This window comes from Lytechinus pictus, chromosome 19 (assembly GCF_037042905.1).
Source record: "Lytechinus pictus isolate F3 Inbred chromosome 19, Lp3.0, whole genome shotgun sequence".
Lineage (NCBI taxonomy): Eukaryota > Metazoa > Echinodermata > Echinoidea > Temnopleuroida > Toxopneustidae > Lytechinus > Lytechinus pictus.
In genome coordinates, this window is record NC_087263.1 from 7955971 (window position 1) to 8100149 (window position 144179).

Below are 144179 nucleotides of genomic sequence, written 5' to 3' on the forward strand. Positions count from 1 at the left end.
CACCCCGAAAAATAGATGCTTAATCCGGAATGTATATACTATTTTTTGTATCTGTGTATGACATATTTATAAATTCAAGAAATGAGAGAGGGAAAACATAACATTTATTTATTTAACCCCTCCTAGAGTCAACTTCGGTCTGTTTTGACACGCAGAGGATAGCGCCCGCGATCTCCCAGTATGGCGATTTTAAGAAATATTAGGAGAACAATTTCCAGGAACTTATGAACTCCTGAAACTTGTTGATCACTACAATCTTACTACATAACTTATTCGAGCGCATTTTGGCTGGTTCCAGAGGTTTCTACACAGAGACACGTTCTTACGCACACGTAACCTCCCGAAGGTTTCTATGTGAATTACGCCCTCTACCTCGAATGGAATGGCAGTGGACGAAAAAGTAGGGATATGCGAACCACAGACGTTTCACGACCGTCAAACCTTTCGCATATAGTCTTGTAAATTAAAGTGACACTTAAAAAACTCATACAAAATTAAGATGAATTAGAGGATTGAATGTTTACCACATAGGATATTATTTGACATACCATATCTGAATAGAAAATATTCAAAGGGTACCCCGACCCCCGACAGGCTCATTCTAAAAATAAATCGGCATTTATAAAACATTTTCTGCAGAATATCAAATTCATCTCCTGAGACAGTTAAATAGCCCTCATTCTTCCGCCAGTCAAAATAGTTTAAAGAATTGGTGATATTTTTCCCCATTTTGTGAAAAAGAAGTTCAGTTGTTACCATTCCTAGAATCAGTGCTAGATGGCACATTATATTCATTTACTTTTGTCAATCAGCTATATTAAATTAAAAAATTGAGAATGGGTTGGCTCGAATGAATATATTTTGCCTGTCAGTTGTAAATAACCTCGTTCCTATTTACATCCTGTAGGAAACTGTTGCAATGTGACGGGGACGGACTCTACAACATAGAAAATCTATTGCCGAAACGCTTTCACGACAAAGCAGTATTTGTCGAAAATCGGTGAATCAAAACAGCAGTATCGATCGTCCTGGACTCTGAACAAACGACATTTTACCCCATTTTTCGTCGGTTCCGAATCTCATAATGATCAGCTCTCCCAGTTCACCAATTTTCGACAAAGACCTCTCAACTGTTCATTGTGATATTACGGACATTTTCTATTCTGTAGAATCAGTGTCCCTAGCTTCGGAACTGCGAAAACTCGCTTGAACCGATTACCTACGTACGCCGTGTCTATACAGAAGCGGATCTTGTATCTTCTCGAATCAAGCAGAATCCATCGGAATGAGCTGGATTTTAGATTCTCCGTATAAACACCAAGTAATTTTCTAGCGGTCAACATGAGGACAAACAAGTGCCTGGAAATTGGTCCTTCGACAATGCGTCATGCCGTGTGAGATTGCAGCCATACACGACCAAAAGTTTTCATTCAAACTCCATCAAAACCCACTAAAGTGGTCTAAATTGTAAGCAGAAACAAGGGTTTAATTTAATTGCTTATTACTTGGCATTTCAAACCTGAAATTTAGACAAATTGTTATACAATATTTTCGACTTGTTCCAAGGACCCATTTCTTTATTAAAGTTTTAATTAGGGTCTGTGCCTGCAGACTAATGGCGGGATTTCTGTTCAACCCTCGTGAACCATAATGATTCTAGAATGAACAAAAAGATGCAAGCGACTTTTATCAGAATTTCAGTCACTGATTTTATTTTTTTCTTCAAAATATACACGTGTATACATTATGCTTGTCTTCTTGATCATTAAAAAAAAAAATAGATTTTGGACTATACCTTGAAAATAAATGCAGTGCACTAGGGGGGGGGGGGGAGAAGAGTAAGAGGGACACAGGTTGTGTGTGTGTGTGTGTGTGTGTGTGTGAGGGGGGGGGTGGTGATTAAACCAATCATCATTCTCACGGAATGCATTATTTGCTATTCGTAAAAGTTTTGTTGGAAATGAATCCAAGAGAAAAATAACAATTAAGAGATTAATTCACGTTTTGTTTTTCCTGTTAAGTTTTTGTTTGGAAATCGAAGAGAATGTAAAAGAATGATGTAAGTGTATTTCGTTGAGATGGAATGAAATGAAGACAGGTAATTGTTGTTTGACACCCCCACGGGAAATCTGATAAGCACAAATAAGGGTGGAGGGGGGGGGTCACAATTCCAGGGCATACTTCCGGTGTATTCTCTTAGCATGGACCAACTACACTAGCCCCCCCCCCCCATTCTCCCGTAGATCTGCCATCCACTAGCCTAGGTGTCTCGGATTTTGCAGCCCGATAATATACCCGACTTATAAGGGAGAACATTCCCGTGAATACATGTGTTGCATTTTTTTCGTTTTGGCGCTTATGACGTTTACACAAATGGGTAATACAGGGTTCCCCCTCTTTATTATCCAATTTCCTTGAAACGGCGAAACACATTTAAACCTGAGTACCCCTTCCCCGTTAGTGGGTTGATAATGGGTACATTTTTACAATAGAAACTGAAATATAGCGTCAGTTATTTGTTTAATTTTATTTCCATTAACATATAATCAGTAACAAATAAAAGCACATTTACATTTCAAAGAAAAGCAGTATAAGATAAAACATATGGAAATGAGGGGGGAGGGGGTCTCTATAATAGTGATACTTGTAAAATGTGGATTCCCCTTGAAATATAAAAAAATAAAATTGGGTAGTAAATATCATATACACTCTTAAAAAATAAATCAGTCAAATTGACTAGACCAGTAGTCAGCTGGGTGCAACTGATATGACAATCACTGATTATCACACTTCTGACATATATTCTAGTCGGAAATAACTCTGTTCTCGCAAAAAAAAAAACCGACGAGAAAATAGTCAAATATGACTAGAATAACAGTTGTACCCAGCTGACCCTGTTAACTAGTCATTTTTGACTGATTTGTTTTAGAGTGTAATATGATGCATGCGCATGTCATAAGAACGAAAAAAAAACACGATTTTGATTACCCCTACTCGTTGCACTGCAGTCAGTATAAAAAAAAATGGATTTTGCCTTTCACAGGAAATATTATTTTGTGACTTGCTTCCTTTTGCCATGTTTAAAGTGTTTTACCAGACTGGTCAGCCTGGTCCGGCTAGACTCCTCAACCAATAAAGCGGTCTACTCAATGTTTAGACCCGGAAAAGATCAAGGCTACTGTACATTACATGTAGAAGAATCTTTTAGTCCTTGGCCACGTCTTACAAAGCGTGACGATTGATCCAATCAACCACAACTATGGAAAGCCAGCAACGTCAACATCTAAAATACATGTTTGTTCAAAATATTTTCTAGATATGTTTATTCATACATTCACTGTTTACTTAACAATTTAGTATGCTTCTTTTATTTTCAAAGGACGTTGTGCAAATTTTATTCCGGAAAAAAATATGGTATGGATGGATTTCAATATACTTGAGGTTGATCGGATCAATCGTAACTCTTTGTAAGACAGAGCCCTGGTATTAACACTTCATAAACATTTCATGTACATTTCGAACTCTTTGGCAAGTGATTTAATTGGACCTGGTTGTACTTTGACATGCTTGATGTGTTAGGATGAGCGCAAACATCTTTCTTTGGCGGACATTACGACGACCTTAAGGCCCAGCGCACATTATACGACGCGATATATTTTTAAATCGCATTTTGCATAAATGTGAAAGTTCCAAGATGTTAAATTATTATTTGAAGTTCTGCATTATGTCAGGAATAACAAAATCATAATTTTGCTTTGCAGCAAGCCCTGTGGACGGTCAAGTCCAAATCGGCGTCAAGTCGCAGCCGATGATGACGTCACTACCATTTGGAATTTGATTTGCTTTTATTCCTACAGGGAGGCTCGAACTACACTGACTTTCGATTTCCGTAGTCCTACTACGATCGATAGGATTTTATTGGTTAAACAATATCAAATATCATTACAGTTTCTTTGAACTTCGGATCGCAACGAATTGTATAGTGTGCGCCGGGTTTACACCCCCGTCACACTTATTCGGAATCAGCAGGAATCGAGCAGAACCAGCCGGAATGAAGAACTTTTAAAATTCGTGCCACATTCGGGAGGGAATTTGAAATTTTCACTACTTTTGCAAAAATGTCGTTCAAATACTTATACCCCTTTCATAAACCCAATAAAACATATCCTCCAATTAGCCGCCTAAGAGTAATGCGGATAATTCAATAAAAATTGTGTTCACAAACTCCATAAATTATTTTTACGAGCGCCCGTCCTGAAAAAGGCGGATAATCGTCATGACAACTGGACACGCCCCCTCCAATGCGGTTGTGTTGGAAAAGGGTGACCTTGTGACCGCACCATGGCAATTATCCGCATTATTTGGAAATACGTTCATAAACTCAAAATCTTGTCCCGATGCCGCTATTATGCGGATAATAGCAGCATCAGAATAATGCGGATAACTCTTGTCCTCCTCTGACTTTACGACCAAATTATGCTGCTATTAGCCGCATAATTGTGTTTTATTGGGTTTATGAAAGGGGTATTATACCCCTTTCATAAACCCAATAAAACAACCCCTTTCATAAACCCAATAAAACACAATTATGCGGCTAATAAGAAGAATGCTGTTAGAATGTCGTAAGAATATGTAGAATGCAGTCAGAGAGCAGTCAGAATGCACTTCGAATGTCGTTCGATATTTCTCCACTTCGAATACACTTCGAAAGTTTTGAACATGAGCAAAACATTCGGGCCGGTCACAAGAATGGACCCGAATGTCTGAAATGCACTCAGAATGCAGTCAGAATTTTTAGAATGCGCTTCGAATATCCAGGAATGTACCAAGAATTTTCATTCCGACGGCATTCCGGCTCATTCCGCCTCTAGTGTGACGGGGGTTTTAAGAAGATATACAGTGCGTCCCACAAAAAACGAAAGCGAGATTAAGCGATGTTTTATCATAACTTAATCATAAATACAATAGACAAATGACCCACCAACGTAAAGCTTAGAATCTCCTCTTTCATCTGATACTACTTAGGTTATTCCTCATTCACGCATGAGTGAGCAAAAATAATTCTAAGAAAGGATGCCAAAAACTCATTTGGCGGGGGGTATCTGAATTTCAAAAAGAAAGTCACATGACTAAAAAGTTCAATATCTGCTCTTTTATTTGATACCTTAATCACATAAAATGGTCAAGAAGTAAAAAAGTTATGATCCCTCGAAACAATGCTTGTATTTCCATAATTTCATTAAATAAACGTGTTTTCACCGGTTTTCCACAGAAGCTATCGCACGGTAACAATGGCTGATCGTCAACAAAACGGAGTGTTGAGTGAGTTTGAACGCTTGTTTCAAATAACCAGAACTTTCTTATTTCTTGACGATTTTCTTTAATTGAGGTATCAAATTAAAGAGCAGATATTGAACTTTTTAAAAATGTGGTTTTCTTTTTGAAACCCAGATACAGCCCGCCAAGTGACTTTTTGGTATCCCCTTTTCAAATTGTTTTTGCTCACTCATGCGTGAATGAGAAATAATATAAGTAATTTCTGATGAAACAGGAGATCCTAAGCTTTACAATGGTAGGTCATTTGTCTATTGAATGTGTGATTAAGTTATGATAAATCATCGATAAATCTCGGTTTCGTTTTTTGTGGGACGCACTGTATAGGGAAAGCGGGAGAGAGAGAGGAGAGGGATAGAGAGAATCGAGGGGCTTTTGTGCTTGCGCACCTCTCCCCGATATTAAACGCGTCTTGGTTTCCACGGTTACTCCAGAGTAAATGACATTTTCATGATAACAAAAAATGAGATAGAATGATGTTAGATATCTTGTCGTTTTAGCACCAACACTAGCATCAACACCTATAATGATAACTACATAACTACAGTATTGATGTGTATATTCATACATTTTCCCGTTTTTCCAATGGTCGTATATAGACTTCCCTATATGGCGTGTGTGTATATAGGCCTATAGATCACTATCGGTGTCTTTTTGTTTTACCAATTAATCTTTGGTCAAGTCTACATGTTCCCATCTTAAAAGTATTCCTTAAGTTTGATATCAAGTTTAGCATTATAGGGACTTGTGACATTCAATCTGACAAGAATGGGGGAATTCCCAGGGAATTTCTTATTTTCCCTGATTTGAGACCCTTTGTCCCTCGTATTGTTAACCCGTTCGACTAGCTGGTTTCGCCTTACAAAACTCTTGATTGTGCAATAAATCTGGCTTATAAGAAAGTAAGGTCTGCCTATCAGCTGCCTATTTGCTTGTTTATCAATGATTACAATCATTAATCATCTTTTTCCTAAATTATTATAATCACTAATCGATTATTATCATTATCATTATTATTACTATTATTATTGTTATTATTATTATTATCATTGTTATTATTATCATTATCATTATCATTATTATTATTTTATTGTTTTTTATTCAGGGGCTTCCCACAAACTCAAATCAGTAAGATGGTGATCCAATGTAATGTGCATTTATGATATCTCCCTTTTCTATACCCTATTCCATAACTCTATTAGGATTCAATGTTTTGCCTTGGGGTGTAATTTAATGACGATATTGGGTGATCGAAAAATAATAGATTTCACGAGAAAGAATTTCAATTTCCAGACTTTAAGGTGAAGTATATATGGTATAATTGCGCTGTCAAACTCTAACGAAATAGAGAAATAAAGCTTTAAAAGAGAGAGAGAGAAGGAAAAGGAGAGAGTGGGGAAATGAAAGGAGGGGGGGGGGGGTGGTGGCGGGAAGAGAGAGGATAAAGTTAAACCGAAACTATGCAGACATTGATCTCAAGACAAGAGGTCAAAAGCATTTCATACTAACGACACCATTCCAGGTAAGCGGCATAGCCAAGGGTGCCCAACCGATACCACCGCTACCAGTTTTTCAGGAACCAGCTCACGTCGCTGCTCTATAAAAGCACGAGCGAGCTTTTACATCCGGCATTCATACCATGAGCATAGAGTCGGTCACGGCGTACTCTGAAAGAAAATTAGGCTCCTCTTCAAAGTAAAAACCATAGCGCATTATTTCATATTCAACAGTGTTCAACGTGACCAGCTTCTTCACATGGACAAGGACGAACGGGCTCAGAACAGAAGATAGCTGAATTGTGTACCTGGCATTGTGAAGTCTACCACGGGGACGAACAACTATTATTTGATATCGCTTTCATCTATTATTAATATATAACGTTGGTTGAATTGTAGGGTTGGAACATTCGGTGATCGAGGTCCCCACGTGAAGAGACACGACTGGACTAACACTCTCCAACGGGAACTACTTTATACAATATATCATTTTTATTTAAGAAATCAGAGTGATGAGGAAGGAATGTCAGATGGCTCTATATTTTGAGAACGTGGAACTCTCATTTTAAAACCAGATTTCAGGTTCAGTCTGGAAAGTGACCTAAAGAAGTTCTAAAAAACTCAAACGAACGCAAGCTATCTTCACGATTGATGCACACTCATTAAACAAGAAAACGTGACTTTTCTGTGTATTTCTACATTTTATTTTAACCTCAAATTGCGTTCCTTTTATCTATCTGATTCAAGTTCAACTTGGATTATCTCTGTCTGTTTCGGAATTCCTGTTCTCGAACAAAGTTCACGTTTTCTTTGTATCCAGCGAATCCAGCGAATTGTCCATCTGGGGTCGTCAAAGAGGTTTAAAAATAAATCTTTAAACTAAGTTCAAGCCAAACTCAGAGGATTTAATAAACCCGAACACGAAGGCCACAATCCTCGTTAGAACGCTACTAGATCTACAAGTGTGTTGTCCATCTTGTGTTCTCAAAAGGGAGAAAATGGCGACATCGTTGACGTCGGTTTTAATAACACTTTTGGTGATCATCGGCCAACTGATTACAGTCAAGTCATCAGGATGTGAGTATACAACCATGAATTATTTCTTAAATAAAATGTCTTCATCATTCAAAAAGATTTTATGACGATGATGATTATATATATTGTATCTAAATGTATAGTATCAGTAAATTGCAATAATTAATAAAATACAATAAATTCCATCATACCCGATAATTTCACCATATTTGATATAGGCCTACATGATGTACGACGAATCTCTCGCTTAAAAAATATGGAGGGGGTGGAAATGATACGGTTACATTTATTATCTTTTTTACTTTCGATTGTCATGACCATGACCGTATGAAACCGTCCGACCACTATACCACCAAAAAACCGGTAAGCGGAGTAACTGATGTTCCGGTAGTAGCTACACTGTAAAGACTTTAAAAAGTTTTTAAAACGTTTAGACTAGTGTTTAAACTTATAAAAATGTTTAAACTTTTTAAACAACTCGTTTAAGACGACTTTAAACAGAGTGTATAAAACTTTGATTTAGACTTTTAAACACCGTTTTGGGGAAGTAGAGGATACAAAGTGCATCATCATCATCCCCTCACATTATCTATATTGCAATAAACTTTCGATAATAATTGCATGCTGAATTTCGGGTCTGAGTATCAATCAGAAGTATTTCAATACTTTATTGGAATCTCACACTTTTTATATATTAGAAAGTCAAAAGGGGCCTAAGCTTTCGATCCTAGCAGAATCTTCGTCGGAGGCAAACAAGAAGTTGAAATTGATATTCTGAGTAAATTGATCGATCAATATAGTAAGTTTGCAATGGTAATTTGCAATTGATTGTAATTTGTTCTTGTATAACTTGAATCGTGTTAGCTTAGGTCATCTATAGTCTTCACAGTACACTGTAAAAAACTGTGGTGTTAAAACTGACACCAGTTGGTGTTAATATAGGACTACACCCTGAGATGTTAAAATTACACCCTAGATATTGAACATAAAACCAAAGAGTGTAAATGTAAAAACCAAATGTGTTATAATAACACCTTCATGTATAGGTATGGAACTAACACTGTCAATTTAACACCGGTGTAAAATAACTGGTGTGATCCTCTATGTACACCGGTTAACACCACAGTTTTTGCTGTGTATGAGGGCAAATCAATTTTCTTCATTTTTTGAATTGCGTCTTGAGACCAGTGTAATTTTTTTTTCTACGTTTGGGCTGGGCCTATATACAGGCATTATTCATGGAACTAGAAGTGATATATAGAAGAGGAAAATCCCACCAAACAGCAACTATCAACCGACGGAAAAATAGTAGGAGAAAACCGAAAAAAAAAATACAGCGAAGAACACAATTAGCAGGGAGTTGAAAGGAGTGTGAATCCAGCGCAAGCTCCGATTTCAATCGTTGGGGAGGGGGACGCTTCATTTTTTTTGGTCTTTTTATGCTCAGTATGAGGGGGAGGGGTGGTATGGACAGCCCCCTCTTCCCATTTTTAACGAATATTTTGATGTCTTTCGTGCTTTTTGAGGGTCATAATTTCTCCATTCAGTCGTTCTGCGTGGGCAGTATATAGTTATGTCTACCAGAGTTTCTAGTATTCCCCCTGATATAACCATAAAATGAGTACTTTATACCACGCTATTTAAAAAGGAGTTTTATGGTCATGGTGAATGATTGCGATAGACTATAAAACATCACGAAATGTTTGCAGGTAACTCATTCCGTAACATCCGTGGCGAAAGTGTATAATAAAAAATAGTTATGACCAGCCTCAGATCAAGGATCTTTAAAAGGGGGTTGCGATTTTTTCACAAAAAAATGACAAGCCCCCTCCCCCTCCCGGCCATCGTTTATTAAGGAATGGAATTATGCTTCCCGAAAGACTTGACTGACAAGCAAAAAGAAATGATGGGCAATTCCACAGGTTGGTGGACATGAGCTTAAAAATTCAAATTCAATATTTTCTTGAATTTTTTAATACTTTAAGTCCTTCATACATGATAGTTTCAGGAACAAAAAATAAAAAGTTTATTTTCATATCTATACTTTGGAAAAAAATGGTCAAAAGTTGTGTCTTCCATTCTGTACCAAAATACAAGAAAAATAGTGAAAAATGAAATATGCCTTATTACCATTTTGTTATTGCAACAACATACCACTTTATATATTTCTGAAGTTTAGAAGAGTCAAATTACCTAAAATACACAACAGCTTTTCAAGTAAATTTGTAGTACTCATTCAAAAATGAATATTGCAACCTGGTCAGGTGATGTAACGTGAGTAACCGAAAAAACTGACTTTGTTTTCTGAGAGAAAAATTCTTCACAGTTAATTGGTGGGATTCTAAATTCTCTTCCTTCAAACAATCTTTGACACAGTGATGACTATCAAAATCATTAAAAAGTACAATTTTTTATAAAAATGATGAAGAAAAACTGTAACGTGAGTAACTTTGTAACGTGAGTAACCATCATGTAATGTGAGTAACCAGTAAAAATTATGCAGTTAGGTAACATTTTCTGTGGGATGTCAAGTTTTAAGTCTCATGGTGAGTTGTGAAGTTATTTTTGATTAATTAAAAGCAAAATGAGGGTACACCTCTTTGATGTGACTCTTTGTTCATCAAAATATCAGTGGTCATACAATCACACAAAAAATTGAATATTAGTAGAAGTATTCACAATGCGAGAGTGCATTAGTAAGACTTGGTTTCGATTAACCAAACTTTAAAGAGTGTTCGAACAACACATTGAATGTCCTTACCTGTAACCCTATCTAGGCTGGGGTATTTTGGGAGTTAATATGGCCCGGGGGGGGGGGGGGGGGTGGGTGGGGCCTCCCAGGCCCCCCTTGAGATCTTGGCCATTGGCTGCACGATCACGCCAAAAATTTGCACGCAGGTTGTCTTGGACATAATCTACAATACTATACAGTAATTTATTTCATGCAAATTGGTATTAAGCAATTATGCTAATTTATGCATAATTAGTAAGCAAAATCATATTTTCCCCTCTTACTTCCTAATAAAGCTCCAATTGTTCCAATTTTTTTGTATAAAATCTCTTTTTGATGTTCCTAGTAATGAATTTTACACACATTGAATTTTTAATGACATTTGTGTTGTTAACTATACATGGACAAAATGTAACGTGAGTAACCGTAACGTGAGTAACCATATAATCTGCACCCCAAGTAAAAACCATGTGTTCTTTATTTTTTTAATTATATACGAAGTTTGTCTCCCTAATATACTTCTTTGAAATGGATATAATCAACTTTCATAAAAGCCTTGTATGAGGAGACTTTTCACTTATGTCGACTTTTCATTTTATGCATGTCCAAATCATGTAACGTGAGTAACCGACACATTCCAAAGATTTGCCAGGAGCATAATAAAATTTCCCAAGTTTTGTTTTTGTACAAAGGATAGTCAGACTGTGTACTTTGTTGTGATAAGGAGATGTTTAGTTCCTATCAATAATAATGGAGTTACAGCTCCAATTATGAGTCAAGGTGTCTCCAAATGTAACGTGAGTAACCGTGGAATAGCCCTGATGGTAAATAGAAAAAAGGTCACAAGTCACATGAAGGGCACTGCTAATTTCTAAATTTCAGTATGGGGTGCAGAGAATTATGGGTTTTTTTCATTTTTTGTGGGGGGGGGGGACAATATATGTCCCCCCATGAACAAAAGAAAATCCTCTGTGCACCGACCCCCATGACCACCTCCCTGGTTTCGCGCCTGATGACTGCGTGGGTTGAGAAAAGGAAATTTAAAGAAAATCTTTTTTTTTTTGCCAACAGATCCGATTCTTCAGTTTAGAAATTATATAGAAATTGAAAATGGGCATTATCATTCCAGGATTGACAGCTCTATCAGAGTAAACCAAATCCTGAATAGGATAAAGAATTATCGTCCAACAACACGTATTTCATGTGTTTGACATGTGTGGACTTAATAAGAGGATTTTTAGCGCTTAAATACAAGTAAATTGATATAATCGTCTTACACCCCAGACTGCGTTTGCTTAAACTCCTTCTCGCATCATTAATCGTAGGATTTTTTTTTCCATTTTTTTTGAAAGCTTGCAATGCACTGAGGAGAAATCTGGTTCTGCTTTAAAACACAAGATACTTATCCATACCATTTAAAAGAACAATTGAAACGAAGCTAACTTATAATCTAAGGCCCCCAATGCACAACTGCTTAAAAAAATGAATAAAAAAGATGGAAACAATGGTACCACGACATACAAAAATTTTAATGAATTTTGAATTATTCACTTTCTTTTTATCCCCCAACAATGCAAAACATGATTGATTAATTTCTTTTGCACATGCAAAATAACCATTGTTTAAGCATGTTAAGTATTTTTAAAACATTTCCGGGAGATCAAAATTTGTTGTAAATAATACTTAATGTATCGAGTCCGCAGCATCATCTTTTCTCTTATTTTCAGACATATCATTTTATGCGAGTCTAGACCTTTTATTTACCGACCCAGGAGGTTCTGCAAATGAAAGCATTTTGACAATTTTTTTTGTAAAGTTCGGAATGCCGAAACCCGTTTTCATTGTTATTTTGTAACCGATTGTAAATAAACTGTCAATGTGATGCTTGTTGAATTTTTCTCTACTTTTTAAATTTATCATGATTCAGGAAGATTTGGAATTTAGTTGACAAGGATTCACTGTAATCGTCTTATTACAGTACCTTAGAAGCTTGTTCTCATATTTCACAATATTTTCTGTTTAATGTTGGGATTAAAAACAAATCTTTGGATTTGTATTCTTGTTTTAAATCTCATTGGCCTCCTCATGTGTTAATCGTCTTACACGCTCATCTATGTTGTATCACAAATTAATCGTATTGGTTGTGAATGTATACTGCCGTACTTTGGCAAAAGGAAGCAAGTTACAAGTCAAAAGTATCATTTCTTGTAAATGAGTAATGTGTCTTCGTCGTTTACTTAGGCGTCAATGCAATTTAACACCATATTTTCTTCAATATCTATCCATAGAACGACCATTTCATACCCAAATTTTGCCTGAACGTGCAACATACAAAGGGTGTTTCAGAAACAACATCAACTCACATTTGACTGATGTGTCACTTGCTTCCTTTTGCCAAAGTTGGGCAGTATTGTTAATTAGGGACACCATTAATAATTTTGAGCTGCAAGCCCCCGTAACTAATGCTTGACAAAGGCCATAGGCTTGGTAGTGTTCTGTGAAGTGCTGTAAAACCGAGGGGTATTAATAGTGGGACCTACTTCTTCACGGATTTTTTATTTCTTAGAATACACTCCCAAAACAATATGGTAATATGAATAGATATCTTGTCAGAGGGACAGTAATAGAATTACTTGGCCTTTTGAAGGAACAGTTGACTTTGGATATGTGATACCTGGATATTTGATCTTTATTTGAAAATGTTTTAAAATGTACTACACTACATACACAGCTAGGCAATGTCTCCTTGGTTTGGAATTTTGAACAGTGTATTCTATGTCATGTATGTTAGGCGTCTATTAAAAATAATAAAGAATTACTAGTCAATAGTATGAAATTCCGTGGTCCATGGTCTCGTTCAGTAGCGTACGGGAAAGGGGGAGATCACCCTGTCATCAGGTTTTGTGACCTTTTTACATCCCCCCTAATATCCCTTTTTTCTTTGTATTCGTCAATTTTTTTTTTTTTATATAAGGAAAGTGTTTCTGTAAATAGAGTTGATATTTTAACGTACAAAATCGTTCGCAAGTCCTAAATGCCCGCTTTTTTAATATTCCATTTTGAAATTTGTTCTGATTGACGACAACTCTTTGTTCAACGGGCCGATTCGTCAAGGTGAGGTTCGGCAAGATGGCTGTCGCCTTCAAGAAGCTATATATAGTAGCTGTCATACGAACCTCATTAGACTCTAGATACGTAAAAATTAGCAAAGAATCATTTTTACTTCACTGTATAGTATAATCCTCGCATTCTCTCTCCTTGTTAGAGCCACAAAGAAGAAAGACGCAAAATGTGTAAAAAGAAAGAAAACAAAAGAAAAAAGATTCTGAGATACATGTAATGTGGCCCTTCATAACTTGCTTTGAATCTCTATAGGCCCATTATACACATGCATCGGGTTTTAAGCCGACCGCGACACCGGCTTTGAAGCCGCCTTAAAGCCTGCCATTTGAAGCCGACTCGATGCCGTCCCCATGGTCCGAGGCCTGTCACTGCGTGTCTACACTCAAGCCGGCTACACGTCACCGTCACCACATTCAGAGTTGGATTCAGTCCGTGCCGGCGTCATTTTTTAAGTGTATTACCCATAAGTCGTGCCGCCTCCGAAGCCGGCCTCAGTCCACTTTCGACCTATGTGCATCACCACTGTTTGATAATTCAGAAATCGGGATCTTGGTTCTTTGACTCTCTTGACTTTTAGGTTCCATGACATTTGTTTCGGCGACAATTGCTCCGCTCTAAATTCCACACATTAATGGAATGACTAACTTCAACCCTAGATTTGACACTATACCCTATACTCTAACCCTAAAACCTTACATAAACTCCTATTGCAACCCTAACCCTTCATCTTAGGCGATATTAAGCCCAGAGCAATCGTCGCAGGAGCAAATGTCGTGTCACCGACTTTTTGGCCCGTACTCTCAACTCGGGTTTGAATTAAACCCTGGTTTAAAGTTGTAGTTTAAAGGTCAAGTTCACCCCAGAAAAATGTTTATTTGAGTAGATAGAGAAAAATCAAACAAGCATTATATGCTGAAAATTTCATCAAAATCGGATGTAAGATAAGAAAGTTATGACATTTTAAAGTTTCGCTTATTTTACATAAAACAGTGACTGCACAATCAGTGACATGCAAATGAGACAGCCGATGATGTCCCTCACTCACTATTCATTTTGTTTTTTATTGTTTGAATTATACAATATTTCATTTTTTTACAGATTTGACAATAAGGACCAACTTGATTGAACCATATAGTATTAAACAATGCTAATTGCACATGTTCAAGGAGGAATTAATTGTTGTTTCACACGACAATAGGGAGAAAATTGGAATATTTCATATTTTACATAATAAAATTCAAAAGAAATAGTGAGTGAGTGATGTCATCAGTCTCCTCATTTGCATACCGACAAGGATGTGAATATAACTGTTTTGTGACATTAAGCAAAACTTAAAAATGTCATAACTTTCATATTTTACATCCGATTATGATGAAATTTTCAGTGTTATGGTTTTTGGATTTTTCTCTTTTTATTCGAATCAACTTTTTGTTGGGGTGGACTTGTCCTTTAACTATGGAGAGCCAATTGGGGCACAAATCTCTAGATCTACATGTTCAATATTTACTAACTCTTCTGACACTCAAATAATTTATAAATGTCTCGGAATGATAACTGAAATAGTTTCTTCATTATGAAAGCAAAGGGAAACGAAATAGTGAATATAAGAAATAGAAAACTAAGCAGAATTGTTTAGCTTTTGGCTTCCAATAATTTTAGCACAGTCTCCATGTGTGTAGTGATTACCAATACTTACAACTTTTAAAGATTCATAGCTTTCTTACTGTTAGTCCGATATTGTTCAAACCTTCACCTATCAACTTGGCTGATTTTTCTTTTTCCTCTAGAAACAAGGTTTTATTTGGGCTAGATCCCATTTAAATAAAACTTATCTGTGGTAAAGTGTGGCATGCGGATTCTTCTTGATTACCTTTTGACCAGAAAAATACACCCACTCCTTAGCCATTTGTCCCTCATGCATGTCATCTGTATTCTCCAGGCTCACAAAGCTGTATAAGCGTTATCCAGCCATTTCTGATAGACCGGGAGCCATCTATTATGCTTGTTTATGACCATGATGAATTAATACAGTATATGTGGATCTTTGGTTCTTGCACATGAAGAAGTGAGAGGTTTTAAGTGACAAGTTAATGAATAAATGGACCGTGTAATAATATAGGGATCACGCGAGTGGGCATAAAGTGGCTTGCACAATATTGCTCGTGGGATCGATAATTTTGGTCACAAAATGCTACATGCTGCACAAAATCGCAACGGTTGTAAGCAGTCGCACCACCAGTTGTGGAAAGGACTGTATATATAGCTAGCTCATCGGCCGGGATCCAACAGGCTACCAGGTTCGAATCCAAGTCAGTGTCACGATGCCCTTCGGAAGACAGATACGCCTCACACTCACCACCAGGGCCCCGTCTTACAAAGAATTATTAATCCAATCAATCCCACATATTGACATCATTAAATACATCATATCTCATACATAAAATGAACATAACATCCCTCCGGACACAAAGTGTAGGACGCATATTTTTTTAAAGAAAATGACGCGGGATGGAGAATAATGGTTAGGAACACTTTAAATGGGTATATGGGGTTAAAGATGTTGGCATTGCCTGATTTCCATAGAACTGATTAGTACGATCATAGCAACTTTTTGCAGGACGGGGTTAGTCTGCAGGCACAGACCCTGATTGGAACTTCGATCAACAAGTGTGCCTCTACGCTAAGACTAGCACATACAAACCTTCCTGTTCCAATACCCTTCAGTACACAAGGCATGAGTAGGCTGCACATTCAGACCCTTAAATCGAGTGAAGGGTTTGCCCAGCAGACTAGGATGGGGTTCAGGACCATCTAACATGTCTAATGGGTTCTCATTGGACTTTCAATTAGTTCGAGACTCATTTGAGGCTCCCAGTTTTGGCTATTATATTTGCAAAGACGGCTCCGCGACGTCCCCTGAAAAGTAAGAACTCTCCATGGGGTCACAAGAAAATCGAACAAACTCTATTTTTAAACGATTGCTATTGAGATTTTTTTTAGTCTTGCGATGTCTTCGCTACATCTTGACGACATATCAGGTACGTCTGCTTTTGTGAGATAAGGCCTTTAGCAGTGAATATCGGATTCCATGCTATGAAGAACATAAAAAGTCATCTGCATTTATGAGGATGTTGATGTTTATATGTGGGTGTGTTTTGTGTGTGTTTGTCTGTGCGAGTTTGAAATGACGTACAGTACTTCTGGGGACATTTTACCAATCAACCGGGGACGCCGACAATGGGGAGACGCCTTTTTTCGATTGTAATGGTGGGTCCTCGATTGACATATCATAAGACCGGGCGTGTTCTTTCTCTTAAGAGATAAATATTAATATAAAAACCTTCATTTACTAATTTTCTGTCAATAAAAGAAAAAAATCCATAAGATCAACAGACCATAGATGGTCCTGAATATCACTAGGAAAGCATAAACAGGTTTCGTGGAATGGGAATTAATAGACCTAATGATATTTAACAATAGGGTATTTTCTCGCACGTCTTCTGAAACCTTGACCGAGAGAATGCAAACAATGATTTAGATTAAAGGCCAAGACTACGCCATCAACAATCTTGTTTAGTCGTTTGGAATCCTTCATTACAGTTGCCCATGCTCCAATAATAATCAGTGTTCTTCCACAGGGCCATGATTAGCGAGTTTTCGTATCCACTTCATAGACGCTTTCTGGAACATTGATAATCTATTGAAAATGATATGGTGTCAATTATTCTTTAATTTCTCACGAAATACGCAACTCGACTCCACCAAAATTTTACATACATGTATAATTCTTTAAATCTCTTTTTCCCCACTCTTTAAGAGTAAGTTCATGGGGTTAAACAAACTATTGATCCTGTCATGGGTGTTGTAATGCTCAAAAGTACACATATTATATGACATTATTACGGAACCAGTCGAGCTATCATAATTGAAAAGATTATTTTCAAGCCAGATTTAACGATTAGAACAAGACATGCTGGGTGACCTGACAGTCTGAAGAATAACGCTGCATGCAGCGTTATTCTTCAGACATGCAGCGTTATTCTTCAGACTGTCAGGTCACCCAGCATGTCTTGTTCTAATCGTTAAATCTGGCTTGAAAATAATCTTTTCAATTATGATAGCTCGACTGGTTCCGTAATAATGTCATATAATAATGATATCAATCCCCGGTCCAACATGTCCAAGGCACCTGTAATTGACAAAATTTAAGATTTTAAACCAATATGTATGTATTTTTCTAACGATTAATCGATGATAAACGAGCGGAACTGACCGCTTTACAAGTGACTCCCATTAAACCGGTTTTCTCGATTTACGTTTAGAATATGGCATTTGTTGGGATATGATCTACTTCCGTATGATTGAGCACAGGTGGAATGGTTACTTGAGTTAAGGAGGTGAATCGGGGGGGGGGGGGGGGGGGTAATTTGCCATATTACAATGAACAAATGCGGTAATCAGCAAGAAGTCGGAGTCTATCTAAAGCATTGTTAAACTTTCAAATAATGAGAATAAAATATTGGAGTATAATCTCACATTTCAACTTTACAAAATTATATTGTCATCTTCCTTTTTTTTGAATTACTTGATTCTTTGTGAAATTTCGATTTCTTTTTAATAGATATGCAGCGCTCACACTCGGCACTATTAAAAAAGGCCCTTGAAATCTAATAATTGAAAATAATGAATGTGAAAATTTCAGCCCTTTTCAAATATGGGAAAAGGCTTCTTGCAGGGGGGGGGGGAGGGGAGAGGGGTCCCGACCAAAATAAATGTTCATGGAAAATCGTTCGAATTGCCCCTCAGATATGATAAATACAGAAGACCCTAAATTATCGGTACCGCATTGAACTCAAGATTGATATATCATATTATTGTAGCTGGCAGTAATGATTTGTTTTGCCAGAGCAAGCATGAAATCGAATGAGTGCGATTCTATTTTAACATTGAATGCATGACCTTCAATTCGATTTAAACTTTCTGAATGCTCAGACAATGAAAACTCAAAATTATGGGAATTTAATAGAGATTGATTGAACCAATGGATATTAATAAAAGACGAAACAAGATGTCAAGTTATAGTCATTGACAGGATTTAAATTTTGGTGATGAAGGCCCCATACATACCACTTCAGAATCTACATTGAAAGAAATCGTATTAGACATTATTTTTTTAAAGCGTATCAACACTATTAGAACACACGTTTATAGCTAAATATATGCATATTAGTTGCATTAATATGCATGTCGCCTGATGACATTCATACTACCTAAAAGTTAAGGACCTATATCACACTTTCCATCTTAATTCAGATTTATTCGCAATCCGTCAAGGCGCCTCACTCAGAGCAAATTAAAAACAAGAACATTATTGAAAACTTCATAACAGAGTAAAAATGAATAAATGTATTTCTGGAAATAATATCGTTTTAATTCTCATGGTCATTGTCATCAATGAACGTATAAAATAGCTGCTTATTAATGGGAATCACTCAGTTTAGAAAACCTCTTAAGTAGAGTCTTTTAGTACAAGGTGTGTAGATTATGTAGTTCAATAGGGTTTGCTATGAAGTGTATAGTTTTCTTCTAATATTTCCGTAGTAATCACACGGTCAAATGGTCGGTAATGAGGTGTTCGTTCTTTCTATTTTTTATGTCTTAATTATAAAGTAATGTCTATTTAATCGGCACTCTTCACAATATTACTGGCGGACTGCGTGAATTTGACCTGGCTTGCACTAAAGATACAAAGTACTGTTTCTTTTTTTGTTCTTGTTGTTGATGATAGAAAGGCATATTTCCTTTTCCTCTTTTTTTTGACATGTTATATGAACCAAATGTCATCGTTTTTTGTAATTAGTCTAATGATTGATCTAGCGTTTGCTACATACTGAATATCGTTTTGACATCCCTCTTTTCATGCTTTTACCCAGCCCCCCCCCCCCCTGAGAGCTGGCTAAATGTTGATAACGTTCATGCTAGCCTTGACTGACATAAAACCATACTAGAATCGAGACATTTATACATTTGCTACAGTCTGCTTTGTTGAATTAGCCCATTTCATACTCGACTTTATATTTTCATTCATTTTTTAAGAAACCTGTATAATTTTCAAAGTGTATAACCATGGACCTACCCAGTAGGTCCATGTTATAACACAGTGACAAGAAAAGTTGGTTTCCGTCATTAAAATACAAACACAGTTGTTTGTTTGTATTGTTTTGACTCTAATTCTATAAACTCCTCGACAAACTAGACAATACTTAAATTAACGACTAAACTTGTCTTTGCAAAGTGGGTGCTGTTTACATCCACATGATGTAACGTGAATGCTTATATTATGCTTTTATTCTTTTGTGAAATACGAAATCCACATTTTTCGGAGTTCAATTATTTATTGTGTGAGTGAAGTATGAATGGTGAAAAGTAATTGGCCGTAAAGTCTATTTAAAGCTTAATTCCATAGATTTCATTTGATCATAACATTGCACAAATTGAATCAAACTTGTTCGATACTTATCTCGTGTTTTGATGTTATCGTGTGCCTGAAATTGAGTATAAAGTGATTTGTATAGAAATATTTTATCTCCCCCATGCTAATAGCCAAATAATACAATTAGAACAGGGTTTTTGTAATATTCAAGACCGCCATGACTTCGTTGTGTCGTTTGTAGTTTATGACTTATTCTGTGGAGCGTTGAATGGGATCGGTGAAACGAATGGTCATCTGACTCTTACTTTGCAAAAAACACAAGAAGATGAATATAATTACTCTTGACCCTCTGAAGAGTATTACCTCGATTTTGATTATGCTATAATAGGCACTCAAAATTTCAGGGTTTAAACATATCCAGGTTTCCGTTGCTTAAAAGTTACCAGTATGGTAACTTCACCATCCAATGGTAACTTGCATGGAATCCTTGATTGTGATTGGCTGTTGACAGGCGTTACCATGGTAGTTACCATTGGTTGGCAAGTTACCATAATAGTAACTTTTATGTAACGGAGCCCTGATCGGCGATTAATAGCAATCATGAATCGAATCCTGGATATAAATCTTAGTTTGAAATTCAATCACCGGCTACTCACCAAATCTTGCGGATTTAAATTTAGACCCAGATTTCGACTGATAACCGTTCACAGCTGATAACTCTGCTTCATTTGAAATTCATGATGTTTAAAATAAAAATAACCTTATTTGGCTTCAATATATATGCATATTACCACTATCAACTACGACATAATTCCTACATCGAATGCATACATTTATTCTACCTTTATTGAATATGAAAGGAGTTTGAAAAAAAGATTTCAACGGATAACTCGCTGTGTTAAAGCGATTTCCTCTCACGGCCAAATTTAGTTGAAGAGACTTTGGACCTGCCTGAGGCTGTACTGGAATGGTGCCATCGCATATAGGCCTGAGACCTGGCTCTCGATTTACAAAGATTCATAATTGATAACCCCAAACTATGGAAATCCATCAATGTCATAATTTTCATAAAGGAAATTGACACAATGTCCCGTTGAAAGTGAAAAGTAGCACCCTGCCTTGCCAAGACAAAGATACATGCGTAAATATAGGCCCTACAAACGTGTTTAATCAAGAGTAGATATTGAGTTAGCTGGCTTTCCATAGTTGTATAGTCGGTCGGATCAATCGTAACTCTTTGTAAGACGGGGCCCTGTATATAGTCCTAAAGTATAATGAAACTATTTTATCAATACAGTCCACCTGCCAAGTCATATAGAATTATGAAAAGAATATTGCAATTCATCAGAGGCTGTAGTCAACATGTTGCAAGATAATATGTGATCTTCCACGTATAGGCGTCCGAAAACACTGGCACGCTCACCGACTGTCATTCATTGTCAGAATACACTGTAAAAACTGCGGTGTTAAAACTGACACCAGTTGGTGTTAATAGAGGAGCACACCCCGAGGTGTTAGAATTACACCCTAGCGATTGAACAGAACACCAATGAGTGTAAATGTAACAACCAAATGTGTTGTAATAACACCTATAGGTGTAAAACTAACACCACCAATTTAACACCGGTGTAAAATAACTGGTGTGGTCCTCTATGTACACCAGTTAACACCACAGTTTTTGCTGTGTAGGAATGCTGCTTTGTGGCCCAGCGGATTAGTCTCTGGACTTTGAAGTGGCGGGTCGTGGGTTCGCATCCCAGCCATGGTGTATTTTCCTTCAGCAAGATATTGAGCCACATTGTGCACTGCGCTCGACCCAGGTGAGGGGAATGGGTGTACCCGGGCAGTGGCGTACCTAGGATTTTCCACAGGGGGCAAATTCGTCCACCAAAAAAATTGACAAGCAAAAAAAAAATAAAAAAAAGGTCTTCAACCACAAATAAGGAATTTCGTACCAGACAAGCAAAAAAAAAAAAAAAAAAGTCTTCAATCACAAATAAAGGATTTCATTCCAGAAAAAAATTTGACAAGCAAAAAAAAAAAAAGTTTTCAAGACTCGTCAGGGGGGGGGGGGGCAGGGATATGTCCCTTGCATGTGTTGTGACTCGTCAGGGGGGGGGGACAGTCTGCCCCCTCAGCTCCCCCGTAGGTACGCTAGTGTAATAAAGAACAGTCGAGTATTCATAACTGCGCTATATATAACTGGACCATGTTATAACTTGGTAATGATAATCATACAAACAGCGGCATTATTGACTAGTGATTACAATAACACGAATGATAATGATAAATGACAAAAACAATAATGATAATAATGATGAAAATAATAACAGTGATGTTAATAAAAATATTAGTGATAATAATGATAGTAATAATGACAATTGCGATATTGATAACAATGACTAATATCAATTATATTAATGATCATACTATTTATGATAATATTGAATACCGATTTGATATACTCCTGACAATTAATCTGATACACTAATTATATCGTGGCACTTGTTTTAAAAATGAAACTTGGATTACACACGTAAGTTTTGTTTTCTTTGTCATATTCATGGGACCCCGATTAACTTGCAATATCCGGGTCTTAAGGTGAAGGACAATGTAAATGAACTTTCCTTTAATCATGTGGAACACATTATCGAGGTGTTTCATTCCAATTTCCATTACTATGTCATTCCACAATGGAAAGGGAGTACGCAAATGATGCTGCAGTACACTAATACAGTCATATTATGGTCATTTTAACATTGAATTTTACAGACAATACTTGTTTTTCCAATGGACATCGATATGTTCATATTGAGAGCATTTCATGAAAAAATAGTAAGTGATTTTCTCCTACAAATGTTATAAGCTACTGAAATCCTTGCATGTGATTGGTTCCGTAGAAATTAGTCGGTGGAACCACTGACATGACTGAGATGATGATTTGTGGTACACTCCCATTGTCAATCGGAAATGTAAAAAACAAATAGATATATAAAACACATGTAAAAACAGACCTTTAATTCCGGAAAGGATCGCCATTTGTGAGAATAATTCACACGCGTTTGAATGATTCATACCCGTAAAGCCAATCAAGAAATAACTGTTTCAGAACTGCGTGATGGTTTTTTTTACTTGATTATTAAGAATGCGTGAGTGCTTGAAAGCAAGCATCCAGAGGATCAAAGGTTTAATGTCCTCTCGGTGAGACCTGGTAATGAGGATAAAGATCTTACAAAGGGCCACTAGCGCACCAAGTGGGAATCGAACCCGGGTAACCGGACATGCTGGAATCCGATGCCTTGTACCGACTGAGCGATGTCATGAGCAGTAACATCCACCTTTGATTGGTATGGAGTCGGTTTCAGCTGGTGGGGCTGAAGCACATGCGATACATGAAGTATTTCCCGCTGTAATTATTGATCCAATGTCAAATGGCGCTGAACTTCCGATTGCTATACTAATACATGGCCTTGAACTTGGTGATGGTCTTATGCATATTAAACAATTGTTGGTGTAAACACGTTAGTTATTTTATTGTAAGTAAGAACACGTGTCTAGTTATTGTTGATCAGGAAGGGGAGCCGGAAGATATTATTAGGTCCAATGGAACTCGTTTGACATGTCCTTAAAAGGAGAATTTATGCGAATTAGCAAAGTATAAGTTTATTTTAGCAATCCCTTCGCAGACGCGTTCTATAACGCAGAGAATCTTGTGTCGAAAGCCCTTAATTCATAACAAAGAAGTCTTTGTCGAAAATCGGTGAATCAAAACAGCTGTGTCGTCCTGGACTCTGGACTTAAACGACATGTTTGCAATTTTTGTCCGGTTCGAATCTTAAGACGATGTGCTGTTCCAGTCCACCAACTTGCGACAATGACCTCTGATCTGTCCGTTGTGATTTGACGTGCATTTTCAATAGATTCTGAACGTTGCAGAAAGCGTCTGTGAAGTGGATGCTAAACACTATTATTGTCGAACAAACAAGACTGTTATACACGACTGTGTAAGACAATTTGACTGATTGTGAATGATCTCATATAAAATAACATCATGGTCGTACGCAGAAACTTTTCCCGGGCGGATTGGGGGAGGGGGGGGGGGGGGGGTAATTGAAATAATTGTTCAAATGCTACGAGATCGGTTCCTCTCATCCAATCACAACTCACAAGCACATATTTTGTTGATTTAAATGTAAGAGCTGTTAATTTAGGCATTAGCATAATTAGTTACAACTGCCATAAAGAATACACCCGAGTGTTCAATGGAACCTGCAGTGCAATTAAGGGGTAATCGTAATGCCGTTTAGTACGACTAGATTTTAGCAATTCAAATATTTTTCGGAAATATTTTCACTGAATATCAAAAAGGTGCACTATGCTGACCTTTATATCAATATCCTAGCTTTCAAAATATTTTCACACAGGAAAATGGGGAAAAATTAAATAAATCATGCCTTTATTTGAATGTTAAGAAAAAAGTACAGACGCTCATAATTAAGTTCATTATTGTAAAGTTAGGCATAATGTGTATAGTTGAGCCACATAACTAGTCTGTGTTATGAATTTACGACACACTTCGTATTTCATTATTCATACATCAATCGCATACCAGTTTAATGATGGATCGTGTATGAATTCGAAATCTTCTTTTTTTAAGCACTGAGGCCCATAAGAGGGGAATATCGGATCCGAATTATTAAAAGATGCGTCAGTTGCAGAATCAATGAATAGCATTCAACTTTAAACTCTACTTACAAAATAAGCAAACACACCTACATTTCCGAATTTAAAGAAAGATTCCAGTCTATTTTATCAACCTCGAAGTACAGAGGCTAAAAGAAGGAGGGATATAACAACAGTGAATAGGGCAAAAAGTACTTTCGGAATAAAAGAAAACTATTTCCGTACAAATTACATTGTCAAAATTCTAAAGGTTACCATAGGTGGGTGTCCTATTTCAAGTGCCATATTGCTAAAATGAATGATTCAACTGCCGCGGAATAGTTTTGAAAGTTTGGGGGCAGAGAAAACAAGCGTGGGGGCTGACTAAATGGAAAATCTTTCAAATAGATAATCAAAATTATAGTATATATTTTTCGCATCCAATATAAGACTTTGTTTTCTTAATTAATGAAGAAAAAAATGCATCCAATTCCTCCAAAAAGCTCTCATTTATTCACATTATTGTTATTTTAGGCCTTGCTTTATACCGTAAGCAATTTAGCCATTCACACGAATAAGTACAGGGGTTCAAATCTGAACACTGTGTGTTGCTATGCATCTTTGAGAGTGCAATAGGCTACATTTTGCACCTTCAAGACGGTGCAGAGTTGAGGGTACACTCTGTGCCCTCAAAGGTGCAGAGCTGAACATTTTATGGTCATGATGGTGCAAACAAGTTGTGCGTACATTATATGCCCCATCAAGTGTGCAGAGTTGGGAGTACATTATGCACCCTCATGGATGCAGAGTTGAGGGGACGCTCTGCACCCCTCGAGGTTGTAGGGTTGAATCTTTATTGTGGTGCCATGAGCCTAATTACATCAGGAGGGCTAAAGATATTCGTTCGACCCAACCCATTCGATTTTTTAAAATTTGATATTGCTGATTGACAAAAGTGTATGAATATGATTCAAAATCTAACACTGATTCTAGAAATGGTAACTACTGAACTTCCTTTGCCCAAATTGGGAAGATATATCAATGATTTGGAACTATTTTTTTGACTGGCGGAAGAATTGGGGCTATTTTACTGTTTCAGTTGATGAATTTGATCCCATCATAGTTATCTTCATAAATGGCGATTTATTTTGAAAATGAGCTGGCTACGATACCCTTCTCTGGTCAGATATGGAATGTCAGATATATATCCTATCCAAAGGTAGTAAACATTCCACCCTCTAATTTCACATTTATTTTTTATGAATTTTTGTAAGTGCCATTTTAACACACAAGTCTATGGGGAATGTTTTACGCGTGTGAGACCTTGTGCAAACGAGTTGAGGGTATATTCTGCAGCCTTGAGTCTATCGAGTTGAACCTTCAGGGTGCAAACGAACATTTCTTCCTTTGTAGGCCTGTTATTTTTTTTATCTTGGGTTAAAAATATGTATTACATCCAAATAAAAAGGGTGGCTATTGTTTCACGTCAGGTGGAAACATGAACCTTTACTTGTAAATGTGTAAATATGTAAAATTCCCCTTTAAAAATATTGTCTCATCTGAAAGAGCCATCATTCCCATTGGACCCTGGACCACAGTGCCTATGTCTGGGCTACTAATAACTTCCGATGCATATAAGGCTTATCGGTCAATGCCGTTCATCTGTTATATACAATGTAGACGATAGCTGACTTTCAAAAAGAAGATCACACTAGACATCTGAAAGATAAGATAATGTTCGCTAGGTTCACCTAAAAAAAAAAATCTTTCAACGCGTGGGGGGGGGGGGGCTATTTCATTAATGATCCGCATGATGTTAAGACTTGCGCTGGTCGTATGTTTACTCAAACAAGTTTATAATCAATACTATAACCAATTTTTATTCATAAAATGGTGAAAATGGATCCTGATCACGTGACTGGCTGCAACCCATCACGTGACCCGTCAATTATCTTAGGTAACAAGGCAATTTTCTAATAAATGATACTAATTACTGTATTTCAATTGACGGTCATAGTTATGAGATAAGGATATATAATGCTGGCAACTGAAAAACGTCCTCCACGATAGGTATGTTGTATATTAACTTCATGTACAATCATGGGTAACTCTAAATTATATGCTAAATGCTCTACTATAAGGTATAATCAATTGTAATTATTAAATTATATCTATATAGGGCACTACACCCACGGTCAATTCAGGCATTTGATATTTCATTTAACAAAAAAAAAAAAAATCAATGACCTTCACAATAATTTTGACAGTATTATGACGTCATTTACTGTGGAAAAAAAAGTGGTTCATACGTTGTAACGACATTTTCCATTCGAACGCTTCATCGGTGACCCTTTAAGAACCGAATAATGCCGAGGTGAACCTTGAAAATATCCTAATAAATAGGCCTGATTCCATGAACTATTTTCAACAGAAACCTATAATATAGCTTTGCCGCTTGGGAGGTAGTGGATTAAAGTGAGTTTTTAGTACGTTTATATAAGAAACAAAGAGATTAAAAAATTGACAAAGGGCAGTGTGCACACCCCCTCTCCCGTATCCTTGCGCCTCTCTCTCTCCCCCTCTCTCTGTCAAAAAGCATTGAGAAGAAATCGGCTGAGTAACTTGTTACCTTTTACAACATTTTTTAGATATCGTGTTTGTTCAAAAATGATATATTTTTTTTTATAAGGGATTGCCACTCTTTTCCAATAAGTATATCCTTAGAGAGATACGATTAATATTCATGACTGAGTTTTCTTTATGTAGGATTATTCGAGATTCACACAGGCGAAACCTACTTCAGGGGCCCGTAACACAAAGATTAGCAATGATCGTATAACATTTTTATACGATTGATTCCATTGACTACAATGTACAATCAATCGTAAAAATCAAGGGTACGATTAATCGCTAACCTTTGTGTTACGGGACCTGGATCATGTTCACCTACATGTTCAGATCGATGCATTGGCGTCGGAGTATGTCGGTTAAAGCTAAAGAGAGTCGATTTTGAGGTAATTGCGTGAGTTGTTTTCTTGCTGAGTTACAAGAATAATGACAAGAAAAGTTAAGGCAAATTTTCAGAAAACCACACCTGGGGCCCGTAACACAAAGCTTAGCAATGACAGTAGAACATTTTCTACGATTGATTCCATTGACTACAATGTACAACCAATCGTAAAAAAATCAAGGGTACGATTAATCGCTAACCTTTGTGTTACGGGTACCTGGTCTTCTTTAATGTAGGGTGTTGACATGGCGAGACAATTATGTATCTCTTGGTGGTAGATTGAAGCTTTCGTAGGCCGGTATCATGCCAATAATTTCCTTTTCCTAATGAAACTTAGTTTAAATCTAAATTTAGAGCAGTTGAAAATGGAACATCAATTGTTCTACAGGAATTCTTTCACGTCTGTCGTATGGCAAGGTTGGATTGCTAAGGACAACCCACTAATGATGATTATTATGATAAATACCTAATGGCTATAGAGAGCGGAGGGGGGAGGGGCAATGCGACCTACCCTTCTTTTTCCAAATTGAAAGAAAAATTTGTCAAAAGAAAGAGGAAGAAAAAATGATGAAATATGATATCATTTTTTTAGTATCATGTCAAAGTCTGTCACAAAATTACATTTTCGTTTTGAAAACGTCAACAGGCTAATCGCAGTTACTTTGCGGTCATACAAGAAGTATAACATGTATAAGATAACTATTGTTATCATTGGTCGTGTTACCACTTTAAATATATCAGCCTGTTAATGAGCACATTATACCGTCGAATCCATCATGTCATGAGAAGTTTGAAATGTGATTATTTTCACAGATAACACGGATGTTATACCAAACATCAATGGATTGTTATAATCAGGCCGCTTATGTGGATAATAGAAACACTTCACATGATTGATGATGGTGTAAGACCATTCGGAAATTGGGATCAGGATATTGCCAAATGAGCGTCAGAATTTTAATCACTATCGGATAAAAAAGATGAGGGTTCGTGTTTCAAATTAAAACAATCAATCTGCCTAATTGCCAGCATTCACGCTGTCAGGCGTTAGCTTGTATTTACATGTAGACGTAAAACAAGTGGAATGCCTCTGGCGGTCTCACCTACATCACGCGATTCAATATAGCAGCAGTGCTGACTTTGAAAACTACTATAGAATAATTATTCACAAAAAACACCATTCATATAATGATACAATACTACATTCATTGACATTTGACCTTGATCATGTGACCTAAAACTTGTCAGTGAAACTTGATTACCCCTATATCCACATTTTATACACTATATCTATAAACTTTGAAAGTTATGACAGCATGCAATCTAATAATTACCTCTAAAATGGCAAAAGTTCAATGACCTTAAATGACCTTTGACTTTGGTTATGTGACCTGCAACTCGGACGAAACGTTCAAAGATACTTGATTACTCTTATGTTTAAGTTTCATGAATCAGATCCATAAACTTTCAAAGTTATGATGGTAATTCAACAGATACCCCCCACATGGCCAAAATTCATTGACCTTTGACCTTGGTCATGTGACCTGAAATTCGCACAGGATGTTCAGTGATACTTGATTACTCTTATGTCCACGTTTTATGAACTAGACCAATAAACTTTCAAAGTTATGATGGTAATTCAACAAATACCCCCGACTTGGCCAAAGTTCATTGACCTTACATGACCTTTGACCTTGATCATGTGACCTGAAACTTGCACAGGATACTTGATTACTCTTATGTCCAATTTTCATGAATCAGATCCATAAACTTTCAAAGTTATGATGGTAATTCAACAGATACTCCCATTATGGCCAAAGTTCATTGACCTTGGTCATGTGACGTGAAATGCGCACATGATATTCATGGATACATGGTTGCTCTTATGTCCAAGTTTCATGAATTAGATCCATAAGTGGCCAAAGTTCATTGACCCTAAGTGACCTTTGACCTTAATCATGTGACCTGAAACTCAGGCAGGATCTTCAGTGATACACTTTTACCCTTATGTCTAAGTTTTATGTACTAGGTCCATATACTTTTTTAAAGTTATGATGACATTTCAAAAACTTAACATTTGTTAAGATTTCGATATTGATTCCCCCAACACGGTTTAAGTTCATTGACCCTTAATGACCTTTGACCTTGATCATGTGACCTGAAACTCAGGCAGGATGTTAAGTAATAATTGATTACCCTTATGTTACAGTTTCGTGAACTAGGTCCATATACTTTCTAAGTTATGATGACATTTCAAAAACTTAAGCTTGGCTAAGATTTCAAGGTTGACGACGCTGCCGTCGGAAAAGCGGCGCCTAGAGTCTCGCTTTGCTATGCAGGCGAGACAAAATGAAAGTTTTCATACTGCAATTTTATAATGTTTTGGGTTTTCTTTATTTATTATTAAAATAACAATACATGTCCCCTGCCTGATGGCTGAATTTTACTTTTTTACATTGGAGATGTACATACATTCTGTCCCTCATTTTCTTGGCAATATAAATACAAAACCATTTATATTATACAATATGGAGCATTGAATTTACGAACACATTAATGCTGCGATTTTGTTTCAATCATTGGATTCGGCTTATATTTAAATGGTCTCCACTTTTTCTTTCGTAAATTCATATATATTTGTCCTGAAAAATTGTGTTTTTCCTTGAAATTACGTGAATTCCCAGTTTTCCGAATCGACGAATCTTTTGTTAATTCGCAAGTACAGGTATATATCACTTTCATGTATTTCTATATTTTCTCAGAACTTTGTAAACGTCTCCAGACTGTTTTTACAAAGTCTTTGATCTAATAAACCGAATGAAATTGAACAAAAATCTGGGAATTGTAGTCTAGAGGCATATTCAATGAATCGTTTTCTTTTATCATTTCTACAGCGACGATCATCACCACCCTCAATGGATGGTCAGCAATGGAAGGTTCAAATTTTACGCTCGCTTGTAAGGTTAGCCTCACAAACAACGTCATCGACGCTGACACCATATGCCGAACTAGGATCCGATTCACGAGAAACTCTACGGGAATAGCCGAAGACACGAGGCACATTCGCTCGGGTGCTACTCGGGATAGCGTGACCAACCGTATCAACTGTACCATGACGATATATCGGTTACGTTCGGAGGACTCCGGATTGTACGGATGCTGCTGGCCGGATGTCGAAGGGAATTGTTCACGTCATCCAACCAGAATGCTTCGCGTAATACCCGCTACAACTACTTCCGGTGGGTATACAAAATATTGTATTTTTGAATGTAGTTGTAGCATACAATGATTTCATGAAGAAGTCTTTAAAAATAATTACATTTGTTGCCATAAAGGCCCGTTTCATAAACAGTTACAACTGTTGTAACTTTGCCATTATGGCAACTACCATGGTAACCTTGATTTTGATTGACTGCTGAGCCCTGTTGCCATGGTAGTTGGCATAATGACACAGTTACAACAGTTGTATGTCTTTATGAAACGGGACCCAGGTACATTTACATATCTAGTTGAAAAACAACCCCCCCCCTAAAACAAAAAAACGATCACCCTGAAGATCGCTTATACAGATAATCACATTTTAGAAAAAAAAATGGATAAGCGGTATTTCATACAATAAAATGAAAAATGATAAGGAGATGGTATCATCTGTTCACTCATGCATATTCATGAGATCATGCAGAGATCTGTGTTTAATAAAATTACGCAAAACTTTGCAAGTTTTCAATATTTTTTTTTGTCTGATTGTTTTTCTCTCTCTACCAAAATCACATATTTGTTAGTCACATCATAATAATTCGACTACAATTTTAGTCACATTTATCCACATTAACTATATTATTCAAGTTAATTCTTATGTTTTGTCCCGGTTAATTGCGTGTATCGAATAACTTTATTTTGCATTGTTTTTATACAGCTCCGACGACCCCTAGCATTACGAGTACCGAGCCGTCGACTACGCCACCGAACACACAACCGGGTAGTCGGACGCCGAGTGAACACAATGGAATAGTCTACCAATCAGTCTCACCGAAAGATGGATCAACATTACCAGGTTTGTACAGTAGGTATTTTTCACATTTACTACGGGGAAACTCTCTACAACGCATCGATGACTTTGAAAATGCAATTGAAATCACAATGGGAGAGCTGAGAGGCTTTTGTCGAAAGTTGGTGGATTGGGACAGCGGATTATTCGAAGATTTGCACTGGACGTACGAACAAGAGCAAATATGTCGTTGTCCAGAGTCAAGAGATTCCGATGCTGTCCACGTCCACCGACTTTCGACAAAAGTCTCTGAGCTCTCCATCGTGATTTGCCTTACATTTTCAAAGGAATCGGTGCGTTGTAGAGAGTTCCCTCGTAGTAAATGCGAAAAGTCCGGTTATAACATTTAGGGGAAAAAACACTTATCTTGTTGTTCACATGTGGCCTTCGTGCAAGAAACAACCTTGATAACCAAACTCAAAGTACCTTAAATTAGAACGTTAAACAATGCACTCCATGATGAAATTATCATGCATCTGTTTTTTTACGTTGTCTTCCATCGCAAACTGCAGCACTCGGATGTTTTGTCAATGATCTTCCCAAGTGATATGAAATGTATAGAAAAAAAGTTACCTTTCGTAAGGCGGGGGGGGGGGTAAATTTATAATTTTAAAAACTCACATCCCTAGTAGAGGAATTAAGATCAGAAAGGGCCAAGGTCTGACATTGTTAAGAGACAATGTTAAAGGAATTCCAGTTTGAAATTCATACAATATCGGTCACAGTGCACATACTGATCCGCCTAAGTTGTTGTGATGTATTCTAATTGCGATTTTAATAATCTCTTTAAATTTGGAACATTGCTTTGCGACTACTGCAATGGATATCATATTTCATTTTATTTATTTATTTTTAGCTCATCCGGCCCGAAGGGCCGGATGAGCTTATGCCGTGGCGTGGCGTCTGTCCACAATTTCAAAATGCTTCTTCTTCGCCATTTCAAGTCCGATTTCAATTATGTTTGCTTTATATGATAGCACTAGGTGGGGGATTCAAAACTTCTACACAGAATCTTGAAATTCATTAAATATGCTAATTTATGCGCATTTTTCAAAATTCACAAAAAAATGCTTCTTCTTAAGTTTATTTGTTGACCGATTTTGAATTTTTTGCTTCCATCTGGTAGAGCTTTATAAGGTTCACCAAAGCTTTACACAGAATTTTGAAATTTTGACTAGAACAAGTTTTATGCTAATTTATGCGAAATTATGCATATTTTTAAAAATTCACATAAAATGCTTCTTCTTCTTTAATTGTTGATTTTGATTTTGATTTTTTCTTCCATCTGGTAGAACTTCATGAAGTTCACCAAACTTGTACACAGAATTTTGAAATTTTCAGTAGAAAATTATTTTTGCTAATTTATGCGAAATTTATTCATAAATCACAGAAAATGCCTCTTCTTCTTTATTTTGATTTGTTTTCTTCCATCCGGTAGAACTGCATGAGGTTCACCAAACATGTACACAAAATTTTGAAATTTTGTCTATAATTATTTATGCTAATTTATGCAAAATTTATTCATAAATCACCAAAAAAAAATTATTCTTCATTTGTTGATCAATTTCAATTTTGTTTGCTTTATATGATAGCTCGAGGTGGTGATACGAAATTTTAACACAGAATTTTGAAACTCATTCAATATGCTAATTTATTCATATATTTTCAAGACTCACAAAAAATACTTATTTATTTGTTGATTGATTTTGATTATTTTTGTTCCTTCTGAGAGCTACACGAGGTTCACCAAGGTTCTACACACAGAGTTAAGAAATTTTGACTAGAAAATTATTTATGCTTGATTTATATGAAATTTATTCATAGATCACAAAAAATGCTTCTATATGTCATTTCTTCATCAATTTCAATTCTATATCCTCAATTTATGTCACCAATATAATTTGCTACAGTGTCAACTGGGCTGAAATTAAAATTGTGTTAAATTTCGTTGCGAGATGCTGGATGAGCCTCACATCATTGATGTGCTAGTTTTTTTTTTTTTTTTTTTTTTTTTTTTTTTTTTGGGGGGGGGTGTGATTTGCCCCGTCCCATGTAGACCCGCGTAGTAGTTTAAAGCCGCGGTAAAGTATTTTGTTTGTTCCCTGGCAAGAGATAACATGATTTAGAGAAATTAATATGGCCGAAAAGGGGGGGGGGGTGTGGGTTGGTAGGGGATCATTCTTACAGGAATAGGTCCCTCTGCACAATGATGAATAGCCGTTTTGGAGCAAAAGGAGGTCAATCCTTTCTTCAACCTCTTTTTCGATCCATACCGTGTCCCCCTTCCTGCATTGCACTGTTGTGTATTGTCCAAGTGTATAATATCGTTTATAGGCTACCCTCTAAAAGCAGGTTTGTTTGGAAGGTTTTTTGTCGTGGATTTCTTTTGCCACATTCATGTTTGATGAAGAGTTTAGGGTACTTTTAGCATAAGCTTACTCCCAACGACCGTTCTTCCGAGGACACTCATGGATCCAGTTACATAATTCTTTGTTTATTTGTGATTTAGCTCGACCTCATTCAAACATTGCATTTCCTTTTGCACAAACCACTTGAGATATTATGTCCATGTTTATGCTGAATGAAGGCGAGAGGCTTCTCAATGTCGTAAACGAAAGTTCTTGTTGAAGAGGTAATTTTCCTCTCCTGTAAAGTTTCTGACGATCCAATCTGAAATGAAGCTAAAGCAGGTCCGCCAATCATGAACTTGTATTTTTCCGAATAACTTGCCTCAATATTGAAGAAAAAAAGAGAGAGTTTGTTTTGTTCATGTATTTATACATTGATAAGGTATAGCCTGGGGTATAGCAATTCATTAGCTTAACAGGATAAACCCATCAAAGCTAACGAGCTTATTCCATTTTTGGTCCTAGACAGAAAAAAAAGAATACTTCATAGAAATGTGTTAACCCCCCCAAAAAATCTTTAAAAAACACACCCACACACCTAAATCAAAACATTTACTATCATTTAAAAGAAAAAAAAAAGATAAATATAAATGAATTTATATATGACGTAAAATAAAAGAAAGGGGGAGACAGAGGGGGGGGGGGGGGCATTGCAATAAATTTTTGTTTAAATTAAATTCTTGCCCATATTGGGATTCGAACCGCAATTTTCGTATTTTCAGGAACGAAAATAAAGAGATACAGTGCATCAGGGAATTCTCACAATTTCCAGGTATAGCCAGTGACCTTCCAACGAACCCCGTCATCAGGTCACAGGTCATACGCTCCCCATTGATCGATGACGTCTACAAATAAATACATAAATATAAAGCGCCCCTGTTGACATTATCTGATATAAATCATATACTTGTTTGCGTGTTGGGGATACCTTTTAAAATTCCTTTACCAGAAGATCCGGTTTTCTTCATCTTTTGCGTTTCTCACCCTTGTATATTACTACTGCCAGAAACTTGGATTCTGCCAAATACGTAATTTCTCAAAAAGTTGAATTTAATTAAAGGAAAAAAATATAACAAACATAACCATGATAACAGTGTCAATTTCAACGTTTCGCTTAATTTTAGAAAATAGTTATGTGCACAACTTAGTCGGTATAAAAATGAGGAGACTCGTGACGTCACCTATTCACTATTTACTTTGTATTTCATTTTACATACTCTTAGGGTTTTTGGACCCTAAATGAAACATTTGTGTCAACCTTTTGAGGTGTAATCTTGTACCTTAGGGGAAAAAGGTGCAAAAATAATTTTTTAATTATTATTTGCACCCAGAAATGCTCGTTTGCATCCAAAAAAGGTGCAACTTTTCACCTTTTAAGGTGCATATACTTAACTTAAAAAAAGTTCAAATTTGGATCTTCATTACATGGTTGAACTCTGCACCCTATATTGTGCATAATACTCCCTTAAATGTGCACAAATGAGCATAACTGCACTCATTAGCACCCCTTGGGGTGCTGCAGCCAACGACTCTCTCCGTCATTTGCATGTCACTGAGTTGTGGTGTGAATATAAGCGCAACTTTAACATTTCATTCATAACTTTCTTATGTCATTATGATTGACTACTTAGTTGAAATAAGTGATATCTTATCATCCTTTGTATAGAGCTAAGTTGTTTTCCCATTGTCAGACGACTGAAGACATCTATTTCTAAATGCAAGAGGGAGCGAGCTGAGAAACTTTTGTACATGAATTACTTAAAGTCATAGTATCTTCGTCAGGACAAATTTATATTTGTATTTCTTATTTCGTTCCATCAACTTTCCTACAAAAAATCAGGCCGATTCAGCTTGATATATTTGTTTTACCCTGAGATATTTTGTAAAATCCGTATAGAGATAGAGGGAAGGAAGCCACGATATCGGGGGGGGGGGGGGGGGGGGCGCAAGTCCCCCACACCAAGTCCCCTTCTCACCATGAGATCACCCCCATGACATTGATATCATATTAAAGTTTTCGATTCACTCGTTTCGCTCTATCACAAACGTCCAGAAAATATTCGTCATACATGAGCAGCCACCTCATTCTACAATCATAACTTTACCCCGTAATCATCTTCTTTTTGTTCATTATGTTTGCATTCTAATAATCGAATCCATACCAATGGAAAGAGTGAATTTTTTTTTCTTCACACAAATTGATAACTATGCTTGCTTATAATAGTGATTAACATCTACCTACTTTATCAGAAGTGCTCAACAGTAATGCAGCTTAATAATTACCCTGGCTTTGGCAAAGCAGCTGCTACGCGCGCAGCGTATCAAGAAATACATTCGTCCCAGGTATAAACCAGCCACTCACCTCACCTGGGTTGAGTGCAGCAAAATATGGGTAAATTTCTTGCTGAAGGAAAACACGACATGGCTTGGGGTTGAACCCACGTCCATCAGATCAAGAGACGAGAGCCATAACCACTAGAACACAACGCCCCCACACAATCTCAGCATTTTTTTTTATTGGTTTTTAACGGCGCTCTCATTCAAACAAAGAATATACATGTATGCGCCATGTTAAAGCTGTACTAATTTAAAGCAATTTGCCATGTTCCAGTTAAACCAACACGACCAACGCCAAACCAATTAATGATATGTCATTCACCATTAACACGATAGCTTTAATCGGCCTCATACGATGTCCTAAGTGTGACTGAATCATAAGGTCGTTCAGAATAAGGTCACATGGAGACCAATGCAGACGCGACCCTTTTTTCTGTAGCATTTCATCATTTTACATCCTCGTTTTTTGGCTGCCTCCTTGACAGTAGGAAGTGGTTTTCCGCACCACTTTTCTCTCACAATATTCCCCACGTGAAAACGACAGTGTCACTGTTTTTACAATCAAGTACCCTGATATATAATGGTGTGAGAAAACAGATCAATGTATCGATTACGATTTCGAAACCCCTGCTATCGCAGGGAGATTATATCGACTTCCCTTCTCAATCGTTTCTCTTTTCCTTCGTTCATATTTCAGGAGGAGATAATGAGGCGTATAATCAAAGATCGAGATCTTCTTCTGTTCATAAAGCAATCTGGCCCATTCTTTTCGTCATCGCTGTCATTGTGGTAAGTTCGAAAATAAAGCGAATGCTCTGTTTCTCACTGGTGGCCATGCAGACGCTCGGCTCGCAGACGCTTTCTTCAATGTTCACAATCCATTGACAATGCCCGTCAAATCACAATGGACATATTATGTGAGGTCATTGTCGAAAGTTGGTGGACCGGGAAAGCACATCGTCTTAAGATTCGAACCGGACAAAGGATTGCAAATATGTCGTTTGTCCAGAATCCAGGACGGCATAGCTGTTTTGGTTCACCGATTTTCGACAAAGGCTGCTTTGTTATGAATTAAGGGCTTTCGACACAAGATTATCTGCGTTATAGAACGCGTCTGTGAAGCGATAGCTAAAATGCAGTAATAAAACGCAGACAAACTGTCTACATTACTACCTCTTACCACTTTACCATTAAGTACACATTTCATACCTTTAACCCGCCCCCCCCCCTTCCTCCGCAATTCTCAATACCCCTGCGCCGCTCCTGAAAACAGAATGATGCTATTTGTTCAAAGCATTTCCTCTGTAATAGGTCCATGCTTGAAATGAGATGCCACTGCATTACTAGTTTCACCCCTTCTTAAATTTCCTTTAACCCAAGATGTAAACCTGCTCTGAGATACAGGGATACGAAACACCATAGACCTATTACGAACACGAATCCCATTCACATCACCTGTTCCTGAAAATATTTATTACATATTTTCGACGACGCGCTGTGCTTTCCATTACAGTGGACTCAGTTACGACAAATTACATTGTATTTGGAATATAATAGATGCATTATTATTGGGGTCATAAGATAGGGTACAGAAATTCCCATGGGTTTTCTTAAAATTCGTGACTTGTCCGTATTGATATAAATTTCGTCACGAATTGGGACGAAAACCCTGAGGGTAATAACGTGAACGAAATCCGCCTTGGCTGACCTCTTGAGATTTACATCTAATCCAATGACCGACATGCAATAAATTCTTCTTGATGTCCTTATGTATGTCTACAGTCGGCCATGAAGAGGATGAGGGTTATAAATATTCCTCACATTATCTTTTATCGAGGTATTTTTTCGCGGAAACGAAACGAGCATTATGGCAATTTTTTGTTGTTTGTTTCTTCTCCGTCACCATCAACACCTTCTTCTTTATTCTTCTTCCTTTACTTTTTTCCTTTTTTCTCTTCTTTTTCGTACAATTCTTCTCTTTCTTCCCTCCCTTTTCCTTCTCCTTCTTTTTTATTTGTTAATGCGTTCTTTAATCTTAGCCCCAATATTAAATAATAAAAAAACCAGAAAACTGATTTTTATAAGTGTTTGATCACCTTTATCTTTCAAATTAAGTGGGCTATTTACACATAAAGTGGTAAAAATTACGTTTTGGGGATTGAAATTTAAATTGAATTGCCACTATTGGTCACTTCGCGCTCATCAATGATTTTTTTTTTTTTTTTTTTTTAATAGATTATTGTCCTCTTATGGAAGCGATACGTGAAGTCGAGATCATCCGACGGACACACCATCCCTGCTCAAGAGCCCGAGAGCCCGACACATGTGGCTGTCCTTGACCACACTGTTGCGTACGACATGGACGGTGTTGTTGCTACCACTACTACCACAACCACTACAACTGTGCTGAACGCGAACCGGACAGTCGACGAAGAGTCGCAAAGATGATCTCAGATGCTTACATAGTGGGAGTCGGAGTTTATTGATGGATAGTAGACTTTTATCAAAGCAGAAAAGTGAAAAGGACGCAAAACGCCGCCAGCCTACGAACAGCTTGACGTAATATTATACCACGTCACTATGATTGCTGACATGACGATCAATTTGAATGGCGTCGTTTAAAAGATTATTATTATTACAATTATTTCAAAATGGCGTTGAAAATGAACCAGGCCCATGCTGGTATCGTGACTTTGAAACTAGACTTTTGAATTTAAGTGCAAAAGGATTGTGGGAACGGAGTAATATCTCAAGCTCTTCACACGCCGATGGACAGCAATCGTCGTTGCCACTAAACGCCGGGAGTACTTTCCACAGCATCTCGATTAACATGTGCATGTATCATGGAATTAACCCGGAAGTATTTGTTGAACAGGGGTGTCATCCAATGTGAGCGTGATAAGAACTAGCGAGAGTTTATTACGTCTGCGAGTTGCAGGAAAACTAGACGAAGCGAAAAAGGAAAAGAAAATGAAGAGACTTTATACACATTGGGATTTGCTCTTTGAAATTTCATGAGAAAAATAGGCTTTTCGCCCCTAATTTGTAATGACGGGGAGGAGTAAGGTTGGTGACCTCACAGAGAAAGATGAGGAATATTTCTATAAATTATTGATAGTGATAATTATTTTCTTCTTAATTATATCATTGGATTTGAGATGAGTTATGTTAAAGTACTACATTACATTCTTGTATATCATTAAAATGAATTGTAGTCACCTAAAATACTTTTTTTTTCTGTCTTCACACAAACTAACTTGTATCAAGGGTTGCAATTTTTAATTAGTTGAATGAATCTTATTATTTTGGACAAAGTAAGTCCTACCAGAATATGACAGGGGAAAGTTGTATATTTCTAACTGTTGGCTTATATATCATTCCATTCTATGAAATTTATTTCCAATATGGTATGCGTTATCTATATATGGTTTCTATATAATATTATACTATTATATACATTGGCTTTTTTTCCATTTCTTCCATAATCCTCTATGCAATAATTACATGTAGGTGATCTGTTCTATATACAATTTCACACAAGGCTGCCGATTGCAATTGAAGAAGTGAAAATGACTAGAGTTTAATTTTATTTAAAAAATTGTTGCCTTTGACTTGCATTTTTTCCTGTCAAAATGAATAAATATTTGTAATAAGAAAGCTATTATGTGACGTGCCACCCCAAACCAGCGATAAGTCGTCAGTGAATATTTCCTGCCAATAGCAAAAGTAGTAATCTGGTCTTCAAAAATTAAAAATAAGAAAATCAGCTTATCTGAAAGAATGATTTTTCCACTTCATGTTGTCAAAATTTTAAGTTGTATAGTCAAATATATGACGAGATACAAAAATTATTTGGCACAATTTGTAAAGGTCCTCTTATGGGTCCTGACACATTTAAGAGACGGCTGTTCTGCGTCAGGGATATTTTGGCTGAAATTGGATTTCTACAACATTTTGATGACCTAGCTTTGAACAGAAAAGTTTACTATTGAGAGCATTGTGAAAATGTTTTTTTTTTTCTGCATACTATGTTTAAAAAGGTGAAGTTTATGCTATTTGAACACCAACAAAACCCTCTCCCAAACTGATCGATGTATGTCTTTGAAATTAATATACTTTCTTTGATCGGCCTTGATATAGGTGTCGTCCGTGTGTCTGTGATAAATACAAGGTTATCGTGAATTCAGGCAAGCTTCTGTTCGAGAAACAGCTCGAAATACTGCCTATTAAGGTTTATGTACTGTCTTGTACTGTTTTATAAGTGCTGAAATAAATATTTTTTTCTACAGTAATTACAGACTGCCTTCCTCGTTTATTCCAGACACCTGTGAAAAAAAAAAAAACGATATCATTATACAAGTTACTGAGGGCATTCGGGAGAATTAGCAACACATCTTAATAGTTGAACAATTATGCCCTTGGCCATAATCGGAGGCGATAATTGAGGGTATCTTGGCTGCTTCGATAAGCGTAGAGTGCGGATATATTTTCTAGTGCTCCTACCTGAATAAAAATCTGAATGTGCATTGTTTTTTTTTAATAATTATATAGTTCTTATTTATTTATATGTTTGTTGACAAAGCACCCTTGACTTAATAACGTAACATGCAATGCCTGGCACAATATTTTGATTATTTAAATCAAAGTAAGTAAATAGCATGTTATGCGCTAAATGCATGGCTAAATACTGCATTATGTATCATTATTTGTATGGCTGAAGTTTTGAAAAAAAAGTCCTTTAGTTTTCTCATACATTGGCATGATTGGCAGGAAAATGATGTTTGCAAACGGAGAGAGAGAGAAGAGAGGGGGTGGAAAGCGGAAGGGAGGGAGAGGGAAAGAGAAAGAAAGAGGGAGTGGGAAGGGGAGGGGAGGGAAAGGGAAAAAAAGAGGGGGTTGGGAAGGGGAGGGAGAAGGGAAGAGAAAAAAAGAGGGGGTGGGAGGGGAGGGAAAGAGAAAGAAAGAGGGTGTGGAAAGGGAGAGAGAAAGGAATAGGGTGTGGAAAGGGGAGGGAGAGGGAAAGAGAAAGGAAAAGGGTGTGGGAAGGGAGGGCGGGGAAAAAAAAGAGGGGGAGGGAGAGGGAAAGAGAAAGAAAGAGGGTGTGGGAAGGGGAGGGAGAGGGAAAGAGAGAGGGTGTGGGAAGTGGAGGGGAGGGAGAGGGGAAAAAAGAAAGAGGGGTGGGAAGGGGAGGGAGAGGGAAAAAAAGAGGGGGTTGGGAAGGGGAGGGAGAAGGAAAGAGAAAATAAGAGGGGGTGGGAAGGGGAGGGGAGAGGGAAAAAGAGGGGGTTGGGAAGGGGAGAGAGAAGGAAAGAGAAAAAAAGAGGGGGTGGGACCGTGGGAAGGGGAGGGAGAGGGAAAGAGAAAGGAAAAGGGTGTGGGAAGGGGAGGGAGAGGGAAAAAGAAAGAAAGAGGGTGAGGGAAAGGGAGGGATAGGGAAATAGAAAGGACGAGGGGGCTTTGCTGCTGAAATCCAAACCTGACCAAATAAAACTATGAAATATCTCAAAACAGAGACATCTAATATACTCAACTTTGAAATCAAATATACAAAAAAAAGAACTTGTATTACTACTCACAAGTTTGTAGTCATACATCTTTCTTATTTATTTCAAATAATATATAATTTGGTATGTACATGTCATTTTCATTAGAAACCATTTAGATATTTACAGACGTAACTGACACACATTATATCACTTCATAGGTACAAGCACATGGTGCCGATAAGTGATGATAATCCCTCCCATAAATAATGATACCACATCTTATGTAGCACGCAAAGGGGAAGTTCACAAAGGCGATAAGTTTGATTTAATAAAAGCAGAACAAATTAGGGAAACGTATTGGTGAAGGGTTAAAAATCCATCATCTATTTGTTACGACATATTCAAGCAGCTCCTCCATATACCGTATTATGTAATAAATACAACTACCATAAATTCAATTTTTTCTTTAAAAGTATGGTGAAAATATTTTTTGGATAGAAAGGAAAATGACATGGTGTGTCTGATGCCATATCTATTAACTCTTTGCACGCTGAATTAATTTTGGGGTATAAAAGTGACAATTGTTTCCATGTTATTTTCTTAAGTTCAAGATATCCATATTGCACCATTGATAATTATCATTATCATATAGATGTCATCCAAGAACTGTTGCCTTTTATTAGCTTATCTAATTTGAAAGTCGGGGAGAAAACTAATTATTACGATTGTTGAATTTAATTGTACAAATGTGAAAAATTGCAACATCAATGCGGAGAGGGTTAAACAAAAAATACTGCATTCAATATTCAGAGAAAATTACATTTTGTGGAATTTAAATCATACGACATACGGAGGAGCTGATACTCTGTGATGTCCCAAAATATCTGTCATTCTTTTATGTATTTCATAAAAACTTCAATATTTGTCAGAATTTGTTCTGCTTTCATTAAGATAAACTTTGAGTCAGAATTAACTTCTGATTAATACATCTAAGCGACGTCTTTAAAGGGGTACTCCAGGCTGAAAATAACATGATTTAAACAGATTTAGAAAAATCAGGCAAACAAAATACTGAAAATTTTATCAAAAGTTATGGCATTCTAAAGATTTGAATTATTCCGGTGAAAAATTTCTAGGCGTTTCTTCATGAATATTCAATGAGCAAACTGATGATGTCACATCCCCACTTGTTTTTTTTGTTTTCTATTATATGAAATTAGGTTTATTCGAACATTTTCCAAGAAACAAAACTACTGGAATAAAAACTGATTAGTGCATTAGATATTCATTGCTGCGACTTATTTCACAAGGGAGATCTATCACTCACACATGTATGAAAAAACAAGGCAAACGCCAAGCGTTGTCTCGCCTGCATATTGCAGTCATGAAGAGACTGCATGTCAAAACTACATGTATGCTATATGACTTAGATGGACCTCTGTTATGAGTTTGGCGATCCCACCTCGAAGCTATAGAAAGTTATTGTGTGTACAACACAGCAGTGCCAGTCATGGAAAGTTCATTGACCTTTGACCTTAATCAAATTCAACTCACATTCGAACTTGACCTGCACCTTCAAGAGATGGACCTCTTGTTTGAATTTGGCAATCCTACCTCGAAGATATAAAAAGTTATTAAGTGTACAACACAGCACAGTGCCAGTCATAGAAAGTTAATTGACCTTTGACCTTATTCAAATTCGACTCATATTCGATCTTGACCTGTGCCTTCAGGAGATGGACCTCTGGTATGAATTTGGTGATCCCACCTCGAAGGTATAGAAAGTTATTATGTGTACAACACAGCACAGTGCCAGTCATGGAAAGTTCATTGACCTTTGACCTTCTTCAAATTCAACTCATATTCGAACTTGACCTGTGCCTTCAGGAGATGGACCTCTGGTGTGAATTTGGTGATCCCACCTCGAAGCTATAGAAAGTTATTGGGTGTACAACACAATTGTTGACGACGACGCCGACACCGGAAATAGTGATACCTATGTCTCGCTCCGCTACGCAGGCGAGACAAAAAATGAAAGAATTATGATTTCATGTAATAACATAACAAAAGGGAAAGTGGGGATGTGACATCATCAGCCCATCTAATGAATATTCATGACGACGTGCATAAAACTGTTTTCAAATATATTGCTAACCATTAAAATTCATTAACTTTGCTATTTGTTATCAGATTATGATGGAATTTTCAGCATTTTGCTCTGAATGTTACTCTATTTATCAAGATATACTACTAGTATTTTCAGGCCGGAGCATCCCTTTTAGTGCATGAGAAATATCACATTGTGGTTTGCCCAAACATATTGTATGCACTTTCTCTATTACTTGGGGAGCATTCTAGCAAGGAAATTCAAACTCTTCTGCTATTTGCACTAAACTTGCTTTGGAATATTCAAAGTTCATTGCATTTTTTATTCACTGGTGTATGTAAGTAATATAAGATTTTTAAGGGGATGTTAACCTTGACATAAAGTTTGTTGTAAAAATACAAGAAAAATAGTAAAAATACCGGTGAAGGTTTCAAGAAAATCCATTAAAGATTAAGAAAATTTGAGAATTATAATTTTTTGATTTGGCACATCATATTATGAAACTGCCCTCTATGTTTTGTAATATAAAATGCATTTATTTCAATTTTGTGATGGTTTGTGACTATTTCTTTTCTTTCAAGAGCAGATGGAAATAACATTTCTGTTGATGTACTGAATATACAATAAAAACGGTTTTCTTTTTTTTTTTTATTTCACCAATTTTTTAATACATGATATATCATGTTCAAGCTGCTTGCTTATGTCACAAACAAAATAATTCAAATAAAAAAAAATAAATAAATCTTTGATGGATGTCCTCAAACCTTCACCAATATTTTTGTTTAATAGGCATTTCTCCAATACAGTAATGATTGGGGAAAAATGCAAAAATAACACCACCCCAAAATCAATTTAATGCTGCAAAAGTAAATTCCTCTACTTCAAAGTAACTAACTTTATTCAGATACCGGAGAAATATTTGTGGTGAAATTTCTTAGACCATGGCAATAAATACATCTTTCTCTATGGCAATAAATACAAAATGATTTAAAGTAATATGTACACATGTATCTAGAATATACAAACATTGCAAAAGTGAAAAAATAACAACTGTAAGTAATAGTGACTGACAACCGAAATGATATTTTTGTAACCAGATATATAAGGAACCTCGTGAATGTAGCTCTTTATGAGATTGTTTCATAATTTGTACATACTGGGCCCCGTAACACAAAGCATAATGATTGATCGTATGCTTGATTTTTATGATTGATTGTACATTGCAGTCAATGCAATCAATCGTGAAAAAAATTATTCTACGATCGTTGCTAAGCTGTGTGTTACAGGCTCCAAACCTTGATATTCACTTAATTGTGGTCTAACGACGTGGTTTAACCATGGATAGCATATTGCAACGCATACATGCACAGTGCTTACCTCAAACAGTACAGGCTGAGCAATCAACTCATTTGACTCTCAAATCATTCATATCTTTCAGGAAATACCAATTTTCCCTTGTTGCATGTCAGCGTTTTTGATACTATATTTTGGTAGAGCATGATGAAATACCTCCACAGCCAAAATTTGGTGGGAATCGGTATATGACCTCATGTATAAACCAAAATGGCTTTCCTTGTCATTGAACCATGGGGAAACAAAATACTAGTATTAACCCTAAATAGACTGGGCTATTTCGAGGCATAATAAGACGGGAGGGGGGGGGGTGTGGGTGTGGGTGCGATACAGCCCCCTTATGATCTCGACCGTCAATCACGCGATCACGACAAAAATTGGCACGCGAGTTACCCATGGCATAATCTACAAACTATAAGATCAAATTCTGCGAAAACTCATCTATAGTTATGTGTAAAATCAAAAGTTTGCTCTAATTAAATAAATAATGCCCCTAAAATGCTAATTTTGGGTTTACAGACTCTTTATAGGAATCTGATCAAATGTACTCTTAACAAAATTCAACATCACATCTATTTTCTTATGTATTTTATTGTTTTCTAAATTTCTTATGTATTTCCTTGCTATTCCAACTTGTTGTTTTTTATTGTTTCTTGAATGAAAATTGTCGGGGATTTTATATTGGCCATAAACAAGATGAAATTGATTGATTTTAATCAGTAAAAGGAATAATAATGATACATAGGGTTAAACATAAAAAACATACAATGTAAACATGATTTTGACAATTTCTGCTTCCCATAATTACACAACAGAGTTAGACCATGGTCTAAGGCAACATGTTATGAGAATCTGCTGCATGCTTTAGCAGGATCCCACTTTAAGGACGCAATGCATCTTTTTATTGCAGCTTTCCGACAGTCCAAATTGTTTTGTCAACGACGACTCTGATGATTTGCAAGCCGTTTTCTTAATTCCATTTCTTGAAATCAAGAATCGCTTTTTGGAATTCGACATCTTGATATTTTTTTCTCTGTTTGTGAACAAAATGCATTTCTTGATCTAAAATTGCATTTCCCTGTCACACTTGGTAGGTGTTGTTAGGGCTGTTCATCAGTTACTAGCGACTTCACAAATGACTGGTAACTCTTTCTTAGGAGCTTAATCAACATCAATGAAATTCAGTTCACAAATAACCGCAAGATAGGATAACTAGTCGCTCGTAAAGTCGCACATAACATATGAACAGCTTTATGAAACACCCACCAGGGCCCTGTTGCTTTAAAGTTACTATTATGGTAACTTTGCCATCCAATGGTAACTACCATGGTAATGCTGATCACCAACCAATCAAAAACAAGGATTCCATACAATTTACAGTTGGATGGCAAAGTTACCAAAATGTTAGCTTTTATGCAATGGGGCCCAGAACATTTTAGCTGGCCTATGACAACGTGCTGTACTTGTACATGTGTCCAGCCGTTTTCTACTTTATATCCCATTTCTTGATATATCAAGCATTCCATTCTTGGAATTCATGAAATAAATACTGATTTTCACTGACAATTTGTTATAATAAGCTACCTGGTGGGTGTTTCATAAAGCTGTTCGTAAGTTAAGAGCGACTTTAAGAACGACTGGTGATTCTTTCTTACGCGCAAAACCCTCGCCAATGAACGTTTTTGTGTATATTATTTACCCCAAGAAAGGATCACCAGTCTTTCTTAAAGTCGCTCTTAACTTACGAACAGCTTTATGAAACGGCCCCCATAAATCCCTGTTTCTGATTGGCTAAGAGCAAAATGGTTAGTGATTATCACTGACTTATTTGTATCATGAAGATATTTGTCAGAGATTCTCAAAAACAGATGTAAAAAGCTACTGAAAATCCTTGTATCTGATTCGCTAAGAGCAAAAAAGTTAGTATTTATCACGAACTGTTTGTTTCATGAAGATTTTTTTTGTCAGAGATTCTCACCTACAGATATTAAAAGCGACTGCGTACTTGCCAATGTTTAGAAACTCAAAATCCAGTCAACCAATGGCAGGGGGCCCAGAGCCCCATGTAGGGGTCAAGAAGGCAGTTAGGCCTGAAATTGCTGTATGTTAGCAACTTTAATCCTAAGAAGCCCAAGCTATTTTAAGACGTATTGAGGACTTGGGAGCATGAGTGGGTCTACGGTGATTGCCCACATTTTTTCTTTCTCAAATGAAATTTTAGTAATCAGGACATCCTGATTCTTGGCCAATCTGAAAGTTCTGTGAAAATAAGACAATCCTGATGAAATCATGACAGTTGGTAGATCTGCAACTGGAAATCCTTGTATTTGATTGGGTGAGAGCTATTCATCATTGAAAAAACTTTTCATGAAAAGCCCCCCAGTTGGATGGTAAGGAGCAAAATGGGCTTACACTTCCGTGCAGTTGACATCACGGATATCACGACCACATCTCATGTGCAAGAAACAGCACCGAGGCTCATAATGGCTTCTTTTACAGAAGGAGTTGGCATGCCACAGAAACTGACCGTTAGCTGTTGACAAGTCCCTCAGATTAGCAGATGAAACAGCAGAGCCTTGCATGAGGTAACCCCGACAGCAGCAGCATCATGTATTGGTTCAATACTCTGGTGGGTTCAAGATGAATAATCTGGTTTCTTCTTTCTGTAAATTTAAATAACAATGAGAGATTTATAGAATATAACAAAAGAGTTAAAAGCTCCCTTGAAACCAAAAAGGCCCGAATTCACAAAGGTGGTTTTGAAAACCTACGGTTGAGTCCATGGTTTATGCAGATTATCTGTATAAATTACGCTTATTTTACCACGTATGTAAAAAAAATGTCCAATGCTGATGCGCACTTTTGTCACAGTGCACCATATTGACGCCTGTTGCCGTTGTTATCCACGCTATTTTATTCATGAGTCCACTATTTTGAATTAATGAGTCTACTCTTCAAACAGTGAATAAAATAGCGTATATCACCATGGTAACAGGCGTCAATTTTTTGCACTGTGACAAAAGCGCGCATCAGCATTGGACATTTTTTAAGCACGCTCCCGATAAGCGCTAAATTAAGCACAATTTATACAGGAAATCTGCATAAACCATGGATTCAACCGTTGGTTTCAAGACCACCTTTTTGAATTCGGGCCAATATGTTAATATAGTTGGTAAATAGCCACCGGGTCCTCACCCGCTAGATCTCATCTTAGTTCTTCTACAAGGTCGAGGAACATGTGTGCTATGAGTCATTGCAGTTCTACTAAGACATGGAAGACGTTGATCCATAATGTACTGCACTCAACCCAGGTGAGGTAAATGGTACCAGCAGGAAGTAATTCCTCAAAAAGCTGTGAGCACCGGAATCGGTAGACTAGCTGACCAAGGGTAATATAAGAGTGCCTTGAGCCCCTCGCAAGGTGGATATGTGTGCTATACATATATGAAAATCGCAAAGTGAGTTCTTTGGAAAGTGGTCTACAAATGCTTTGTCTGCTTTCTGTTTTCATCCCACATAGTTTAAAGGTCAAGTCCACCCCGGAAAAATGTTGATTTGAATAAACAGAGAAAAATCAAACTAGCATAGTGCTGAAAATTTCATCGAAATCGGATGTAAAACAAGAAAGTTATAACATTTTAAAGTGTCACTTATTTTTCATAAAACAGTGATATGCACATCTCAGTGACATGCAAATGAGACAGTCGATGATGTCCATCACTCACTATTTCTTTTGTTTTTATTGTTTGAGTTATACAATACTTCATTTCCTACAGATTTGACAATAAGGGCAAACTTGACAGAACCATATAGTATTAAACAATGCTAATTCCACATGTTCAGGGAGAAATCAATCATTGTTTCACTTGACAATGAGGAGAAAATTACAATACTTCATATTTCATGAGTGGATGATGTCATCAGTCTCCTCATTTGCATACCGACCAGGATGTGCATATAACTGTCAAGTGAAATTAAGCAAAACTTTAAAATGTCATGACTTTTTACTTGACTTCCGATTTTGATGAAATTTTCAGTGTTATGCTTGTTGGATTTTTCCCTTTTTATTCAAATCAACTTTTTGTTGGGGTGGACTTGTCCTTCAATCTTAGTTCGTCTACCAATCAGTTTGGCTTCTAACCATTTAGTCTAATTGCCATTTTGCCAATTTACTAATTTGTCCAATTTCAACTTAGTTGATATCAATTTTGTCTTTGATCCACTTTGCCTCACACCACCTACTAAGATTAGATGAACCATTTACAAACTGAATTTTCATTTGACAAAGTGCAGATGAAGTGAAAATGAGACAACCTGGGCATTAGACTAAGTGGACATAATACCAGGAGCCCGTTTTACAAAGAGTTAGGATAGATTCGATCAATCGCGACTATGGACGGCCAGCAACGTCAACATCTAAAATGCATGTTAGTTAAAAATATTTTCTAGAAATGATGTATATTCATAGATTCAGTTTTCTTGACCATTCAATTTGCTTCTCTCTATTTTCAAAGGACATTAGCAAATTTCCTAAAGAAAAAAAATATGACATTGATGGATTTCCATATACTTGAGATTGATCAGATCAATCGTAAGTCTGTTAGACGGGGCCCTGGCCTAGTGTTGTGTAGACCAATCGACCATTGGACCAAACTGATAGTAAACTATAGCAGATTTTCAGATGCCAAATGCAACAAAAAAACTAAAAATATGGAGCGTTGTGGCCCAGAGGAATAGTCTTCTGACTTTGAAACAGAGGGTCGTGGGTTCAAATCCCAGCCAGGGCGTAATTTTCTTCGGCAAGAAACTTATCCACATTGTGCTGCAATTGACCCAGGTGAGGTAAATGGGTACCTGGCAGGAATTTATTCCTTGACATGCCACCGCATTGTAAAAGGCAGCGGGGCTAAAGCCAGGGTAATAAAATCAAATTGAGCGCATAGGGATGCATTTGGCAGTGATATGCGCTATACAAGCATGCTGGTATTATTATTATTATCCCATTTAGGACATAAAGTGACCAGATTTTGTGTTTTAGGCCCTCAAAATAAGAATAATGAAAAAAATCTGCATATACTGGCACATCCTCTAGAAACTTTTTGTCAAATCCAAAACTTGTTCTAAAGGAATAAAATCACTGAAATTCTTAAATTAGCAATGCAATGAATTCATAAATACCTTGATCCATTTGAGTAGTTTATTGACGGCAAATATAGCAGCTTGTTTCGTTGTTAGAGGCCCAAAGATAGCAAACAATTCAAACCCTCCTGTTACCTGGATATTTAATATAAGAATGATTTGAAATGAATCAATAGAAGAAGATTTAAGTAGTTTCCACATGAAGTTCATGTCAATGATTTGTCCTTGGGGTTAAAATGGGTTAAAATTAAATCATAAGTTTATTTTAACGCTTTAAGAGCCATTGGCAGCTATGCGTGCCCTTAGCCCTCTAATGCCATTGGCACGTATACGTGCCCAAGTAACTTTTTTTTGTTTAACCAATTTTACAGCCAGAAAATCAACACCATATTCTGTGTTTTTTATGTTGTTATACTGGCAATTAATTCAAAATTAATTTTATCATATAAAAAATAGTGGTTTACATAGACATTTTTTGAGTAAAATTGTATTTTTGCATCATTATTTTGAAGAGTTGATTTCGGATATTGCCGCGATCTGAATCAAGATTTCCCCTATAGACACGTGTGATATAACGGTTGTGTGTAGCAATACACGTACTTCTATGGGCAGAGCAAAGGCGAATGTGCGAAGGCATTCAGCTCGGAATTGACCAATGACAGAGCGGTACAATGTTCCTCACCCAACACTACTCGCCCATTCGCTATTGTTATATGAATATTCATGAGCTATCGATCGGGTCTTTTGCAGGCCGGTATGGTAGTATTCTTGTGTTAAGGCTTTTTTTCTGCCTGCAAATGTGCACGGTTTGGGGGAGATTTTTTTTTTTTTGGGGGGGGGCGGGGGAAAGGTCTTATACTTTGTTTTTAGCATTCTCACAAAATTGTTCTCGTTATAAATATATGAGTAAAGAAGGCTGTCATTTCCAATTCTCGTCTGCGCACTGCAATAATCACACTCATTATTTATTTATTGATTTATTGTTATTACTTTTATCATTATCATCATGAAGGAAACCTTCAATAACAAGCTTTGCTTTCCAGAAGGTTCCTATTTCATTTCAAAATGTTATATTATATTTTGCTTTACTTTGTAACTTTGTTGAAATTTTGGAATGAATAAATTCGTTGTCAATCAATCAATCAATCATTATTAGTATTACTATCATCATAATCATTATATCATTATTGCTATTGTAATTATTATTATCATCATTATTCTTCTCCTTCACCTTCTTCTTATTATTGTTAAAGGGATGGTCTGGGCTGAAAGTATTTAGAGTTTTATAAATAGAGCATAATTCACTGAGCAAAATACCGAAAGATTTCATCAAAATCAGATAACAAATAACAAAGCTATTGAATTTTAAAGTTTAGCAATATTTTGTGAAAACAGTCGTCATGAATATTCATTAGGTGGGCTGATGATGTCACATCTCCACTTTTTCTTTTGTATTTTATTATATGAAATTAGGTTTATTCAATTTTTTTCCTCCAAGCACTAGAAAAAATTAATTGACAACTAATTTAATGCATTAGATATTTATTGCGGCAACATCTTTCATTATAAGGGAGACATATTATTCACACAAGTATGAAATAATGAAATAATTATGATTTCATGTAATAACATAAGAAAACGGAAAGTGGGGATGTGACATCATCAGCCCACCTAATGAATATTCATGACAATTCTTTTTCACAAAATATTACTAAATTTTAAATTTCAATAACTTTATAATTTGTTATCCGATTTTGATGAAATTTTCGGCATTTTGCTCAGTGAATTCTACTCTATATATTAAGATATGAATATTTTCTTTTAATCCCTTTAATGTTATTGCCATCAGAGTCATCATCATTATGATTATTATTCAGAAATAATTGTTGTGATCCTATCAAAATTTTGCATTTCTTCTGCAGCCAAACTCTCTCTTAATAACCTTAAGATCAGGTAAATAACGGGTCATATTCGTTTGTCTTTTATAACCCAAACCATTTTAAAAGAAATGATTGACATTGTTATGCTAAATCAGTATCATATTTAAACTTCTCACAAAAATGTGAATCGTTCAATATTCTCCTCGAATAAAATAGGAAGAAGCAAAAAATGTGATAATTAAAACTTCCGATAATAACGCTTTATTCCTCTAAAGATGTATCTCTTTTTCCAAAGTGGATGTTTTTCCTTTGCTAAATCCAACCATTGATAATAGAAAATGTAAACGGAGTATGTACAGCAATATCAGATGTTTTGAGGAAAAGAAAGAAAGGGATATGGCGGGACAGCTGCCAGTTACATTAACAAAACCGATCAGACCGACCTGTTAGTTGCTGCATTGACTTTACTATCAAGGAGATTTTAGAACGACTTAGAGAGTAGAAATGAAAATGATGACGGTAACGGGTTGAATATTACATTTCTTATATATTGTGCATTATGTTATCTGAACAAATTATTCTTTTTTTACCACGGATAGTGCTACGAGCTGGGGAGACCCTAGGTGGATGCCGGATTTTTATGTAGGGGGGGGGGGGGGCTAATTGGTTTCTTTTAACCTGGGTCACCCACAAAAAAGTAAAATGTAAAAAGAAATAAATATCGAAACCTTTGAAAGTATTGAATAGCCAAATCAAAAGACGTGTGTGAGCCCCGATTTCTATGAACATCCTGTGCTAAATTGCTCTCCTAGACAATAGGTCAGGAGGGAGCGCGGATTAGAGATTCCTCATGAAAAAGAGTCTGGGCATCTATTGTTCATGACTTGGTGGAATGAACAAAATAATGTAGTCGCGGAGAATGTTAACAGGTGGCTACTTTGATCAGACCAGTAATACAAATCAAATAGGCCTATTTTCTTTTTAAAAATTGGTATTGATTTTTTGTGTGTAACTGATCTGCATATCCTCTTCTTTGATACACGAAAAATAAACGTTTTTTTTTTCTTGCTTTTTTGCACTTTGCAAAGAACGCCCATATCATTTTGTGGGATTTTATACCCCAAACTTGTTAGTACTGAATCTGTCCGATCCCTCTTTATCTATATTTTGATATATCATCTTTAATTTTATATTTTGTCTCCTTCTGACTGGCAATAACTTTGTTTGTTACACTACAAATAAAAAAAAACACAGGGTCTTATTTTGAAGACTACACGAATGAAAGGGTACGGTTGGCCACACTTTGAAGATACACGGTTCTGATATATTATTGTGTGTGTTCGTGTGGGGATCGCAGCTGTTCTGTGATTGGTCACTTGATCAAAGACAATGCCCTTTTTTGGAATAGGTCGCTTTCAATTGTGTGTGTATTCTTCAGAGGAAGCAACTTAAATAGCAAAATAGTATTTCATTCAACAGCGCATTATTTTTTGTTATTTCTGTTCGTTCAATTTCATCAATATCTACGTCATTTAAAAGGGTAAACATTGAACTTTCATTTTATCTTCTTAATTTCTTGGTATCTCTACAATTCTTCAAGTTATTTGCTCGTTGAAATGTTCATGAAATTATAATTTCTAGGTTTTACTTATTGAAAAAAAAAACAATGTAAAATAATACATTTTTTCTCATTTTCTTAAAACGCGAATAAGAAAGATAATAACACGATCATAAAGTCCATGAACCATGCACCATTTCATGTGTAGAAGGTTTCATTATACAATGTACGGGTAAAGAGTTATGACCGTTTTAAAATCAGTCTCTGCTTACGTTTCGGTCAATTTAGGATTCCCTCGAATACCCCTGGCAGTCAATGGGTATTCGTATTGGCACAGTAAGAGTTAAGCAGTAATTCTGCTTCTTGAAGTTGAAAAGTTAAATGAAAGACTAGATACATGGACTGCCTAAATGTTTCATCGAGATTACATGGTGGAAAAATCTCTTGCTTGTGTGAAGTCATTGCTTCAAACCTTCTTTCTAATTAATGGAAGCTCTCACTTACTTTCTTCTTCATTCAATCAATTAAGTGTGAAGTCTGATATTAAAAAAATTGACAAGTACTATTGTGGCTGGGCTGGTAAAACCTCGTATCTCAAAATTTAAATACTTTGATTGACTGTGTGGTGTGGATGTGTTTGTTTTGTTTTTGCTTTGTTACTCTGTTTAAATGCTTTTTTTTATCATCTTCTTTGTGTACACAATCTACTAAATTTTTGTTCCTGGGGGGAACATTTAACCCACAAGCTTCGCTTTTTAGTTCCCCCCTTTTTCCTCATCTACTATATTATTGTACATGAATTACGGAATGCATGTGTTGTAAATATGAATTTGATTTTTTACTGATATGGAAATTAAGACATTGAATTGAATTACTTTTATGACAGCTCAGAATAAGCTTGAGTTTAGAGTTATAACATGGAAAGCAACCTTCTTTTGCCTTGAAAGAATTCTTCACAGGTATCAGGAGGCTGATGTCAGTATGAGAATGCCACCATTACTACATTTTTAAAATACAGCCTTTTTTACGCTGCCCTCAAAATTTTTAAATTTTGAGATTCGATATACAGACCACCGATGATATATAATTTTAAAGCTTATAATGTGCTTTCCAAGATCCATGAATATCTTAACATTAGTTTTGGGTGACTGATTGTTGGATTAGGGGAGTCAGGTCACATATTTAAACATCCCTTCATTAGATACTCACCCATCCTAGAACAGCTTCTTTCGATCCCACAGTAAACATGATTTTGAGTGGTCTAGCTGGACTGTGAATCCGTTGATGAGTGTATTGGTATAAAGATAATAACCTACAAAAGATATCAAAGTTATAATAGAAATTAGGGAATATAAAGATAATAACCTATACAAATATCCAATTTTAACCCTAAATCTCCCGGGGTATTTTGATTCTTGTCATTACCGGGGGGGGGGGGCCATTATGGCCCCCCCCCTAAGATCTCGGCCGCCGATCGCGCGAGCGACGCAAAAATTTGCATGCTGGTAGTGTACGATGTAATCTACAAGGCTGTGTGGTAAAATTTTCCAAAATATTGAGATTTTATTTTATATGAATTAATTATGCTAATTTATGCATAAATCATTCTTTTTGCTTTAATTCACTAAATAAAGCTCCTAGAATGCTAATTTTTGGTAAAAATATTCTTTGTAGTATTGTTAACAATCGCAATAAAAAAAAATTCGGTTTGGAAATCAATTTCTTATGTATTTTATTGTTTTATGAATTTCTTATGTATTTCTTTGTTTTTTTACTTTTTGTTTTTTATTGTTTTTTCAATGGAAATTGTTCCAGACTTAATTCTGATCATAAACAAGACAAAATTAATTAAGTTTAATCAGTAAAAGTAGAAATAATGATATATTTATAAATTTTGGCTAAATACACAATTTGTATTGGATTTGTACATGAAATCACGTTTATGAGCAATTTTGGGTCTGACATGCACTTACATAATGTTGCGTAATGTCGGAACCGCGTACCCGGGCGTCATAAATTTGGTCTCAAAATTTGCGCGAGACTTGAAAGTAAAAAGTCAGTAAGCGGCGAGGTCAAAAAAATTTGCGCAGCGGATATATCGCGAAAATTGTCGAGGGGGGGGCCATTATGGCCCCCCCCGGGAGAATTAGGGTTAAATAAAATATGATAATGCAAATAAAACCAGCAAAAGTAAAAATAATCATACATTTGGGATTTTTGGTTGAAAACACAATGTGCATTGACTTTGTAACAAAATTACGTATCTGAGCAATTTTGGGTCTTGACATGCACTTAAATGTTGCTTATTTTTGGAACCATGTACTCGAGGGTTGCAAATTTGGTTCAAAACATGCACAAGACGTGAAACTAAAAGGTCAGTGTGTGGTACAGTAAATAAAATGCATATGGCAGTAGTCACAAATTTGTTGAGGTGAACAAAAACATATTTCCTTACATAGTATCCAAGAAAGTATCATATTTCAAAATTTCCCTCTCCATGTCTTTCTTTTTCTTTTTCCTTCTTAGTCATGATGGGGGGGGGGGGGGCATGGACCCCTAAAGTCCCCCCCCACCCCAACATCTGTACAACAGTGCATTGATGAATACGCAGTAAGTGAGCATCCTCTGAGCATGGTATCGCCAATACACTGATGAGTTATATATTGTACACATATGAGAATGTAAAAGTGAATTTAAAACAAACTTTAATCTTTGTGAAACACCACCCCCCCTGATAAAAATCATACCTGTCTCTCTCATCCGGTTGATTGTAAGGGGCGTCTAGTTCAGGAGCAGCATACTGAGCCGTGCTTCGGACCTTGTACAGGAAATGACGAAGGTCGCCGATTCCGACCTCTTGACATCGGAAGCTGCCCTTTGACACGGCTCGTTGAATGGCAGCTATACAGTTGTTCTTTTGTAATCTCTGTAAATGGCAAGATAAAGTGAGGAAGAACAATGTGATAAAACTTGATAAACCTACAATATCATTGTGATGTTCAAAAAAATATTTGAATGCTTTCTTAACTAGAAAGGAAGACTTTCGAGTTATAGTTTATCAAGTTTTTACTTTCCCAGCATCTATATGACTCCTTATCCTATATTTGTATACTGGTATGTTGTTTATTTATATCTTAGATTATGCCATTTAAGATAATAATGATCATTTGCAGCCAATAATTTCCATCTATATCCTCAATTGAAAAGAAAACAGCTTTCAATACTACTATAATTTCTTTCCTCCTTCTAAATCTCCTACATATTCCTTTTCTCCCACCCCTTTCCTTATTCCTCTTCTTTCGCTCCCCCTCCTTCTTCTTTGTCTTCTCTTTCTCTTCTTCTAACCCCCTCCTCCTTTTACCTGTTCTTTTTGCTCTTCTCTTACCCCCCCTTCCTCTGCCTCCAGGGAATAATTTTGCTTTACAAATTTGAATAGCATTATTTGGTCAATATAGAAAAGCTCTCAACTATAAAGTAATGTTTACAGTACAGTCCTATGTAAAAATATTCTATAAAAAAGACTTTATGCATAGCAGTCTTTCCAAAATGTGAGCAAATTGCGATGTGATACCAGGAAAATTATTCCCTGACCTCCCTCTGCCAAACCCTAAATGCACTGTACTACAACCACCACCACCACCACCACCACCACCACCACCACCACCACCACCACCACCACCACCACCACCACCACCACCACCACCACTACTACTACTACTACTACTACTACTACTACTACCACTACCACTACCACTACCACTACTATTACTACTACTACTACTACTACTACTACTACTACTACTACTACTACTACTACTACTACTGCTGCTATTACTGCTACTTCTGCTACTACTACTTCTATTGCTACTTCAATCACAACTGCTACTACTTCCAGCTGTATTAAGGACGTTCCACAGTTATGTTTGTGCGCATTATGATCTGCGCATAATTTACACTCTGCGCGCTGACGTCACAATGGATGAACAGGTTACTAATTAGCTGCGGGTATGAGCTGATTTTTCTCATCTTCTGCACTTAATTGCAGATCCGATGCGGTATTTCATGAAGCTAAAAAATTGAATTATTTCATGGACCATTCTAAAAAAAATCTCTACAATTTCAAAATACTTTACTCTGCAGTGCTGCCAAGAATCACGAATATTACCACGAGTTTGAATAAATGGCAGAGTGGTTTTGATTTTTTCTTCACATAGATACAAAGCATTCGGCGCATTTTTGGTGTTTTAAAAAGCACATTTACTCTAATAAAAATGCTGATAGTTTAAAAACAAGCACATGAACCCCTATTTTTTAATGTTTGTTCCTCTTAGGTATACCTTCCTCTACAACTCTGCAAATTTTGGTGAAAATGACATGGATTTTGAATAAAGTGCAGCATTTATTATACTTTTGTAGTTTGTTACTGAAATTTCACATTTTTTAGATTGGGATTTTGTTATCTTTTACGCCATTTTTCAGAACTGATAGTGCTGTTAAACTTAAAATTGCAAACAAATAGCACTATAAATAGATTCTCCATTCTAATGATATAATTATTAACTCTCTTGCGAAATTTGATGACTTTTTCATGTATTTTGACTGAGTAATAGAGGTTTTAACTCATTGTAGTTACCTTGGGCGGTCTAAAAATGTCAAATTCTTTTGAATGCGCAATTCTTTAGAACATCAATTTGGATGAACTTTGAAGCTCTATAGCAAAAAATCAAGCACATAGACCTATGTTAATTTTTGCATATTTCGAATATTAAGGTTCTAAAGTATATATGGGCAAAGTTTGGTGAAAATGACATGGATTTCACTTTAACTGTGGAACGTCCTTAAATTGAGTTTTCATTCAAACATTTAAGGGTCTTAACCCATACTGATACATCAGATACATCTACATGTAAATGAAAGGAGATAACATCAATTTACAAAGCTAGAAAATTACTTCAAAGTAGAATTACTTACCTCTAATATTTTATCTTTGCATTTTGCCATTTCTGCAAAGGCCATTTTATCCACTGTAAGAAGAACCAAACAAGCAGGACTCTCGCTGAGGTACGATATATGCGCGTGAAGGAAACCACTACTATCAAACTTTGGTAGGCAAATTGGCAACCATGAGTCGGAGTGTTTGAACGACGTTGATTTATTTAGTAGATTCAAAATAAGATGTAAATCTAAAGTAAAGTTAGAAAAAACAATATGAATGAAAAACAAAAAAACTGTGGAGTTATCTTATAAGAATCACCATAAATTTCCCTGTAAAGTTTAAAGCTGTTTGTAGCTATCCAGTTACAGAAACCATTTAGGTGGTCTGTCTACGACAGAACACCTGGCGTTTTCGTAAGAATTTTCAACATTTATTCATTTTTATAGGCAAAGTTAGTTGCTAAGTTTTCTTGATATCAGGCATGTTAATTTTCATCTATCCAAGATACGCCAGAATAACCTTTCCAAGGTCATCAGGTCAAGATGATGTCATCTAGGCGCCATTTTGTAAAATCATTTAATTGCTCGTATCATCATAACAGATCATCAATAATATTTGCAGCACATAAATTCAGGTCAAGGGTCAACTGTCCGTGTTATCAAAGATCATGCAAATGTCGTGACTTGCGTGTGCATGCATCAAACCATCAACCAGGATTAACTTTTAGTACGTTTAAAACATTTCAACATTATGGGCACGCACGTATGTACAAGCATAACGTCATTACGCAACAGAGAATCGCTGTTTTCTTTATGTATATGCATTAGGTATGTAATTCTGAATAATTTGATACCTTGTTCAACTCTCAACGATCATTAATAAGGAAATCAGTGCCCAATAAACATTGCACCACGTGTGCTCTTTCCATAGGTTTTATATGGGCAAAAACATGCTTTAGAAAATTCAATGTAGCTATTCAAAATGAACAGGGACCTCCAATGTTTTTCTTCAAAGTTGGATAGAATAGTAGTCTGTGATGTGATTCAATGTCTCCTTTGGACCTCAAGTATATCATGAGGGTGTCGTAATGGCCACGGAACTCAATTACCAATTTTCACCATATGACGTCAAGTCTATGGAAATTTTGCCGTATCTCTGCAATGAGCGGTTGTTTTTCTGTGACATTTTGATATGTTGTAGCCAAGACGATTCTCTATAAATTACTAGCAATAATTTTCACTTTTTACCACAGCATCAATAAGATAATATCTGTTGAAGATTTTGCGAAAGATTTTCAAAGCCTATTTTTAAGAAATTTTATGTTGAAATTTATCATTAGTGATTGGAATGAAATTGCTGTGAAATTGAAGCCCACTTGCTCTGGGTAGTTTTATGCAGGACATTTGTATAAATTTTCTGGAACTTTTTTTTGGATCAATTAAATGTCAATAGTGAATTTTCAAGTAAACGCTGTAAAATTGATGCCCTCTTGCACTGCATATTTCACCATGGACATTTTCCAGAAATTTCACTGAACTTTCTTTGTGCAATTTCTTGTTGCGACATTTCCACAGCTGGGAAGTTTACAACACCTTGCACTGTGCAATATTCAGCCAAACATTTTTGTGTCAAATTGTTTGAAATTTTTTCTGGAAATTTTCATGGCGTAGTACGTGGCTCAAACTTAATTTCATAACCTATTTGCGTTTCGGTCTTTTGCGAGCATTATCACTATCATCATCATCATAATCATTATGATTATTATAATCATCATCATCCTTATGATTATTATTCCCATTGTAATGATCACTTTTGTCATGGAATTTGATTCCTATGAATTCTACTGATCAAGATCATCAATGAGATAATTTGTAAATAATTCACCCGGTATTGAATTAAAGATGATGACAGACCACCTAATTCGTCCTCATGACGAATCAAAATCTAGTTGCAATTATTTTCCACATACTAAAAACCTTGCTACAGGATTGGTATACAAATGATCTATGCATGCACACAAGTTCATTATGCGATATTTCCTCACTCGAGTTGAGGCTCTGTTCAATCCATTGCATGAAGCCGTCAGGCTGAATGCATGAGGTGAGTACAGTCTCGACGATAACGGATGAATGAAGACATGCATCATTTGGTTTATACAACAACTCTTCTAGATCGTGTTATTTGACAAAATAGAAGGAAAGTAAAAACAAAAGCAGATGGAATTGAAATATATTTTGCCATTGTCCGACAATTCATTTTCTCTGAAAACATGATTATTTTCCCCGAGTATGAAAGCAGTAAATAGTTTTCGTTCTTTTGTGATGCACTTTGATTCATGATCTGAGTGCACACAGTTATTGATGTTAAACACACACACACAAATACAAATGTACTCCTTCACACATGCTCAGTGGTACACACTGAGGGAGAGAGCTCAACCGAGCAATGGAAAAATAAACAAGGCAAACGCCAAGCGTTGTCTCGCCTGCATATTGCAGTCATGAAGAGAATGCATGTCAAAACTATGCTATATGACTTAGATGGACCTCTGTTACGAGTTTGGCGATCCCACCTCGAAGCTATATAAAGTTATTGTGTGTACAACACAGCACAGTGCCAGTCATGGAAAGTTCATTGACCTTTGACCTTAATCAAATTCAACTCACATTCGAACTTGACCTGCACCTTCAAGAGATGGACCTCTTGTATGAATTTGGCAATCCTACCTCGAAGAAATAAAAAGTTATGTGTACAACACAGCACAGTGCCAGTCATGGAAAGTTCATTGACCTTTGACCTTAATCAAATTCAACTCACATTTGAACTTGACCTGCACCTTCAAAAGATGAACCTCTTGTATGAATTTGGCAATCCTACCTCGAAGATATAGAAAGTTATTGTGTGTACAGCACAGCACAGTGCCAGTCATGGAAAGTTCATTGACCTTTGACCTTATTCAAATTCGGCTCACATTTGAACTTGACCTGTACCTTCAAGAGATGGACCTCTGTTATGAATTTGGCTATCTCACCTCGAAGCTATAGAAAGTTATTGTGTGTACAACACAGCACAGAGCCAGTCATAGAAAGTTCATTGACCTTTGACCTTATTCAAATTCGACTCATATTCGAACTTGACCTGTACCTTCAAGAGATGGACATCTGTTATGAATTGGGTGATCCCACCTCGAAGATATAGAAAGTTATTATGTGTACAACACTGCACAGTGCAAGTCATGGAAAGTTCATTGACCTTTGACCTTATTCAAATTCGACTCATATTCGAACTTGACCTGTGCCTTCAGGAGATGGACCTCTGGTATGAATTTGGTGATCCCACCTCGAAGCTATAGAAACTAATTGGGTGTACAACACAATTGTTGACGACGACGCCGGAAATAGTGATACCTACATGTATGTCTCGCTCCGCTACGCAGGCGAGACAAAAATGCATGGTTGCCGTGCAATGGAAAATAAAATTTGCAAGCAGCTCAAAATGGATCAAAAACTGAATGGCTTTCAACAAATCAAATTACAAGAATCTTTGTATGAGTTGTATAATACATAATCAATCACTTATGCGACATCACATAATCCTATAATCTTTGATGGATTTTCACTGAATTGTCAATTTTTCTGTTTCTATTATTTTTCCACTCTCACCAAGACCATACCCCATGTCCACTAACCTGCTGGATGTAGGATATATTTCTTCATTCGAACTAGTGTGACTAACTGGTTGTCGGCTATGAGGATGGCAAAGACCAAATCTTTGACCTTGGCGCTGTGCATGGCGCTACCGATCATATCACGTATCGTGCTGTCTAGCGGTAGGCATCTGATAGCGGTGAGGAGGAAACACGGATCGTGGTCCATCAATTGTATTAGGTTATCCAGGAAGATCTCGGTACCTGATATAAACACGAGAAAAGAAATGGGTGCTGGTTGATTTTTATTTCAATGATAGACGATTATCGCCAGCAAAATATCCCAGATAATACAACATATCGCCAAATCTGAAAATTCATCATATATATATGTTCATTATGAGCTGCAATTCCGTGAGAGCATGGAAGGAGGAAATGAAAGTAATGCGTTAATCAAAGCTTGTCCATAAAAAGCAAGCATTTGGGTACCAACTAATGAAGTTCTGAGTTGGTTTAAAGCAATATTAGCAGCATTTTGGTCAATAATTAGTGATTAACTTTTCATAATCAACAACATTTTGTTCATATCTTGTCTTTGCAATATATCAACATAATCATTAAACCATTATTATATATTAAATATTTTTTTTAATATCACCCAGCACTAGAAGAGATTGTGAATCTATGAGGGAGAACGAGATTGAAATAATCGAACAGAAAAAGAAACAGAATGATGGCAACCACCAAAGCCGACTCACACCCCCCCCCTCCCTAAAGATCTTGGCTGTCAACTCAACATGAATGCTTCACATTTTACAATCAGAGCTGCCAATTATGATATTTATCTTTCTGGGAGAATTTACTGAGGAAGGAGGGAAAACTTTATCAATTACACACAATCCAATGAAACAAAGCAATGTATGAATCAGGGATTTGTTAAAAATCTGCAGTTTTTCACTTGAAAATCAGTCAATTTTCAGGGAGTCTCCTGGACAATCAGAGAGACTTGGCAGCCCTGTGTAACCTACAAAACTGGAAGTCAAACTCCCTGAAATGTCTCATAATGCACGTGTGTAATCGAGTGTTTCTTAAAGACCAATGAGGTGTGATTATTTACCTCATGTCACCATTGACCATTGCCGGCCGCACTTAAATCGTGTTACCCTGACAGAGTGCTAACAGTAAGCCAAGTCACATCTTTTGGATTCTTGAGTCAAAACATTTATTTCAATATGAGAGTAATGCATTGATGTAACATTAGGCATCGCTGCCACATTACGAATTGTAACAGGGCTTCTATTCGTGCATTGTTGGCGCTAACCTCAAACCTCTACGTGAACTCAGAACTTCCCCATAAATTTTGGATTACAAATGCACACCGCAACGCCCAACATAATGCCCTACTTTATTATTCTAATTTATGCCTAAAATCAAAGGTTCGCACTAATTTACTCAACATCATCTCCCACAGGCTATTTCTTGTTTGCAGACTCTTTGTCGAATTCTTATCAAACACACGTACAAAACAAGTCACATGAAGCTAAGCAATACATGTATATCATTGCTCTGAACATTTGACCGCACATATTGATACCATCAATAAAAAAATAGCCCTACCATAATGCACTATGTTGTAGATTTAATAGCAAATGAAGAGCGGTGCTTTGGAGTGAGGGATTTGAACCCTGAAATTGAGCTTCAAAGTCAGGGAACTGATCACCAGACCCAAAACACCAAAGGTTATGATACAGACCACTACTTGAGTCCTTACCTCCTAAAAGCTTTCGTAGATCATAATTATCTCTCTTCTTGAATATACTACTTATTCGTGAGTAGGTTAAAACGCTGATTATATGGTTGTAAACATAGGTCAGCTGCATCAGTAACTGTGAAGAGAAGAAGAATTCCAATAGTTATATTATATTGGATGGCTCAGAATAGGATGCTTTGGCCCACGTCTTCAAAACAGTTGCGATTGATCCGATCAACCACGACTGGGGAGAGAAGAAGAATTCCAATAGTTATATTATATTGGATGGCTCAGAATAGGATGCTTTGGCCCACGTCTACAAAAGAGCTGCGATTGATCCGATCAACCACGACTGTGAAGAGAAGAAGAATTCCAATATTTATATTATATTGGATGGCTCATAATGGGATGCTTTGGCCCCATCTTCAAAAGAGTTGCGATTGATCCGATCAACCATGACTGTGGAGAGCAAGCAACGCCAACATCTAAAATGCTTGCTTGTTCAAAATGTTTCCAAGATATAATGTACACTTGCAGGGTTCCCACAGAAATTGGAAAACAGAATTCCATGACTTCCCGTGACGTCCCGGAATTATGTAGAATTTGGGAGGTCACAAAACTGGGAAAAATGAAAATCATGAACACCAATTATAATAGCAGAGTATGATCACAGAGTATGAGAGTTGCGAGACATGACAAACTGGAAAGCTGCCATGGCCAAGAGGTAAATGCAATTCCCAGACTTTCCATGACTGTGGGAACCCTGACTCATCGTTTATAATTCAGGGTGCTCTCTTTGCTTACAAAGAACATTGTGCAAATCTTTTTGTAGGAAAAATTACGACAATGACAGATTTCAATATACTTGAGGTTGATTGGATTAATCGGAACTCTAAAGACGATACAAGGATACATTCCAAAAGGAAATATTACATGACTCATTGACAAGTACAATGTTGGCCAGGCCCTTGTGAATGTTTTTGGCATCCCAAATAATTATCATCTTACCAATCATTCATTATTCATTAGATCTGGCAATACAGTACAATACTGTACCCAAGTGTTGCATAATAAACCTAAGGGGAATTCGCTAGATTTCAGCAGAAGTGCAAACAACAATAAATCTATGATTTTGGGATATAAACATAATTTTTATTGAATTTGTACATGAAATCATGCTTTTGAGCAATTTTGGGTCTGACACTCACTTTAATCCTGTGAATCAGAAATTCAATATCACGAGTTGCACAATTTTTTTTTATTTTTAAAGTACTGAAACACTGTTTTGATGGCTTCTTATGCTGCTGACATATTACTCCAAATGTAAACATGGGGCCATTATCCCCCCCCCCCCCCGGTGGTATTATGATAACGACTGATTGCCTTTTTATATAGCGACCATTAGAAGAGTTATTAGATAGAGCTATAAGTAGGAGAATAAGAACATAATAGATAAACTGCAAACAAACTGAATCCTACCTGTTGTTGGGATTCATTGGTTTTAGACACAGCTACAAGTATTAGAGGTTGCCGTAATAAGAACACATACAGATGATTACCGGCTCGAAATGACCTGAAAAAAGAATAACAATTTGAGCGAGAAATTATGTTTGTGTGCAACAAAATAATGAAAAGATGTAAACAAATCCTGCAGAAAGCAAGACCGCTCTACACAGATTTTGGTGCAAAGTCACTTGGAAAGACATGCCTGGTGTTCACTCACCTGGTGAAATGTCGCAACACAGAAAATTGTATGTTTCTTGTTTTGCAATTTTCCCCATTTCCAGTTAAACATTCACAACTGATCATGAGTCTTTCAGATGTCTTTGTATGGTCTATCAAGGGTCTTGGTATGGTCTATCAGAGGACTGCCCGTAGTCTTTCAATGATCTTTCCAAGGTCTATGGTCTTCCAAAGGTCTTATACTTGACTTTCACTGGACATTAAATGGTCTTTCAATGTTCTATGGTCTTCCAGTGGTCTTGGAGTAGTTCTTCATTGGTCTGTAAGTGACCTTTCTACTGTCTTTGAGTTATCTACAGTGACCTTACTATGGTCTTTCAGTGGCCTCTCTATTGCCACTCAGTAGTCTTTCAATGGTCTTTCAGTTGATGTTGGTCATTCAATGGTCTTTTAATAAACTTTCCCTGGACTGACAATAGTCTTTGACTGGTCAATATATGATCTTCCAGTATCTTTCTATTGTCTTTCAGTGGCCTTTCAATGTTTTTTCAATGGTTTATAGTGATCACATACCTGAGAGTATCCTTTTCCAGTTGTACGAACGAAACCAATGTCAGCATCACACCCATCAGAGGATTCAATTTGTCTTCTTTTCCATACCTAAAAAACAAAGAAAGGTTTATGCAATGGGACTAAGATATTTTCAATTCATTCAGCTACATGTAATAATGAAATAGTTATCCAGCTTTGTTAAAAAAGAAATCCATCCTTCTTTCTCAGTTGATGTGGAAGAGGTTCATCATGGTGAAGGATTGAGTAGAATAACCAGTTGTCTCATGATTTTTTAAATGTAGCTTTCCAACTACGTTTGATACATTTTGAGACAACTGGTTAATTCCTTCTACTCAATTCTTTCTCAGTTGTTTCCAACAACCATAATCATACAACCAATAATTTAAGGCTAACCTCAACTGAGCAGTGAATAATGATTTCAACAGAGCCTTCAAACTTCAGTCTAACACTTTCCATACCACCAAATTAGTTTATGGAGATCAATTGAAATCGGACATAGTTTTATCCTGTGAAAATATTGGAATCTAGCCTAAAACAGATGGATGATATGGGGACAGGTATAATAATAAAATAAACACTACTAAAAATAATAACAATAGGAGTTGAAATAATAACAAAAATAATAAATGATAATAATAATAAAATACAAATGTCATATTTCCCCAGGGTAACCACATCAGTTCTGAAAACCGGACCCTAAATCATTTCAGACCATTTCAACAACTGGAATTTATAGTTACTTAAATTAAACACATTTTGTTTCCTGGAAGAAAGGAAATCTACAAACTTACCTAGAATAAATAGGCTTGCCAGCATCACTGAAAACGAACACATGCTTCTTCTGTTGCCTCCATTCAGTGGTGCAAATATCTGGGAAAATATAAATTTACAGCAATTACATGTATTAATCAAACAAAATGATTAATTAAAGATGTCTTTAGCTTTTGTAAAAAGGTCAGGAATATGAACTTGATATACTCATCTCCTACTCAATTTTCTACCCCTTTATTCACATCCTCCTGCCCCCCCCCTGTTCCTGTTCTTCTACTTTGATTTAAACTTCCTCGTCTGCTTCAATGTTTGTTTGTTCCTCTCCAGCCTCTTCCTTTGTCTTCTACTTTCTCCTTGTTCTTCTTTCTTTTTTTCTTATTTTTTTCCTTCATCTTATTCTTTTTTTTTATTCTTTGTTGTCCTCTCATTCTTCTTCCTCTCCTCCTTATCCTCCCTCTCTCTCTATTTCTCATGTTTAACTACCTACCTTCTACCACTTGCCCTCTATCTAGCCCTCTCCCTCTTTTTCTCTGTCTCTCTTTGCCTCTCTCTCCTATCTACCTTCAACCACTTGCAACTCTATCTATCCCTCTCTCTCCGCCTCTTTCTTTATTCGTCTCTCCATCTCTCCTATTTTATCCTATCTAACTACTTACCTTCGACCACTTGCCCTCTCTCTGTGTGCTGGACCTTATCTACCATGCTCCCGGATCGTATCCTCATTTCTTCTTCCTCAGATGCGGCCGGTGTCGAAGATTCTGCTTCACTGTTCAGCTCATTCTCTTGTACTCTCTCATTGGTTTCTTGGCTCATTGAGAGTTCATTGACCTCTGCTATTAGTTCGTTGACCCTGTCGACGCCATCAGCACAATCTCCGGGCTATGGAAACAATATACAGAATTTCCAGGTGAGTCTTCATACAGTTTGTATTACCGATTGCATTCATTTAGCATCACAAAATAATTCAAAGGCGCTTCAAACTTTGCAACATCTTTCCAAAAGGAATTTGAACAGAAAGATGATGAATAAGGGCCAAAACACATTTTCAATGTCTTTAATTTCTCCCAAAAAAGTATGGTAAAAATAGCTGACCGGAAATTTTGTAAAATTTTCCAGTGTTTCCACAGGAAACACAAGTTCAATAATACTATACCGAAAATATTTCACATGCGAAGAGGGGTGCGATCAGAAGCTGATATTGTAAGAAAATAAACACAACAATATCGGCAAAAAATTTACATCTTTATTAGAGAAGTAGAGTCAATTCAGCTTCTCATGGTCTTCAAGTATCCTGAGCCACATTGTAGATCACCAGTGAACATTAAACATATCCAAAACTGTACACGCTTGAACATTTTTTTGGTGTGCATACAGGTGTAGGCCTACATGTACATTATGATTTTTTCTTTTTTTGTGCATGTAGATTTATAAACTTATGCATAGAAAAATATCATGTTATGTTATGTCATGTTCCATTACATGGTCAAAAGATATTTTTAAATATGCTGCCATGTAAAGACAATTTCAAAAGCTTAATAGTAATACCACTATTGACTTACTGGAACTTCGTCAAAGACTTCGGATTCAAGATTTATCAATTCTCCTACTGGCACTGATGGTGGAAGAACATCATCATTCTCAACTATCTCAGCAATGGTTCCACTTTTTAGTCTTCTTTTCACTTGGCTATCATCCACACTCAGATCGTAGTCTAGTTCTTCATAAGAATCTCCAGCAACCAACATCGAATGTTGACTGCAAAATGAAGAGATAAAATATCAGTCTTTCATTACTGCTCCACAGGAACCATGTTTAATACAAACAAAATTGTGGGAAAACTTGAAGTAAAGATAAAGCTTACTAATTCTTTCAAGCTTTTCAAGGGCTGTGGGTGAATTCTCATCCTAAATGCAGCTAAAGGCCTGGAAAAACTAAAAATTTAAAAACAAATTTAAATTTTGATTGTAAACAATTTTTATTAATAATTATTCACAATAAAAATTTAAATTCTATTACAGCTATTTGTTAAATAATAATTTTTATCTATAAAAAATTCTTCAAAACGGCATTTCGTAACACCGCTCATTGAAGCTACATCATGATATAATAAAAAAGCGGTTCAAGGGTCACTCAAGCCTATATTGACATTGTATTTTAATTTGCAGTGTTTACACAATTACGAATGGATACAAGAGATCGGTCTGGTAAGAAACCTCACTTTTTTTTTTTTTTTGCGTGCGAAATGCTCATACCTTTATACGCATTAAGTTAGGTGTATAAAGGTAGATCTAGGCCAATGTAATTATTTAAAAAAATTGGTTTAAAATTTTTAATGCAATTGGCTAGGTAGAACAAAAAAAACGAAACATTTCTACTAAAAAGCAATAGCTTAATAGGTTCTTTATTAGCATTATTGTCAAAGACATTGCTGAAAACTTACCTCAAAATTTCCTAAATAGTGAAAAATAAGGCTTAACGTTACATGTAAATACTCCATAAAATGTGCCTGGAAATACATGTAGCATTTTGGCCCATCCCAGGCTTTACTGTGTGGGATATTGGCTAAAAATAGGCATTTTATAGTCTTTATGCTGACCTAGACTGTTTGAGCCTCTGCGCATGAGCCGTGGTGTGGAAACATGTTGACTTAGATAATCAACTTGGCTGCCAGAAAATGTGAAGATGTCGCTACATTTAACTAGATCTAGGTCTACATTGTTCACTCAAAATCTGAAATGAAAATTTGAGGCCAATTCACCTATCTTGGTGAATTTTGACTTTTTTGGCACATGTCTACAGCACAAATCTGGTGCCATTGCCTACCCTGAATTGGCAGTTGCAATGTCATGAATGTTCAGATGTTAAAGGGAATTCCCACTCACACATATTGCGAGGTTAGTATATATACTATACTAACCTCGCACTACCAATGTGTTTACGTAATAGATTTTAGAGTTGTCGGTTAACATCACTTCATAACGCGAATGATGTTAGCCGAAACTCATTCCGCTACTCACCAGGGCTTTTTCTGGTGAAAAGCATTCCATTTTCAAAAGAGCAAAATCGCTTACCTCGGCCTGGAAAATGGCTTCGCATGTCTGTTCCACGGAAATAAAAAGAAGGTCGTTGGTGGCGCTAATACAATTCACAACCTTAATTTAGCTTGTCGGTATTTTAAAAACTATATTCTTGATTCATTGTATGCGCAATTGCAATGATTGTTTGATAAAATAGAGACAGCAATAAATGCAATAACTTTAAAAAAGTACTTTTTATATTATTTTTGCTGACGATAATACTTTTTGGAAAATATTCAAAGCAATGACAAATTAACAAAAAAATATAGAAAATTCTACGTACATGTACCTTGAACGAAGCCCCGCAGGTGCTACCGTTTGTTTGTCAATTAACGTTCCACCAAAGTCTTTACAGTAAAAAGATTGGACACTTTGCCGACTTCGCGTAACGCTTTGCATCGATTTACGTGTAAGATAGTTTTTGTGCCTAGTCTTTCCCTTGTAGTGTCTTTGATATGATGATAAATCGCACGCCCTCTTTAGGCCATTACTCACAGATGATCTTGTCGCCATATTTCCGTCTTTGTTCGTAGCCTAGTAATACTAATACTTGCATTAGCCAATAAATATATTTTATAATATTCATTGGCAATGCAAGTATTTTACAATTCATGATATTTATCTGCCGATTGAAGTATTAAAAAAAAAAAATTAAATTGGCACTGCTCATAAAAGTCATATCTTCGCCCTCTCTTATACGCGTCTTAGTCTAGGACTTAGAGAGTTAGAGACTTAGGCTACGGAGAAAGACGGAAATATGGCGACAAGATCATCTGTGAGTATCTGCTCATCTTCTTATATGATTTTTCTTAATTTTGGTATTATTTTTCGTGTAAAAATAAGGTTATAATTGCCTAATGGGAGGAAATGAACTTCTTTTCCATTTACAAAATTGTGTGATCACTGAGTGAGTGATAAGTTAAGTTAAACATGTTAAATCAAGTATTTTTGGAGCAAAACATTGTTGTCTCCAAAATACTTGGTGCGTGTGGGCCTATGCTTTGCCGTACCTGGCTTCATGGGGAGTAAACCTACGTATAGTAGAAATCTTTTTACTCCCCAGAAGCCTCCAGGCTAATCAGACTGAGAGTCAGAGACATCATTCATGATTAGCCGGGCCGGGCCGCGAATATTTTTTCCGTACATGGAAACGCTATGGTACATGAATTATTCATAAGTTGAGCTAAAAATCTGAAGTGCGCAGGCGCATGGACTTCCCTAAATAGTTCTATAGCATCAATTTGTACATGAACGAATGGACGAGCACACTCTTGTACATAAATGAATGGTCTCCATCTCCCCGCTTTCTGAAGTTTCGATTTCTCTCTTCCCCTCTCTCTTGCAATCTCTCTTCCTTCCTCTCTCTTAGCACACTCTCTGCGTTATGAATCATGAATGACTTGACTCGCATAATGTTCTCGCAACCCCCTCCCATCTAAATCTCTGTTCCTTACTGAACATGTCAGCCAAGTTCTCCCTCTCTGTTGCTCTCTCTCTCTCCCCTCTCTCTATTGATTTGGCCTATAACTTTTAGAAATACATTGATGCCTATCAGTGGCGTACCTAGGATTTTCCACAGGGGGGGGGGGGGGGCAAAACTGTCTGCCAAAAAAATTGACAAGCAAAAAAAAAAAAAAAGGTCTTCAATCACAAATGAAGGATTTCGTGCCAGAAAAAAATTTGACAAGCAAAAAAAAAGGGGGGGGGGGGCAAAAAATGTATTTCAAGCTCGTCAGGGGGGGGCAGGGATACGTCCTTTGCATGGGTTGTGGCTCGTCAGGGGGGGGCAGACTGCCCCCTCTGCCCCCCCCCCCCTTGGTTAAAATCTGTCCAAATTGGGTAATAAATTTGTTCAGTTGGATATAATAATTGCCCAGAATATATATTTTATTACCCAACACAGTGAACAGTATATGCTGCTCAACATTTCAAGTGTGTATGGTGAGAGAGGAAAGACAAAACATGAGTTAGACAGGAGAGACCAAATTGCTATAGGGCGTTATCTCAGAACCTATCAGTTAATGAAACTTGATAATATGTCTTATTTCGTCTATGCCGGTAGAAATTATGTTATTTGTTGGACCAAAATAAGAAAAAAAAAATCAGAATTTAATCATTTATTTTTATTTTTGAAAATATCTTTATACAGGATAACAAGCTCAAAATAATTGTTTTTCAGCATGGACCTGTTAACATGAAATTACAATATATACATATTTTGTATGAATTATTGCAAAACCATCTATTGCACAAATTGAATGCTTAAGATATTGCATACAAACATTTTGGAGCTATTTGCCAGATAGAATTCATGAAGATATAATCCTAAAAAAATGGCAAGGCTTGCAATCATCATCTGACCATATCGATATTAAAAATGATGAAAAGTGTAAAGTTACTTTTTGTCAAAGACCGAGTGAGGAATTAAAGGATTCTGAATAGTTACCCCCAAAATGATAATGAACTTGCGACTTTTTATGATTAAAAATATATTGGACATTATTATATTGCGTAACATGAAAAAGGTCCATCATAATAGACCCAATTTAGAGCCGATATGGATTGTTTTTTTTTTTTTTTTTTTTTTTTTTTTGGGGGGGGGTGTTTCTTAAAGTTAATTTTGTTTTAGTTTTATTAAAGTAGGCTTACTAAGTGTATTAAAAATGATGAAAAGTGTAAAGTTACTTTTTGTCAAAGACCGAGTGAGGAATTAAAGGATTCTGAATAGTTACCCCCAAAATGATAATGAACTTGCGACTTTTTATGATTAAAAATATATTGGACATTATTATATTGCGTAACATGAAAAAGGTCCATCATAATAGACCCAATTGAGAGCCGATATGGATTGTTTTTTTTTTTTTTTTTTTTTTTTTTTGGGGGGGGTGTTTCTTAAAGTTTATTTTGTTTTAGTTTTATTAAAGTAGGCTTACTAGGTGTATCCTTTAGAAAGGGAAGGCTATATCTGTCCCTGTTGTTAAACTTTTTTGATTTTGGTTTAGCTCTTGGATATAACCAACCACTTTATCAGTAAAACAACAATCAGTGGCGGCACCAAGTGGGGGGGGGGGGCATTTGCCCCCAGTCAAGATCATTGCCCCCACATAAAATTTTGAAAACTGAAGAAAGAAATGAAGTAAATGCTATCATAAACATCCTACTCAAGCTATAAAGTGCTCCAAGGCAACATTTGTTTACTCTTCAAATAATGAAATTTTGTCATCATGCCACTGTTAGCTCCCAATAAATTTTTCAGGTCATTATATAAAATTCAAAATTTTGTCGCGCTTCGCGCTCGCAGTGGCTGTTGATTGAGATGAATAAATGCGCTCAATAGGATAACATGGGACTTTAAAATCAAGTTTTCAAGTCAATTTGCACAAATTCTTCTTCTAGAGATTCAAGTTTTCATTATTTGTTTAAGCAAGATATACGCATCCTGCATGCATGTTCATATATTAAAAACAAATTGCTGAATGTCAAACTTTTTCATCTACGCGCTCGCATCCATTGTTTAGTGAGATACCCATCCTGTTCATCATTTTACAAAAAAAGTGCTTAAATAACGTTAAGTTATCACATCAGGATGGGGTTTTTTTTAGCTAGCGCTTTACACTCGCATTATATATTGGAGAGATATCATCTTTACAGTTCTTAACAGGTCCATTTCCCAGTCAGTAGCGCCTATATTAGAAATGTTAGCTCGTGCTTCGCCCTCGCGATTTTGTGAAATAGGCAAAAAAAAAATCATGTCCGCCTTTGCCCCCCCCCCCCTCCCCCATTTGAAAATCCTGGTGCCTCTACTGGGAACAATAATTTCTTCAATTAGTCAGCAGATAGTCAGTAGGGGGCCTACATGTGAAACCACCCCCCCTCCCACATGCCCCCAAGAATGAAAATACATCCCTACATTACAATACAATTTTATTAGTAGTGCACCATTATTTTAATTTTTTGGCTATCATCCTTATTCTTCTTCTTAATTGTTATCATTATTATTAATATTGTTATTATTATTAATGTTATTATTATTAGTAGTAGTAGTATCATTATATTATTATTATTATTATCATTATAATCATCAAGTCCTGTTTATCCAGGGTATATAGCCTGCAGACTGTTCACTCAGAGGGCCCTGTTACATGTCCACAAATACAAAAAGCAAAGGACAACAAAAAATGGAACGATGCAAAAAAGAAAATAGGCCTATAAAAACATATTGTAAGTTTTCAAAAAGACAAAATAAAAATCACGAAGACAACTTATAATTTTCATTAAAAAGACCAAATCTCATGGTAGCACTTGGAGCTAGGGTTGACAAATTATTAAACTATACGTCTTGTAAAAGCAAAATGAATGAAAAGAGCTTCATACATGGAAGATTACACGACTTAAACTGCATGCAAGTATAGCGTATAATATTATGCGAATTGTTTTGGTTTAGATTTGCACAAGAAACTTTTTATTGAATATGAAAAAAAAAATCGAACAACGTGATTGTGTAAACCAATTTAGCGATGGAAAATGATACTCAGAGTGCATGAGAAAGTTGCCTTTGAGACCCGTGGTTTTCTTGACAGCTGAGGAAAACTTCAGCTGTGCGAATATTTAGCTGTTATATCAATTAGTAAAGACTAGAGTATATCGACAAATTTGAGCGGGGAGCGAGGGTGGGTGGAGGGAAAATGCGAGATGGGATAGAAGGGGAGAGATTTATTGCAAGAGGGAAATTGAGAGAAACAGATAGGAGTGCAAGAAGGGGGGGGGGGGGAGTGAAACTAGAGGGAGGAGGGGGTGGCAAGGACATTATGCGAGTCCAATCATCAGTCATGGTTCATAAAGAAACAGAGATGGAGAGAGGTGATTTCATGCAAGGGGGGAACGCAAAGAAAAAAAGAACTTGGCTAGAGATATAAGGAACAGAAATTTAGATGGAGGGGATGGCGAGGACATTCAGTGCGAGAGAGAGGAAGGGAGAGAGATTGCAAGAGAGAGGGGAAGAGAGAAATCGAAACTTCAGAAACAGGGGATTGGAATGGAGACCATTCATTTATGTACAAGAGTGTGCTCGTCCATTCGTTCATGTACAAATTGATGAAGCTATAGAACTATTTAGGGAAGTCCATGCGCCTGCGCACTTCAGATTTTTAGCTCAACTTATGAGTAATTCATGTACCATAGCGTTTCCATGTACGGAAAAAATATTCGCGGCCGGGCCGCGAATATTTTTTCCGTACATGGGAACGCTATTGCCGATGACCCTTTCTCAAGTTTCGATTTCTCTCTTCCCTTCTCTCTTGCAATCTCCCTTCCCCTCTCTGTCTGTAATAGCTCGCCTCTATGCTCTGTCTTACTTAGCACACGCCCTAGCTCTGTTTCTTTATGAATCATGAATGAATTGACTCGCCGTAATGTCCTTGTCACATCTGCAAATATCAGTGTTTCCCAGAGGGGGGGGGGGGACCAAAGAGAAAAGGAACTAAATTGGCCATCATAGAGAAAGAAACACTGATATTCGCAGATGGGGGTGACGAGGACATTACGGCGAGTCAATTCATTCATGATTCATAAAGAAACAGAGCTAGAGGCAGAGCATGTGCTAAGACATATGGAAGCAGGAGACCGTCAAAAACACGAATATACTTCGTGTCGTAATTCAATTTACTACACGACGTAAATAATACGTACTGTCAGTAGGGTGTCTGAAGCCACACTGGAAAGTGTCAGCATAAAACAGGATGATTTAGGGGAAAATATGGCACATTTTTTCGGGAAGTTCAGGCTACTAGAAAAATGTGATCTGAATTATTATCTTGTGTTTGGCATGTATGGACAGAGAAAATTCAGGGGCTTCTTTTGACAGTAAGGACAAGTCTATATGATCATTTTAAATAAGGATTTAGAGATAAATTGCAAACCCTTATTTTTGTGTGTGTTGAGATTGCCATTTCCCCATGCGTTTTCTATGGGAAAATGAAATTTCTGTTTTGCACAATTTTTTTTACTTTGTCGCAATTTTTCATTGTGATCTGGTTTCCAAATCTTTATAAAAATCATACCATCAGAAAGAGCATTAAAAAATCCTATTGGACTCTTTATGGACAAGTTTTTGGCATTAATAATAAATGTATTAACAGCTCTCGGAAGCTAAAAATTTGGATTTGTGTGTGTCCATTTCTTAACTACACAGTCTATGGCAGAGAAATGCTGAAAATTGACCTAATTTCATTCTTCTTTTTTGCAGCCAATAATTGGATTTTTTTCAAAAATGTTACATTTCTGTCAGTCTGAAGGTCATTTCTCTTCAAATTCACAAAGAAAATGTGATATTTTCTTGAAATAAGAAAAATAATTTTTTTCTCCAGACACCCTACTGTCAGTAGAGGCGCACGGTCAATATGGGAGACTCTCTCCAATAGGGGAGACAATCTCCCACATTGGAGACTTGCTTTGCGAAAGGACAAACGAAACAACACCAACAAAAGCATGATTTTTTCCACCCAAAATTTTGTCTCACTGAGGTCAGAAGCCCATTTGTTTTGTGTGTGATTGACAACAAAAATCCTTATCAAAACAAAAGTAGACGGTGAATTTTTAAAGTAGACGGTGAAAAGGGGTAATTTTTCATGAGGAATCTCCTTATCACATTTTTATTTGCCGCCAAGGTAATCCTTTTGCAGCAAATGTAAACAAAGGAAATTGGTCTCCAAAACTGGAGACTGTCTCTGAAATTGGATACCCAAATTCTTTACAAAAGTCTCTGATATTGGAGATAATCTCCCACATTGGAGAATGGAGACAGTCTCCAATATTGGCCGTGCGCCTCTACTGACTGTCAGACTGTAGTAATTCAAATTACTACACTACGTATTATTTACGTCGTGTAGTAAATTGATTTACGACACGACGTATATCCGTATTTTTGACGGTCTCCTGCTTCCATAAAGACAGGGCATACTTAGATAGTCATAGAGGCGAGCAATTACACAGACAGAGTCAGAGAGGGGAAGGGAGATTGCAAGAGAGAAGGGAAGAGAGAAATCGAAACTTGAGAAAGGGTCATCGGCAGTGCTCGTCCATTCGTTCATGTACAAATTGATGAAGCTAGAGAACTATCGCGAAGTCCATGCGTCTGCGCACTTCAGTTTGTTAGCTCAACTTATGAATAATTCATGCTCCATAGCGTTCCCATTGTAGGCCTAGGGCTAGGCCTACGGAAAAAATATTCGCGGCCGGGCCGGATTTTACACAACACAAAATCTTCCCCGCGGGACTACGGTAGAACGTACGCCCAGCTGTTCAACAAGTGTCCGTCAACAACTGCAGGAAAAGAATCCACCTTATTCAATCTAATTTTTCAACGAGCACAATCATCTAGCCCATCTCACCTTGCGCCTGGTTCCTCTCCTCGCAATACAACCGTCTCTTCCCCGACTGAAGTCGCTGCAGTAGCCATACTTTTCTTCCAACTTTGGTTATCATAACCGAAACAGCTCAATTGCACTCAAATTTCATGAAGTTAACGACCATTTTCGATATACAATACAGTATGGTATAGGTAGTGCCCACAAGGCAAATAAACCTGCAAAATCAAGGGCCATAAACTGGCATAAACTGCTTGCTTGGATTTTCTCTAACCATGCTAACCAACATTCGATGGCGTATTAGGCGGGGGGGGGGGGTAGGATCAGTCTGCCCCCCCCCCCTGGCGGAGGTCACCGGGGGAAACGGAAAAGTGGAGAAGAAAGAAAGAAATAAAAAAGGAAGGAAGGAATGAAAGAAAGAAAGCAAAAAGAAAGGGACTCAAAGAAAGAAGAAGGAATGAAAAAAAAAGAGGACAAATAAAATATGGAAAGCAAATAAAGGAGAAGAAAATGGGAAGAAATGAGATAGTGGGAAGCCTGAAAAGGCAAACGGACGGAAAGATGAAAAAGGAATAAAAGAAAAACACATGAGAAAAAATAAATCAAACCGAAATACTAATAGATGAGTAAAAAAGAGTGGGAAATAAATTTAGAGATGATAAAATGGAACTGTGGAATTTATGGCGAGAAATGGAAAGAAAAGAGGCAAGAAAAAATGTAAATGAGGTGGAATGGAATGAAGTAAAATGATAGGGGAAAAGCTTAAGAAAAAGTCCCCCCGCCCCGCAAAAAAAGGAAGTTCAGGCAGTAGAAGCTGCTGTTTTAGGACCTTTATTCTGTAGTGAACTTTTTTGTACAGCATGACAGTGGATTTCGCCTCTTTGTCACTTTGATCTCCTAGACTAGTAGGATCACTGATTTGCAGAATGATTTTTTTTTTTTTTGGGGGGGGGGGTAGAAACAATTTAGTTCTTGATGAACCTAACTCTAGATGTAGATTAGCCGGAATTGTAACTTGCGAGAAAACTTGAAGCATCTTATTTATACTCTAAAAGTCTCTATCATAGACTCTATGATTTTTTTTTTTTTAATTAATATTTTTGAGAAAAGTGTATGTCATAGATTCAACCATGTATAGTTCCGTGCAATCTGGGCAGGCTTTTTCCGCCCTTTCACGTTTGACAGAAATTTCACAATTTGGCCTTGGGAGAGGGGATCTTGAGTCAATGGGAGTGCATCTTCCTTCGGGATATATCTTCATCCGTCTGGGCATCTTCCCAAGTCATGGAGTCAGTGTCGGTAGATGATTCTCCCACTGAGGAAGATGGGGTCACTGATTTGCAGAAGGATTTTTTTTTTTTTTTTTTGGGGGGGGGGTAGAAACAATTAAGTTCTTGATGAACCTAACTCTAGATGTAGATTAGCCGGAATTGTAACTTGCGATAAAACTTGATGCATCTTATTTATACTCTAAAAGTCTCGATTATAGACTATGATTGTTTTTTTTTTTCATTTTTGAGAAAAGTGTATGTCATAGATTCCACATTCCTATTGCAGGAAGTTGTAAACTTTAAACGCTTCATACCTCAAAAAACGTCACATGTAGGCCTACTACTCTTGATGCCTTAAGTGACCTGTTCTATTACAGAGTCAGAGAGAAAGAATGAAATAAATAAATGAAAAGCCGAAATATATAGAATTGAAAGAGAAACAATATCAGGTCTTTTTTTTATACAAAATCCTGAACAAGTGATGATGGCACAATGTTGAAAACTTATTTGATGGAGATTTGCTGATTGAACCAACTATGACAGGGGACGCGGAACGGTTTTCAAAGTGGGGGGGGGGGGGGGGCTGACCATGCTAAAAACCACAATCATATGGTCATTTTTACGTTTTTGTACAAGGTTTTGGAAAAAAGTGGGGGGGGGGCTGAAGCCCCCCCCCCCCCCGGTTCCGCGGCCCCTGTATGATACAGTGTTGACAAAGTAAGATTGGTGGGACAGAAGAAGATGGTACAACGTTGGAATCTGGTTTGTTGCTGGGTTGTTTGCAAAGCATTGATGGCACTTCGTTGGATTTGTTTAAAATATGATGCTGGACCAACCAACGTTGCACCAACTCTGCCATACCTGCCTGATCTGGACATAATGATTTCAAGTTCAGTGTTGATATTTTGGTGTTGGTGTTAGGTCAATTTTTACACGATTATAACACGAAAATTCACTCACTAGTTGTCGTGATGTCAATAATGTGATCTGGATCAGTTTTAAAAGCTCATAATAAGTTTTGGAGCTAGGGGAAGTAATCCAAATTCCAACACCAACACTAACACCAAGGCCAACACCGGACTTGAAATCACCCAAAGATTATGCACTCATGAATATTCATTGATAACCAAAATTTTAGGTAATAGTCCATAATACAGCTATAATGATTAACGTATTTATGTTTATTCAACATTTCCACCATGGAAAGCTTGATAAAAGTACGTGGTTCAGTTATTACCATATCATTTATAATCGAAACATGTTATTCTAAGTGAAATTTTCCAGATTGATTATAGAAAAATGTTTTTAACCGTAGCCTGGTAGGTATAGCAAAGTTGCTCTACATATAGGAGTCAACGACATCACTCGGTGGATAGGTAAATGGTATTTAGGATTATAGGATGAGAAGGGTTAATAATAATAATAGTAATAATAATAATAATAATAATAGTAGTAATAATAGTAATGATGATAATAATAATAAAAATTACGTTTTTTACCGAGGGTAGCCACTTCAATTAGGAAACTGCATTACCAGCGGGCCCTGAATGACATAATATTACCCTTCCCCAATCTAAATGCTGAGCGTCTAGCAAGAAGGCAGAAGTTTCCATTTTTATAAGTCTTTGGTATGACTCGGCCGAGAATCGAACCCACGGCCTCCGTTCATGAGGCGGACGCTCCACCATTGAGCCACCATGCCCGGTTATAGCCACCATGTTAGAGTAAAGAGTTGTCAAGGTAAACTTCACATTGAAACCAATAATTTTTTTTTTTTTTAAGATTGCAAGAATATGTTCGAATAACGTTGTGACAATGTTGTAACAACATTAGAACGATGTTGCCAGACAACGTTGGAGCAATGTTGCTAAACAACATCAAACCAGCGTTGTAAACATAGTTGGACCGACGATGTACGGGAGTGTACTTCCATCGATGCTGCAACGTTGCCCTCTTATGTTGCAGCAACGATGTGATTGATGATACAGCCAACATTGAACCAACGTTGCCAGACAACGTTGGAACATTTTTAGCCGATAACGCTGATCCGACGTTGGAAACATTATCGGTCTGACGATGTATGCGCATGCACTTCGATCGATGATGCAACGTTAGAAAAGTTTTCCCTACGTTGGTCCAATTATTTTTTTCCAACGCTGTAATTCAGCCGACGTTGGAATAGCTTCGCCAGATAACGTTGGAACATTGTTGCCAGACAACGATGGTAGAACATTGTAAATATTGTTGGACTGACGATGTATGTACGTGCACTTCCATCAATACTTCAACGTTGTTCATAAAATGTGGCAACGTCGTGACTGACGATTCAGCCAGCAATGGATCAAAGTTGCTAGACAACGTTGGAGCATTTTTTGTCTGACGATGTATGCGCGTGCACCTATGTCAATGATGCAACGTCGCTAGCCAACGCTGAGGCAACGTAAAAAAAAATCCCAACGTAAATTGGTCCAACGCTGTATTGTTACCTGGGAACACGGCCAGGCTACCGAGGATAAAAAAAAAGAACGTGAAGAAAGAATGGGATGGCGTAGATATGTAAATGAAGTTTATAATTATCTTAATTGCTAAATTTCATGCAATAACGGTCGCAATCCAGACAAAAATTAGTGAACTTCAATATGTTCCGGAGGCACCACCCAAGCATTGCCTATGTCCCTAGCCAAGGCCTAGACATGCCCCTTTAATTACATTATTTACAATTTAAATTTCGCAACGCCAAAAATCTTTTTCGCTATCTCGTGAAGAAACAAAAAGAGAGGAAAAGTGTACGATATTTTATTTTCTAAATATCATGTCAAATCCACCTCTAAATAAGATTGTAATGTAAAGGTAAAAAAGAAATCAATAAATAAAAATTTTCTATTGCTTCGCTCCCTCGGGACTTTTATTTAAAAAAAAAAGTTTTGCCACTCGCTCTATGCTGTGCCCAATGCATTGTTTTACTCATCACGCTACTTCCGCTTTAGTCTACAAATGTATATAAACCGACATCTGCAGTGTGTGTATCACAGCTGATTCAAACAGTCTGCATAGCACTGATAGCAGACTAGGTCTACTGTGACTGCAGATTGTGCTCGTTTTGCTAGCCCTTTCGGTGAACTATCGGATGGTCTAATACCACTTCGTCTACTTATCAGTTCGTCCAACTTCACATTGTCTAAACTAATTTCGTGTACAACCAGTTCGATAATATCCAATTCGTCTAATTCCCACTTGGTCTAATATCCAATTAATCTAATTTCCATTTGGGCTAATAACCAGTTGGGCTAATACACACTTGGTCTTATATCCAATTCGTCTAATGAGCAGTTGGGCTAAAACCATTTAGTTTACTTTCCAGTTGGGCTAACGCCACTTGGTCTACTTTCCACTTCGGTTAATTTCCACTTGGTGTAATTTTCATTTCGCCTAAATGTCACATGGTCTCATGACCGTTTAGTCTAATTTCCACTTGGTCTAATATCCAATTGGTCTAATGACCACTTGGTCTAATCCCACCTCACGAGCCATTCAGAGTCTGCATAGCAGACTACTCCCGCAGATCGTGCCAACCGCTCGCGTACAAACATTAAAAATCCACTGTGATCAAAATTGAAAACTAAGAGAAGAAGAAGTCATAAAAAGAAGAAGAAGAAGAAGAAGAGAAGAAAAAGAAGAAGAAGAAGAAGAGGAGGAGGAGCCCGGGGCAGTCATATATATTGCTCTACACATGCTGACCCCCCCCCCCAAAAAAAAAAAAAAAAAAAAAAACGCGTTTAAAGGGGTGTTTTTTTTTCAATTTTAGACGCGGGCCGCGCGTGCACTGTCTCGTTAAAGGTATCAAAAACAGCGATTTTCAAGAAAAAACGGTGGTTTTGAAAGACTGGTCAATGTTTAATCGCGGGGTCAAACGTATTTAGGGTATATTTTTTTCAAGTTTTTTTCTAAAGGCTAGCCAAACGTGTTTAGGGTAATAATAATAATAGGCATTTATATAGCGCCATCTATCTAGAAATATTCTATTCCGAGGCGCGTTGTTATTATTATTATTACCCCGGCTTTAGCTCGAGCTGCCTTTCAGCGCTCATGCATTCAAGGAATTAAACAGGGTATGTTTTCTCCCCAAGGGCATTTTCACGGTAACTGACGTTACACGGCAAAATTTTACACACTTTTCATTGTGTGTATGATTATCTCTTAAACAACAAATGATGGAGTTTGCTTTTAAGCAAACTCCCTTCATTTGTTGTTTTACCGTGAAAATGCCCCCCAGCTTTTTCCCCAAGGCCATATTCTGGCGACAACTTGTTTAGGGACCAAATCGTGTAAATAAAGCCCGCGAAAAAAACTTATTTAGGGGTTATTTTGCACACAGAGAAAAAACTCGTTTAGGGGGTGTTTGGAAGTTTGGTCACGCATGTGTACAGCAATACATTTGGCTGCCCCCCCCCCCCCTGGGAGGATGAGGAGGAGGAGAAGAAGAAGACGAAATAGTGGTATTAAGGGCCTTATGTAATAATTTCATTATTGTAGGGAATATGCAGACATCGCATGATAGTGACTAAAATAAGTTCATAGGGTGCGAGTTAAGAGGGTTAGAGTCCGTAATTCTAAAGGTTCGTTATTCCGAAGGTTCTTTAATTCGAAGGTTCGTAATTCCGAAACACGTAATTGCCAATATCTCGATGTTCGTTAGTCCGAAAACGAAATAAAAAGGGATTCGTTCATCGGAACATTTGGGGCGTTATTTCGAAGGTTCGTTCATCCGAAAACAAAATAGATTTCGTTATTCCGAAGGTTCGTTAGTCCGAAAATTTGGACCAGAATAGGTCACAATTATAATCACAAACAGGGACATCGATCCCCCCTTTTTGGCTGGGAGAGGGACAAAACAGCCACCAGCTTTGCTCAACTTAATTACTACAAAACACACAGCGACTTCACAAAAATGATAGGCCTACTCTCATGGTAAAAATATCCGTTTGCACCAAAATGCCAATTTTGACATATAAGTGCCCCCCAAACGTTCCTCCGTCCCTGCCTTCCCGTCCTCAAAACAATTAAACAGCAACCATGTTTCTACCCCCCCCCCTTTGCACCACGCTTGCCCTTCCTGTATTCCCGGCTTCGCCACAGATTATTTCATTTTTCGGAATGACGAACCTTGTTTTGTTTTCGGACGAACGAACATTATTTCGTTTTCGGACTAACGAACCTTTGAAATAATGAACCTTATTTCATTTCCGGATTAACGAACCATCGGAATTACGAACCATCGGAATAACGAACCGCCGGAATAACGAACCTTCGGAATATTCGAACCTTCAGAAAAACGAACCTTCGGAATAACAAACGTAACCCGAATTAAAGGAAATGTCCCCCCGAACAAAAAGTTGATTTGAATAAAAAGAGATAATCCAACAAGCATAACATTGAAATATTTCATTAAAAAAAAACGGATGTAAAACAAGAAAATTATGACAATTTCAAGTTTCGTTTATTTTTCACAAACAGTTATATGCACATCCTGGTCCGTATGCAATTGAGGGAAATGATGATATTACTCATTATACTATATTTATTTTGTATTGTATTGTGTGAAAAATGAAATATTGTAATTTTCTCCTCATTGTCATGTCAATGAAAGTTTTCATTCTTCCTGAACATGTAAAATTACCATTGTTTATTCATTTCTATGGTTCAGTCAAGTTGCTCCTTATTGTCAAATCTGTAATAATTGTAATATTGCATAATTAAAAAAAATAAAAACAAAAGATATAGTGAGTGCGGGACATCATCGACCCTCTCATTTGCATATCACTGAGTTGTGCGTGTAACTGTTTTGTGAAAAATAAGCGAAACTTAAACATATAATAACATTTTTATTTCATATCCGATTTGAACGAAATGTTTAGCATGTTTCTTGTCTGATTTTCCTCTATTTATTCAAATCAATATAGATTGAGCTGGGACGTAAAGGACACATGTCTGACTCCCAGATATTCACAGACTCTGAGCTCTTCGAATGCCTAGAAGATGGGTCCATAGGGCTGTCCCAACCATGCCCTCTCCCTGGAGAAAATCAGCCTGATATTCCCTACTTCATCCTGGGTGACGATGCTTTTGCCCTGAAGAGCTAAATGATGAAGCCATACAGTAGAAGAGGGATGACAGATGAACAGAGGATCTGCAACTACAGGATCTCAAGGGGGAGAAGAGTGGTGGAGAATGCCTTTGGCATCATGGCCAACAAGTTCCGGTGCCTGTTGGGAACAATGGAACAGAAGGTAGATAACGTCAGAGATTTGATGGAGACTGCTGTGGTGCTCCACAACCTGCCGAGGAAGAGGGTGGCGCTGGCAGCCAATGCGGTGGACCACGAAGATGAAGAGTACAACTTCGAACCAGGGGCATGGAGAGATGGACCTCACTGGGAAGATGTTCCGCAACCACCTGCAAGGGGGAACCTCGCCACTATGGATGCCAGAGAATACTTCGTCTCTCCAGTGGGTGCTGTTGACTGGCAACAAAGAATGGCTGGGGTGGTACTTCCTGATTGTGTTAAGAAAGGAGTGGCTCAGATATCGTCAGAAGCAGATTATGAAGATAAAGACTTTTGTGTCTGGAAATAAGAACATTCTCCCGTATGCACATTTTGTTTATTTTTAATATAAATTTGAAATAATTTGTGTATTATGTGTACTTGTGAAGATGTTATTATTATTATTGATGTTATTGTTGTTGTTATGTATTTCATCTGCTTGTAAAAATATAAATACAGACTTTATTGATTTTTTTACCCATGAAAAATCAGATAATACTACTATTGTAAATCAGGAGTAAACATTTAAAGGAATCAAGTTGCAGAATTTGAAATTTAGATATGTGCGATAAAAGATCTTTAAAATACGCAATTTTGTTAAATAGATTATTACAAATTATTACAAATTGATTTTCTTACTAATTAAAAAATTAATAAGAAAATCAATTTTATATGTGAGATACATAACCCTTATTGTAACAGAGAAAATAAAACAAAGGAAGTAAAATATAAAACATTATACAATATAAAATTAAAAAATGAAATATAATAAAAAAAAATGAATAGACAAAACTTTGTGGAAAACTCAGAGTTTTTAACAAAGTTTTTCTATTTATTTTTTTAATCTGTTCTAAGTGGGGTCACCGCTTTGAACCAAGCTCTCTTAAACTCTGTTAAGCTTTCCTACGACTTTGTTAAGCTTTGTGTTGCTTTGATATTAAGCTTTAATACGCTCTCCCTGCTTTACGCAATCCGTGACAGATCGCTTCAAATTTTTAAACAGTTTAAAAATTTTGGCGCTCTTGCCGAATGTCTCGAATTGCTCAAAGCTTTCTTATGCTCTATTACGGTCTTTACGCTTTAATTAAGCTTTGTTACGCTTTGCCACCGCTTTGCACGCCGCTTTAAAGCGCAATCAAAGCGCCGTTGGTGTGAACTTGGCATAACAAAGTTTTAATGAGACATTCTGAAATGTTCTTAATCATTCTATGCTATGAATATCCTTAAAGTGGAAATAACTAAATAAATGAATGTAATTGCTCTTACACTTCTCCTTATATATAACAATTGTATTTCCACCTGTCCATAATCTTGTCATCCATGTTATATTTTTAAAATTATATGTTATTTGGTTGTCATGGCAATAGCTTAAGAAGTTATATTCATACACTTAGCCACAAACACATCTTCCTTTAGCAGCGTAAAATTAGGGAAAATTGAATGATGATCATATTCTACATTTTTATCAATATTTTTATTTTTGTGGAGGGAAGTAAGCTGTTGCCATGTCAACTGGCCATTTGCAATATTTTTGTTAATTCAAGCATAACCGACGCAACGTAAATTTTTATCTCTGTAAAGAACTCATGCAGAACACTCACTGTATTTTTGTTTTAATGAGGGGGGTCAAAACTTTAGCACATACATGTAAATTAAGTCAATTCTAATTGTATTTTCCACCTGTTGTCTCGTCAACCATGTTATTTTCGTAAACTAGATGTTATTTGGTTGCATGTTATTTATACATTTAGCAACCAAAATATCTTTGTTTAGCACTACAAAATTAGGGGAAATCAAAGATAGATCAGATTCTACAACGTTTTTCATTAAAAAAAATACTTTTCTTGGAGGAAACAAGCCGTTGCCATGGCAACAGACCAATTGGAACTATCTCGGTGATCTAGAATATTTCTAAACTTCATATGTATTCAATTGGACGCTTGAAAATGATCTTGTTGGTCATCTACATCATGTTTATTTACCATTTACACGGGAATGTATGTTATTTTGGCGAAATTAATCCGTTGCCATGGCAACGGTCGAAAATGGCATTTATAAATTTACTTCCCATCTTTAACATAAATCTTACGGCTTCAAAATGATCTTTTTGGTCATCTACATCATGTTTATTAACCATTGACACGGGAATGTATGTTATTTGGGCGAAATTAATCCGTTGCCATGGCAACGGTCGAAAATGGCATTTATAAATTCACTTCCCATCTTTAACATAAATCTTACGGCATAAACTAATGCTTGTGAAGGTTTCATGCTTTAGTGATAATTTGCACAATTGTTGTGATTTTTAGAACTTATCCGCTCTGCCAGGTCGCTTTGTTCCTTTCTGAAATTGAAAAACAAAATTACGTCTTGTAACTTCTATCACAATTCAATATTAAATTTAAGATTCTCAATCCCTTGCAATAAGCAATGCGTCAAACGAGGCAGCTATTTTTAGCCATGATGCAACGTTTACTACTACTTGACGAAAAACACACACAATAATTATTTTCTTCCCCAAATATTTGTATATCATGTATAAGGCATGGCAAACGGCCCCAGCCTCCAGAAACTATATTTGACGATTTAATCAATCATATGCCCTTTTTCTATATATTCTTAAGAGTCATAATAATATGTCTGACTTTCAGTTTGATGTTTCTTGTTCTCGTTTTCCACCGTACAAATTACTGCATGATGAAAATATTGTTCACATGATAAAATCCACCGACTGTACCAATGACTTTGGTACAGCAAAATGGAGTATATTAGACTTACTTTATCGAAGGAAGTGATTCGAAAGGAGAGAAAAAAATATTTTGGGATACTTTTAATTAAATACTTTTAATGGGGGTAAAGACTGAATCATGAGTACGTGTTTTTTTTTATTCTTGCAATATTATGTACCTAATTAGGACTAAAAGGAATGATGTGCAGCAAATTTCATGTATTTAGGGCCGAAAAAGGGAACATTATAAACATTAAAATTATACATATCCCAAATAGTTAACGGAAGCGCGCACTGAAATGATCCTTACCTGAAAATAGTAGTTTAAGTGCTGTTTGTAAGACTTAATGGAGAATATATATATGTAAATATTATACTTATAAGGCACTAGCTGTTTTTTTTAAATACATTCATACCTGAAAACAGGACATTCCGAAAACTTCTTGCAGTCATAAATTGGATTCGAATCTCAGTAAACATGCAATGCGAGCGCGAAGCGAGAGGCATTTCTTTTTTAAATTTTGATATATACAATAGATTCACTTTTGCCCAATTCAGAATAGTGAATTTGAAAATAGACATGGAATAAGAATAATGAAATGTAAATAAATACGTTGTAGGCCTATAAAGTAAATATCAAATTTGCAAGGGCAGTGATAAAGATTATGACAAGTAAGATGGAGCCATTGCTCCACAAACTGTTCATAAAATTCATCACAGTGAAACAGTGGAAGCCTGCAATATTTTCTTTCAGTTATTGATTGTTTTTGGTTCATATTGTCTAAAATGTTTTTCTTTTTTCTTCTTTAACATGATGGTGTACATTGATTTTCCGAAATGGGGAGGGAGATTTTGTTCAGGGAACAAATTGACAGCTCCCCAAATAATAATAATGATGATAATAATAATAATAATAATAACAATAATAATAATGATGATAATAATGAAAAAGAAACATTAACGGATGAAGGTGAATTATGTCAAGACAAATTTTACAAGTAAAATAGAAAAGAAAAACGGTTTACACAAAAAACCCCGACTTTTTCCATTCCATTTTTTTCTCTCAAAGGGGGGGGGGGGGGGGTGTTGCGCTGGCCATATATACCCCTAATTGGATCTGCCACTGGTATGGTTCAAAATCCCGATAGCCCTACGTGTAATGAAAGAAAGTCCACTAATTTCACGAAAAACCAAATATTCGGCATTTTTTGTGTGGATATATTGTCGAATATCCAATAAATATTTAGGCTCATCGTTTTGAGTAACATCCCAAAATAGTCGACAAATAAAAAAAAATGTCCTAAGCACAACATAACACGATTCCAATATGTAAATATGGTTATGTGACGTCACAAAGACCTTCCTTCGACGACAGGGATTGGACATATTTCTGAGTAAATATAACCCCAACGGCATTATGAGGTCAATTTATTTGACAAACATGCCACTACTTTGATGACGGTATATCTGGCATAGCATTGGAATTGCTTGGTAATTTTAACGGAATATATACTAGCTCGTACATGTATGTTTTCTCGTGTAAATTCTGGAATATATTTTGAGAAAATGAAGACCCGTGTTCGATTGTTACAGATTATGATATTTATGCAACTACTATTGTATTGCATACATGGATTGACGACGCAATGTGAGTATTATAAAATGTGTAATTTGTCCCAATGTACGACCCCACCCTTTAATCCATTGAATAGAAACCAAATTAAAGCGTCTGACATTAGATGTTATTTGGTTGTCATGGCAATGGCTTAATATGTTGTTTGTATATCAACAACAAACATTAATGCCTTGCACCCTAAAATTAGGGAAATAAAAAAAAAATCAGATTCTAAACTGTTTTTCCATCAAATTTGGTATTTTTCTTGGGGAAAAGGGCCATGGCAACGGGCCATATACAAAACACATTGATATTTATAATTAGATTTAAGCTTACCAAGGCAACCTCCATTTTTATCGGTCTAATGAACTAATGAGAGGCACTGTAATCATTGTTCAATATCAAATGACTGGGTCAAACTTTAAGTCAATCGTTATTAATTTTTTCATACTGTCCATTATCAAGTCAACTATGTGAATTTTTCAAATTAGATGTTATTTGGTTGCTATGGCAATGGCTTTAGATGTTATTTGTATATTAACAGCAAACATATCCATTCTCAGCACCCTAAAATTGTAATGAAAGAAAATTCAGATTCTACATTTTTTTTTTCAAAACTGACAATTTTCTTGGGTAAATGAGCCGTTGCTATGGCAACAGCCCATTTGGAACATTGATATTTATCATTGCATTCAAGTGGTACCAATGCACCATCAATCTTTATCATTCTAATTAGTTCGTGCAAAACACTCGCTGTATTTTTTTCCTCAAAATTAAATGAGTAGGTCAAACCTTATGCATGTAAATTAAATTAATTTTTATTGTATTTCCACCTGTCCATAATCTTGTCATCCATGTTATTTTTTTCTCAAACTAGATGTTATTTGGTTGTCATGGCAATGGCTTAAGAAGTGATATTTATACATTTAGCCAGAGACGTATCTTCCTTTAGCATAGTAAAATTAGGGGAATCTGGTGATCATATTATACATTTTTATCAATATCTTTACTTTTCTGGAGGGAAATAAGCTGTTTCCATGGCAACAGGCCCTTCGCAACATTGGTTTCTTTGTTATTTAATTCAAGCATTACCAAGGCAACATAAATGTATCTTTTAAAAGACCTCATGCAGCACACATACTGTATTTTTTTGTTGTTCAAATGAGGGGACAAAAACTGCACATACATGTAGATTTCCACCTGTCCATTGTCTCGTCAACCATGTTATTTTCGTAAACTAGATGTTATTTGGTTGCAATGTCAATAGCTTAAGATGTTATTTATACATTTAGCAAATATCTTTGTTTAGCACTGCAAAATTAGGGGAAATCAAAGATAGATCAGATTCTACAACGTTTTTCAATCTTTTTTTTTGTTTTACTTTTCTTGGAGAAAACAAGCCGTTGCCATTGTAACAGACCAATTGGAATTATCTCGATGATCTTGAATATTTCTAAATTTCATATGTATTCAATTGGACGCGCTTGAAAATCATGTACATCATGCATTTTATTTACCATTTACACGGGAATGTATGTTATTTTGGCGAAATTAATCAGTTGCCCAATTTGCACAATTGTGATTTTAGAGCTTATCTGCTCTACTAGGTCGCTTTGTTCCTTTATGAAATCTTGGCTGCTATTACTCAAGCATTTATTTTGCTTATATAGTTTGCCACTGCATTTGTTTTTCACTACTTTGTCTTATCCTTGAAATTGTATTCATGTCTAAATTTTGATATGACACTGATATAAATTTGTCACATTGCAATGTACTTTAATGTCATACTACGATTATGTTTATGTATTGTAAATTAATTTTGACTTTACAAATGAAATAATACAGAAACTCCTGCAAAAAAAAAAGAAAAACAAGATTGTCATCAGTCACGTCCTGTTACTTCTATCACAATTCTGAGCCAGTTCGTAGTTCCACTCTGCGCATGGTCAGAAGATTGTGCGCATGATCAAAAGAAGGTCATTGGTGCTAAAGTGACATGGTGGTTTAAAATTTAATGAGATAAGCACAAACTTCGATGTCTTGATTATTCCTATATTCTTTTCAATTATGTTTTTCATTTACATAAAAAAAAAAAAATGCGTCCACGAACGACTGGTATTTCAGTTTGCCAAGTACATTGTACAAAATGCTCTAACACGCATTCAAAGTAGAAATGCAACAAATACCTTCATAAAGCGTTCATTGGTGTGCTATTCTAGTCACCTGGTCTATTCAATTTTTTCATCCTGCTATGTAGGACATGCTGACGTAATATCTTGCTTTGAAATCTGCCTATCACAATGAAAGAAATGACAGGTCATTTGACCAAAATTGTCCATGAAGTAACTACGAACTGGTCTGGAAGCAATGCGTCAAACGATGCAGCTATTTTTATCCATGATGGAACGTGTACTAGTACTTGACGAAAAACACAAACAATTAAAATATTTGTATAAGGCATGGCTAACGGACCCAGCGTCCAGAAACTACATTTGCCTTATTTGAATCAATGATACGCCCTTTTCCATACATTTTTAAGAGTCATATATGTCTGACTTTCAGTTTGATGTTTCTTGTTCTCGTTTTCCTCCGTACAAATTACTGCATGAAGTGGCCCAAAATTATTTTGCGTGATGAAAATATTGTTCACAGGATAAAATCCACCGACTGTAGACATGACTTGAGTAAAGCAAAATGGAGTATATTAGACTTAGTTATCGAAGGAAATGATACGAAAGGAAAAAAAAAACATTTTGGGATACTTTTAATTAAATATACTTTTAATGGGGGGTAATAACTGAATCATAAGGACGTATTTCCTTACTTTTGCAATATGTCTAATTGGGACTAAATAGAATGATGTGATGTAAATTTCATGTATTTAGGGCCGAAAAAAACATTGTAAGCATTAAAATTATACATATCCATAGGCGGCGGAAGTGGGGGGGGGGACCCGTCCCCCCAAAAAAAAATGAAATTGGGGGGGGGGGACGATCCCCCCCCTAAATTTTTTGTTTGTAACCTTTTTTTTTTTTGCTTGCTTGTAAAAAAATGTTGGTGGTAACCCCTAATTTTTTTGGCTTCCGCCGCCAATGTACATATCCCAAATATTTAATGCAAGCACGCGCTGAAATGATCCTGACCTGAACGTAGCATCTTAAATACATATATGAAGAGCTCATTTTTCATCAGATTTGATTTTTATGTCTCAATGACTAGATTCTTAGCAGCTCTATAAGATGATACAAAAGAAAAGTTGAAATTCCTATTAAAAAGTGAACTAAAATGGCAAAATCACTTTTTTCAGAAGGGGTTACGTCCACAAATATTTTTTTGGAAAATAATATCTTAACAAATATGAAGACAGGTAGATTTCTCTTATACCCAATGTTATGTTCTCATGGTAGGGTATCATGACAATTCAGTTTCCCTTAAGAATATTGCAATATAGGAGAATTATAAAATTATTTTCTTGGAGTGGACCTAACCCCTTTTGCAACCAAACTCTTCTGAAGAACTCATTTGTCAAAATGTGTGAGGTCCATTTTTCATAATTTTTATTGTTTTCTGTCTCTAAACCTCTAAATTTTTAGTCACTCTGATGATACCAAAGACAATTTGAAATTCAAATGAAAACGTAAATGAAAGTGGCAAAGAAAAATTACTTTTTTTAATCAAAAGAGATTGGATTCATTTCAGTTTACTTGCAAAAGGGGTTAGGTCCACAATGATATTTTTTTTTAATATATAGAAAAAAATTGAAGACAGATAGATTTCTTTTATACCCAATTTTATGTTCACATGATAAGGTAGCACATCATGACAATTTAGTTTCTCATAAGAATATTGCAATAAGTGAGAATATAAAACATGTTTTTTATCGGAATGGTCCAAAGTGTACCTAATCCCTTTTGCAACTAAACTCTTCATATATTGAATTTGATATCACTTTATTGAAGTCACAATAAAGGAAAGAAATCTACAAAGTCAATACAAAGACATAATAAAGATTAAGATAGGCCCAGGTCATGACACATTACTGTCGATGCAGGGCAGTAGTATAAAAATGTACAATTTCGATGTAAGTAACAGGTACATAACTTATACATATAAATTTCATAAAATTAGTATGTGAAATGATAAATAACAGACAAAAGTTAGGGTAAATATTAGATAAAGAGAGAAAAAGAAATATACAGAAACATACATATATATTTATCCTAAGTTTAGAAGTATTAGGTTGGGACCAATCTCCAAAGCATAAACACATATCAGGAGTAATTCCGACCACAATACTAAATCTGATAGGCCTACTATTAAGATAAAAATTATGGATGATAAACAAACTGTATACCATGTCATCATTGTCAATATACTATCTAAACTTCAATATGTACATTATAGACTTAGGAAGAAGAAAGGGAAAGCAATAAAAAAGAAAGAAGGAAAGACAAAGAGGAATGTAGATGGAATGAGGAGAGAAAAGAGGGAGTATAGAAATAGGAAAGAGAGAGAGGGGGAGAAGGGAGAGAGAGATAGAGATGGGAGGGGGAGGGAGATCGGAAATAATGAACAATTATGATTTAGAGCTCCAAAAGATTGGAGTCGTCTCAGATGGATTCATCCTTTGCACAATATATTGAGAAAGATGAGATTTATATAAGTATGAAACTAATCTTATAAATCGAATGGAAAGCGCTAGCTTTGAATATATATATATATATATATATAAATATATATATATATATATTCAGACCTGAAAACAGGATATTTCGAAAACTTTTTGCAATCATAAATTGGATTCGATTTTCAGTAAACACGCAATGTGAGCGCGAAGCGTGAGGGTATTCTTTTTTAGATTCTGTTACAGAAGTTATAAGTTAGATACGTTGTAGGCCCACCATGTAAATATCAAATCTGCAAGTGCAGTAATACAGATTACAACAAGTAAGATTGAGTCATTGCTGCACAAAATATTCATAAAATTAATGATAGTGGAACACAGTGGAATTCTGATTTCTTTCCTTTCAGTTATTGATTCTTTTTGGTTCATATTTTCTAATAATTATGTTTTTTTCTTCTTTGACATGATGGTGGTGTGCATTTGATCTTTCTTATGGCTCAGGGTCAGATCCAGGATTTTCCGAAATTGAGGACGGGGATTTTGTTCAGAAAACAAAATGACAGCCCCCCCCAAAAAAAAAAAATAATAATAATGAAATAAAAAAAAAATCTCCAACGGATGAAGGTGAATTATGTCACGACAAATTCTACAAGTAAAAATGAAAAGAAAAAAAGGTTTGCACACACAACTCCCGACCTTTCCCATTCCATTTTTTTCTCTCAAGGAAGTGTGGGGGCACGGGCAAGATGTACCCCTAACTGGATCTGCCAATGATATGGTTCAAAATCCCAATAGCCCTAAGAGTAATGAAAGAAAAAGTCAAATAATTTCAGGAAAGGACAGAACAGTCACCATTTTTTGTGTGGATACATTGACGAATATTCAGTAAATATTTAGGCTCGTCGTTTTGAGTAACATCCCTAAATAGTCGACAAATGAAATAAACACAATTTCGAATATGGATATGTGACGTCACAAAGACTCTCCTTGGACATATTTCTGAGTAAATATAACCCCAACGGCACTATGAGGTCAATTTATTCGACAAACATGCCACTACTTTGATGACGGTATATCTGGCATAGCATTAGAATTGCTTTGTAATTTAAACGGAATATTATACTAGCTCGTACATGTATGTTTTCTCGTGTAAATTCTGGAATATATTTTGAGAAAATGAAGACCCGTACTCGATTCTTACAGATTATGATATTTATGCAAATACTATTGTATTGCATACACGGGTTGACGACGCAATGTGAGTATTATAAAACAAGAGGCAAGATCATAGTTTGTGTCTCGGATCAGCGATGTTGTGGATGTCCCCACACATCATTTCAAGGATTTAAAATGAATGAAGATCAACTGTGAAAATCAACCAGCCAATAGTTTGGTTTATTTTTAATCCTCATGATTCATTTTCATACCTCGAACAGATTTAGACTTAAAAATATTAGGTATTAAGTTAAAATCCATATTGTTTTAAATCCAAATCTAATATTCGGCTTGACAGTATACGCAGCAAATCAGGATTTCTTTTAAATCCTTGAAATTATTTTGAGAAGTTATTTTATGGACTCGAAACAGTCAATGTCAATGATGCAGAGGAGTATCAGGAACAGAAAATAAATCCTTTATTTTATGATTATCATTATGGGGGGGGGGCGAGGATACGAAGCGCAACTGCAATCACCTCGGATTTAGCTCAAGCTACCACTTTATCAGCAGCTCTAGAAAAAAAAATGAAGACAGGTAGATTTCTTTTATACCCAATTTTATGTTCAATGATAGGGTAGTAGATCATGACAATTTAGTTTCTCATAGGAATATTGCAATAAGTGAGAATAAAAAACATAATTTTTCTCGGAAAGGGAGAAAATACTTTTTTCTTCTTTTCAACTTGGATTAATAATGAAGTACTCTTTTACATTGTTGCAACGTGATCAAATACAGATGGTTACGGTATAAAACACATTCGTAGGCCTAAACCATGCGTAATGAAAGTTTATTGTGAATTAATGAGATCTTCAAGTAAGGCTTTTTCTCATAATAGATTTGTTTAGATATTGTATACATGAACTTTTCTTTGTAATTGCATATTCAATATATCGTTTATGAGAAAAAAAAATAATGATAAGTATTTGATGTTCTCGATAATTATCATGAAGTGTTTTGTTTTGTTATTTTTGTACGATGTACAAATGTGCCTTTTCTAAATCAACATAAATGAGGAAGCAACCCATCACTTTATTGTATTTATAAACTTGTTGTTTTTATAAAAACAAATATGTCCCCACGTCTTATAACACAAAAAAGTCTTAGTTTTGATGTATTACCATATTAATAAAAAAGATGAATAATAGTTCAATATCCGTATTGCAGAATGATCACATGTTTGAACTATGTTCAATTGAATCTGATAAGTAACACACTTAGACAGTTTCAGTTTCCATGTATGAGATTATGTCAAAAGCGAATATGGGCTAATATCCGATATTTAGACGTTTTCCTTTCAAAAGAAAATCAAAATTTGATCAGATATTAGATGTATGCAGTGGCTTAATGAGCCATGATTTTCGTGGGGGCCAAATGTGGCGCATGATTCAAAATTTCTCAAAAGCTGCGAGCGAGCGAAGCGATGGAGCAAGGAAAAATTATGACCGTTAGAAAAAACAATTTTGTGATAGTGTATTTTGGCATAATATATAAAATAGTAAAATCATATTTCCATTTATCCGTTTTTTCCATTTTTCTCTTTCCTTCTTTTTTGCTGGTGAAAATCTTTGGGGCACATGGCCCCTAAGGCCCCCCATCTGTATGCCAGTTGATTTTATGTTTGTGTTGGCTTTATATAATTATATCCCCAAGACAGAAAGTTTGAATTCTGACTACCTATTTGTGTCTATTGTATATGAAGAGCTCAATTGCTAAAGTGGTTAGATCCATGTTTCATCAAATTTGATTGTTTTTGTCTCAACATATATTATGATACCAAAGAAAAGTTGAATTTCCTATTAAAAAGTGAACTAAAATGACAAAGAACATTCACTTTTTTTTTCAAAAGGGATTAGATCCGATTCAGTTTGTTCGCAAAAGGGGTTAGATCCAAAAAACATTTTTTTTGGAAAAGAAGACATGTAGATTTCTTCCATAACCTATTTTATGTTCACGTGGTAGGGTGTCATGAAAATATAGTTTCACATGGGAGAATAAAAAAAAGATTTTCCTGGAGTGGATCTAACTCCTTTTGCGAACAAACTCTTCTGAAGAGCTCATTTGTCAAAAGGGGCGAGATCAATTTTTCATATTTTTAGTCGCTCTGATGATACAAAAAAAAATTTGAAATTCCTATTAAACGTAAATAAAAGTGTCAAAGAAAAAAAATCACCCTTTTATTGAAAAAGGATTGGATCCATTTCAGTTTGCTGGCAAATGGGGCTAAATCCACAATGGAATTTTTTTGGAAAAAAAAACATTGAAAAAATTGAGGACAATTAGATTTCTTTTATACCCAATATTCACACGGTAGGGTAATACATCATGACAATTTAGTTTCTCATAAGAATATTGCAATATGGGAGAAATAAAAAAAAACATGATTTTTATCGGAATGGTCCAGAGTGGATCTCACGCCTTTTGCAACTAAACTCTTCACATGTATTGTTTTTCTCCACACAGCTCCTGAAGCAATAGGCGTTCGTTTACGAGATGGATCCCTCTAATCTGACGGAAGGGTTGAGGTCTTTTACAATGGAGAATGGGGCACAGTGTGTGATAACCTATTCACCATCACGGAAGCTAGTGTGGTGTGCAAGCAATTGGGGTATGAAGGAGCCGATGAGGTCGTTATAGGGGGTTATTTTGGAAACAGCAGTGAATCGGTAACGGATCTGGATGTGATTCTCGATATGGTCCAATGTAGTGGAGACGAAGAGGACTTGTTTAGTTGCTCCCACAGTGAGATAAGGATCACGGAGTGTGACCATACTGAAGACGTGGGCGTGGTCTGTACATCAACGGGTAAGTCTTACAGAACACTCTTTGATAAAAAAAGTTTTTGATACGATCTTCAAAAGTCAAGTCCACCCCAGAAAATGTTTGAATGAAAATGATAGAGAAAAATCAAACAAGAATAACACTAAAAATTTCATTAAAATTTGATATAAAATAAGAAATTATGACATTTTAAGGTTTCGCTTATTTATTATTCAGTGATATGAAACTGAGAGAGTCGATGATGTCCCTCACTCACTCATTTTCTTTTGTTTGTTATTGTTTGATTTATACAATATTTCAACTTGTACAGATTTGATAACAAGGATCAACTTGACTTAACCATAATTGTTAAAATAATGGTCATTCCACATGTTCAGCGAGGAATAAAACTTGTTTCACATGCCAATGAGAAGACTCTTAGAATCTGTTACATTTCAGATAATAAAATACAACAAATGTGTGCATATAACTGTTTTATGAAATTAAGCGAAACTTTAAAACGTAACAACTTTCTTATTTTACATCCGATTTTTAAGAAATGCTCAGTGTTATGCTTGTTGGATTTTTCTCCTTTAATTCAAATCAACCTTTTTGGAGTGGACTTGTCCTTTAAGCAAGTTTAATAATTGTCATAGCAATGGGTGAAAAAACACATGTTGATTATAACATTGGAAACAATGATGTTGATGATACTGATGCTGGTAACGATGACGAAGATGCTGATCTTGATGATAATGACGACGGCGCTCATAATGATGGTGAGAAACAAATAAATTACTCATAAAACAGATATTATAAGAGCTGCGTCAGATGAAACGAATCGTTGCATTATTATGTTCTTTTTAGGTTCATTAAGACTCTCAGATGTGACGTCATTCGGTAGAGGCAGACTGGAATACCTGGATGAGAGCCTAGGATGGGGAACAGTGTGTAATGAAACATGGGATCGATCGGAGAGTACAGTAGCATGCATTCAACTTGGATTCAGTACTCTTGGAGCCATAGACGCGTTCCCCGCTGAGGGCGCTAGCAACCTACCCATTGTGCTGGGAGGCATTCAATGCTCGATATTTGCAGATGATCTGACCAGACTTGATGCGTGTGACAAGGACGAGAGCTGGACGCGCGTTTCCGTTTTACACCCTGGCGAAGGCATTTTCCGCAAAAATAGCCACAAAGCGACTAGTGAAGAGTCTACACACGTCGTTGGTTGCAGTGTGCGACACAGGCGAGTCCCACACCACCGCATGCAATCTGCACAGTTACTGATCAGAGCATAGAGTTCCTCGGCACTTCATGTACAGAGAGCAGTCATATGAGTGAATCCGAACATGCTTTTGCAGTTACGTTTTTTTAATGAAAAGTTATGAAAAAGTTTTTTTTTTTCTAAATATAAATTATTAACTAAATGAATAGAATGACAGACAAAATAAAAATAAACAGATACATATAATAGAAAGAAAATTGAAGTTTGATGGATTGATACACTTAGATGCCGAAAGATAGATATAGAAGACTGATAAATAGATAGAGACATAGATAGATAGATAGATAAATAGATAGAAGTAGAGAGAGAGAGAGAGAAAGACAGAGAGATGGATAGGTAGATAGATAGATAGATAGATAGATGGGGAGAGAACTTGAGAGATGGAGAGATGTTATAGATAGATATATAGATAGATATATGGACGGATTAAGAGAAATAGAGAGAGAGAAAAAAAGACAGACAGATGGATAGATAGAGAGAGAAAGAGAGAGAGAGAGAGAGAGAGGGAGAGAGAGATAGAGAATCTGAGAGATAGATAGATGTTAGATAGATAGATAAAGAATGAGAGAGACAGAGAAGATATACAAATTAACAGATAAATAGAAACTGTAGTTACATAGCCGATAGCTAGATAAATAGATAGATAGAAGATAGAGAGAGAGAAATAGAGAAAGACAGACAGATGGATAGATAGAGGGGGAGAGAGATAGAGAATTTGAGAGATAGGTACATGTTAGATAGATAGATATACACAGTAAAAACGCTGTTTAAGATTTTATACAACGCTGTTTACTATATGAACCTTACAGTATTTGTTTAACCGTTTAAACAATCATGTTTAATTTATTGAAGATTAGATATTGAAAATTAAACTTTGTTGCTTAAGATTTAAACAATTGTTTAAACTGTTTAAACAATTACTGTAAGGTTCATATAGTAAACAGCGTTGTATATTTTTTTTACTGTGTATAGATAGATAGATAGATAGATAAAGAATGAGAGAGACAGAGAAGATAGATAAATTAACAGATAGATAGATACATGTAGTTACATAGATATATAAATAGATAAAAGATAGATAGATATATATATAGATGGGGGAGAGAACTTGAGAGATGGAGAGATGTTATAGATAGATAGATATATATATATGGACGGAAAAAGAGAAATAGACAAAGAGAGAGAAACAAAAGACAGACAGATGGAGAGAAATAGATAGAGGGAGAGAGAGATAGAGAATTTGAAAGATAGATAGATGTTAGATAGATATATAGATAGATATAGATAAATAGATAGATAGATAGATAAAGAATGAGAGAGACAGAGAAGATAGACAAATTAACAGATCGATAGATACTGCAGTTACATATAGATAAATAGATAGATAGATAGATTGATAGAGAGAGAGAGAACTAGAGAAAGACAGATGGATAGATAGAGAGAGAGAGACAGAGAAGATTAATAGATAGATAATGTAGTTACATATATAGATAGATAGATAGATAGATAGATAGATAGATATATAATTTGAGAGATAGATACATAGACGGATAGAGAGAAAAAGACAGACAGATGGATAGATAGATAGAGAGAGAGAATTTGAGAGACAGACAGACAGACAGATGGATAGAGAGAATTCGAGAGATAGATAGACGGATAGAGAGAAACAGAGAGAGAGAAAAAGACAGGCAGATGGATAGATAGAGAGAATTTGAGATATATATATATATATATATATTGGATTTTATTGCAATAAAAACTATCAAAATACAATCACAAGCAGTCAAAGACTGAAATGAGTGAATGTTTACATACAAATAGAATCATAACAAAATATAAAGTAAACATTATAAATAAATATCAAATACAATACAAATTCATACAGATAAAAAAGAAATGTATCATAAATAAATACAAAAGGCCAAAAGTAAAGTGTCACCAAAGAAGAAAAAAGCGGAATGAAAGATTAAGAAGAAAGAGGTGAGAGAAGGGAAAGAAATTGGGATAAGACAAAGAGAAGGGAAAGCAAGAGGTGGAATTTGAAAGAGAATAGGAGGCAACCTTCAGAAAAAAAAAACTCATTCTGCAATACAAGACATTTAACAATGGTAACGAGTAAATAAAGTAGTAATTGAATCGAATCGAGCACAAAAAAGGGAAAAGTAGAGCTGAGGAAATAGACTCCCGAAGGAAGTCGAAGCAGTGTTGATATTGCACATGAGTAGATTAACAGATGGATAGAGAGAAATAAAAGAGAGACAGATGGATAGATAGAGAATTTGAGAGAGAGATGTTAGATGGATAGATAGATAGACAGATAGATAGGTAGATAGAGAATGAGTAGATAGACAAATTAACATATAGATATATCAATATGTAGTACCATATATTGATTTATAACATAGATAGTGGATAGACAGATATGATAGATATAAGGATAGATATAATATGAAAAAAAAAGTAATTATGTGTTTTATTTTTCAATATTTTAGCTATTATTCGTTTTCATTCATATAAACGATCATGTGCGATAAAGTAAAAAAAATCATGAAGCCAACGTATATAGTTCAGCGGAACAACCAAAATACAGAGACTGAAGCTTTTGGTCTATAAGCTCAGCTGCATTTGCACGTATGTTCTGCGGATATCTTCGGTGCGGACTTTTGGATCGCGCGCCCAGCTGATTATGTAAACAAACGTAGACGTAGACTCTTCACTAGTCGCTTTGTGGCTATTTTTCCGGAAAATGCCTTCGCCAGGGTGTAAAACGGAAACGCGCGAGCTGCGCAGCCGACACATGCACGCATGCGCAGGACGTTGGATTACGATGCAAACCTCGTGAGTACACGCAGAGGGGAGTTTCCGCTCTCCGACGTACGGATTGTTCAAGAGCACACAAGATGTAACTTAACAGGCCTTTCAAATGACAAAGTACGGCCTGGAAGTCCACGTCAAAAATTGGTGAACCGTAACAGTAGTTTCGTCGACGGTTCGTCGACATAGACTATGTGGTCGTTTTTTGTCATGAAGGGCATTTGACGAAACATTTTCTCGAGTCTGTTTCTTTTTACCCTCGATCCGTACGCGTATTTTTTTATTTACACTACTGTTCCGCCACAATATTGAAAACCCCCACAAAAACGGATCGCGCATGAGACTAACACGTTGACCACTCGTTTCGTCGTGCACATCTCCTTGATATCGTTCACAATAACTAAGTCGTACAAAAAAAAATTATTTCAATATATGAATAAGATATATAGCTTTTTAAAAGCGTTTAGTTTGTTGGAACCTAATCCGCTTGCATTTCATATTAATTCCTACATGTGTAGGAATCGTATGAACATTTTCTTCGCAGTTAATTATGGCACCTCCAGATGAAGAGTTTAGTTGCAAAAGGGGTTAGGTCAACTTTGGACCATTCCAAGAAAAAACATGTTTTTTATTCTCACTTATTGCAATATTCTTATGAGAAACTAAATTGTCATGATGTACTACCCTAGCTTGTGAACATAAAATCGGGTATAAAAGAAATCTACCTTTCTTCAATTTTTTCTATATATTTAAAAAAAAATTATCATTGTGGACCTAACCCCTTTTGCAAGTAAACTGAAATTAATCCAATCTCTTTTGATTAAAAAAGTTATTTTTCTTTTCAACTTTCATTCACGCTTTCATTTGAATTTATAATTTTCTTTGGTATCATCAGAGTGATTTCTAATAAGAAAGTTATGATTTTTTTTAATGAAATGAATATCACTAGGCAATTGCCAACTTGCTGACATCATAGGTGCACTACTAACCATTTTTTTTTTTCATTACAAAATTTTATTTTTTCCGAAATTTTTATTTCCTCAAAACTTTTACCAGGTTATCTTGATGACGGATATGTTTTTTTATGTTTCCATATTATTACAGACTATATAGTTCTCTTTAACAACCTTGAAAATATGAATTTATGGTTAAGTATTTATAATAATAATATTGAGTGATTAAAGGTATAACAATATAGTCAAGCTCAATATTTTGAGTTCATTAGATATTCTAAAAAGGCCTACATAGCAATATGAAAATGTAAACTTGATTCGAGTTCAGTAAAAAAAATCATGTGATTGGTCATATAATGAATTTTTGCAGTATAAATACACTTGTAAACAAAATAAATGGTTAGTAGTGCATCCAGCACTTCATAAATTCGGCAATTTGTCTTCATATCTTTCTTTCTGTTGTCCAATTTTCCTCAAACGTTTTTTGTTTTGTATAGTTCATCTGATTTTTCTGCTTGGGTAGATTCTCCTTTTAAGCATTCTCCCGAGGCGTCTTGCTAAAGGCCCATTTCTTTTTTCTTCACAATATATATATTTTTTCCAAATCAATCTCCTTAATTGTATCTCATCTCACCCTTTCTCTCTATCATTAATTCGCACTCCCCACCCGGCCCTTTCCATTCTCTTTTCATCTCTCAGTCCGATTTATCACGGCTACTAATGAACTTAGTCGTGCACTACCAAGCATTGCTGCAAATGTATACTCTGTGATATTTCAGGTTGAGGAAACCTCGAAACAAGTCAATGCAGAAGGCCTATACTATAGGAAAAATACCATAAAAAACGACCAGTGCGCATAACAACTGCTGCACCCACACATTCTTTCAGCACTTAATTGGATCAACGTCTCTTCGTCACTAGACAATATTCATTTTCAATACAAAATCACATATCAGCTCTGCTACAAAGTCAAATGGTTTTTGGAACCCTTTTCCGTAGTATCAACAATAACCTTTAGAAAATATTGTGGTAACAGGATGACTTCAGGTGGTTTTGGATATACATAAATGAGAACTTAAAGGCAAAGACTAACGTTGTAGACATGTTATTTAAAAAAAATCAAGTGAAAGATGAAATATGTATATGAATGCCTTTCTATCAACCTAAAAACTCTGAAACCAACAAAAAAATCGAAAGAAATGCTTTTGATAGGTTATAATTGAAGATTTTGTATAATTTCTATCGTGCCGATAATAATTCAAAACAGTTGCAACGGCCGAGTTCAAAAAAACGTTGTCTGCCTCCCTCTGTGATAAGAGACCGTGTAGGTCTGCCAATCAAACTCGCAGTTCCATCCATATATGGGCATGCATGATACATGCGATTGCTCTGTGCCTGTGTGAATCAACTGCAGCACATGCAGTCAACATGGATTACGCAACTATACTACCACGTTTATACCGGCCATACAGCGGATGCGCTGTACGTGTACATAGAGTCTACGTGTGATGCACTATACGGTAGTTGGTTCTTTGGTTTGCCGCAGTGTTTTGTGCTCAACTCGAAAAGTAAAAAGTTAGACGAAAAAAAAACCGAAATGGACGAAGGTAGGGAGAAGAAAAGTGTCGCACAGATACTTACAATAATGCACTTCAGAGATAACCTTCCTTATGTAAGCATGGCTTTCCAAAAGCCGCATGTTTCGCACTTTTGGACTGATAGGTATGCAAATTAGGGATGCACATAATCCCTCCAATCCCCTAACCCTACCATACGCGCCGCGTTTCGGAGGGGGGGGGGGGGGGGGTTGCCACTGTTTTTACAATATAGGCCTACTACAATCGGCAATCTGGCTTTATTTGTCGATCGAACGAAATCGTGAAACAATTATATTTCTTCAAAAGTATATTTACAAGTTATGTTATAATTTCGGCCTCTGTTACAGCATTGTTTCCCTATAGGCCTATATATTTTTGTGATTTTTGTTCTGTAAACATTCATGATATAACTGCCTGATACTTGCAATCTGCAATTGTAATGCGTTTTTTAAAGGGGTACTTAAATCTGAAATTAATATGATTTGAACACATAAAGGAAAATCAGAAAAACAAAACAGTGAACATCTGATCAAAATCGGCCCGGGCAAGGGATAACATAGTTACGACATTTTAAAGATTACATTATCTGGTGAAACATATCTTCATAAATATTCAATGGGCAACTGATGTCATATCCTCACTCATTTATTTTTTATTTTATTACCTGGTTTATTCACCTTTTTTCCTCCAAGAACTAAAAAAAAATGGATTGTCAACTGATTTAGTAGGCCATCATAAGAAAAGAGCAAGTGGGGATCTGACACCATGAGACCACCTAATCAGGGGGGATCCAGCCTTCGCCGATAGGGGGGGGGGCAGGATTTTTTTTCCAGCCATATTTTCCCCGATCGGCCGCTCGAAGATGATTTTTGTTTTATTCCCCCGGGGGGGCCACTTACATTGACGAGTGGATACCAGGCGCGACCAAGAAAACACGTAAAAAGGATGTCTTTTTCAAGATAGGGCACGTTACGTACGTAACGTGATAAGGGTGTCAAAAACAAAAAAATAATGAAAAAAGGGTATCTATTTCGCTAGGAAAGCTACGTGTTTAGGGTCACATTTGCGGGGATGATAAAACAAAATTAAAATGTTGTATAAAGGATGTCCTTTTTGCCCCAACACTACGTGTTTAGAGTCCGATTTGCGCGAGGTGAGGAAGGTGGGACCTTACTAAACCAAATGGTGTGTAAATTAGGTAAAACCAACGACCGACGGACCCGTGACACAACAATAAAATATACTTGTTTAGGGGTTCATTTCAAGGAATACTTGCCAAGAGTATAGTTTTGTTTCCAATACTTGTTAAGGGTAGGGTTTCAGACGCCAATACTTGTTAAGGGGTGCATTTTCAGAACATGGAAAATACGTGTTTAGGGTGCTTTTCGAGACCCCGTGGTCGCGCATGGTATCCACTCGTCAATGGAAGTGGCCCCCCGGGTTTATTCCTTTGAAGGGGTAGTCCTCATAGTAACTTCCTAGCTTTATTCTTAAATAAATCAACATGAATATACACTATCATAATCCTTATTCGTATAATGCGAGCGCGAAGCGCGAGCAAAAATTCTTTTTTATAATTTTAATGTATTTTTTCTAAAATTTGAACATTCTGGGCAATGTTTGTTATCTTGAAAAAGAAGTATTTGCAACTAAATAATTACTACGAACTCGAAGTGCGAGCAGAAATGAACTGATGGAAACGGTATCTGTAACATACTTCTTGCAGTTAGCCATGAAGACGTTACATTTTTCAACAATTAAATAATGCGAGCTGACATTTTTTTACATTTTGACCTAAAGAATAGAAATTCTAAGCACTTTTTGAAACTTGAAAAGAATAGGTATATATATATATAAACATTTGATGCGAGCGCGTAGTGCGAGTGGAAAATTTCGAGATTTAGACCTACAAACGAGACACTCTATTCATGTTTTGTAAATCATGAAAAGGATGAGTAATTTGGGGTCTTCCTTACATTAATAATGCGAGCGCAAAACGCAGGCAGAAAATTTTTATACACGTTTTGAACTGATTGAAAAGGTACCCGTTAAGGACTGCTTGCACTTATAGCCATGAAGACCTTAAATATTTCAACAATCAAATAATGCGAGCGCGAAGCGCGAGCTGAAAATTTTTGACATTTCTACACAAAGAATTTAAAATTTTTGTAATCAGTTCTATCAATTTTTGTAATCTTGAACAGGATAGCTATATAACTAAACAATTGATGCGAGCGCGAAGCGCGAGCGAAAAAAATCGAGACTTAGACCTAAAATCGGGACACTCTGCTCATGTTTTGTAAATCATGAAAAGGATGAGTAATAGGGGATCTTCCTACATTAATGATGCGAGCGCAAAGCGCGAGCATACAATTTTTATATTGTGCTCTGAAACTGGATAATGATTTACATATAGAGAACAAGTTGAGTATCTGAATAAACATGCGCGCGCGTTTCAGATTTAGCCCGAGGCATTCTAAATACATTTTTTATCATGAAAATCAAAGCGAGCGCGAAGCGCGAGCTTAAACTATTTCATATTTCCGATCTGAAAAAGTCAATTTCAGCTCTATATTTCAAGCAGTTTGAAGGAAAATTGTGAGGTGGATATGGCTCGAACTTAATAAAGAGCTGATATTTTTCATTATCATTACTTCAAGTTTTGACATTGGACCGGGACATCCTTAGGACCTATCATCATATGAAAATGATGACTATCTTCATATTCCTCTTGCTAAGCGCAAGATGAAACAAAAGAGACAGTGTAATTATTAAATCTTATTTATTAATGCCTAATGAGAGTGAGAAATCTGATGATATTATGGCCTGAAAACTGGACATTTCAAGCACTTTTGTAATTAGGAATACGATACATCAGTTAATCTATTTTTAACCATTAATGCGAGCGCAAAGCGCGAGCCAAAATTTTTGATAAACTGTATTGAAAAGAGGATTTTAAGTAGTTTGTTGTATAATAAAATATTGAGACATACATAACTCGCCAATCAAAATGCGAGCATTTATCGCTATCTGATACGTTTTGACAATTAGACCTGAAAAAGGGATATTTTGAAAACTAAATTGAATACACGAAAATGATAGGTACCTGATAAATCAAAATTTGCGAGCGCGCAGCGCGAGCCGAAATTTTAATATTCAGACCATAAAACTTTCATTTTTAAAGAGCACTTTTTAAAAATTGATTTGGAAACCACACAAAATAATGAAAGTTCGATTTCCGAGGTGAAATATATATTGACTTCCAAACTTGATATTTAAGCTCCATATTGAAAGAGATATGTAAATCACCTAACAGGGAATGCGAGCGCGAAGCGCGATCGAAAATTTTAGTGACATGAAAGATTATTTTTATTTTCCAAGTCTTCCCCTCATCTTATTTTATTCACTCGTCTTCCTTCTCTTCTTTTTTTCCCTCTCTTTTTTTTCTTTCTTTCCTTTTTTTCTTCTTTTTTGCTCCGCCAATAGGGGGGGGGGGGGCGGCCCCCCCCTGGATCCGCCTATGCCTAATGAATATTCATGACGACTAGTTTCACAAAATATTGCTAAACTTTCAAATTTAATAATTTTGCTGTTATCAGAATTTCATAAAATTTTAGTGAATTCTACTTTAGACATTTTCAGCCCGGTGTAACGTCTGCGGCCATAAAACTAATTTCTATATCTGGTCGTAGCCGCGTTTTCCTCCTTTTGACAAGCTCTTTTTGGCACAAAGCATATAAAGCCTTTTTTGGAATATATGGTTTCATAAATTCGTTCAGTGACGGGGTCTGGTCATTAGGTGATGTAAGAATTTTCTCCTTTAAAAATAAATATGTTCGACAACTCTTCGGTTGTGAAATCGATATATTATAGGCTAGGCCTGTAAATCATGTCAAGTGCGCTGGGCAAGATTATGCCTACCTGAAAGGTCAAGTCCACCCCAGAAAAAAAAAGTTTGATAGAGAAAATCAAACAAACAAAAATAACGCTGAAAACTTCATCAAAATCGGATGTAAAATAAGAAAGTTATGACATTTTAAAGTTTCGCTGATTTAAAAAAAAACAGTTATATGCTCAATACTATGATATGCAAAATAAGAGTCAATGATGTCACTCACTAATTATTTTTGTTTTGATTTTATTGCTTGAATTATATATCATTTCAGCTTTTACAGATTTGAAAATTAGGACCCTATATTGTCTGAACCAGATAATGTTAAAACAATTTAATTATACATCTTCGGGTAGGAATGCAACTTTATTTCACATGACAATGGGGAGAAAATGAGAATATTTCATATTTCATAATAATAAAGTACAAAAAAATAGTGATTGGGTTATGTCATCAGTCATCCCATTTGCATGCCAACTAAGATGTGCATATAACTGTTTTGTGAAATTTAGCGAAACTTTAAAATGTCATAATATTCTTATTTTAGCTCCGATTTTGATGAAATTTTCAGTGGTATGCTAATTGTTTGATTTTTCTCTTTCTATTCAATTAGCTTTTTGTTTGGGTGGACTTGTTCTTGAACGGTGCATGCATGGCTCAGGGGAAGTTGTGCAATGAATTCAGAAAAAAAATCAGTGGCTACATGATCCATGACGGGGGCGCAATGCCGCTCCATTCCGGGCCCCCTGCATAGGTAATTTGCACACTTGGGATACTTACATTTACAATTTTGAGGGTGTTGTACGTTGTTATAGGGGTGCATGGGCATGGGCAGGATGTGCCCCCTTGATCCGCCAGTGATTCGTAAGCTCCCACCACAATATAATAAATCACACACAAACCAGAATAGGGGTACAAAATTTAATCAACATTATAGGCCTACACGATTCATAAAATGAAAGATGTAATCCAAGGCTATAATGAATACTATTGTAGACTTATAAGTATTTTTCCTGTAAGCCCATGAATATATATCAACTTGAAATGGATCAGTTAAAACTACCGCGTCTTGTCTTAGTATAAGCGAAAAAAAAAATTATAAGCATAAAACAAAGTCATAATTACAAACATTACAACTGTTTGGACAATAAAAGGCCTATAGGCATAGGCTACAAACTATAACAGTCCCGTTGAGTATCTTGATGTTGTTGAAACAAATTCAATTGCAAATTTTACACTACGTTCTAACATGCAGGGGCCGCGGAACCGAGGTGGCGTCATCATCAGCCCCCCTTTTTCCAAAACCGTGTACACTGATACGTAAAAATAACCATATGATTGTAATTTTTAGCCGATGATGGTCAGCCCCCACAAGTTGTCTCAGCTAGCCACCCCCCCCCCCCCACTTTGAAAAACGTTCCGCGGCCCCTGGTACTTTGATTGTTGCAAAAATACTTGGGGGATTAAACTTTAAACAATCATTTCGGTCTTATTATAAGCTACAAACCCATAAAACAAAACAAACATAATCATGAAAACAAAGTCATAATTATAAAAAAGTGCTGTTTGTTTTAAATAAATTTACAGTTGCGATACTAGAAATGACCATTACCGTTTGTAATTTTGAAGAATAATACTCGGGAGCAAACCAAGGAACTCACATACCTACAAACTATAACAGAGTCCCGTTGAGTATCGTGATGATGTTGAAACAGATTCAATTGCAAATTGACTACGTTCTAGCATGCAGGGGCCGCGGAACCGAGGTGGCTCATCATCAGCCCCCCCCCCCTTTCCAAAACCGTGTACAAATACGTAAAAATGACCATATGATTGTGATTTTCAGCCGATGATGGTCAGCCCCCCCCCCCCACTTTGAAAAACGTTCCGCGGCCCCTGTTACTTTGATTGTTGCAAAAATACTTGGGGGATTTAAAATTCAAACAATCATTTTGTCTTATTATAAGCTACAAACCCCAGGCGCGTAGAAGAGAAAAAGAGAGGGGAAAAGGAAAAGCGAAGGTAGGAAAGGGAAGAAGGGTAGCTTCGTGGGTTTTTTCTTTTTATTCTTTTTTTTTCTCAAAAGAGAAACTCCTTCATTCTTGCTCTAAATTTATATATGAATTTTGCTTCCGCGCTGCGCGCGGTTAAATTACAATATTGCAGTTCTCCATTGTTTCCCCCACCCTATCTTTAACCCTATTTTTCCACCTCAGCTATATGTGTTTTTTGCCAGTTAAAGTTCAAATGTATACATTAGGACATCGACTTAGAGTAAGGTTAGGCCGAAGTATATGAAGTTATCTTTTTTTTTAATTGATCGCGCAACTTCTGGTCGGGTCGGCTCCAGGCGGTAAAAATCTTTATATCAATTTCTGCCGTCACCTCCATATAGGCAACTTCTCCTGCTTTTCAGCTCATTATTAAACAACCATAATTTTGGGGCAAACAGGTTCCTAATTTAAAAAGAGGAAAGTATAAAATTCGTGTCGTATTAAATAAAAAAGAGTACAATATTTTTTATCGAATTCTATTAAACTTCATGTCATTTCCCTGCACATTCATCTCCTGTCCTTTTTTGCGCCCTCAGTATGAAATTTTGAATGACACTTAAGTTTCTTTATCATTCAAAATGAAGCGCTTCAGGATAAGTCAAAGAAATTATACATCATCCTTTTTGTCTCACCTGCATAGCAGAGTGAGACTATAGGCGCCGCTTTTCCGACGGCGGCGGCGGCGGCGGCGTCAACACCAAATCTTAACCTGAGGTTAAGTTTTTGAAATGTCATCATAACTTAGAAAATATATGGACCTAGTTCATGAAACTTATACATAAGGTTAATCAAGTATCACTGAACATCCTGCATGAGTTTCACGTCACATGACCAAGGTCAAAGGTCATTTAGGGTCAATGAACTTTGGCCGAATTGGGGGTATCTGTTGAATTACCATCATAACTTTGAAAGTTTATGGATCTGATTCATGAAACTTGGACATAATAGTAATCAAGTATCACTGAACATCCTGTGCGAGTTTCAGGTCACATGATCAAGGTCAAAGGTCATGTAAGGTCAAAGAACTTTGGCCACGTTGGGGGTATTTGTTGAATTGCCATCATATCTCTATAAGTGTATTGGTCTAGTTCATAAAACGTGGAAATAAGAGTAACCAAGTATCACTGAACATCTTGTGCGAGTTATAGTAGTTTTCAAAATCAGCACTGCTGCTATATTGAATCGCGTGATGCAGGTGAGACGGCCAGAGGCATTCCACTTGTTTATATAATTTCAATAAATCACAGAAGTTTCAAGTTTTTGCGCACTTAGTCTATTTTCCTTGTAATGAAGCTCAATAATCTTACAAAATCAATTGAATTAGAGCCTATGGGGTATTAGAGATATGCATTTGATGAAACGTCCGCCCTTTGAAATTTCAGAGTTTCATTGCTCTGCGCGGGGAGGAATATCGTCCTCCGGCATATACACTTCTTACTGTCGCTAAATTGTTTGTAATCAAATCTGATCTTTCCAAGGGAAGTATTCAATATATCTTAGAGAATACCCTTTTCTCGGGACCCTTTTCTTTGCAAGAAAAATTGATAAAACGCTTTAGCTTCCGCGCTTCGCGCGGGGTTATTATTATTTTAATTTCCGCCGTGGTATTCCTTTTTTTGTGCGTTCACAATCACTTTTGAAAACAAGGTTCAAAATCACAATATAGTCAACTGAATTGGAGCTGATATAGGTATAGAGACAAGAGAGACGGCTCCTTTTCATTTTAATTTATGAAACACCGAAAGCTTCGCGCTTCGCGAGGGAGGGGGAAACTCCCCCTCCCTGCACCCACCCCCTAGGGAGCGCGCTTCGCGCGCTCTGTAAGTGTTGGCACGCTTCGCGTGCATTTATACCGCCCCCTCCAAAATGAAATCCTGGCTACGCGGTTGACAAACCCATAAACAAAACAAACATAATCATGATGGTCTTATTATAAGTTACAAACCCATAAAACATGCAAACATAATCATGAAAACAAAGTCATAATTATTAACAAGTGCTGTTTGTTTTACATAAATTTACAGTTGCGATACTAAAAAATGACCGTTACCGTTTGTAACAATTTTGGAGCAAACCAAGGAACTCACACACCCCTCCCCCCCCCCTCATCAGTTTGAGTATTGCCAAACACAGAGTAGATAGCAATTACGATAGGCCTACATGGAGCAGGGATATGCGTATGCTTGGTTCGAACATGCAGGCATCAATCCAAGTGGTGTTGGGATTTCTAAAAATAGTCACTAGACTGGCCTTTGACCTCTTACGACCACATGAGACCGTATCATAAACACAATCAGCGCTCGCAATCAGTGCGAGGACATGGCGGCAGTGGAAACGTGGGGATTCTTTGTAAACACAGACACGCTGAGCGGCCAAACTGCAATGGCACCTCGCAAACGCCGATGTGTTTATGGGAACGTACTTCCTAGAAGCAAAACACTTGTTCCTCGTCGCTCGTTGCCCCGCCTCCACACATCAGAGCACCAATCAACGATCATCTATGAGCATTGCACACTCTCATCGGAAGAGGGCGCTACTAATAAATACATGGCACAATTTTGAAATGCAACGAACTTTCTGTCACAACGGACTCCTGCAACTGAAAGAGGGTCACTTATATTTCATATTTTTATAAATATATCCAATGATTTTTGTGATGTGAGATTTTCATGACGGCATTTTAATATTGTAACTGTTATACCCATACTATTTTCAGGTATCAACATTGATTTTTTTTTAAACAGGGAGCGATGTTATATTTTGCCTTTAACCCATATCTCACGCGAGAACGATCAGGGCGAGAGCTTTGCTTGAGGTTCCATGAGCCTAATTACAACAGGAGGGCTAAAGATATTCGTTCGACCCAATCCATTCCATTTTTTTTTTCAATTTGATATTGCTGATTGACAAAAGTGTATGAATATGATTGAAAATCTAACACTGATTCTAAAAATGGTAACTACTGAACTTCCTTTGCTCAAATTGGGAAGATATAATAAAATTACTTTGGAACTTTTTTTTTGTTTTGGCTGGCGGAAGAATTAGGGCTATTTTACTGTTTCAGTTGATAAATTTGATCCCATCATAGTTATCTTCATAAATTACGATTTATTTTTAAAATGAGCTGGCTACGATACCTTTCTCTGGTCAGATATGGAATGTCAGATATATATCCTATCCAATGGTAGTAAACATTCGACCCTCTAATTTCGCGTTTATTTTTTATGAATTTTTCAAAAGTGCCAATTAACACACAAGTCTATCATGTCTATGGGGGAATGTTTTACGCGCGTGACGCCTTGAGCGCACAGATTAGACTTGCCCGCGACCCGTTTTTTCTTACTTCTGGGAATTTTGGCGGAGCAGTGGTTTAACAAAAAAAATACGCGATCCGTACGTTGCTGGAGCGAAATACCCCAATAGCTTAGCGCGTTATAAAATATGTTCAGAGGTTCAAATATGCAGCGGTCTATATATGTAAGAACCAACAACTTGGCCGCCTTCGATCGACAAAGTATCGATATCTTAGGAGGGGGGATGCATTTACGTATTGCAGTGCAGCTCATATTGTTTTTTTTTGGGTTAGTGTAGCACAGTTCAATCGTAATGTTAAATCCATCCCCATCTTACGCATATCCAAAAAAAACCCTAGTTAACATTTGCAATCAAACATGGGAGATCAGTATGGGGAGAAATATACTACCCAAATATCAAATTGGAATGCAATATGTGCTTTAACAAAAATATATATTTTTAATCATTATAAATATATTTACATTGTGTTATTTTCTCTCCGCCATGTCAGCGGTGATCATAGCTCCAACCAGCTTGCAACAATACGCAGGTATACCTTACGTATACTACGGCCGCACGTGGGGGACTTTCTGCCTGGAGAACTTTGACATCAACGCAGCTCTTGTTTTCTGTAAAAACCTTGGGTATCAAGATGTGGCTTATATTACCAGTAGTGATAATGGGCCAGCGGAGCCAATACCCACGATCATTAATACAGTCAGCTGTACCGGGGACGAGGAGTATTTCACAGAATGTCCTCAGATTGAATGGGCGTACCAAGGACAATGCACTCGGGAGCGCAATCCCATTGTCGTCTGTCAGATAGGAGAAAAATGTAAGTCCATGTCCGCCCTTTTAGCTATACACACCCGTATACATCCACTCCCTCTGTCACACACACACACACACACACACACACATATATATATATATATATATATATAAGTTTCAAATAATGATGTCTATATTTTGATGTTAAAAGATGCTCTGTCTTATCTTTCAAATGCCATTTTGAAAATTGAGTTTCGTTCATGCTTGAGCGAACACGAAACGTTTTTGTCAGGGGTTCTAAAAAAAGGCTTGCGCCAAATGGCATAAAATATTGATCATCAGACTTCATGCTAATTGTGTATTTTTCATGTTCTGTTGGAAATAAATCTGAATCTAGTCAACAAACCTCCTTTTAATCTTTTCATTATCTTTGCAAAAAATTTTGAATTCTAATCATTTTGAAATCTATTCATTTACTTGAATTGTTCTGTTGTTGTTTTTCCAATATGGTATCTTTCAGCGGTGATTTTTTTTTCAAAAGCTAAAAAAATTGACCCAAGTAATAGGAGAGCTTGTTAGTTAATCAAATATTTGTATTATGTGCTGCAAAGGCTATGGTGTCTTTTAGTTTGAAAGTCATGAATCCTTATGTTAGAATTAACATTGTCCTGTCAAGCACACAATTTAACTTGTTAAAGAAATTAATGTCCCCTTGACAATAGGATTCATGTCTTTCAAAGGCACCATAAACTTTGTTGCACATAAAGGATATTTCACAAGCTTTCCTCATTAATAAAGGAAATCTCATTGGTTAGGTTGACAATAATTTTTTTTTTCTTATCGAAGAATATTCAATGCTATAAGATAGCATATTTAAATAAAACAAGGTTGTTTGTGAACCACGAGTCTAACCTGATTTCGCGATGATTAAAATATGCAATATAATTTGTTGATCCCTAGATGACCTTTGACCCCATCATCTTCATGAATACACATGTAGTATTACCCAAGGATCATATTTACCAAGTATGAACATAATTGGTGCAGAAATAAAGAAATAAGAGCAAGTTGAACAAAAACTTTTAAAAAGGACGGACATGACCACATATCATTTGACCTTTTGACCCCTAGATGACCTTCGACCTCAACATCCCTTGAACACATTTGTGGTATCACTCAAGGATCATATTCACCAAGTATGAATATGATTGATGCAGAAATTAAGAAATGGGAGCGAGTAAAATGAAAACTAGTAAGAAATCTGATGTTCAATATTGTCTAATTTGATGCCATTTGGCGCAAGCCTTTTTTTGAACCCTTGACATAAACGTTTTTTGTTCGCTCAAGCATGAACAAAACTCATTTTTAAAAATGGCATTTGAAAGATAAGACTTCAGAGCATCTATTAACATCAATATAAAGACGTCATAATTTGAAACAAAATTCGACTTTTCAAAACTGTCCCATTTTTTTATACGCACTGTATATATACATCTCAGAGCAATAGCTTTGATCCAGCTGAGGCATGGCGGCTTGTCATTGTTCAAAACCAACCTTCACCCGACAAAGGAAATTATAATTGGTATGGTGTCGAAAATCTGTCTATCTGACGGTCAATCGGATCGGGGTCGCCCTAGCCACTAACCCGTCTCTGTGGTCTAGTGGTTAAGGCACCGGCGTTCAAAGCTGTGGGCCCGGGTTCGATTCCCGGCAGGGACATTTTTTCGGCATCACCAATTTTTCCAAAGGGTAGATAGCTCTGGGGAACCTTGATTTAAGCTACGCCTACCTTTGTTCTCTTCATACATTTCTTTAAAATATATATATATACATATATACATGAAGAGCTCACCTGCGAAAGGGGTTAGGTCAATTTTTCATCAAATTTGATTTAGTTTTGTCTCAATGTATATAATTTTTAGTAGCTCTATAAGATGATACCAAAGAAAAGTTGAAATTCCCATTAAAAATTGAATTAAAATGGCAAATTAAATCCCCTTTTTTTCAAAAGGGGTTAGGTCCATTTCAGTTTGGTTGCAAAAGGGGTTCGGTCCACACATAATTTTTTTGGAAAAGAATATTTAAAAGAATATAAAGACAGATAGATTTCTTTTATACCAGATTTTGTGTTCTCATGGTAGGGTATCAGGAAAATTTAGTTTCGCATAAGAATTTTGTAATATGGGAGAATTAAAAAAAAATGTTTTTCTTGGAGTGGACCCTTTTGCAACCAAACTCTTCTGAAGACCTCATTTTTTCAAATAGGGTTAGGTCCATTTTTCATAAATTTTATGGTTAACTGTCTCAAAACCTGTAAGTTTTTAGTCGCTCTGATGATTCCAAAGAAATTTCGAAATTCAAATAAAATCGTAATTAAGATTGACAAAGAAAAATAACTTTGATTCATTTCAGTTTGCGTGCAAAAGGGGTTAGGTCCGCAATGATATTTTTTTAAATAATAAATAGAAACAAATTCAAAATAGGTAGATTTTTTTAATACCCAATTTGAAGCTCACATGATAGGGTAGTACAGCATGACAATTTAGTTTCTAATAAGAATATTGCAGTAAGTGAAAATAAAAAAACATGTTTTTCTCGGAATGGTCTAAAGTGGACCTAACCCCTTTTGCAACTAAACTCTTCATATATATATATATATATATATATATATATATATATATATATATATATATATATATATATATATAATGACTTTACGAAACTATGTATGGATGTATGTATAATATATATCGTCGGCCTAGTACCAAAAGAGCCTAAACCCAATTTTGGGGTGATTTGAGTTATTTGTGTCATCGTGTACGTCTTGACATACTTTTTAAAATGATGTCCTTAATTTTTGAAAATTTGTTAAAATTATGTAGATAATTATGAATTCCATAAGCCCTAAACGAGTATCCCGGCTTATCCGTCTGCCAAAAGGGCTTTGAATAGGGTGACATTGAACACAAGGGTATTACCATACATAATGCATTACAATAGACCTTTTGGCACGATTATATTCATCGCGCCTCATTCATATTTCTTTAGGCCAAAAGTCACTATTGGGTGCGCACACTGTTATTACGAAGACACGTGCCAGTTGATGTCTCATGCCAAAAGGGCACAATTAAAATAACGCATGCATATTTTCAAATTGTTTAGCGACGTCTATTGTGCAAACAATACCTGGCTTTCCTGAATATGGTCGGGTAGAAGTAACAATAACTGAGCACCGATTTCGAGGAACCATCTGCAATGACACGATGACTCAAGCTGTGGCCGACGTGGTCTGCCGGGACGCAGGTTTTTTACGAGGAGCGCGAAGGTTCTTTACCATAGGAGAAGGGCAGACTTGGTACATTTTTGAAAACGTAAGCTGCACTGGGGATGAAGACAGTTTTACCGATTGCAGGAGCCATCTGGTCTCAGTTCATGAATCGAACTGCAATCACAATCAAGACATGGGAGTCGAATGTTTTGGTAAGCCTGTTTCTTTACTTCGAAATCCGGGCATAGATATGGTAAAAGAATAAAATTATCCCGTTGAAACGATTTTTCTCGTTTTTGCGACATAGTAATTATGTCGCTCTTAAACCATAGTGTCTTGTTAAAACGAGGTAACTCATTTCAACGAGATAAAAAAATAGTTTTATCATTTCCTATCCCGAGCTCCGTACAATACATTGCCATAATCTGCACAAATATCTTCTTTTATCCATTAACTGTTTTTATTCATTTATTTTGTAAAATTATTTTTGAAGGGGAGCGAGGATCGTTGAAATGTACGAAAGCATACTGATAAAAGCGAAGGAGTAAATCGACATAAAAAAAAACAAACTATTTAAAAAATTAAACCAAAAATGGTCTATAGTGCTAACTTTTTGTGGACTTTTATGAAAACATGCATTAGACTTCGATTGATCTTGTGTGTGTGTTTCAGGAGAATGCACAAATACATTTGAGTCTTGTAATTTGGCCGTCATGATCTCATTTATCATTAAAAACAAAGGTGCATGGTAATGTGTGTTTGCGGTTACATATACTAAAAATATAATAATCATCCATCCAGGCTCTGCATAGTATTACCCAGGCTTTAGCACGGCTACCCTGAATTTATTGGTCGATGGGAATCATGAGTTTACTAAATGAGACGGTTTGAAATGAGATGAGGAATCGATTTGGACCGGGGACGCCCCCGCTCGACAAATAAAATGTAAGAAAATGTTACCAGAAGCAGGTCATTACGTATCCCTAACACAGGGGCCGTGGAAGCGGGGGGGGGGGGGGGGGACTCGGGGCTTTAGCCCCCTCCCCCCCCCCATTTTTTTCCAAAACCATGTACAAAAACGTAAAAATGACCATATGATTGTGATTTTTTACATGGTCAGCCTCCCCACTTTTGGCTCAGCCCCCCACTTTGAAAACCGATCCGCGGCCCCTGTAACACATAATTACACGCATCCACCAACGTTCCCACATCCGCACGCCCACCCACACACAGTGTCGAGGAGTGATCTATTTAACACGTCCCCATGTTTTGCATCATCTGAATGGATGAAATTTGGAGGATAACACTGGTGTCACTAGGTTATCATTGACAATTGCCCTTATCATATATACTTGATTTCATTTCGTTTATGATACAATGAAGGGCTTGTCTGACTTCTTTGTGTGCGTAGCTTTAATAACAACATGGCTGCATAAACACGAACAAATTATAGTGCTCTAGGTTGACAGTATAGTATTTTCATTTTCTTTGAAGATGGAAAAAAGGTCAGCACAAAGAAGTAATTAATATTAGCCCAACATCATGCTCAGTGTTTGTACATCGATACATAGGCTATAGTCACACTGACATTTTCCGATTCAAAACCGATTGTTCGTGTGTCAAAACATGGACCTACTAGCATAACGCAGTCGATTAGGTTGGGCAGGGTTCGATTTCACCGTTGTGACTGTCGTACAGTATCTCTCTGTGAATTTTCTCATCTACAGCAAATGACAATGATCTGATTTTCCTACTGAGTGGGGCAGGGTCGTATGAGGGCGCTGTTGCTTATCGAGAACGGGATCGACGGGCGTTACTTTGTGACGGAAGTTGGACCAACCGAGAAGCAAGTGTGGTGTGTCGCATGATCGGGTATGAAAGTGGAACTGTCGCCAGAGTGATCGGTGTGATACCAGATACTTTCGATGACGTCTTCCAGTGGGACGTCGTGTGTGCTGGCGATGAGGAACGACTGGAAGACTGTACGGTGACCAAGAGAGAGACACCTACAACATGTGCTCCTGGAAACATTGCTCAAATCAGATGCGGACCAAATGAGAGTAAGTAATCTCATTGTAGTTACCATCGTCTTTATCCGGGGGGGGGGGGGCAGTCCCTCTTATTTTGGGAATAAATGTATGCTAAAACGTCTAATGTGTTGTGGCTCTGTGGACTTTGAACCACAAGGTCTAGGGTTCAAATCCCACCACAGCACTAGCGTCCTTTGGCAAGGCGTTTATCTACATTTGCCACTCTCGACCCAGTGAATGGGTACCCGGTAGGAAGGAATTCCTTGAATGCTCGATGCGCCCGATCAGGGTAGCCGTGCTAAAGCCAGGGTAATAGTTTGCAGCGCTTAGAAACATAAGCGCTATATAAATGTTGCATATTACTATTATTATTATTATTCTAAAAGCTTCATCTGATGCGTCATCACCTGATCAACCGCCTTTCACCTATTATATATTGACCCCCCCCCCTCCCTCCCCTTCAAAACCGTTCCGCAGCCCCTGATATGTATGGATGTCTTTCCTTCTATTACTCAGTGTTGTTGTGAAGGCATGATTAGGAATTTTACGCAGCTACAACAGGAATGGATTCAGGAACACAATAAATGTACTGAAAATGCCTGTTAAATGACAATGAACAGTTGCAAGGTCTTTGTCGAGAATTGGTGAACCGGAACAGCAGTTTCGTCCCTAAGTTTGGAGCAGACGAAGGATTTAAAATGTGTCGTTTGTCCAGGATCCAAGACAAAACTGCTGTCTACATTTACAAATGTTTTAAACAGAGACTTATCGGTTGTTCATTGTCACGAGGAGCATTTGATAATGAATGTTCTATGTTCTTGAATAGGTTTTACGTCTTGGTGCGCAAACTCCCTGTCGCTCTATGTTGCTGTAAAGGTAAACTGCCGATTCATATACTGCCAACTCGTCCACTCATCACATGGTCTACCTTTATTTAGTCTAATGCTATTCCGTCCATCAACATTTCACCTAACAACCATTTGGTCCGATAATCACTTCGTCTAATAACCATTTAGTCTAATGCCCATTTTATTTTCATTCATTTCACCCAATTAACACTTATCCAATTAGACCAATTGGTTTATGAACTAAATGGCCATTGGACCAACTGGTTATTAGACGAAATGGTGAGTGGTGAAATGGCAATTGGACGATGTGGAGAGTGGACGAATTGATGATAGACCAATTGATAGTAGACGAGTTGGTAATTAGACGAATTGACATTAGACCAATTAGATTTTCTCTATTTCCTTAAAACCAAGATGGAAACCTTCGGATAACCGGAAGTGGCTATACTGAACAAGGACGGGTAGAGATCTATCAAGATGGACAGTGGGCCCATGTCTGGCTGCTTTCGATCTTCATGGATAAACGTTTCTACGACAGAATTTGCATTGACCTGGGATATGAAAAGTCGGTTTACCAATACTTAGGAATAGGACAGATGCCTTTTGAAGCAGGATCTGGTACCGCGGGACGTATGTGTGAGTATGTACCGTCAACCGGACGTGTCCACTGTCAAGCTCTTACAAATCAGACAGGAGGCGGGGAGGAATCACAAGTTGGCGTCGTTTGTAAGCCATTTGGTGAGCTTTATAATATTCGTATGTCCTTTCCAACGAACATAGAGGGCAGCAACACTATGCAGTCAGAGTAGTGTAAAGTGTTACTGCCCTCTGCGTTCGTAGGTAGTTATTTTAATAATTGTAAAAAAAATAAAATAGGGTGGTGCTTGATAAGGGCTTTACGTAAAGAAGGGAGAACATAACAAGAATGAAAAAATCTCCAGAAAAAAAACGAAAAATAACATTAATCAGACTCCTGATCTAAACCTCTTGACACCGCCAGACTATTATTATGTATCTGCATTTGTAAACGTTCGACGTGTATATACTAATTTTACTTATCAGAAGACTTTCAGTTATAGTGGAAAACAAATTATTTCACGAACACAAACGCAATGATTCATAGACCCCGTAAATAAGTTTATATTATTCTTTGGTCTCTCTTTACAGATATTGTGGCATACCATCCCATAAGACTAGTTGACATGAAAACAGATGAGGTCAATAACAAATCGGGCTATGTAGAGATGTATCATGATGGCCAATGGCGTGGTATTTGTGAGAACATTCTTCATTCTGATGTGAGTTTAACGAAGGGTATCCCCTTCAGAAGTTCCCCCATCAATTATCATGAGACATTTTGCCAATCAAATAACCAATTACAATCAGACAATGGTACTTGTAGTTGTGTCATTATTTTCCTTTTCTAACCCGATACGATTTCTATGGCAGATAATTATTTACACATTCAAAGCGTTGATAACAATATTATTAACAATAATAATGATCATGATGATAAAAATAATAATATTAATACTAATAATAATGATAACAACGACATCAATAATAATAATAATAGAAACCCGATTGTGATTACTACTGCACCGAAAAATAACTCAATGTCCGACTCAACCTATATGAATTTAAAAAAACATTCTTCTGAACTTGACTCTTTATCCAGCTCGTATGTTCTGAGTTTGGTCATGCGGACCGCTCCCACGCCGCTGCTATTGATACATCGGTGATTGCTGACGGAAGTTCAGAGCTCTCCTCAGTCTGGTTCAGTTTTACAGAAACAACTTTTTGTGATACACTCTATGGATGTCGGCACAGCGCTTGGGGACACCCCCTCAGTGATTGTAACAAGCTGGCGGTTCAATGCGTCGAAGTGGAAGGGAGAGGTAAGAAATATGAAAATAATCAAAAAAATATTTGTTTCCAGACCGGAGGTGTTCTTACATAAAGGAGCTTAATTTGTACAATAGATTGGAAGATTCTCTCTCTTTCTCTCTCCCTCTCTTTTGAATACCCAATACCAAAGCTTAATGTGTATTACCTGTCAAAATGCCCCCAGCCCCGAATGCCATTTCATCAAAAGTGACATTCTGAACGACTGGTGATCCTATCTTCTGGTAAATTATATTCACCATTAGATTTTCATTATTATTTAGCGCGTAAGAAAGGTTCACCAGTCGTTCGTAACGTCGCTCTTAACTTACGAACAGCATTATTAAACATCCACCCGGTCTGGATGAACGCATAAGTGGAGTTCGACCCTCTGGACTGCTTTATGATAATATGGCCAATATGCGTCCGCCATGCACGCTTCAGACGCGACTTTTCGCAACGCCACGCAGAAAGAACTCAAGAACACAGCAAATATATTGAAAATGCAAGTCAAATCACGATGAACAGCTGAGAGGTCTTTCTCAAAGGTTTGTGAAACGGAACACCAGATCGTCGTAAGTTTCGGAACCGACGAAAAAGTGCAAGTATACATCATTTGTCCAGAGGCCAGGAAAAACTGTTGTTTTGATTCACTAACTTTCGACAAAGAATCCATTGTCATGAATGGCACTTGACAATACATTCTCTATGTTCCCGAATCCGTCGTGAGACCGAAAACTCCCTATTGTCTTCCTCATCAAACGTAGGCCTATGGCTGACCTTCCACGTGATAGCATCAGACTCGTAAGGGCAAATGCAAAACATGCAGCCCCTGCCTAGAAGAGTTTTAGGCTGAGATTTACATTTCTATAAACCTAACACTCAGCCACACCCATTATACACGCATACCGCGGAGCCGCAATGACCATTGTTGATTGTCCATCGTGTATCAAAATCCATACCATGCCCATCGGCCCATATCACAAATACACATTCTTTATGTTGGGACGTTCCTACAAAAAAAATAACATGTTCAAAACTACCCCTAATGATGGAAATTCAGACGTATAAGTGAAGTAGCCATATTCGAAATGAAATTTTACAGTTACGAGATTGATAACAATATACATATTCGAGATTAACGTGATTAATTGAATATACACTGGGCTTTAATAAATGGGTCCATTTCTTTATACTTTGATTTAATTGACCCTATAAACGTGTATTATTGACATGTATTTTCTTCCCTTTGTTTATTTCTTAATTACTGCATTAGCTTCGTCTTTGGAAAGCCTGACTCTTTCTGTCATCCTCCTCGCGGTTGCAATTGCAGTCGACCTCGGCTTCATCCACGTGTAAAAGTTCAGGCCTTATGCATTTGACGTCATAATCTCATAGCGCCCTCGCTGAGAGGATATAGGAATACGCGTAAACGGAGTTGTCAGAGATACGCCAGTGCAGATCACCAAACACACGCAAGGCAAAGGACCTGACCGTTAAGATGGCGCGAAGACGTCAATGCATAATGTCTAGTTCATCTAAGTATTTCGGATTTTACTTTCACGTGCCTCTTTGACAAGTTTAAAGGAGGATTGTAACTAATTCAAAACTCATTAGAGTAAAAACATACATGTATATAAAAAAGGAGGGTTGTTGGGGGTACGTACGCATCTTTATGGTAGGGCTAAGTAGGCTTTAGGAATATAGTTTTAAAGGATTTTCAATTGAACGAATCGCACTTACAAAACTATATTCATGTGAAAAGGAGAAAAGAAGTTTAGGGAAGTACCGCGATCATGACTACGATTCCGGTCACTTTGGCTGGAATCATGCTGGCGTCAGCGGGATCTGATTAAATCTGACTAAATACAGCCAGGGGAGCGTTCATGAAATGACTTGTCGGACGTTTTATCCGACGAGTCCCATTTTATCCGACAATTAACATAATAACCGTGCTTCTAAGTCAATCAAAAGAAAGAAAAATTTTGCATTTCTGACAAGTTGTCGGACAAATTATGTTGATGAAACGCTCTAAAGATCACGCAAACGCAAGCATGTTTTTAATCAAAATAAACAGAATTGGGAGTCCACAAAAACAGAAATATGCTTATTGAAAAACATATATTAGCTTGACTAGTCAAAATGGTCTAAATCTGGTCAAATTGACTCGATTCTAGTAAACATGATCCGATTCTATCACAATTACTACTTCATTATAGAGAAAATTACAAAATCCTACAATGTATAGCCTACTTCATCATTTCATTGTTTTGGGTGTGAGAGAAGGATGATGTGGTAGGGGCGGGTTTTAGTCTATAACGTCTAAGCCTCTAACATGTCTAAGGAGTAACATAGAAAATAATTAAAAGAGAGGGCTTTTGTAATTATGGGGCATTAATATCAATTAATTTAACCAAAATAAAAACAACACATATAGCATGTGTAGATATTGTTTACTAGAAGGGCATTACTACCATTAAGTTGTGTCAAATTACTTTGAAAATCAACTTGAATGTATTAATGTTGTATTCCTGTTCATTTCTATATAGGGATGCTAATAATTTACCAGTTATTGTAAATAGTAGGCATGTGATGATTTCATGTCATGTATGACTAAAAATTTAAGTTCTTGAAATAAAAATTATCAAATATTACAAATATATATATATTTTTTTAAAGGATGTTTTATTGTATTCTCCCAAATCAAAATACACATTCACATTCCATAAGCAAGTTGTACAAACTATTTGAAACATGATGATAAATTATACAATAAATCCATAACAAGTATAATTATACAAATTATACATCAAATTTCAAAGATACTGGAAATTAATACTAATGCGTTTTAGCAATTACAAAATGAAATATTAACAAGATGTATGAAATGATAAGAGAGAAAAAAAAAGAAAGATAAAAAGTGATGTTCTACATCCCATTCCCCCGTCCCCGGGTAAGGAGTACCCTTCCCTTTATGCCTATACTCTACATGGAAGGGACTCCAATTCTCCGTATTGTTTTTTGTTTTTTCTGTGTTTTTGTTTATTTTGTTTTGTTTTGTGGTTTTGTCTCTCGTTGTATATATACCTTTGCCTGACTCTCCCAATATATTCTTTTAATTAAGATTTTCCCATTTCCTTAAATAAAGAGACATCTTACCTCTACCTAGCGCCAGCCTTCTTTCTTCCCATTCTTCTTCTTTAAATTTCCTTTTAATTTCATCCATGGTTATAAGTGCACCCTTTTCCCTCCCTTTGAAGATTAAAAATTTAACAAAGATTACAAAATGATTGACTACACGTTCCTTTCCTTCGTCCTTTAATTCTACACCTACAAGAATTTCCTCCCAGCTTAAATTACCCGTAGAAATAAAACCAAACATCTCCTTACAATTATCCCAAACCAAACAAGCATATTCACATTCCAAAAATAGATGGCGATATGTTTCTTCCTCTTTTTTACAATAACAACAAAGATTATTTTGTGAGATTTTAAAACGGAACAAGTGATGATTTGTATAAGCAATGCCGTGCAACATTTTAAACTAAAACTCTCTTAATATACTGTTCAGAGTACATTGTCTTGGTCTCTTAAAAACGTGTTCAATCTTTTCATAAGAAAAACTACATTTGTTTTTTAACTTTCGAAAACATCAGGTATTGCGAAGTTACATTTCATAAAATTTGCATAAACGTTTTTGGATACTAACTCCTCTATTGACAAAATTCTTTTTCCAGATATAAATTATATTTCTTCCCTAAGAGAAGCCTCTTTGCTATCTATTTTCATATTTCGTTTCCAGCTGACTGGAATAGTTTCATAAATATAAAGTGCCTATTCGATGTTACATGTATTATGGACGTATAATTCTTGCTAAAATCTTTCAATTTATCGCATGAAGAATTGTTATTCTTCTTATTTTCTCTCTTCGAAGCCCTCACAGTGTTGGGAACTCTTTGTAGGAAGTCCTATTAAACTACAAGTTCTTGCTTTTGGGGGCTCCCTAACCAATTTTACTTTGTTGTATGTTCTGTTGTATTGTATCTCGAATACTGACTATCATTGTCTATTCCCCCCCAAATGGTTTAAACATTAAATTAAAAAAACTTAAAATATTATATGTGTATATTATCCATTTTACGTCAGTGACGATGTCTGTAAAGTTGCAATATTAATATATATTCATTTCCCCTGTAATTAAAAAATAGCCTTGTTTACTTTGAATTTGTATTTGAAGAGTTTAGTTACAAAGGGGGTTAGGTCCACTTTGGACCATTCCGAGAAAAAAAAAATGTTTTTTATTCTCACTTATTGCAATATTCTTATGAGAAACTAAATTGTCATGATGTACTACCCTATCATGTGAACATGAAATTGGGTATAAAAGAAATCTACCTGTCTTCAATTTTATTTATATATTTTTTTAGAAAATTAACATTGTGGACGTAAGTAACCCCTTTTGCAAGTAAACTGAAATGAATCCAATCTCTTTTGATTAAAAAATTTATTTTTCTTTGCCACTTTCATTCATGTTTTCATTTGAATTTCAAATTTTCTTTGGTATCATCAGAGTGACTAAAAATTTAGAGGTTTAGATACAGAAAACAATGAAATTTATGTTCTTCAGAAGAGTTTGGTTGCAAAAGGGGTAAGGTCCACTTCAAATTTTTTTTTTAATTCTCCCATATTTCAATATTCTTATGCGAAACAAAATTTCCATGATACCCTACCATGATAACATAAAATTGGGTATAAATGAAATCTACCTGTCTTCTTTTTTTTAAGATATTCTTTTCCAAAAAATTTATGTGTGGACCTAACCCCTTTTGCAACTAAACCGAAATGGACCTAACCCCTTTTGAAAAAAAAAGGTGACTTTTCTTTGCCATTTTAGTTCTCTTTTTAATAGGAATTTCAATTTTTCTTTGGTATCATCTTATAGAGCTACTAAAAATCTATACATTGAGACATAAGAATCAAATTTGATGAAAAATGGACCTAACCCCTTTTGCAAGTGGGCTCTTCATATATAGGTATAAAATTTCCTTTCCTGATAGAGTAATATACTGGTATATGCCTTTCTTGAAAAGTGTGATATTTTCACTCTTCTTTCGGAAGATTCTCATCTCTCTGAATTAACAGGATTAATGTATATTGTTGTGAACGGCTGATTTCTCAAGAAAGTAAATAAACATAAAATTAAAATTAATACATGCATCTAGTTTTAGTTGCAAATTCCATCTGCACCAATGTGATCGAAAATAATTGATCAATTACCTTTTACATTATGCTCTGTCTTTTTTTTAATATTTATATTCTTAACTATTTGTTCTTGTGTTTTTGGGTGTGATATTGTGAAACTGATGTTTTTAATTCTTTATGATTTTTAATAAAGAAACATGAATATAAGAATGAACATGGAAGTTTAAGTGGAACATCTATTATTCTTATTTTTAAACTTAATTATCTATTGATAATCAAGAACATTAAATATTGGATAAAGTTTTTGCTTTCTTCTATGTATTGCATTTGCCAAATAGCAGTACCAATACTGCATTTTTTTTTATATATGTAATCTTGGGATTGATGTATTTTTATTATTGACATACCTTTTGAAATATTTCTGATGTTAAATTTATTACAAAATAGGATAAATACAACATTGATGTTTACTAATAAATACAGAGTTAATGGAAATGAAAATATAATGGAGAGTAATATTTTCTCTTTTGAACACATATTCGACGAATATTAATTTATGGGATTTCTCGAACGATTTTTAGCGCACACACTCACCCTATTATCACATACACACACACACTTTATACACATGAAGGAAAAATTAATGCTTTGTCAAGCTCTTATAATAATATATTTAATTATCCTTTTGAATGATTTTGAATTTTGGACTTTCTTTCTTCTTATAATGTGAAAAGCTCGCGCGATGTTTCACGACTTTTTAAAACAAAATCATGTGATTGCTTTACATTGAGTATTATAACAACAAAAAGTAAGGTTAGCGTATTCGTTTTCCTGCCTCCATGCAAGATATGTCCGCGAGAAGATATTTTTGTTATCAACGATAACATATTCGTTTAAGTGAGGCATTGTCTAACTCCGTATTAAATTTATGGGAAGCCAACAATTTGGAAATTACGTTTATATACCCAGTAAAAAAAAAAAAAATCGTTGTTTAAGCCTCTCACTCTAACAAAAAGTTGTTTGATTGTTAAATTGTATGAAATTTTTAAACTTAAAAAACACTTGCTTAAAACTTTAAAGAGGAGTTGTTAGTGTGACGGGCTTAAACAACGTGCTTGACATTTTAAACAGCGTTTTCACAGTATATATATGTTTCATATCTTTGCTTGTTTTTTCTCACTCGTTTGATGATGAAGAGAACTGTTTCAGTAACTACTCAGTCAGTTATGTATGATGATTCGAGCGTCAAACTAGCTGTCAAATTGAATTTGTACTGTTGTAGAAAAAGCTGTTAGAATTGACCATCCATAGTAGACCACAACTTTACACCTTTGTTGTTAAACTACATGGAGTTCATGTGGGCCATTCTCTTTCAAAAATGATCTTCATAAGAAATATTTATGTTAATTCTAAATGTACTTTTTAACCTGAAGTTATCCTAAATTATCAAGACTCTTTTTTAGCTGAATGTCCAAATAATATTTATAATCCAACAACAAAAAAATTTCGAGTGCGTGAATGACATGGGTTTACAAAGTATCTGTATAATTTCTAAATGACAAGAATATGACTGCTTGAATGTTGATATACCGCTCCGTACACTCCAACATTCTAGAACGTATTCTCCTTAATAGCTACACTGTAAAAACGCTGTTAATATTTAAAGCACGTAGTTTATTCCCATCACTGTAACAACAAGACATTTAAACAATGTTTTAACTTTTTCGCAAAATCTCTAGAACTTTAATTAAACAGCTTATTTGAAACTTTAAACCACGCACTTGCTTAAAACTTTAAACACCTTTTCAATACTTTAAACCACTTGCTTAAATCTTTATTCTTTATTCATTATACTGATTATTCCCTTTTTGTTTTGATAGTAATGTACAGTGTATATTGTTACATATTTCTCACTAGTTAAGAAATGTATGTGTATTTAATTGTACTACTTTCATTTTTGCAATGTCAATAATCCAACTGTCATGGTGGCAATGAATTAATAAAATATAAATAAATCTTTGAGAATTTAAATAGCGTGTTTACAGTGTATGGATTCCGATGTTTCACTTCTTCACCGTTTTCAGTTTATTTTATTGTTTTGCTTGAAACAGCTCACTGGAAAAGTAAGGATGTTAAATTTACTCCAGTCTTTTGTGAGGGAACACCATTTCAGCGTTGAAGTGCACCGGTTTGGTTTTGGGCTAACACCAGATAGACATTCAAACAACCATAGCTATTAAGTGCTAAAACAAAATCGGTTTGATTCTAAACTGTTGTTAATTGTTTCAACACTACGGGATTTTTCGATATAGATACCAGATATTATTAACAAAGATATTTATGCTGGCTGATTAAGTCATGTGGATACTTTATAGCACATTATATTTGGATTAATTTCCTGCTTTTCTTATAGTTGTCTTTTTATATTAAAAAGAAAAATATTCCAATCAATTTTTATTCACTTCAGCATTTCACATTATATTTTAATATCACAGACTATATCAAGGATTACCCGGAAAAGTGAATCGCGAGTAGTTAAGCGAAACACAGCTTCATTGAATTTTGATCATTATTTTGATCCTGACCTTCGTCGGTCCATATATACATTTGCATGTTTCACACAAAAATGCGCACTTGTCATAACAGTGCTGGTAATATTTTTTTTGTGTGTGGAATCATACTCCGTGCAACATCAACAATATTCTTTCACAAAGTAAATTATTTCAAAGGACACACGTAAATGAACAGGTACATAGCTGCATTCGGATAAGCTCGTTTGAGGAAGTAAAGACAGAACTAATTGCATCTTCTAGCATACGCACACACATTCCCCTTCGGGAAAATACCTAACAGGTTGGCAAACCAGTAATTAACCAATACTTTTGGAGAGTTGTATTACTATTTGACTGGCTTCGCCGAGCTATGGGAGTTTTTTAAAACACGATACGGAGAAAATAGCAGCGTGTAGTGAATTTGAATATTCAGACGGTGCTAAAATTCACGCTTAGGAATTATGAGGGATTACTACACAACGTGTGGTTTTAGGAAGTCACTTCTAACTCTAATATCTACGTCACAATGGATTATTCTATCGATTCTCTTTCTGATGACCGGACAAGGTAGGATGGTTAAACGAAATACTATTGTAAATAATTCATTCAAGAAACATCGAGAGAAGATATCGAGAGAGAGAGAGAGAAAATAAATAAAATGATCTACCTGACTGCAATTTGTTTGATGAACCATTTAAACATTCCGTCTCAGTCAGTGTCAGTATGCACATTAATTAGTCTTTTACAGGGGTGTTGCATACTCGCTATTAGAGAAATCAATTCTTATCAGGACTGCTTTAGTTAATGTGTGCGTGGATTGGTGGGTTGACGACGAGGTGTGTGCGGGTGCATATAGAGGGTGCATGTGTGTGTTCGAATTTAGGTGCGATGTTTTGTTAAAAGTCCGGGGGCCACTTCCATTGACGAGTGGATACCATGTGCGACCTTGGGGTCTCGAAAAGCACCCTAAGCAATTTTCCATTTTCTGAAAATGCACCCCTTAACAAGTGTTGGCGTGTGAAACCCTACCCTTAAGAAGTATTGGAAACAAAACGATACCCTTGGAAAGTATTCCCTGAATTGAACCCCTATACAAGTACAGCGATATTTGTTGTATGGGGTTGTATGTGATGGACGTCGGTATTACCTACAATTTAGTACGGCCCCACCTCCCACACCTCGCGCAAATCGGACTCTAAACAAGTAGCGTTGACTGTTTGGGCAAAAGTACATCCTTTATAGAACATTTGTCTTTTTACTCTCGCAAATTTGACCCTCATAAACACGTAGCTTTCCTAGCGAAATAGATACCCTTTTTTCATTATAATAGTGTTTTTGACACCCTTATTACATTCCGACGTAACGTGCCCTATCTTGAAAAAGACATCCCTTTTACGTGTTTTGGGGGTCGCGCATGGTATCCACTAGTCAATGTAACTGCCCCCCCCCCCCCGGGGTTAAAAGTAATGTGGAAAATTCTCCGTCTCACTTTATTGACGTTTAAAATTTTTACTGATTTTTTTTTGGGGGAGGGTGTATTCTATACATTGTTAGCGTATCCTCTCATAGCAAAACACAATATTCATGATAAATTAAAGTCACCGTAACACTGCACTGTGATAAGTGTGTGGACCGCATACACCAAGATATTGGACCAAATATCATGATATACTCGTAAATATGGAAACGATGCAAGTTACAAATACCTACAAAGCAAACATTGTTTCAAACTGACTACCAAGACTAGTTACCCAAGCAATCAGCTTTACAATAGAAAATCATAGCGGTACATATATGTTACTGTACCATTAGACATGTTAGAGAACTTTGCCTTCAGAGTACATTACTGTTTGGTACTATCATCATGGTAGCCTAGGTCAATGTTAATCATTTATCATCGGTCCGTAGTATTCTGAAAGGGGACCCAGGTCCGGATCCGACGGGGAGTAGTCCTGCCCCTTGTTGCACCCACAAATGTAATAACGCCCACAAATGTAATAACACTTTACCCACAAATGCAATAATTTCACCCACAAATGTAATAATGCACTTTACCCACAAATGTTATAGTTGTTGATCGCCCACAAATGTAATAATGACTTTACCCACAAATGTAATAAATTTGAAGGGATTTTTGCGAATCCGTTCTTAACTAAAATCCTATAGTAATGCGTTCATATAGCACAAAAGTCCAACGTCTTTTTTCCAGACCTGGGGCCTATTTCATAAAGAGTTGCTATCATAGCAAGTTGCTATGATAGCAACTCTGGTAGAATAGCAGCTTTTACTTGCTATGCTAGCAACTTGCTATGCTAGCAACTTTGCATTTCATAAAAGCACATTCGCTGGAAAGTCAGCTTGACTTTCCAGCGAATTATTTGAATAGTCATGTACGAGGCTGATTAGGGGGAAATCCCCTTTCTCTCCAGTTTTTTGTTTTCAATTCAAGTCATAAGTTTAGGTAGAAAGTACTGGCGGATCCGGGGGGGGGGGGGGGGGGGCACAGCCGGCCTGTGGCCCCACCTTTGAGAAGCAAAATTAGAAGAAACAAAATTGAAGGAGAATATATATATTTTTTTGCATGTAAATTTTTTTGGGAGCGAAATTGTTATTTAGCAGCTGCAAACAGGGTCTGCAGCATAAGACTAGCCGTTGATACAAAGTGATGGCTCTATGGTGATGCCTGGCTTGCAATTCTAGAAGAGAGTAAGAAGAAAATACTAATTTTTCCTGGGATGGCATAGCATTATTCTCCATTGTGTAAGTTTTCAGAGAATTGATATATTTTAGCCCTATGCCATGGAAAAAAATATTTTGAAAAAAGTTAAAAGGCATCATTATTGCCGGTCGAAATTTCACCTTCAACAAAGTTTCTACCGTACAAGTTTAATCCCAGTCCCACACTTGACTATTTGTGTCGGTAATGCAAGGTTGTATCAACAACAAGGCAGGCACAGGCCACTGCTGGTGCAGTGCTGTTAAAAATCACCCTGAAGCAAGTAAATTTGTAGGCTCTAATTATGCATGAAACATCGAAAATGACCTTAAAAGATTATTTTTGTTCAAAATGGAAATGATTTTTAAGTTATCGGTTTCAACAGTAAATAACCATTCAGTAAATGGATTCAACAATGCCATGGCCACAACTTTTTTTTTGAGAAAGTCAGAAACAGAAAAAAAAAAGCAATCATTTTTTTATCGCATACATTCGTAATTCCGAAGCTTCATTATTCCGAAGGATCGTTGGTCCGAAAACGAAGTGAGGTTCGTAATTCCGAAGGTTCGTTAATCCGAAAACGAAATGATTAACGAACATTATTTCGTTTTCGGATTGACGAACCTTCGGAACAACGAACCTTATTTCGTTCTTGGATTAACAAACCTTCGGAACATCAAACCTTATTTCGTTTTCGGATTGTCGAACCTTCGAAATAACGCCACAAATGTTCGGATTAACGAACCCTTTTACGTTTTCAGATTAACGAACGTCGAGGTATAGGCAATTTACGTGTTTCGGAATTACGGACCTTCGGAATTCCTAAGTGTAACCTTGTTTATGGCCTAGGGCTTTTTTAATTTAGGCCTTGAATTAAACACTTCCACATAATAGATCTACCTTCCTCTATTTTTTCCCGCAAGAAAAAAAATCCTCTCCATTTTTTTTTTTTTTTTTAAGTCTGTCTATAACCTCCCTTTTTTTCCCTTTGCCTGCCCTGGGAAAGACTGAAAAATTTGCTGTTTCGGAGGAATTTTTAAACATTTTTTTTTTTGGGGGGGATAGGTAGAAAAAAAAAAGAAACGGCATTTCTACTAGAAAGCATTACCTTAATATATTCTTCATTAGCATTATTATCATATAGACATTGCTCTAGATATATCCGTTCTCTTGTAAGAGCCCTTTGGGCATGCCTGAGCACAACGTATGCCATTCTTCACAATGAAAAACCTTTTACAGTGTCAACTTGACGCTCCCCCATGACCAGCGTCAAATATTTAACCCTATTTGACGCTCCAGTAACCATACTTGACGCTCCAGTAAAAAGTTGACGCTCCCACTGGAGCGTCAACTTTTTATGAAATGCGCTGCAGCGTCAAATATTAAATTTGACGCTGCAAGTGAAAATTTGACGCTGTTTTGGGACTTGACGCTGACGCTGTACCTTTATGAAATGGGCCCCAGGTTGTTTCAAAGTTATAATATACGTCCAAAGTCTTTTTTTCCAGACCCGGTTAATTCAAAAATTATAATGCTAGTCCAAAGTCTTTTTTTTCAGACCCGGTTGTTTAAAAAATTATAATATAAGTCCAAAGTCTTTTTTCCAGACCCGGTTGTTTAAAAAATTATAATATACGTCCAAAGTCTTTTTTCCAGACCCGGTTGTTTCAAAGTTATAATATACGTCCAAAGTCTTTTTCCAGACCCGGTTAATTCAAAAATTATAATATAAGTCCAAAGTCTTTTTTCCAGACCCGGTTGTTTCAAAATTATAATATACGTCCAAAGTCTTTTTCCCAGACCCGGTTAATTCAAAAATTATAATATAAGTCCAAAGTCTTTTTTCCGGACCCGGTTGTTTAAAAAATTTTAATATAAGTCCAAAGTCTTTTTTCCAGACCCAGTTGATTCAACAATTATAATATAAGTCCAAAGTCTTTTTTCCAGACCCAGTTGTTTCAAAAATTATAATATACGTCCAAAGTCTTTTTTCCAGACCCGGTTGTTTCAAAAATTGTAATATAAATCCAAAGTCTTTTTTCCAGACCCGGTTGTTAAAAAAATTATAATATAAGTCCAAAGTCTTTTTTTTTCAGACCCGATTGTTTCAACAATTATAATATAAGTCCAAAGTCTTTTTTCCAGACCCGGTTGTTTCAAAATTATAATATACGTCCAAAGTCTTTTTCCCAGACCCGGTTAATTCAAAAATTATAATATAAGTCCAAAGTCTTTTTTCCGGACCCGGTTGTTTAAAAAATTTTAATATAAGTCCAAAGTCTTTTTTCCAGACCCAGTTGATTCAACAATTATAATATAAGTCCAAAGTCTTTTTTCCAGACCCAGTTGTTTCAAAAATTATAATATACGTCCAAAGTCTTTTTTCCAGACCCGGTTGTTTCAAAAATTGTAATATAAATCCAAAGTCTTTTTTCCAGACCCGGTTGTTTAAAAAATTATAATATAAGTCCAAAGTCTTTTTTTTTCAGACCCGATTGTTTCAACAATTATAATATAAGTCCAAAGTCTTTTTTCCAGACCCGGTTGTTTCAAAATTATAATATACGTCCAAAGTCTTTTTCCCAGACCCGGTTGTTTCAAAAATTATAATATAAGTCCAAAGTCTTTTTTCCAGACCCGGTTGTTTAAAAAATTTTAAGATAAGTCCAAAGTCTTTTTTTTCAGACCCGGTTGTTAAAAAAATTATAATATAAGTCCAAAGTCTTTTTTCCAAACCCGGTTGTTAAAAAAATTATAATATACGTCCAAAGTCTTTTTTCCAGACCCGGTTGTTAAAAAAATTATAATATACGTCCAAAGTCTTTTTTCCAGACCCGGTTGTTTTAACCACTTGACTGCGTAGCACGTAATATTACGTGCTGGGCGAGTGCACGATCTGTGCTGGGCACGTAATATTACGTGCTTGACCTATCTTCTGTTTGAGGCGTCAGCACCGTGCTGTTAATACCCCTACGATGAAAACAGCACATGTATATCAAATTTCAGACTATGGTCACCAGATGGCGCTATTCCACAAAAGTTATTGAAACTTTTGCAGTGATTTATAAATGTTTATATTCACTTTTCCATAGTGATAGTGTACGGCGCTCAGTTCAAAATGGCGACTCGCAGTGGAGAAGTGAATCAGAAGGATTTTGACGAAACTTTAGACGATAGGAGTAATAAATATAGTGAAAGATCTGTGTCAGAAGGGGAAGATGATTTTTTTGTATGGATATTGGAAAAAGTGATGTGATTATTTACAATTTTTTTACCCCAAGTTGCTGTCAGTTGTAGTCCCAAATATATCTAACTTGTTAGTCCCATTCAGTAGCACCAGGGGGGTCAGTGCGCATTACAGCCTATAGCAGTCAAGTGGTTAAAGTTATAATATACGTCCAAAGTCCTTTTCCAGACCCAGTTAATTCAAAAATTATAATGCAAGTCCAAAGTCTTTTATTCAGACCCGGTTGTTTAAAAAAATTATAATATAAGTCCAAAGTCTTTTTTCCAGACCCGGTTGATTCAACAATATAAGTCCAAAGTCTTTTTTCCAGACCCGGTTGTTTCAAAAATTATAATATACGTCCAAAGTCTTTTTTCCAGACCTGGTTGTTTCAAAAATTGTAATATAAATCCAAAGTCTTTTTTTTCCAGACCCGGTTCTTTGAAAAATAATAATATAAGTCCAAAGTCTTTTTTTTTCAGAACCGGTTGTTTCAAAAATTATAATATAAGTCCAAAGTCTTTTTCCAGACCCGGTTGTTTAAAAAATTATAATATACGTCCAAAGTCTTTTTTCCAGACCCGGTTGTTTCAAAAATTATAATATAAGTCCAAAGTCTTTTTTCCAGACCCGGTTGTTTAAAAAATTATACTATAAGTCCAAAGTCTTTATCCAGACCAGTTTATTTCAAAAATTATGATATAAGTCCATACTAAGATACGATAATAATATTCCAGTCGAATAAAAATGAGAATCGAGCTTAGTCTTTTCTCCAGACCCAGTTAATTAAAACTAGTGGAATTAATGTCTTTGTTGTTGTTTCAACTTATACGGCGTATATTGTGAATATATGCGCTAAGAGTAAATTGAGAATCAAGCGTAGTCTTTTCTCCAGACCCGGTTACTTAAAACTAAAAACTAAACCCTATAGCAACGCGTTCATATAGCACAAAAGTGCAAAGTCTTTTTTCCAGACCCGAATAATTTAACAATTACAATATAAGTCCAAAGTCTTTCCTCCAGACCCGGCTATTAAAAAATGAATTAAAAAACTTCAAATCTAAGACCAATTTTCCAAAGTTTCACCCAGTAAAAAAATATGTCTTTACCCCACGCCCAGTTTTTTTAAATAATACTACAACCCCTACAAAACATTGTAATAATGCATGGGTAAAGCAAACTTCCTTTTTCCAGACTCGGTTATTATTTGAAAAAAATAAAATAATTTTTACAAATATTCTAAAATTCTCCAGACACAATTATTTCAAGAAAAAAAATCAATAAAACCCAACCCCAAAAACGAATCTTAGAACCAACAATCCTCAAAATTAAGACCATGCATGTAGAAAAGCACATGTTTAGAGCGTTGTCTTTATTCCAGACCCAGTAATTAAACAATTATTTAAAAAATCTTAAAAACAAAAGACTTTGTCATATTCTTATTCTTGTGGAATAACATGAGTATTATGCTTAGTCTTTCGTCTAGACCCGGTTATTTAAAATATAAACAAATATTGAAAAAAAAATCACAGCTAAGACCAATCTTTAAAATTAAACCCACTTAAAATGCTTGGGCTTAGAGTGTTGTCTTTACCCCTCACCCAGTTCTCTTTAAAATACAAATTTAGCGAAACGTTAATCTTAAAATTTAGACCCCAGCATCTTCCAAACTATAGAACCCTTGTAATAACGCATACTTAATTTGACCAGACCAGTTTATTAAAAAAAAACGGAGCCAAAAAAAAAAATAACCCTCTTCCAGCCTAACATCCTGTAATAAATGATGCAATTAAACATTCATTTTTTTCTTCCAGACAAAGACATTTATAATAAAAAAAACATCAAAACTTAGAGCCCGGGGAGCATTTCATGAAAGGAGTTGTCTGACCTTTTATCCGACACTGGTAGCACTGCTTCTTAGCCAATCAACATCAAGAACATTTGTCAGATCTGACAACTTGTCGGACATAAATGTTGATGAAATACTCCCCCAATCATCTTATTCATGTTGAACAGGCACAAGAATATGATTGAGTCTTAGTTATGAGGATTTACTTATCTTATTTTTGAAATGACAAGGTCTAGAATAAAGAAAACTCTCTAAAATTTTATTTATTGAAGGTTCTTAGTTTGAAGGATAGTTGGGCCTTAGATTCTGTTATTCTTTTGTAATGATTTTGGTTATTTTGAAATAATTGGGTCTGGAGGAAAGACTACAACATATTGCCATGAATGACACGCGCCGTATAAGCTAAAACAACAACAACAACAGTTATTCAATATTGATAAGATTGCAGGGTCTTTGTTTTGTTGTTGTTGTTGTTGTGTTTTAGATTACTTTTATAACTGGGTCTGGAGGAAAGACTACACTATATTTCCATGTTTTTCAACATAAAGAGGATCGTGGGTCTTTGTTTGCTTTTTTTTAATTATTACTAATTTATTATTATTATTCATCATTTCTTATTTGAAAGATCTGGGTCTGGACGAAAGACTACGCTATATTTCCATGTTATTCAACATAAATAGGATCGTGGGTCTTTGTTTGCTTTTTTATTATTACTAATTTATTATTATTATTTTTTCATTTGTTATTTCAAAGATCTGGGTCTGGAGGAAAGACTACACTATATTTCCATGCTATTCAACATAAATAGGATCGTGGTCGTTGTTTGCTTTTTTATTATTACTAATTTATTATTATTATTATTATTATTATTATTATTATTGTTATTATTATTATTCATTTGTTATTTGAAAGATCTGGGTCTGGAGGAAAGACAACGCTATATTTCCATGTTATTCAACATAAATAGGACCGTGGGTCTTTGTTTGCTTTTTTATTATTACTAATTTATTATTATCATTATTATTATTATTATTATTATTATTCGTTTGTTATTTGAAAGATCTGGGTCTGGAGGAAAGACTACGCTATATTTCCATGTTATTCAACATAAATAGGATCGTGGGTCGTTGTTTGCTTTTTTTTATTATTACTAATTTATTATTATTATTATCATTCATTTGTTATTTGAAAGATCTGGGTCTGGATGAAGGACTGCTATATTTCCATGTTATTTAACATTAACAAATCTCCAGATTTATTTAATTTTCAAAGTCAAAAAGGGGCCTAAGCTTTCGATCCTAGCGGAATCTTCGTCGGAGGCAAAATGACAAACATATAAAGTGGAACAACCATAATATAGACCACAAACAAGCTACAGCAACACTAGAAACAAGGAGACAAAAGGGGCATTAGTGAGTAGAGAAGACCAATCAGGTTAGTGAAGGGGATGAAAGAAAAGGAGTAGGCAGACACAAAGGGAAGTTAGTGTAAGTAAGGCCAGTAAAAGACCTCAAGCCAAGAGGGATTAAAATAATGAGGCAGGCAACATCAAACAGGATCTGGAACAAAACAGTGATAATGGGATGAAAAACAAGAGAATTAGTGAGAGGTGGGTCAAACAGGTTACAAAGAAAGGCTTAATAAACTGGTGCATAAGAGTGGGGGAAAAAAAGAAAAAGAATGGGGAACAACTGATAATGTGCAAAAGACATATAAGTATATATGATAAAGCATTAAACAAACTAAGAGAAGAAGGTAAGTGTAAATATGTATCTATAAGTGATATGTATATAAATATATCCAAAAAAGAAATGTATATGAAAAAAAATATATAAATACACATATGGTGTAACTGATATTGTAATCCGCTAGGTGTGACGGGAAAAAAACATAAGACTATATAGCAGGAAAAAAAAAAAAAAACCAAACCTGTATATGTGAAAAAGAGGAAGCAAATTGCCTAAAAAGGTAAAAGCAAATATAGAAGAGAGGGGGTGTAATATGAAGAAACCATAGTATACATGTAAATAAGCAAATGTGGTAAATCTAAAAGAGGTGAGTGGAGAAAAAACAAATATATATATATATATATATATATATAATAATTATTATATCGCCTGAATAAGGAGGGAAAAATTGGAGCTGAGCTTGTATGAGATATGGGAGGAAAGTAGAGCAAGAAACTATAATGTAACTATTCAAAAGAGCTGAGGGGAAAAATTATATGTATATATAAACTGAAAGTGGATAGGAAAGAAAAATCAGTCGTTCCCCTCTTGGATGTTCAGGCCATGAGGTTGGGTGGTGCGAAGTCGTCTCATCCAGAGCTTCTCCCTGCTAGTACGGACTGAGTCAGGACGGGTACCTAAAGATTCGATGCCCTGTAGCATCATGTCAGTGATGGAGTGGTTGGGGAGGTTAAAATGGCGGCCAACTGGAGTGTCCAGCTTTGCTGTGTTGACGGTGGATCTGTGCCCGTAGAATCGTTTCTTGAGTGTGGTCTTGGTTTCCCCTATGTATTGTACCCTACAAACTCTGCAAGTGATGAGATATACAACATTAGTGGTAGTGCATGTGATGTTGCCCTTGATTTGGTGAGACAGGCTGGTAGAGTTGCTGGTGAAAGTATCGCCCTCGTGAAGGTGTATTTCACATATGATGCACCTGTTGCTGGTGCATTTGAAGGTGCCATGCTGTATGGGAGAAGAATGGTTAGTGAGGGAGGGCACTTCAGCACGAACAATGAGGTCCCTGAGATTCGGTGGGCGTCGGTATGCTAGAAGGGGAGTATCGGGAACGGCCTGTTGGAGACGATCAGAAGTGTGTAAAATGTGGTGGTTATCAAACAGGATTTTGCGGAGAGGGGGTAGATTGGGATGGAAGGTGGTCACAAGCGGTATTCTGTCGGTGGTCTCCTTGTCACTTTTTGGTTTGAGAACTTCAGATCTGGGGAGAGAACGAACTTTGTTAATTGCCAGTTGGACTGCCCTGGCCCCGTGGCCCCTGGCACAGAGATGTTTCTGCAAATTCCTGGCATGGAAGGAAAAATCAGGGTCCTCGGAGCAGATACGGCGAAGTCTGAGGGCTTGACTGTAAGCGATGCCGGTTTTGCAGTGACGGGGGTGGCAGCTGGATGAGTGGAGGTACTGGTGGGTATCTGTGGGTTTAGAGTATAGGGTAGTGGTGATACCATTAGACTTTTTCTGGACTGTAACATCAAGGAAGTGGGTTTCCTGTTGGGAGAAATCAGAAGTGAATTTGATGGTCCTGTGGAAGGAATTGATGTGGTCAATGAATGTATGGAGGCTGTCTTCATCCCTGGTCCAGATGAAGAAAATGTCGTCTATGTAACGCCACCAAATCCATGGGCGACAGGGGGCTGAATCTAACATCTGCTGTTCCAGCTTCGTCATGAAGAGACAGGCGAATGAAGGAGCCATCCGGGTGCCCATTGCTGTACCGAATATCTGTAGGTAGTGCTTGCCCATGAATGTGAAGTTGTTTTTTGTTAGTACATGAGACATCAGAGATTTGATATCGGATATGGGGGGACTGGAATGGCCACTGGCGGCCAAGGCTTCACATGATGCTTGGATACCTTCGTCGTGGGGAATGCTGGTGTACAGTGAAGAAACATCGAAAGTGCCGATGATCGCAGTCTCGGGTATCTGGTCCTTGATGTCATTTAGTTTCCTGAGAAAGTCTGGAGTGTCGTGGATGTAAGAGGGTGCACGTGAGACAAGGGGCTTAATGTGGTAATCAACAAAAAGGGAGATGTTCTCTGTTGAGGAACCATTTCCTGAGAGGATGGGTCGACCGGGGTTGCCAGGTTTGTGGATCTTCGGGAGGAGATAGAAGCGGGCAGGTTTAGCATTAGTAGGGGAGAGAAATTTGTGGGCCTTCTCAGAGAGATGCTCGTGTTCTTTCATGTCATTCAGTGTCGATTGGATCTGTAGGGAGAAATTACAAGTAGGGTCAGAATCGAGGAGTGCATAGTGAGATCGATTATTGAGATGTTTCATGGCTTCATCGATGTACTGCTGGCGGTCCATAACAACGACGGCTGATCCTTTGTCTGCAGGCTTGATGATGATGTCGGACCTGTTTTTGAGTGATGAGAGAGCCTGGCGTTCTTCTCGAGGAAGGTTGTCATGTGCTCTGGTGTCGAGGGTATCTGTGGAGCGAACTTGGGATGAGACAGCTTGGATGTAAGTTTCAAGGGAAGGAACTCTATTCTTAGGTGGAATCCATGTGCTTTTCTTGTAGAAGGGCTCGGGATCAGAAGGGGGTGCATCTAAAAAGAACTCTTTGAGACGTATCCTGCGATAGAATGTAGAGAGGTCTTGGCTGAGAGCTATCTGTTCAACTTCTGGTGGCGTGGGGCAAAACTTGAGACCTTTAGAGAGAAGAGAGGTTTCTGCTTGGGAGAGAGGGGAGGATGAGAGATTAACAACCAAATGGGGGGATACATCATTGTTGTTGGTATGTCGTCTAAATCTGTTTGACCGTTGTCGCTTCTTTGTGAGGTTGCCTATTTTCTTGTTCCTGCGTTCAGTGAGGAGAGACCTGTGTTTAGAGAGATCAGATTCAATTTCATCATTATACTGAAGCCATTGGGTTTGGGTACAGCAAGAACGTAGTTCGTCTTCCAGGCTACTGATGTCAGCTGAAAAAGAATCAAGAGAAGCAATACACTGTTCAGAGAGGATGTTAATTAAACGAACTGAAGCTTTATTTAATATCAGTGGTTATTTACTTCTTCATGTTGATAGAAATAATATGAAAGGTGGTGGTGTTGCTATATATATAAAAGAATCTTATCAATCTTTTTATCAGGAAAGACTTACAATTTGTGAGTAATAGCGCTGAATCATTATTTGTTGAAGTTGAAAATTGTAATTCCAAAAATTCTGTTATAGGTGTTGTTTATCGACCACCCCACTTAAATACTGAATCCTTCTTCTCTGATATAGATATTATTCTTCATAAACTTACAACCGAAAATAAAGATATATATTTATCTGGTGATTACAATATTGATATTCTAAATATTAATAAACAAAGCCAAACATTTGTCAATGTATTGAATTCGTATGCATTATATCCTTTTATAGATAAACCAACACGTGTTTCTGCTGTAAGTTCTACTTTAATCGATAATATTTTTTCCAACACTGACAAGCGACATATTTCATCTGGTATATTATATTCTGATGTTTCTGACCATCTTCCTATATTTATTATCACTACACTTGGACAAAGTAAAAAGCCTGCTACAAATATTACTTATATTCGAAAGATGTCTCCTGAGAATATGCAAAATTTTATAACCGAACTTGAAGCCGAATCTTGGGTTAATGTTTTATCCTGTAATGACGTTGATATAGCATATAAATTATTTATTGATAAATTGCATTGCTGTTTAAACCATACAATTCCAAAAGTTAGACGAAAAAGGTCATCAA

The 144179-nt window shown here is 36.3% G+C and overlaps 3 protein-coding genes across 3 annotated transcripts; 2 read left to right on the forward strand and 1 right to left on the reverse strand.

Annotated features, from left to right (window-relative positions):
• The first annotated feature begins 6849 nt into the window (after window positions 1-6849).
• LOC129282673 (uncharacterized) lies at window positions 6850-40909 on the forward strand. Its single transcript, XM_064113865.1, has 5 exons — window positions 6850-7907; window positions 30719-31063; window positions 31741-31878; window positions 37315-37406; window positions 38853-40909. Exons 1-5 carry the CDS (start codon window positions 7829-7831, stop codon window positions 39063-39065), a joined length of 867 nt encoding a protein of 288 aa, XP_063969935.1. The 5' UTR covers window positions 6850-7828; the 3' UTR covers window positions 39066-40909.
• A 4168-nt stretch (window positions 40910-45077) lies between these two features.
• Window positions 45078-78105, reverse strand: LOC129283203 (protein SAND-like). The gene is made up of 13 exons (XM_064113763.1): window positions 77965-78105; window positions 69059-69254; window positions 68156-68378; window positions 67520-67598; window positions 66729-66815; window positions 65952-66045; window positions 64494-64608; window positions 62765-62986; window positions 59112-59323; window positions 56888-57066; window positions 55350-55452; window positions 50742-50837; window positions 45078-48226 (listed from the first exon to the last, which is right to left on the reverse strand). The coding sequence occupies exons 1-13, from the start codon at window positions 78030-78032 to the stop codon at window positions 48182-48184; spliced, it is 1719 nt and encodes a 572-aa protein (XP_063969833.1). The 5' UTR covers window positions 78033-78105; the 3' UTR covers window positions 45078-48181.
• Window positions 78106-104951: 26846 nt separating this feature from the next.
• Window positions 104952-127250, forward strand: LOC129282674 (scavenger receptor cysteine-rich domain superfamily protein-like). The gene is made up of 8 exons (XM_064113765.1): window positions 104952-105137; window positions 114880-115203; window positions 118302-118619; window positions 120135-120467; window positions 121700-122023; window positions 122453-122583; window positions 122964-123183; window positions 124446-127250. The coding sequence occupies exons 1-8, from the start codon at window positions 105128-105130 to the stop codon at window positions 124526-124528; spliced, it is 1743 nt and encodes a 580-aa protein (XP_063969835.1). The 5' UTR covers window positions 104952-105127; the 3' UTR covers window positions 124529-127250.
• The last annotated feature ends 16929 nt before the right edge of the window (window positions 127251-144179 follow it).

Bases quoted from the DNA above. Each gene is read 5' to 3' on its own strand.
- LOC129282673 (XM_064113865.1), top strand. From the start codon at position 7,829: ATGGCGACATCGTTGACGTCGGTTTTAATAACACTTTTGGTGATCATC. The intron at 31,879-37,314 runs GTTTGTACAGTA...TTCATATTTCAG, and splicing joins AGATGGATCAACATTACCAG to GAGGAGATAATGAGGCGTAT. The intron at 37,407-38,852 runs GTAAGTTCGAAA...TTTTTTTAATAG, and splicing joins TCGTCATCGCTGTCATTGTG to ATTATTGTCCTCTTATGGAA.
- LOC129283203 (XM_064113763.1), bottom strand. From the start codon at position 78,032: ATGGCTACTGCAGCGACTTCAGTCGGGGAAGAGACGGTTGTATTGCGA. The intron at 64,609-65,951 runs GTAGGATTCAGT...TTCTCTTCACAG, and splicing joins CCAATGAATCCCAACAACAG to TTACTGATGCAGCTGACCTA. The intron at 48,227-50,741 runs GTATTTATGAAT...TTAAATTTACAG, and splicing joins AACTACTCAAATGGATCAAG to AAAGAAGAAACCAGATTATT.
- LOC129282674 (XM_064113765.1), top strand. The intron at 120,468-121,699 runs GTAAGTAATCTC...CTTAAAACCAAG, and splicing joins CAGATGCGGACCAAATGAGA to ATGGAAACCTTCGGATAACC. The intron at 123,184-124,445 runs GTAAGAAATATG...TTACTGCATTAG, and splicing joins CGTCGAAGTGGAAGGGAGAG to CTTCGTCTTTGGAAAGCCTG.